The sequence below is a fragment of the Falco rusticolus genome, chromosome 14, assembly GCF_015220075.1.
Source record: "Falco rusticolus isolate bFalRus1 chromosome 14, bFalRus1.pri, whole genome shotgun sequence".
NCBI lineage: Eukaryota > Metazoa > Chordata > Aves > Falconiformes > Falconidae > Falco > Falco rusticolus.
Window position 1 is genome coordinate 11,327,790 of NC_051200.1, and position 144,179 is coordinate 11,471,968.

The window sequence follows — 144,179 nt, forward strand, 5'->3', positions numbered from 1 at the left end:
AAATATTTGTATCAAGAGTTCTTTTCAGGGTTTTTGACATTTTAAGATTCAGCTGAAATTAGACCCTGCTGGTTTTTTGCTTTGAAAACAACTGAAGAGACTAGCAGATTATTTTCCTGAAATTAGTTGAAACAGAGCAGGGTTATCTACTGCTGTAGCTCATTCAAAGAGATTCGGAGACAACTCTTGGCAATTCAGCAATTAATCGTATTAACTGCAGATGCAATACCCTTACTTGGCACTCACTAGAACTGCAAATTCAAAAAGATCCAAGACAATGAGTGATCCAAATAGGTAAAGCACGATGAATTTTTAAAAACTTTTTTAAAGTGCAATGAATCTTTGGTGTCAACCAAGACTGTAAAATATACTTTTTTCCCCCCCATAACTTCCTTGGACCTTCCACTTAAATGCAGAAGGTATAATATCCCATGAGTCATGACTGGGAAACAAAGATGACCCAGAAGCAACTGACCTTAAAATTTCACAGCTCACACAATACAACACTGATGTACTTTGAACAATTGCAGATAAGGTTTGCTTCTATCATGTGCTAGTGTTTTAGCTTGTGCACTTAACATATTATGCAATCTTTTGCAGTTAACATAATATTGTAACCAAGTATGTAAGTGCAAAACAGTTAAATTAGCAATCTTTCAGCAAGCAGACAATACAAAAACACTGCTAGTAATCTGCCAGTCCTCTGTTAATACAAGTGATGTTAGAATGAAGATACAAAATAATGCTGGTCAGAGCAGTTTCATCAACAAGATAAGCCTAACAATGACAGCAGACAGAAGAGTAGTAGTACATTCTCCTCAATCAGGGTTTTCAAGATTTACTGGAGAAATAATGTTTTAGCAGTCCTAGTCACCTGGAGCATAAAAATAAGTACATATAAATGTATTCAGTAAGAGCAAACATGTTGATGTTACCTTTTTTTACAAGGTGAAAACTCAATAAATAAGGAAACCAAGTAATGCATAGTTCACAATACTATATAAGATAAAAAGAAAAAAGTAATGGCCATAGCAGACATCAATAACTTCACTTAATGGTGGCGGGCAAAGTTGTGTTGCTGTAATTTAGGGAAGATTAGTGTTGTGTTAGATGCAGTAGACTTTAAACAATACACTCCTTACACAAAGTCCATACTTCTCTTCCCCTGATTACCAGAAAGATTCCTGCAATAGTCCTGTTTTTATAGAGCCATATTTCTTTCTATATGAACAGCAAGAGACATCGTCTTAAATACTGGAGTATTTTAAGTTGTTCTTTCCTGTTTAATAAGGACAATGAAACAATTTACAGATTGTTTCTGCTGGAAGGAAAAGCTATTTTGCAATAACTAGTTTGTAAAGTAATGAAACTAGGCAAACACTGGAAGAACATAACAAAAAATATTGGCTGAATAATATAATAGTACTATAATAAGAATATATAATAAACATATTATGAAATAATACAAATATTGGTTACACAATCAACCAATATTATTATAAATATAGTTTAACTTTCATTTAATATTGATATTTGAGTGATCTATCCATAAAACATATTTATTCAATATTTTCAAAATTTCCCACAATATAATGTAAAAATAATATAATGGTTATATGAATATATTATGTAATATGTTGTTATGTAATTAAATAATTATTATATTGGTTCAATCATAGTTCACTGCATGTCATTTTTCTGTGTTTATTAAAGGTGAAAAGAATTCCAAATTATTTATTCATGCTCATAATCAAAAGAGATTTCCCTATCCTGTGATCCTATTTCAGTCACATCAAACTCCTTTCATTGTTTTATGAAACTACAGAACTACAGATCCTTAATTCTGCTAGATTTGGTTTTAGACATATTCCTGGATGTGATGTGGACAATTGAATCACAAGTACTGAAGCTGTTGGTCTTCTATGAATAACAAAATTTCGATTAAAGACTCACCAGTGCTAACAGTTGTTTGTTAGCATACTTGTATAAAATTTAGGTTTTTCAATATCTTGTAGAAAATGGCCTTCATACACCACATTATACTATCTGCAACATCTGACTGGGAAGACAACTTCTAACTCACTCATTTAAGAAATAGCTTGCCAACTCAAGCAGCACTTGAAATAAAAACAGGAAGGGACAGGAGTATGGGACAAAGGACTAAAGTGAACCTGAAGACACTTCTGAAGGAGTACTCTTTGTCACATAATGGAACGAGTGCCTCAAGTAGCAGACATCAAGGGTGTAGCTATCATGTGTACTATTTCCTTTTATTCTCAAAGAGAAAACTGGAGGAAAAGTACTTAATGAAAAAAACCTGGTGAAAAAACATGAGCAAGTATAAATGGAATATCAAAGAGCTATAGCAGAAAACAAGACTGAGTTTCAATCAGTTCAGAAGTTATTAGCATAAATCTCTTTCTTTCCTTCAAATGTGATGAAAAGCAAACTTTTCAGCTATGGTCTGTAGTGAAGCTTCCCTGGTTGTAACACCACTTCTAAGAATTTGAGACATATATTCTAAAACTGCCCACTAATTAAGAGCAACTAGGAAGAAACCTTTTAACATGCTACTTAGAAAAAAAAAAACCAACAACCAAAAAAACAACAAACACCAAAAGTTCCAGAAGAAAGCCTTACCGCCTTATTCTACGTCTTCCTTTACTGCATTTCAGGTTCAATACTAAAGCACATTCTGTTTCAGCTTCTTTGTTTTTCCTGCAGTAGATTTAGCCTAGAAAGGAATAACTTCTCTGGCTGAGTGAATGAAGAAATTGCTTTTTCTAATTTTTACTTTTAATTAGAATAAACAAGCTAGGAGCACAAATGTTCTGCTGCAGAAGATGAAATTGCATGAGGACAGCAGAAGCAATGCTGTTCAACACCAAATCTTCATGCATCTAAAGCTCAGCAGGGTTATGTGGGTGATGTTTTTACCATTCCTTTCAGTACTACCTTAAGCAAATGACTGAGGTCTCTCTGGTATGATAACAGGTCCTGGTCAAAGAAGGAACTTTAATCTGTAAGACTGAGATCAAAGGTTCAGGGAACTGGAAGTAATTTGCCCTCCTGGCCATACAACAAGACCTTACTTGCCATTCCATAGCATTCCAGGATACCGAGGAAAGACAGGTACAACTTGGGCGTTCTTGTAAACAGACATACAAGCACATGGTTAGCATGCCTGACATCTTCAATGAAGTCTGCTGCTTCCCTGTCAATTCTAATCTGCAATTACCATTTTTGCTTTCTACCATGACATTCTCATGGGCTGTGTTGCTCAATGTGGTGTCACTCTGGCTCGTACAGGCAGTAAACTCACAGGTAAAAATATCAAGATTGCATCTTGCTCTGCACAGCAAGGCAAGCAAAAGAAATTGTAAATCCATAAATCCATCCATATTCTAGTCTCCTGAGTTTAGATTATAGATACAGATTTATGAAGTCCTCTTATTCAAAGTTATGGCCTCAATTTTGCAGCTTTTAGTTTCAAGTGTAATCTCATTCCACTTAGATAATTTAACATGGCAAGGTAAACATATGCTGTTATCTATTATCATGTGCCTATTTACAGAAGCAAAGACAGGCCACAGGATACAAATATAATTTCTTCCATAGCTGCCCGCGTCCTCGTCTTCCCCACCCACCCACCCCCATCTATGCACATTCAATTTACAGCCATTATTGTTTATTTTGCTTAGTAATGATCTGATAAGGCAAAAGGTCCATGACCTTGGTGACTCGCTGTTACTCAAACACAGGCCAGTAAGGTGAGTTCACACCAGTACTATTTCTTTCCAAAGAAATAATTTGCCAAAAACCTTTAACTGCCACACAGTTACACAGGCGTTGAGTCTGTAACTTCCTTTTAACATTTCTTAGGCAAACCAGCAGCATATAAAACCCTGCTGCTACACTGAAGAACAGTTAAGTATAGGCCAAGAACAAAGCAATTGTGCTTTCAAGGCTATGCACAGCCTCCTTGCCACAGCCTGTCATCTCCTCTTGATATGAGAAAGAGACTGCACGGCAAAGAAAATGTGCAAACCGGCTATAATAAACAGGCTTTTTATCTAAGAGATGATGATATTCTATTTAAGCTGGAAGGGACCATGACAATGAGAATACATGCACATCTGTTAATGTCCACATGGCTTATTGGTAGTTTAATGTGCTTCAAAGTATCAGGAAAGTATGTATTGGGGATGGATGACCATCAAGTCAGATTTTCTGACTTAACAGGTCACACAGCTTGATTTTAAGGGACTTTTTCATGTATTTTTAAAAAGTTTTTATTTCTGAATCACATACTGACTCTCATAACAAACCCCTGTAATCTAGTCTATCATCACAAGGAAGACTTCAATATTTTATGTTTTCAGATTATTTGACTACAGTATATACAATAGACAGTAAATTTAGCCTTAAATCTTAAATGGCAGATGACTGCCTTCCCTAAGAGACTGCCTGCGGCCTTCAGACTTGTGTTTTCATAACTCAAATACAGGCTAAACTCAAGATTAATCCTTGATTCTTTTTCAAGTAACAAAATAGAAATCTATACTCCCCTTGAGTCCACAGTGGCCGACTGAAGGATTTCTTCCCAAGTCAATTAGCAATATAAATTCCACCCAGATAAATGTATTTAGGTGTGTGTTGAGATCATGAACCTTATTGTTCCACCCTGTCTTGTTTTCAAGCTTCCCACTAATCTGTTGCTAATAGATACAGGTGCCAGAATTGTTGTCTACAAAGGCTTTTCCCTATAATGGAAAGAATTTGTGCTGCTGTCGTTTAGCACTCATGTTCCTAAGGTGCCTCTTATGCTAACATGTGGAAGACATTATAAACATTTTGTACCTTCACAGAGAGAAATGCCAGTGCTTCTGGTTGCCTGCTCATTGCCATCTGTGTACCTGCAGCCAGCCAGGTCGATCTGGCTCACTTCAGAGCCCTGTCGTTTAGGTAGTATCTTGTCACGCAGTAGAGGATCCTGAATTCTGCAGAACTGTAGTTCAGCTACAGGTCCCACGACCTCCTCCAGCGGAAATTCTCTTTCCTTCTCACTAACTTGCCAGCACTATGTTTAAATGTGGAACTTACACCCAGTGCGCAGCCCTGCCTGGAGGGACCTGGTAGCTGTTGTAATTATGCTGCAGGGAGGCTAATGAGGATACTGACCTTGAATGAGACGGCTTCAGTGCCAGCAGGGAACTGCACAGCTGAAGCACTGAGGGAGCCCGCTCCCTCTGAAGGCAGTGCAGATCAGCATCTTGCAGAGCCCGGCTATTCAGGGCTGCTGTCCTTTCTCACACGATGAAGCTTCCAAAGCCTCTCCCCTACCCGAGGCACGCTCCCCGAGCAGTGCCTTACCACTGCCTCCCCTCAAAGCACAATCCAATACTAACTCATTAAGAATGGACGCTTAATGTGGCCTTGTGGCTCTATAACCCACTGTAATTAATTTGTTATTTTCACATCTCTGACGGTTTTGGTACAAGCAGGCAGTATTCTCTGGATACATTGTTTCCTCAAGTCTTGCCACATATGTCTGTTAGCTACTGCTTTGTATTACTAATGAGTCTAAACAACACCTTGAGGCAAATCTTGATTAGCATGTTAATTAGGATATTCCTAGCAGGCACTTTGGGTGATAGCTTACTTCCAAACACCAACAATAAAACGTGTTCAGATTAAGACATCAGGTTGAATTATAAAGATGGACACACTGGAAATGCTCATGAAAAATCAATCTCCTCTCACCATTCCCAGTCCCTTTCCCTAACATCTATAGTGAAAGCCCTTGAAAAGCTAATGCTTGCACAGAACTAGCCAGGCACTGGCTTCCCAAGCAACCTTGGGTGACTATTGGTCTTTCTCATCCTTTACTGTACACGCAAACACAGATACAGAATGGAGAGCTATGGCGAACAAGACTAGTCTGCTGCTCTGAGCTCCTCCCTGCTAGCTGAGACCTGATGCAGCGTGCAAGCTCACAGAAGGCTATGGGAATATTTCCAATGATTCTTGCAGGCTTTGAGTGATGCCCAAAGGCCAGATTATGAAACACAGTCTGCTTTTTTTGCTATACAATACAATATCCTTTATACATGCAACTCCCAGCTATGCAAAGCCTGTGCCATCCACCTATCCCCATATCTCATTGCACGACACCATTGACATACCTGACAGTGAAAGATGCGGAACAAATCGGTACAAAGCAGTGACCTCCCAGCATTGGTTTAAATGAGCAAGATGATCAGATATGACCTCTCACACACAAAAATTCCTCTCCTCTCCTTTCCCCTTCTTTGAAAATAAACATAAGGCAAATAATCCAAGCCCATACTGGTTTAAGTACTGTTTATTTAGCTTTTTTTAAAAAAAAATAAATCCACCTTTACTGTTTCTCATATTGCTGTCATAGTGATAAGGTTCTTTCAGCACACATCCACTACACAAACAACAGTGATGAAACACAGTTGCAATAAGAACTAGTCTCCAGCTGAGTGAAGAATGCTAATTTTTTATTGTACATGGGTTAGTGAGGAAGGGAAAATGCCCATCATTGGTCTCAGTTGAATTATTTTTCTTTTCAGTAAGATATTTTTAATATGGATGAATTCTCAGAGTGTCTCAGTTCTCGCATAATTTCCCATTGAGCAGTGCTTTAATCTGGTATTAGTCTCAGTATTTTCAATGGGGTTACACAGATTACAAGGACTTTTGCAGATAACTATGCACTAAGATTAGGCAAAGCTGTGTGATATTATCCCACATGTCTACCCTAATCAGTGGAGGGAAGTTTCTACCCTGGAAACAATGCCATGTTTGTCAGTGATGTATTACAACATATTTAATTAAACCAGGGCTGGAAATTGTTTACATAACATACCGGACTGTGAAAAAAAAGATTGTTGAAAAGAGAAACAGCACCCATCCTGTCATTTCCACTCCAAGGATGGTAATCCCCAATAGGTCGTAATACTGCAAACATTACCACTGAGTTTACTGGCCGGAGCTCCAGGGCCATTACTCACCACCACTTCACAAAGGGAGATTCATCTCCTTTATCCTAAGGCACCTGTGTACGGACAGCTCCTGCAAACCAGTGGCCCTTCACCTCCATCTCCCTCCACAGCAGACAGTTTGGATGGTCAGCTTTGACCAGACAGATAACATTTAGGAGGCTAACGTTAAGCAAGATCCTACCCTTGGTATGCAAGAATCCAGCTGGTTTTAGCAGAGAATGGATGAAATCAATAAATCCTGAGGTCTTCTTTCATGGTTCAGAACGATTATTTTCACTGTCTCCATTTTGATCAATTTTTCTTTCTATCTGGAGAGACATAGAGTTTATGGAAAGTTTGGAAGTCGGGGGGGGAGGGGGGGAGGGGGAAGCAAAGAAAAATGCAACCACTCCATTTCTATCAGGCTAAGAGAAAGAGGAAGGAAACTGAATTATAAATGTATCTACATTAGTTATTTTCCTCTTTGAAAGTAAGATTTAATTACTCTTTTAAGAGTGCAAAATATATTATGCATGATTTATTTATGAAACAGAAAGTACTGCTGCACAGGTTTATGTAATAAATACCTATATGAAATTTACTTTAGAATAATGACAAATATATGCAATATTTGAGAAGGTGCTGTTCTGCATATTAAGGTATTAACATTTACTGTTTGCCTGTAGACATTTGTAAAGCAAGAAAAAATAGAACAGTGGAAATACAAAACATCAATATTATTGACTTTTTAGCAGAAAGGTATTTACATACTGCTTCTGAGCCCTATCCCACAGTAAAACATAGTGCTTTAATGCATATGCAGAAGAAAAGTATGTTTTGTAGAGGTAAAAACTGGAAAATGAATGTGGCATTCCTACATATTCATTGAAAAGTAGCTCCAGGGGATATAGATATACATAGAGTATAGGCATTGGACCTGTATACTGGTATAAATTTGAAACAGAATCATGTAATTTGAAATCCTAATTAATTTTAGAATGCACCTGGAAGAATTGAAGTGTAACAGTAATATAATTTTCAGTGTTGAGGATTCTTTCAGAACTCATTCAAAATATTTCACAAAAAATCATTTTTCCTCCCTCCAGATTTCCAGATTTTCCATATTTTTCCTCAGGGGAAAAAAAAATTAAACAAACAAAACCAAAATAACAGACACTTTCTCATCTACCATCAAAGCCCAACAAAGCTGCATGATAAAATGAGAAATATGGGTTTGTCCCTGAAGTTTCTTAGTGTTTTCTTGATCTCAGGTCTCTTTACAAAATGTGGGTAATGGGAAGATTACTTTATTGTTTGCTAATGCCTTGTCTTTCATAAGCTTGATGGGAAACTATGAGAGAAAGGCAGGTGGAGCAATGGCTTTCTTGAAGTCAAGGGAAAAGCCTGGAACCTAAATTTTACCCAGGCTATTCATTAATTTATATGTTGCAATTCTTAGCAAAGGTTTTTTCAAGTTGTGCTTCCCATGCTCTTTGTAAGAGCAGCCTATTAGTGTCAAACTGTAATAGCGTCAAATTAGGTGACATGAGCATTCAGGCCCTGAAGCCAAGTATTTTTGCATTACAGCAAAAATGTGCGTGGAAAAGGAACAGTGCAGTCCCAGCATGTTGGTAACTGTGGTTTTATCTGTTCTGTTGTACTGATTTACTAAGAAGAGAAAGGCAAGATAAAGTCCTTAGTATCTATGACCTAGAATCACAAACCATTTAGGTGACTATATCCCTGTCAATGAGATATAGGCTTTTTTAATGTGTTTGTGAATGTGAAACAGCTCAAGTGAGAAGAATCCTGGATACCAGTTCGGTTTCCCAGAAAACATAAAGTATATATTGGTTTCAGAAGCTACTTGGGTCTACTTCAAAACCTACTGAAACAAGTAGGAAGTGTCCTACTGGCTTCAATAAGCACTAGTAAAGATAGTGTTGCCTCCAGCCTAATTGCCTGTTGAGAGTGCAGTGGATTATCCAGTAGTTTAGGATTCCTGAAGATTTCAACTTGTTTCAGTAGTAGTTTTACAAACACAGAAACATGCGGATGAGAACGCTGCCATCACCCACTCAGAGCGGGGATTATTCCTTACATTTTAAGAATCTTAAAACCAGTCTTCTTTCACCAACGAGGACAATAAATACCCATTTTCCACAGATTTCATACTTAAGAGACGCAAATGAAAGAATTATGGTAACACTACATATGCAGTGGCATAAAGCTGCAGCATGTTTAAACACAATATCATCATTTGCTTTTAATTATTAGACGGAGAAGGGAAAAATCCTGATTTCTTGTCGGCACTAGATTATGCATAAGGACAGTCATAACATATATTTATCAAAATATATTTTAATTTACAGCCACTAATGAGCAGTTATTTGAATAGACCTCTATATAAGTATACAATATTAAATAACTGGTTTTCAGCATGAGTGATACTGTGTTATTTTTATGGAATAACTCACTAAAAACATTGAGGATGGAATAAAAAAGGCAGACTTACTTAAAAGTTTAGGAAGGTACTTGTTTTAACTGAAGAGTGCCCAGTGCATAGACAGCCTTGTTGAAAATCTGTAATAAAGAATATTCCTTAATTATCACTGTAACCATTAGTGGTCCTATATAACGAAATGACTTAGACTTCGTTCTGCAGATAATTTAAGAATTATCCTTCATGCTGGTGCAGACCAACTACAAAAGCCTACTGAAGTTCTCTTCCTTGTTGGCATATGTTCTTTCTTCTGTTCTCTATAATTACTATGCCTCTAGTATACACTTGAATACACTAGAGACAAGAAGAGGAAACATAAAATATTTAATACTAAACCTTCAAGATGAGTACACACACATGGATATACATAAATCCGCTACTTCTTATTAAAAACTTGTACCTACTTTGTTATTTTAGACTGAGAACCCTACAAAAGAACGTTTCCTTATACCTTAGCAATGCTACAGGGACCATAAGTGAAAAAAAAAAACAACACCCACCCATGAAACAAACTACCATTAAAGTTACTTTCCAATTTCAACCTTATCCAGAGCAGATGGAGCAGAAAATCATACTTCCCGTGTGGGGGTCTCTCGCCTGTCATTGAAAGGCAGCACAATATTCTAGCAATCTTCAGATAGCATTTGTCTCAGGATATTGTAAGCTACTAACATTGATTAAGAAGCCCCCAACTATATATAATCCATGCCAAGGTTGACACAAAATCAGCTGCCCATTCAGAGCCAAAAATATTTATTTTGAGGCCCTGGTGTTTGCTCTCCCCAGCAGATACTGAATGAACAACTATTAATTACATCATGTATTTATGCCAGTGTTCTTCCCAGTTGGAGTGCAATTCAATGCATTTCTCTTTGCACAGCACACAACAGTTTTCAATCAACTAGAGGGAAAGATAAAGCAAGAAATTGTTACCATTCTCCTCCTCCCGGCACTTCTACTTGAAAAAATACTCTCCAGTGAAAAAAAACTGTGGAGTGCACGTATTCCAGCAGGCTCACGATGGGCTCCTTCAGTCTTACTAACACAGAGGTACAAAGAAGCTGTTCTATACCAATATCTACAAAAATTAGAGGACTCTTTTTATATTCTTCTCCTTAATTTTCATTCCGGTCTGCCTCTTTCCCATTTGAGATTTGACACATAGCTTTAAACTCAAGCCAGAAAAGGAGGAACAATTACTCAGTATCTTTCCAGGAGGAACTCAAATACCGTGATTTTATGATGGAGCTCATTTTTTGGTTTTGTTCCTCCCTGCTGCCCCTCCCAGCTAGCATTTTCCTATTAATTTGAACAAGCAATCACCTACAAGCTACCACAATACAAACACTCATCAAACATCACCAAACCCCAAATATTCAACTGTTCCTTTCCTCTACATTACTCTGGCTTTTATATGAATGCATGTTTAATCTGATTCCAAACCATAAAACTCCTTCTGTTTCAGTGTTTTCAAACTTCTCTCACTGTAACCAAAGCTGTGTTACGCTTTCTTTATCAGGAAAGCAGACTCTTCCTCTCAGCCAAAGTTCAAATCCCCAATCTCCAGCTGTCACTCAAGTGGCTGCACTCTAAAACTCACGACTCCTGTCATTCAAGCAATCTAGGGGGCACAACATCCTTAATGCTGCTCTCTTGACCCTTGTCAAGCCAGCAGCTGTGTTTCTCAGCACAACAGATTAACCTGCTACTCATGCTCCTTTCTGCCTCTGGCTGCATCTGACTTCTCATCTCCACTACGAAACACGTAAATCTCCAGTCACCGCAAAACTGTGTCAGTCGGCTGCAAGATTTTACCCCCTCCTCCCCCAGAAAGCAACGTGGTTTCAATCTGGGTTCATTTTTACCTGAATTACTGAAGTCGAAGGAGACGAGCTTGGATATCCAACTTCACTCCCACTTAGGTATTCATTGCAATAAGCTTAGCTTCCAAATCAATGACTTTGGCACTCCTGGGGAATGAAATGAAGTTATCACAGTCACTATCTGTGCTGAGAGTGCAGTGACAATCACTCCCACACTGTGGAGTATGGGTACCTCTGGATAGTACATTGGGATGCTCTTCTCAAGTTATTAGAAATATTTTAATGAAAATGTCAATAAATCTCTTTTCCAGGTTACAGCTGCCTTAAGTAGCAGGGAAGTGGTGGCAAAGAAAAAGCTAATTAAGCAAGTATTGAAGGCATCTTTTACTGCCTCCCACATTAATGCTTCATTAAGGAAGTGGAACTGCTTTTGGACTGCAATGATAACAGAATGCACATGTTCAGGAGAGCATAAAGGATAATATGAAGTTCAGGACAATACAAAACACAGGTTTAAATGATAATCAGCCTTAAATATAATCTAAAAGCTGTATTTTATTTCCAAAATATAAATATCGAGAAGGGAAACCCCATATTTTCTTCATCAAAGCCAACTATAGCCTTAAATATAGAGGATTTTTTTTCCTCAGACCATGCAGGGGCAGGTCAAATGGAATAAGACACATGTGAGTAACAGTTTTGCTTCCTTATGATCTTCACACGCAGAAGCTGACAAGATGACTTTACACATGCTTGACATCTTACCAATGTTTGTCACTTTCTCCTGTAACAAATCTTTGACAAATAGCTGAAGTAGCAGTGTTTTCACAAAAGGTGACTTGGTTATCATGGTTTCAAGAGAGTTTTCCATAAAAATGAAACTTGAGTAAAGACATGGTTAGGCTGTACCAGCCCAGGAGACCTACCCCATGAAACTGTTCTTTGCATTTGTCCAACTGGAGAGACTTGTGTGCTATCTGTTCACAGTCCACTAAGGATTTATAATTTTTCAAGGTGACTGTTTTGAGTATAGAGGCTAACATTGCTGGGTAAGAGAGACTACATAGGTCTCTGGTAGATGGAGACCTTTAACCTATCATCAAATCGTGTGCTTTCTCACACAACGAATAAGAAAAGTACTTTCAGGCCTGAAACATCCTTGACGTGAAGCCACACACACGTTCAAATAAAAACTGGCTTCCATGGGTTTTGTAGAGGCATGCAGATCAACCCTAGCCTTTACGGAAATATTTCTTGCAATCTCTTGATCAAAACTGAATCCACAGATTTTACTTACATTTAAAATTCGCCATACTGAATATTTCCTTTTTGTCGATTCCTCACAGTGAAAAAAAAAACAACAAAACCAACCAAACATTAATCTATCAACTATTACCTAAATATTTTTATTAGATTCTGAAACTCAGGAATTTCTCATATAAGATACGAAAGGACCACAAGAATGATCTTTGTGTTCCATAGAGAGCAGGTAACAAAGGTTATGAACACTAGCGGTTTGATGCCCTTACATTTTTCATATTCATTAAAAATAATGTAGGTATGTGTTTACTACACCCCACACCAAGGCAGCGTAACATCCTGTGTAATGTTTTAGTACAAGATTAGCATTCAAAACACAAGACTGACATGACTACCATCTGAAATATCTTAGAACAAAAATTAAAATCCTTATCAAGACCTGTTAATATAGGATAGACAAATGCTAAGCTGTCCTGCCAGTTTTTTACATGTGGTTCCCTTTTCCTTCCTCACTGAAGAGAATGGTTTCCAATGCAATATCATAACAGTATTTTTTTATACATTTGGTAAACATACATGAATGTTAGGATCTCTGCAGCAAAGAAGGGAGAATATTGAAATGAATGAGAGGTCTTTGCCCATGCATACAACCTATATTCAGGGATACTTAATGCAGGAAGGGGGCTGCCAAACCCGGAACCTCTGTAGTCAGTGTTTGCCACCTTCTAGAGTGCAAAGATGAGCTCTGCCTGCAGAGACAGCTGCTGTTCAGTCCCTTCTGTGTTTTAGAGGAGGGGATGTCACCAGGAGAGATCTCATTTCTAGAGGATTTCTAGGCTAGAGGATGTGACCTGAAAGCTTTTACTAAATGAAAATGCAAGGCTCAGAAGCTTGGATCGTGCTAGCATGTAGGCCAACAAAAATGCAAGCAAAAAAAGCCCATTTCTTTTCTGCTTTGGTTGTAAGGTATAGGTTAAGTTTTCACCTTTTACACTCTTAATGTCTCAACTAACCACAAAGCTAACCATCATTATACAACACTGGCACACTGAGGAAATCTGCTGGTGTAAAGGCTCTCGGTTCCACCTGTTCCTGCTAGCTGCACATTTGGCAGAAAAGCCTGAGCAGATCAAGCAGTGCATATTCTGCTGGTGATGAGGCTACGTAATCCTCAACAAAGCAATCAGAACATTCATATGTAAGAATGTACTTTCCATTATTTAATGCAGTAGGCAGTACTACTATTGTTTTTCATCCGAATTATAGCTGTATGAAATGAACTGGACTCATGTACTAAGAACATTTATGTTCTTGTTTCACTGTGGACAGCATACATATGGCAAAATTGGACATGCGTGTTCATACATGGAGAAGCAGGATTGAAACTCCTTTCAAACACTAGTAAGGGGGACTTTTACATACAGATCACAGACATTAATGCATAGAGAGTCCTACAATTTAGCCTTTGCTAAGGATAATAAAATTGGCATTACTGCATTCATTTTATATGAAGAGAACATATATGAAATAATCATGTTCAGGATGGCTTTACTGTGTCTATATTATTAAGGGCATTTGAGAACATAACTAAGAAACTATTTTCTGGATTAAAAATGTCCACTCCCTACGGCATTACATGACAGAGAAACAGGTTCTTGAAACTTACTGACTGTGAACAATTCACTTAAACCACTGCGAAGCCAAAAGTAACAGACCAAATCACTTTCCAGCCAACATGCCACAGTGTCATTGCTTGAGGAACTGAAACCAGCAGGAACACTGCAAGGACAGAAAAGGTAGCAGGCTCATCCCTCCAAGCCCAGCTCTCCTACAGGCAGGGAGATGGATATCGCTTTTGTTCTGCTCTCTGTGAAACCAAATTAGTGCTCTCTGGAGCTGAACTTGCTAGAAAAGGGAAGACTACTCACTAAATGACATACAGGAGCTGAATCTCTTGCTGATGCCAGGTGGTGCAGAAGCTCAGCCGAAGAAAGCTCTGAATCTCTGCTCTAATATTTCATTAGAACATAAACTAAACAAACTTTGAATATAGCAAAAGCTTTGACCTAACAGCTCAGAGAGGAAAAGATAAAACCAGTCCCTCTACTCATGTCCTCACTGGGCAAACCTCCTCCAGGCCTGCTCTTAGATCAAGCAGCTTTCTGTGCCACCTCTGGAGACACCAGCTTTGTGCGATATCACAGGATCCCTATAAAAAAACTCTTTCCTTCCTACCCTCCGGGGCCTGGCAGAATGTCTGCTTCTGACTCTTGTCAACAGTATCCTAGCTTGCCTCTCCACTACAGGGTCTGTGCTGAGCGAATCAGTTCCACACAAGTTGTGTTGTGTGCACCAGAATATCTCCTGTGTGCGATGCACATTTGCGGAAGACATCATCTTGAAGATATGGTCTGAACCAGTGTGCTGAATAAATCCAGGTGAGGCACGCTGGACTATCCTCCCTCTGCGGTCTTCTGCCTTAAAAACCAAACCAACAAACAAATGAACAAACACCAAAAAAAAAACCCTAGCAATAGAAACAAACAGAATGGGTGGTGTCTGCCAGATCTACTTATATCAATACTAACGGCCGTTCAGGACCTTGAGATTTCTGGTGCTCTGTATTCTGTCTGGGTTCTTCCTTTGCCAGCACAGTAAGTTTAATTGGCACACTACTGTGTGCCAGGGGCCATGCTGCTAATCCACAAGAATTCGGCAAAGACGACAAAGTTTTAACACTACAAGCAACAGCTTTTATGCATTAGATGATTTACAGCCAGCGTTGCTTGAGTGAAGGTTTATTTCTCATAGACCTGCAGCATAGTCCTATTGCAGCAGAGAGCTAGCCATCTGACTGGATATAGTCACATATGATCAGAGCAGTGCGTGGCTTAGTATAGACATACACAAGGACTTATATACCAGACAGATCTTTAACACTGGCCAATAACATTACCCAGTTGTTTCTTATCACTGCTGTGAAATCATCTGTAAAGACAGAAGCCCCTGTGGTAGTGGGAATCGTGCCACACAGATGCTGCTCTATGCTGTTTCAATCCTTTTGTCAGTCTTTAATGTGCCTTTGTTCCTCCACACACTGCAGAAGAGAATTGAACAGCTGGTGATTGTCTCCAAGTTTATATCTAGCTTTTATTTAAAAATTTCACAGTGCCTCCAATCTTCCCAGCAGACTGAAACACAGAATGAAAAGCCTTACTTACAATATACATTCCGCCTTTGCTTCTGTACCTGGCATTCTGCGCGCAGGTTGCTGGATTCCCTCTCTCCAGCACTATTCCCCAGTGTCCTTGCTTTCTTGCTAGATGGATTTAGAAAGCATCCAACTGGACCACTAACAGATGGCCTGCTGTGACTTCAGGCACCTGTTGAACCAGGTGTTACCTTATTGAAGCTATTACAGATAATTCAATCCATGCTATGATGCTTTTTGAGATGCTAATGATCACTCTGATTTAAGGCAAAATAGCATGAAGTTTTTAAAAGCCATATGCTATCACTGTTGTATACATAAGGCCAGCTATTCAGATTGGTATAAATAGGCGTAACTCCAAGGAAACCGATAAGAATAAGATGATTTGCATTAATATGACCCATAGTCTGCAAGTAGGTCTTTTACACTGAAATTTATTCCTGATGAATACAAAATTATTAACCTGTGGAAGTGGCTGCTCTTATCACCTGAAGTTCATCTAACTACAAGAGGGGGCCCCTAGCTACAGGGCAATTCTGTATAAAATGTGCTATAAGCAATTTCTAATACTGGATATACTGGAAGGCATCACAACACACTGCACAGACATCTGATACACCACTGCCACTTCTGAGTGACCCAGGAAATATCAGCTTTATTCAGCGTGCCTTGTATGATAAAGCAAACATTCCAGTGAAGGGAAAGAAATCCTAGCTTTTCCCAATGTGCAGATTGTAACTAGCCCTTATATATGATGCCATTAGTAGTCTCTAATAAGCAAATTCCAGCATTTAGCAAATTACTTGGGTGTAAAGGGGACTGGGGAAGAGATCCTGCTGACTTTTCCTCCAGTCCTGCCCTGTCCATTTCCCTGGAAAGTTCCTGGAATTTACCAGCCTCAAGATTCTGCAAGGTCACAGGGATGCAAGAGTTTATCCACATTGGTTTAGACCTTAGCAAGTACAGCTGGTGCTCCACAATCAAACATAACTGAGAAAGGAACAGGACATTCTCTACAATTTTCTTTGCTATTCAGACACAGTTTGCCTATAAACTGATGTATATGCCACAAGGTTTGACAGTGGCGTGAGACTTACATGAGAAGTTGTCTTGGGAACACAGTGATGTGTTGCACTGCACACTGTGTCGCATGGTTTTCCGCTACCTGAACATCATACCCAGCATATAGATTCCCAGCACCATTTGGGAAAGAATTTGGAAACCAGTAGAGATGCCTGCGGCCAGAAGCATTGACAGCAGGTGGTTTTAGCTAGCAGCCAGTGCTTCTAACTACACAATATATTTGCACTACAGCATCAAAGGCTCTGTAACAATGCATCAAATTGGCTCATTACAAGGCAAAGGGGAGACACTGATCTAGCTAAGAAAACAAGGCATTCCAGTTGGTACTTAGTAGCCCCTGTCCATGTTACTAAATATGGAAAATTTTGACTGGTCATGGTGTTGAAGGCCAGAAGTGGAAAAGAAAAATAATCCTCTAAATGCATGATGAAAATAAGAATTTATGAAATTATTCAGACAAAACTTTCAGATTCCAGAGGGTCAATGGGATTCACATCTGCTTGTTTTGTTTTTGCTATGGGATTTTTGTTCATTAGTCCTGCCCTGCTCCCACATGTGCAGAATGTGATGGAGCAGCTTTTCCCAAGCAAGGATCCCTCCAGCCAGCTCTGGTCTGGCACCCATGGGTGCATTACTGGGGTGGCCAGGCTGTCGTTACTGCCAAAGAATGCGACTGACAGGAGCAGGGTCCCCACCACCTCAACATCACTTTTACTCTACAGTGACACAAACTGAAAACCTCTAAACCTCTGTTCCTTCCCATGCCCCTGTCTCTACCTCTCACTCTGTTTCTGCCTGCTTTTGGCTGGACCTTCTGCTTAACTGCAGGTTTAACCCTGGCACATTCTCTCACTTCCCATGCTTTTCAGGCAGAGAATCCAGTGAATCTACAGCATATAACAACCTCCCCCATCCATGTCCCATTATCCCCACTACAAGAATCCTGATGAGCCCCTTTAGGCCAGACTTTGGCCCATTTAGCAGTACTGAAATCACATCAACCAAGCAGAGTCTGTGCTGAAAATTTGGCCCTTTAAAAATATTAATTCGGTTAGAGAAAGGCAATTTTATGGAAAGATATTTCCAATTGTTAATTTTTGCTATAGCTGTGTTATGTTACCTCATTGAAATTTAATTGCTAAAGGGTTATAAGAGCCTAGAAACAGACCTAGCATCTGTCTTTTTTTAATGTCTCAATTATCACCACAGTAATTTAATGGCACCGTGTTAGAGAATCACCATTGACATGCTAATGAATGGCACCATGTTCACTTATATTAGCTCTATTTTTAAGAGGTTATAGGTTGAAGACAGACATTTTATGCTTCAGATATCACTAAGGCAAGCCATATCACATTTATCCCATTTTACTTTTGCAACTGAAATTACATATCTTTAAAATGTTCACTGAACAGTGAACTGCCAATGGGTTAAACTGGTCAATTACAATTATGTACTTGCTTCTTTAGATCAAGATAAGTAACACAAATCCTTTCAACCCATTTATTACTTAATTTGTCTGTCAGCATTTACTGTTGAAATTCCCTTCTGTTTGTTTTGTGGCTTTTTCCACAAATAGATATGCCCTTTACTATTAGCTTTTTAATTGAACAGCCTTGCTTTATCATAAATGTTTTACATTATTCTTCTCCTTTTGCTGAACCACATTTACCTATCAATATTTTTTCATTTATTCTGCAGAAACTCTGTTGCTAACTAAAAACTCCCAAATCTATTACATCTAAATGATCACAGTGATTTCCATAATAAGAGATGCAATGATGTACACTGAGCTATTTATCTGCGAGCTTTTCAAAACATCTTATATGAATTTCTATAGATAAGTAATAAGGGATTGACTTCATAAACACAATGGAACAGCCTTCTGAGATCAGCTAAGTGCTAGTGTTATCATCAGAATTGATTTTGCATGGAAAGCTGCATCCTGACAATAATGTGAAAGGATTTCTTACTTCAGCAAAATTACCACCAGACTGGAGAATAATCCTGTAATATTTAATACTACAATATATTTAAGAACCTTTTATAATTAGTTTTGTTCTGTCATCATGCACGTTTTCAGCAGTTCCACTGCATAGCTTAGCTCTGCCATGAACAATTACAGAGACGATGCTGCAAACAATTTAGGTGTAGGGATTGACTAGCGTTTCAGAACGTCTCTCACCTCTCCTGGCTTTTCAGTCCCACTCATGTTGCCAGATACTCAGAAGAGTATGCTTGAAGTTACATCATCATCATCATCATCAAAAAAAGTTTCATAAGTGTATTATCACAGAGAGTGTTTCCTCAGAATGATCTCTCCTCCGTTTAACCTACATAGAGAGGATGGGATTGCATCCTGGAGCCCTCAGCGCTGCAGACAGTGGCCATTGCGCCCCCTGGTGTCCACATCTCCCATACCAGCATCGCGAAATAAAATATCATCTCTGCAGTTTTCTCTGATCTCCCTGGCAATGGGTTAAAAAAAAAAAAAAAATCACAAAAGCCTCTAGCCTCTACATCCATGCACAGGTTCTAGGTCCTTTCCCATGTGATTTTTACTTTGTGTTGGGATCGTTGTGTCCACCTCTGGGGGAGAAAGAGAGAATCCAACCCTGGGCTTCTCTGCAGGGGCAAGTCTAAGGGGTCTGGGACAGGCAGCCAAAAGCTGCTCTTAATTTCTCTGGCTCTCACCATCTCTCAAACGATAATATGTGGATCCAATCTTCTCCTGCCTGAGATATTTCCCTGGCCAAGTGCCAGGCTGTCCCTTTGTGGCTGGGCTGCAGTCTTTTAGGAGAGCTGCCACTAAAATGAGCTTTGTAATCACAGTCAGAGAAGCAGTGAAAGTGGAAGGAAAAAATGGTCATGCCATTAACTCTTTCTTATCTGCCACCACAGGAGCTTACAAATTGCCTCACAGGTACAATTATCAATTATCAAGCAGATTAAATTCCATCAGGCAACTTGCGACATCTATCTCAATGGAAATCCTACAGATGCTTTTTTTAAACTCCTCATTTGCAGAAAAGCCCACACTCTGCCTGGACTTTGTTATTCTGGCAAACTGATCCATGAAGAACTTCACAAGGGAATTGTGGTAGACACTTCCTCTCCTCCCTTACGCTGCTTTTGTTAGTCAAAGGACATACACAGCAGAATAAGCTACGACAGAAAAATTAAGGGAAGCCTGCCTAGATGAGCTTAGGGTATAGTCTAGCGAATATTTTTCCCGTAGTACCCTGTTGATTGCTTGAAGGTGAGCTTGTAATACACTCACTGGCTATAACTATGGTTTATATTTGCTCATATTACTCTTTATTAAGCCACTGCAACCGTGAGTATCTTGATATCAGACATTAGAGGGATTGCAGCCATCTTCACACTATTTAAACCTGAAGGGTGACACATGATCCTTAAAAGAAAAATTAATTATCGCAGGAGGAGTCCAATCTATCTGTAGGTATCTGTAACTGAAGACTTTGAGAGACAGGACAGAGAATAGCAATGAATTAAACTGTGATCCACATAACATTGATCTAAAAAATGATGGATGATACAGCTGACTGCAACTCCTTTAAGGGTCTTCCTACCCATGCTTTGCAGGGTTAGATTTATATTGATACTCACGAGTATTCATTATATTAACCTTCACAGTGACCTGGTCAAAGGTCCTCATACTAATTGACTGATGTCAATGTGCCATTCTAACTAGCTAAGGAACCTCTCACCTAGACTGATCGGGATTTTACATAGGTCAAGAGGAATTGAAAATCAACAAGAACATTCCTAATTCGGATCAATTATCTCATGAGCTAGAAGTAAATCACTGTTGGATAGCTGAACAGTGCCTAGTTAAATGAAGTTCAGGACCTGTTCTTGTTCCAGACGTGGTATACAAAAGGCTAGTTAGGGTATTTGTAAGCAAAACGTTGGCCAAAATTCAGGTAATCTTTTTTCCACTTACTTTTTTTTTTTTTTTTTTTAAGTATCTATAGCTTTTGTGAAGCAACCCAACAAATGGAAAATATAAGCCAAATTATCCCAGAAATTGATTTTCATTCCATAGAAGGCAGTTGATAGCTCATACGTTTCTACAGGATTTCTATCAAGCATAGACTACTTTAGCTAAGCACTAGAACGGAGTTTTTCACAGAATCCAAGTTCACAGAAGCTACTTATTTTAAGGAAGGCAGGCAAGACCTTAGACAAGCTCCCAGAGCATACTCAAAATCAGCCTTGTTACAATAGTGCACCACAGATGGTCACAAATCCAAAAACTGATGCATGTAGAAGTTTCTTAAGCCACACCACATATAAAATAACAATGTCGGGGAGATAATCATACTTTCAATGTGAAATTAATTTTTAAAATATTTGATTCTATAAAAGAGCCACAAGTGTTCTTTATTATATTACAGCTAATTTTAAAATTTTCTAACCATATTTTATATTTCATCTTCTATGTCAAGGAGGTTAATTCTCATGTACAAATTCACACAGCTATAAATTTCTTTTTGTTTTTGTAGTAAGCTATTAACGTCTCTAGATCAGAAAACTTGGATGAATTATATATTCAAAGCAGTCATCTTGTGATTTTGTGTTTTACAACCAGGCACAACCAAAAAACTCTCCAGAGTGTTATGATACTACTTTTTTGAAAGGAGAAAAACTCAGAAGTCTTAGAAATAAATAAATAAGCAAAAGAAAACACCACAAAAGTATCTGTATTTATCAGTGGCAAAAAGAAAAGTGATTTTTAGCTCTCTAAAGATGTCACTTATTTAAAAGATAGAAAGAAACTATTCTAACTTTACATTAAGGCACAGTAAGGTTGTCTTTGGAATACCATGTATTTTCTACTAGTTTGGATTTGAATATTTCTCTTCAGCGGAACTGTACCAGTGTACCCCAAAGGCATTATGCCTGATATCTCCCAGACTTTTCAGAGATGACAAATGCTTACCACTCCTTTCAATTTAGGGGTGAGGACACAGAGGATTAAAGAGAAATAGACTTTAAAGTCCTGCAGATCCATGCGCAAACCACACACGCGTTCTATTTCTCAACTTCAAATTTAACAAAGCCTGTTATAAATTTCATGGCCAGAGCTCATTATCATTTGCATAATCAGGCCTACTATGCACATGAGCATATTCAGCTCCCACTAGCTCCAGCAGGAATCGAGCACTCGTGTTAAAGTCCCAGATATCTCAATTCATCTGAGTGCTGAAGTCCCAAGTATCACATCAACAGTCAGAAGCTGGAATTCAACTCGACAATCACCCTTTTCCCCTTTCCTTCTGAGAGAATACGTAATGGTTGTAGTAATGTACAGTAGTACGATTCATTTTGCAGCTTCTTGTCTATTCAAGAAAAAATTAGTACAAATTGTCTATTATGACTCTATATGAATCCAGACTGCATATGTCTATGTTCTATAGCTAAATGAAAGTCCAAATCAAACTCCAAAATATTTTCTTCCAAAAGGAAAAAAGTATTACAGTGTGGCAATGACAACTGGAGCAACAGCAGCCCAGCTGCAGGCTTGGGGGTGGGTATATGTGCTTAGGACTGGTTTCATTTTCCTCTGCAACATAGTGTGTCAGCAGTGCTCTCTGCTCCTCAGGACCAAAACTCTGACACCACAACCTGCTGCTGAGTAAAACCCTCTCCAATTCTTGCAGTTAAAGAAAAGCCTCCTACAAAACAGTTATATGTATCAAACTTCTGTGCAGAACTCCTTGCTGTTGACTCCAGTTCTGCAGCTCTGGCTCTTAGGATGTTGATTGTACAACTCCCCTCACTAGAGAAGATTAATGCGTATTTACTTTTATAGTATCTCTGAGAGTAATCTAGTGCCAAAGGGTGAATTTTCCTCACTGTGCAAGTGTTTTAATTAAAACAAGCCATGTAACATTCAAGCGTTTGAAAACAAACCAAACCCAAAGCGTTAAAGCAGAGCAATCATCACCACGAGCAGGTTGGCAGGGGGCTGTAACCCACGGTGCCTGCAAACCACAGTGCCTGCAGCAGCCCTACGAGCTGCACGCTCGCCACTGCCTGCCTGGGCTGTTCGAGTGAGTACCGCAATCTCATGCTTCATGGGGAGCACTTCAGGGGACTGCTCTGACTGAAGCCAAATGCAGTTATCTGGAGGTTCAGAGGTGGATGATTGCTGGACCAGAAAATACAGGAGAGCTCTCAATGACCACAAGCATCCAAGCAGAGGAAACAAAATTTTAGTCTTGCAGACACAAAAGGCTTCAAAACAACACAAGGGTTTAGGGTGCCTGATTTTCTGCACACCAAGGGCTTGTATTGATTTCACTGATAGATTTTCATAAGAAATTTAGACTTGTGTAAACAGGTATCACAAAACAAACACATATTTCTTACTGCTGCCTTCCTGCCTTCTTGGAATTAATTTTGATACTTAAAAGGGAATTTAGACCATGTAATAGCAGAATGAAAACAGAGGTAATGAAGGGCACTACAAAGGAGAAACAATTATGCATGATAAACACTCTCATGTTTTGAGCAGAAGTTCTGGGAACTTGAAAAGATTAGATTAAATCCAGCTCATTTAGTCCAATAACTTACGCAGAGTCAAATTTAATTGTAAGAATAGGTATGTAATTTTCAGCACTTGTTTTGTGTAGTGCAGAATACATTCAAGGATCAGCAGGTTGCAAATTTAAACACTTCAATTAAAACATATTTGTTACAACATTACCACAAAAAGAATTGTGAGTAGTCTGCACAGTGTGTTTTGGACAGAGATTTGAACTCTTCTGAGCAAGGCTCTCAGGCTGCCTTGAAGAAGACTATAATCAATCTCTAGTGTTTGTCCAGTGGGCTTTGGAAGAGAAAGTAAAGCCCGAAGGATGCCAATATTTATATCTGAGAAATTCAATCTTATGTGACAGTGACACTAATCACAAAGAAAATACAAAACAAAACAGAACAAACCAGCATACTTCAGTGGTTGATTTTTCTTTTCCCCTCTGTTGCAACTGCTCTATTAAATTTAATGAAGCTCTCCCTAAGCTTTTCAAAGCGGTGAGCTTTGAAGAAACAAAGAAGGGAAACAGCAACGCATAAGGAAGGATTTTCCTAAACAAGCTATTGGGAAATATGCAGAAAAATTCCAGCGTAGACAAGTTCTTGCACTGAAGTCATACAGAAAAGCCTACATTGTTCTGATCAGATGGTGTTTCTCCAGCAGTCCATCTGGTAGAACACTATGTTTAGGTCCCTTGGGGTAATTCTACCACATGCTCTTTCCTGTGAGACAGTTTATTAATTTTTTCATAATGTATTTATTCTATGAGTTGCATGGTAGCACCTACTGGTAGATACGTGAATGTCACTGTGTCCTTGAATTTATAAAGGCCTCTACATTATAGCCATACTATGAAGCCAAACATTCTGCTTCACCATGGAATCCATCAGTTATTCCATGTAAGACTGCAATTACTGGCATTTTGCTCCTGTATTTGAGAGTTTCATATTACACATGAAAATTCTGTAACAGTCAGACTCCTGGCCATAATAACTCATACTTTCTGTGAAAAGGGGAATTTTCCTTGAGAAGAAATCTCTACAGTGATCTCTTAAAAATAAACAAGCAGTCTCTTTTTCTATCATTTCATTTAATGGTGATCTGTGTTCGTGAATTATTTGACCTACATATATTCTCTGTTCAATAAGGACAGCTTCAGAAAAGCCTGCACCTTTTCTAATAGACATGAATTAAGAAGAAAAAAAAAAAGTATAATGACTACAGAATTCAGTGATCCAAATCGCAGAAACAAGCAAGTGTTGCTCAGACCTTCCACCATCATATCTGTATAAAATATAGGAATTAGTGGAGTTAAACAAGGTTGAACTTACCCCAGTGACATCTCTTAGATCAGCCAACTCTAGAGGGCATTGCTTTGGGACAGCAGGTTTCTTTCACACCAATCCCATGGGTAACTAATAATGTAAAGAATATTACCCGAATATTACCCTATCCGTTCTGTTTCATTACACGTATCTTTCCACCCACATGCAGTAAAATAGCGAAGTGATATATGATCATTGGTTGTCATTAGCAGGCTTCACTCATGCTGTCAGATCATGTCAGAGGAGGGTGCAAAATGAAGGAAATGTGCAGACTCAGTTCACGTAAATGATGCACCACGTCTCTGTCAAGGGTGGGTGCAAATGCAGCTGTTCCATTTGTTTCTTGAAAACTTTTATAAAATACCAATATTTCTGTGATTAAATCCAGTGAACAGAAGTATTGAACATAAAGCGATTATAAGAACACAGCTGAACCCAGCTGAAGCAAATAAATTGGAATGCCAGCAGATTCAAGACAGAAGTACTCACCTAAATCTATACAACTGGTCATTATCTACAGATTAGAATGAAACTGGTTTATCTTTCACCAGGCAGTGGTGGAAAAAGGCAACATTTCCGTGGGTTATGCTTCACTCATTTTGTGGCATGAACTAACAAATTCCATTCCCAGTATTCAAAATATCCTTGTTTGGCTTATGCAAATTACCCTGGAAGGCTAGTACCCCAGACAGCTGTATTTTAGGTGAAAACAGCTGATATTATGTTATGTGAGACAGGCTTATTCCACACAAAAGGTTTTGAATATTCTTAAAATACAGGCATTGCTGTCTCCTTAAAATTTACACAGTGACTTTCAGAAGTTTTATGAAACAGTGAAAGGACTATTGATTTCTGCTGTAATTTGTAATTACAAATATTGTAATTTGTAAATTAGAATAACAATAACAACAGTCTAAAATTTCTTTTGTCTTTATAACAGATTATTTCAATGGAAGTTGAATCCATTCAACTAACAGAACTACATTTAAAGGGACTGCATGTTGGCATATGGATAGTGAGACAGAAGACAGAGGTTATTCTTAAAGTCTTCCCTGACCCAGGTACACTTTGAAAATAATAAAAATATTATGATTTCATCTTGGACCAGCTGATATTTTCACAGAAACACAGACACATTTTGGACACATGAATTATTGCCAGGTCTGAAATAGAAACAGCTATCCAAACTGATGAAGGGCTTATGTGCCAGAAGATGGCCAGCCTTTTTCAACCCATTACATGCTACTTTGTACCTTTATTTGCACCCCTTTTCTACCCTTAGATCATCATAAACAACTCTGTTATAATAGTTTACCTTTGTACTGATGTGGCATCTCAGACATCTAATGAATAAACAGCAGAATACTTGATATATTTACATGAGTTTTCAGGATTATGCAGAACATCTTTTTTCTTTTTCTTTTTCTTTTTTTTTTTTTGTTGTTGTTTTCCCTTTGGAAGGGAGGAGACAGAGGAAATAAACATTTCCAACACGTCATGTTTGGAAAAAGAATATTCCAAATGTAACCCAAGCATTGCTGATCCAGTACTGTCTTCCTCAGTTTGCCAAGAGACAAACAATGCAGACAATGCCACGTTAGCTCTGCCAGTGCTCAGCCTGGTGGATCATGACCCAGCTTCAGCCTGGAAACCATGCAGCCACATCATTGTGGCTCTCTGCCCACTGAATTTAGCATGGCTTATTAATTCAGACACAGCGCTGTACTGTGCTATGCACAGCAGTTGGTGGGCTCCCAAATCAATGTTAACAAGCAGCATGAATCTGTCCATAACCGTCTCTGTAGTCACACCTGGAACATAACAATGTGACTGAGAGCAGCACTAGGTCACAGCAAAGTTTAACTTAGCTCAGTACCTTGCCTCCAACGGTGGCTAACTGAGATTGTAAGGGAAGAGGACAGGAGTGGGGCAAGCATATACAACATATCCCTCATAAATGCTCACACCTGCAAGGATATGAACTCTTCAACACCTATTAATCCACCCACTAGTGCCATTTCAAATGACTGATTTATTATTGCTCAGATGGGGTGCTTCAGCAGATACAAACTGGTGTCATTGTGGAAGACTGATTTTTTTCTATAAGCAGCTGTAAAGTTATTAACATACTAAAGGAACTAAAGGCAAGTGCCATTTTTTTTTTTTTCTGACAAAGAGATGAGGCTTGAAATAATTACACTAAAACATACCTCCTGGATGTATATTGACTTCAGACTTTTGCATTAAGGACTTGCCTGTGGGGAGGAAAAAGTCTTCATAGTATGTTCTGGCATCCTGGTCTCATTAAGACAGTATGCACTCCTTTTAAAGGGCAGCACATATCTGAAAAATCCAAAGCAGTTAATCACTCCGCTCTGAGAAAATCTTTCTAGAGTTTAGTCTCTGATTAATTAAACTAGTATAGACAGAAAAATAACAACAAATCTTTAAGCTGTGACCTATACATAAGGAAATAATCAATGTTAAAAAAGAAATTACATTTTTACATGTTAGCCACCAGAATAAAAAAAACCCAAAGCCTAGAAATGAGGAATAAACTGTCTGTAGCTCAAATCATATAAAGCATCATGTGTTTGCCTTATTCACGATATATGACATACCTACTTCTTACGTAGTTAAGTGGTTTTCAAAGCTATTCAAAAGGAGAAGTTGTCATTTGTACACCAAGACATATGGGGGACGATCTCTTGCCTGTGTTCACCACTTATATCAGAGACAAATCCTTGGACTGAATCAAAGTTTGCCCTATCATTCAATTCAGTGCTCTTTCCACAAAGTTACATGGTCCACTGTCCATTTACAGGAAATATTGTGTAAGTTCCCAAAAATTTATAACATACTTGCCCACTAAAAAGGGTGTTTCACAAAGGCCAGGTATTGTGCACAGCTCAGAGTAGCTACCTAGGACTTCCACATTGCTGCAACTGGGATGTGCTGGTTCAGCTGCACGTGAACCTCTTGTAGCATTGCTCACATGGAGTAAAGGTTGCTCTGTGAATAACAGCCAGGCCAGTCTCTCATGTGTCTCTAATTTCTGCAGATTAATTGGGTGAATGCCAGTGAAGAATCAGTAAGCCTAGTCTGGTAGAGAGTCAGTGAAAGCAATTCAGATGAAAAATGTATCTGTGTCTTTTTAAAATCAGCTAAAATTTGTTGCTAGACATTTCATTTTACTCAGCTGTGAGCAGTAAGGTGGTAAATGTTATCTTAATTCATATCGACAGAGCTCTTCGTCCTCTGGCATACTCAGCTGCGGTCGCTGAGCCTTTCGCGGAGCCAGGCCCTGCAATCTGCAGTCAGATGGGTAACTACAGGGAACGGCTGCCTGGCTTTTAAGGATAGAGAATATCCAAAAGCCAAAATAAACCATCCTAATCACCAGAGGCTGGGGGAACACAACAGACCAGTTAACTAAGCTTGGATTATCTCTGCTGGTTAGTTCTTACTCCATACTCATTGGGCCTCAACTTTAATCTGATCCATGTGCAATGGAACAGAAACAAGGATCACATCCAGATGTGCACATCAGCAGATACCATAAGCATCTAACACATTTGGGTGTTTCTTTCCACAGCGTGGTGCTACCATACAGCCTGATAAATGCCTCTGCCTTTTCCTGTCTTCATGCAAACCCACCACATGCCCCATTTGGAAAGGGAAGAGCAGCCAAGACAGTGGTGATTTCACCCACCTGTGATTGTCCATGGTCTGGCAGAGATGGAGCTGAGGTTCCTGCCCATTCATCCCCCCATTCCTGCACTCTTCTATTGCCCCATGCCTCTGTGCCACTGCTTATGCTCAAGAAAACAAATACAGGGGAATTCCTTATCCCATTACATGGATGCACAGTAACAGAAGTTCTCTATGAAAGATAACAGCTGTTCTTTCTCGCCTGCTCCACAACAATGCTGTCAGATATCCCCAATAAATGTTCTTTATTCTTGTTCATGCCAAAGCTCACACTGCACAAACATTAGTTGTGTGGATGGGAACTGACATAACCATTCAAGTCAAACTACAGTGGCAAATCTTTCAGTGCTTCTGGGTTCGGCAATTGGTAAGTATAAATCTAGAGCTTTTGGTGATACCTCTTTTAGCCGTCTGTTCTGCAAGGGCAGACTCAAATTTATGGAGACATCCAAAGTGCATTTTGTGAAAAGAGGGAAGTATGAGCATGACCTCACCATCTGATAAATGCTCACAAACCTTTCTCCCTTTGGTATTTTGCACTTCTTACCTTTTTGGGCTAAGACAAAAACTTATCTACATACCTGCTTCCCTGTTGCTTTCTTGATTTGGTTGTCCTTATCAAACATGAAAACTGAAAGTAAATTCAATCTGCTTATCTTGTTGACATTTAGACTGCATTAGAGAAAAATTTATGTGATAGTGAGTATGCCAGCCCCATAGACACTGTCTATATCTATCTGCAGGCTGAGCAGAAATAACCTAAAGTATCAAAGACAACTAGCAGTCACAGTAGCGTTGGACAGTTACTCCACAGCGAATACTTCATTCAGTACATATTTTCCAGTTTATATTTCCTGCTTCTATTTGTGCTTAGGAAACGTTTTCCCTTCAAATATCTGGCATTTGTCCTTTTGTACAATATATATTCATCACCTTGGGTGGCTTGCAGCATTTCTTCCAGCATGCCTTTGTAAAGTATTGGACTCAAAATGAAGTCACATGCATTCCCCTCTACAAGCAACCTCTTTTTACTCAGCTGTATCTGCTATACACAATTTGTTTAAATAATTCTTGGTAGAAGTTTATTCCAAATTTCATATACTTCTGATCCTGTATGTAATGTGTCTTCTATGCACTTATCTATCTTTTCTGGTCTTGATCATGAAAGCTCAAAGTAAAAGACTACATAGAAAGAAAAAAATTCTGTACACTTCTTTTAAAAATCAAAAAAATTAGCTTTGACTCTTCATACACAAAATCACATGGAGAACCAGGCAGCAAAACGATCCTGTTTAGCTGCATTAATCCTAGGAAAAAGTCAAAGCAGGTAGTTCCTACACCAGGAACAAATAAAGGAAAGGTTTTGAACTCTTTCCTCGCCTATTTTGCATCCACTGTATAGTCATGAAAGCTATAAGAACATTCAGAGTAGGGTATAAACTACGCTCCTGCTTGAGACTTTTGTGAAGAGAGGCCAGGCTCTGAGGCTGCGTACTGGAGGTACCTTCGGCACACCAGAGAGAGGAGTTCCCTTCTTTTGCACCACAGGGAATGTCCTGGCTCTGTCTTTTATTTTGGTAACTTCAGAAGCTACATGCGATCTCTCAGTGCCACAGTGCCATTTAGGATCTGAAATTTCAAAGCTATTTCTTTTTCTAAAAAACAAAGAGATGAGGATATCTAATCTGTTCAGATTCTGCTCACTGAAAAAACAATGGCTTTTTCAACATGGATCTTTCAAAAAAAAGTCCAAAAATCTAACAAACCAAAAAAGACAAAAGCTCTGTGTAATAAACTAGAAAACAGAAATGTAGTTTTGTCAAATAATCCATATTTTCCTGTTTCCAGGAATCCTGTTAAATGGACTTGTTTTATTGATTTGATCTGTGGTGATAGAACAGATTTCAGCAATGTGAAACGGCTGTTATGTGGGAAGTATAATCTTATCTCTAGAAAAACAAAGGCTCCCTGTCTCCAAAGCTGTCTAATCGACATTTTTCATGGCTTGGCCTTCATTCTATAATACTACCAGCAGTAATGTTGTCCTGTTCCTAAAATAAAAATTTTAAAAATACCTTATTATTTTATAAAATGTCATTAACTTTTCATTTTAATTTCCAAAATCACGCCAGAACACGAAATGGCAGCTACAAATAAATTAAACCAATGCATATGTCAAAATGGCAGATCTGCATTTCTTTATTTACAGGCTGAACAATCACATTGTGCATGTGGATGGGGGGTGGGGTGGGGAGAGTGGATATGTATATACAAACACACACACAAAGGCAGATATACATACACAGCATACTGAAGGTTGGAGTAATGTCTCCATTTTACCTAGAAAAAGATCAATATTCTATAAATTACTTTTTATGTATTTGTGTACAGCAATACATCACAAATAGAAATAACTGATTTACACATTGTAAAATACAACTAAGTTTTGAGGTTACAAGTCTGGCAAGCATATATTCTACATCCAAAGTAGTTTTGTCTAAGGTTCCCTGACATGTATCTATCAGAAAATTACCTTTTGTATTCTGCCTCTCAGCACGATAGCTTAGATTTCAGCAGAGGACAACTGGAGGACATTATGCCAGCTTCTAAAACAAATGGAAACACTGAATTACAGTATATGGTACTAAAAAGGAACATTTCAGTAGCATGTACTTGTCCAAAAAAAAATTGTGAATGTCAAATCTTTAGCCACAAGGACACCCAAGACATAAAGGAATTAAACAGATGTTCTACATGCTGAGCAGTGAAACACGGCAATGCTAGATTCTTATCTGCTCCTCAAATGAAATGCCTTTCCTATTTGGTCCTTTTATTCTGCCAGCTCCCATTTCCACACTGCCACAAACATGTGAGTTGACTTGTACATACATGTCTAACTGGGTGAGCTCGGAGCACTTGGTATGCCAGCAGTCCCTTCGGCCACACAGGACTGACAGGACACAAAGGGCATTGAGCTCCACTTGCACTGAAGCTGGCAAGAGTAACTATCTATAAACCTTTGAAAGTCTGGGGCAAATGACTTCCAACCTTTCCTTAAGTTCCTCCACAACCAACGGTGACCTCATCCTGGAATGCCTCATTCGAGACAAATGTTTCATCAGGTCTTGCAGTGTTGACTACCCTGCTTGAAGTAGACAGGCTGGTTTTATTTGTTCAGGCAAAAGTACAATAGTAAGCTTAACAGCTTCTTTCTCTTGTCTTCACCCCCACTTGGAACCACACTACTGCAACATGATCTGGCAATGTTTTTCAGTTGTGTTGCATTTCCAGCAGTTCTCCATTGCTTTCAGCCTCAGGATAAAAAGCCCAAGGTACTTCTATGTCAAAATCTTGGCGGTGCAAGTGGATGTGCAAGATGCAAGACTTGAAGACACAGAAGAGGCAACACAGTGAATCTCTTTACTCAACTACTTCTGAAGCTCCAGTGACTAGAAAGCCTCACTCCACAGAACTTTAACATTCATGTGAATTAGTGTAATTATTGTCTCTCGTCATCTCTTCTGTTGTGAGAGTCTGGAATGGATCGTACTAACTTGGTATATACAGTTGCACTAGTGTGTCTCTGAATCTTTCTATATGAACTTAACAACAATATGAAAAAACCTCCTCTTTGATTAATTTTGTTGTATGTGATGCAAAGGTTTAAAGCAGATATTAAGCAAATTTCAAAATTCCTGTGTTTTAATGAATCAGACTGAGATAAAGCAGCTTCTTTCCACACCTAAATTATACCTTGAGTTCTGCAGAAGTTTGTCTACTAGGATATCCTGTCCAATTAGTCAGAAATGTGTAAGTGGAGCCAACAGAACTAAACCTTGATGAAGGGGAAATATATGTGGTAAAATGTCTCAGATTATCAGACAATTAAGTGATTTCACTGGCTGACAAGAAACAGAACTTTGAGGGGGGTATTCCACAGTTATTTTCAACAAGTGATGAAATAGTTATAAATATAAAATACTATATAGACAGGACAAAATGCTTTTTATTTAATGGTTAGCCACAAAGTAAGTCTGTCTGCAGAGTACACTTCAGGCAGATAACAGCAAACACTCTTCATGTTTCAAAAAGCCCATAGTTCCACTAACCTAACACTGAGATAGTATATGCTGCATCTCAGCAGGAATGGAATGGCTTGAAGTTAAGGACCTGCATGTAAATCTCCAAGCATGTATCAGGGGAACTACAATTTAGGCAAAGAAACATCTGACTTTTTTGTTACACATCCATTTTGCTATTGGATTCTGAAAAGGAGTTTCCTAATCTGCTTCATTTTTCATAAACAGCTAAGGCTCCCTGAATCTTTTAATCAAATAGATTTCCGTAATCATGATATTCTGAGGCTCTGCCACATAGGAAAGTAATTCTTAGTGCCTTGGTTTTACTGCACATAGATTACAATCTTGTAAGAGGTTCATGCGTCTTTTCTAACAAAGTCAGCAGTGCAGTTCAGTTATAAATCTCTAGTCCCTGCTAAGCTTTTGTTGAGATAACAGTTAGTAAAGACTTATCCTCTGAGATTAAGATTCTTTTGGCATGTATTTACCTATGTCACACAAAACAAACTATGCATCTGAGATGGACAGCTGGCTGCCTGCCACCCATGAATAGAAAAGGTCAGCTAACTCTTATGGCTTATAGAAAGGATAGATACAGAGCAAAAGCAGAGCTTTGTTCTGTGATTTCTAGCATACATGTTGTGAAATCACCAAGAGGAAGCCGGGGCTAGGATCAGCTGGGGGCTAGCATGCACAGCTCGTCTAAGCTCCTTGTAATCATTGGGATCTGCATTATGTATGCAGCAACCTGACATCTTTGCTAAGAAAATTCCTCCTTTACTAATTGCTGCAAGCCAGATATAATAATGAATTCAAGTCACCTGAGCTAGGCACAGCTTTATGTCTGTTGTAGGTTCTCAGACTGAGGTGCAGCAAATTCCATTAGGCACTGAGTTACCTTTCACATGGAGAGTTAAACTCCTCAAGCATCCAAAATCCAAAAGTTGGATGTTGTTGGAATTTAGTAAATAAAGAAAGGCTCTTGACAAAAGTGACTGGACAGAGGGTAAGACAGGAGAATAAGGCCTTCATGCAGCGCTACAACAAATAGTACCTTCTCCTTGGAAGCTCTGCCTGTCCTGCCCAATGGGCAAGAACATACATTTTTCTTTCAAAACATCAAGCAAACCTTACTAAATAGAGATCTGTCCTGAGAAGCCATAGTTTTAAATATTCCAGACAAACAAGGTAAACAAATTCAAATCTCCCATTGGTTGGACAAATCCTCTAGCCCTTACACCAGTACATGGAAGAAGAGCAGCAGTTCTTCCTTAGGGTGCAAATTAAAGAATGAGCAGCAGGAGCTCAAGTCTTCCATCCTTTACTAGGAGCATTCTGAGAAGCCCACCAGGAAACCTCCAAGAGGATTTAGAGCAAGACACTGTCTGAGTTTCTGGCTAATCAGCCCCGAAAAATATGAAGTAGTTCTTGGCATGACTGTAGGCATATTACGGACTTAATGGAAAGGTGCTTTAGGCATCTGCAGGGTCAGTTACACCACAGTGTACAGGGCCATGTTTTTGGAATTAAATACACTGATTCTGCCAGAGTCTCTTTGTGGATCTGGCTTAGTCTCCTCTGCACAAAACAGGATAGATGTTGCCATACTGCTGGCTTGGCCAGAGTATTGAAGTGGAGCTTACATTTTAACTAACATTTTTATTCACCAAACTGTGATTCTCAATCTCATAGCATGTGATAAAACTGAATTTTAAAAAGTATCTAATGAATACCATTGAGTTAAATGTAATAATTAAAATAATTAGCATATTATTTACTGCAACTGATTATAAACTTCATTATTTTCTACAGTCTGTATCAGTGTTTCGGTCGCTCATAAGCATAGTCAGGTAGGCTAATTTGACAACATCTTTGCTGTTTTGTTTCACTCATAGCAATTAACCTCTCAACATTCCTCTTATGTAGTTAATGCACATCTAAAGTGTCCAACATGCACTATTTCCCCAAAGTGCTATGTTGCTTCAGCTTGGCCACTGGCCAACTTTTTAACATCCACCTTTACCTTTCGCTTAGCATTTCTGATTGCTACTGCAAGAGAGAAAAGATAGTAAACAACACCTGGGAGAACTAAAAAAAAAGTGACATTGCATAGCCCACCTGGGGATATTTACAAAGGTGTCAAAAATAATAGAGTTTTGAAAATTGTCCATGGAAAATCTAGCCCAGCAAAACTTTTGAAAACCTTGACCTTTTATGTTCTTTAGGAATTGCTATTAAATTATTTCAGTTCTACCTTACATTCTATGCTGTAAAAAAAGGAGAGTCTATTCACCAGATTAAATACTTTATTAGTCAAAAAGCAGTCTAATCCAAAACCCATGTCAAGGCTAAAGGAAACCTTTTTAATTATTTCACTAGTCTTTGGATCAAGTTCACTTACTTTCAGGAGGATTTTAAAATTGAAATGGATTATTTCTCTTTGCCCAGAGGTAGGTTACATGAGAATGAAGCACAGCATGATAACTGATTACTAGAGCAGTCTAGGAGTGAAATATGAAGTGTTAGCTGGATTAGTTGATGAGTTCTTTATTGCTTCTTTTTTATATGAATAAAAAAAGATTTCTCTGTAAAATTATATCCAGTTGGATTTCACAAATTATAATGGTGACAAAAGTTTTTGGTGATCTCGGATGCCTTAATCATCTGCTGATTAGTCAGGGAATAATTATGTTAAATAAAATAATCTAGTAATAAAAGAAATCAGCCTTCCATTCCCCTCAGACTCTACTCCCTACCACACTAGCTTTGCTCCTATGAAGCTTCACCCATCATCAGAGTCCAGGAAGAAAGAAAGGACCTGCTGATTCTTCTAAAAGTTCAAGGCCTTTCCTGTTCCGAAGTTTGAGTACTCACGGATTTACTACTGAAGCTATTACAAAGCAAAAGAGTTTTTATACATTTGAACTGCAATTTAGTATTTTGCTCAGAGGTTTCACTGAAAAGAATCTCTTTCACCTCCCCAAATGTACCACATCATACCTTCCTCTCAGGATGATGCAATTTGACAGGTGCCACTATAATATGTTTCCTAGACCAGTTCATCTTGGTGCACAATGACACGAGGGGAAGAAAATCACCAGAAAAAAGGATCTAAATCATTCTGCATTCCTGTCTAAGAATCAGTGTAAATGAATAATTACGAGGACACACAGAGTGAGAAATGTGCTTATAAACCCAACATTCACAAGCGGTATGCCTCACCTGTGGACAGCACACGACCTTCAGAATGATGTCTGTGCTCTTCCCAAGTACAAGCAGTAACTCTGTAAAGAAACCCACATAAAAATACACACTTAGACTTCAATCCCGTGTCAGTCTCACTGGCACTGAGGACAAAGTTTGGGAGCACAGACCTGTAATGGGTCAGATATCCACTACTAAAAATAAGCAAGTGAACATGTTGCAGGTCATTATTAATAAAGTATGCAGAATTATAGGCATGTAACATATAAACTCTTAGATGCTACCTAAAATTGAGAAATTGACAGTCTAGGAAAAATCTGGGTTTTGAGTGAAGACCTACAAGAGCCTGAATACCGTCGGTTGCACTACTTCCCCCTCCATTCTGCACAAAGTTGCCAATGGATTAACTTTCAGGAGCAGTGAGCATGGTAAACATTCATCAAAGACCATGCAGTGCTATAGATTTTAAGGAACTCATAAATTCAAGACCACAGGGAACTACTATGGTTATATTTGAATTCCTTCTGAAGAGACCATGTCATTTCACCTAGCCACACCTGCACCAAAGAAAATTCTCTGCTTTATATTGAAGCTAGAGACCTTAAACACTAAAACCAAGGCTCTCATACTGAGATTTTTATACCAAGAAATGTGAAGGCTCCACATTTTTCAGCATGGTTTCATTTTTCATGGGGGAAAAGATAAACTTTCAAATTGAGAGGAAAACCTGCAAACCTACCCCTACAGCAATAATTAACAACCTTATGTTCTATAACATGGGAAAGGAAAGAGATATCAGAATCTAATTCCACAACAAAATACAATGCAGGGTTATAGAAAATAAGGATTCTCAGAATCAATTTTAGATGAACATAGGTCTTCTAGACTTAGTTAATGAACTTATTTTGCATTATTTGTAATTATTTTTAAGAAGCTGCCCCGGGGTTACTTTCCCTCCTCATTCTTGTTTCTCTTCCTTAAAGAGAATTTTGGGTGTTTTTTAAGGCAAAAATAGCAGCAACCGCCAGATCTGTCATCCTGTTATGCCCTCACAGGAACAAACCTATATATCCTTCTATGTGCCATTAATCATAAATCTGAGTAGCTGAAGATCAGTTTTCTATGACAGAATGCACTGAACAGGGCAATTTGGGGGGGGGGGGAGTAGGTGTATGTGAGTATAAAAATATATATACACACATATATAGGTATGGGGCCAAGATAGTTCTAGACACTAAACATTTATTCTCTGAGGAGGAATAAATTTGAGTATGACCTTTCATTTTCATCTGGCCTTTCAAAAGACATGATTAAACTCTATCTCCTGGCACTGTAATTGATTTTTCCCAAAGGACCATTTATCAGAGAATAAACTGGGTTTAGACCTTGAAGTGTATATTTTGTGGCTTTTACATATCAATTGGTATTTTAAGAGAAGCCCTCCATTCCAAAAGCACTTCTGAGAATACTGCAGAAAAAAAAAAAAAAAAAAAATAACTCAGCCAGAGTCCCTGGCTTTTTGTCAATACACCATTCCAGCAGAGCTTGTCAGCTGAAAGATTAACTCTTGAGAAGAGCTAGATTCAACTAACAAGCAGAATTAGATACTACTAACAAGTTATCTCAACAAAGAAGAGGCCCAAGAAGATCTCGTTTAAATCACTGCACAAGCAGATGACAGTTCATGTAAAGTTTGGGCTTTAACAACAAAGGCACAAACCCTCCTTCCCCTTTGTCAGAGCAGGTGGAGACACTTCACAGCATCCTACCGAGCTCACTGGTGCATGGAAACCTTTTATTTCCCTCCAACACACAGTACCATAACATGAAGGCATATACAGCCATATTCCAGTTAAAAGTCTATAATAGCACAAAAATCAAATGTTTGATTTTAATTGTTGTCTGGGGATTACCATGCACACCAACCTGGTCTGAAGACACACCTGTTCTTAGCTTCCTGTAACTCCCCGAAAGAGCTGTGGATTCCTTATGTTTGGTTACAGACATCCTGTTTAGGGACAGGAAAAAATGTTCATATATTCCAACTTTGAGCCAGAATTCCTTAACTCTGAATGCTTTCATTAATTCATTTTAACACTGTTTTTAAACAGGGTACTTACAGGAGTGGGAATCACATCATTTTCATCAAGCAGTCCAATGCTACAATGTACAGAATCAGACACAGGATTCACTAGTCCTAAAAACAAGACTTAGTACTCTAAATGCATTAAGAATAACTCCACTGTTGCAACTACAAAGTAATTTAAGTTAACCAGAAAGTAATTACCTGTGCAGTGCAGCAGAGGTAAAGTGATATCTAGATTTAAAATTAGTGTTAATTGAATTATACATCTGCTGTGGGAAAAAATAACTCCCTTAAACTCAAATTACGTTCTCCCAAATGTCATTATACATAACACAGTTGCGTATTCTCAGACAATCATAAGACAAATATTATTTCATCAGAAGGTAGAGCTACTAGGAATATTTACGGTAATGAAATACAAGAACATATAGATAGACAAAAGACTGGGGGACAAATACTACCCCTCTGTAGTGACCGTTCCTTGATTCCAAGACTAATAAGAGGACTCAGGAAGGGAGCCAACATGACATTTGAGCACATCCTTAGCCCTAAGCTTGTGAGTTGTCTCTGCGTCATCATGCTTAAGAGTTTTGACAAAGCCAGGCATTGTAGAAGCGGTAGATCCTTTTTTGGAGATAAGTGATATCAAGCTGTCTGTGTTATAAACCATTGAATTAAGAAACTTTCAGGGCGATAATAAATACACCTTTAGTATCTGATCCTCTCTCTTGGAGAGGGCTACTTAAGTCCACTGACTTCGTGTCATGCCTGGACTCCAGATCAGCACCAATGGTTGCCTGTCAGGAGATACTTGTAGCTTCTCGCAATCCTCTCAGATTCATTGTCATGCAAACAGTAGAAAAAATTTGGAGTGCAGAAGGAAAGATATAATGCAGACGGATTTGCAGAGGTGTGTAGCACATCAGATTAGGGAACATTCCATTGTTAAATAACACTTCAGTTTCCTCCAGCCGATCTCACAGCAGTGTCAGCGTTGGTACGCTCATTAACAGGAGGAAAAGCCAAGCTGCTGAAGTAGAAGCGACCCACTGGTGGGATCCGCAGCCATCTGGAGGCAAAGCCTGGAGCAAGGCCTGTGTAAGAGTGCAATAAACTATACCAAATTTCTGACAAGTGCACTAAAGGGGGAAGGTTATAAACTGAGGAGAAAATCCCAAAAGACTCTACTTATGGAACAACATTAGTCTGAGGCAGGTTAGTTCTAAAACCACATAGTAACAGAGATGAAAAACGTACTTTAAAACTTGCTTTGCTTTCCAAATGAATGATGAGTAAAATTTACTGTTTAAATGCACATGGGAAAGGGTTACTTTACTGGGTACGCTGGCCTGCCACTGTACACTTGTAGGGGCCCTTATACCCTGTTCAGAGTTGGGGACAGCTCTGATTTAGCAGTCACCAACTGGCAGTAGGGACTGCTACACCAGAGCTGATTCTCAAGCACAAACAGTTGTGCGGATTAAACTAATTGAGGTTAACTTTTTTTCCTAACTCAATACACAAAAAGCTCTATCTTGCCTGGATTCAGCCAGGAGATATCATGACAACACCTACTGCAGTAACTGCCCAGTATCCTACTTAAAATATATTTTTATAATTATGTTCATAAAACATGAACGAAAGATCAGAAACATATAAGACATTGGGGATGAGTAGGGTTTTCAGGATCTAGGAATATTTTGTTGACACTAAAATCAAGCAAAAGGAATTAATTGGGTGGAAGATAGGATGACAAGATGATTCGATCCCTAGAGACGTACAAATAAATTTGAAAGAATGTTAAAAAAATACTGATTTGAAGGCTATGTTTTTTAGGAGACCCATGTTCCAAGAAGTCCAAACCTTAACTCTTCCTCCATCTAGCACAGTAATTTACAGGGTTATTTGAGAATTAATGTGAAGATCTTTTTTTTTAGAAAAGTCAAAATTTCAACATAAAGACTTTTCATCTAACTATAACTGAACTGGATCTTTAGTATAATTAAATGTTCCTGATCAAAGGAAAACATAAAACCCCATCTTCAAAGTCAGAATGATAAGAGGTTTTCAGTAATGTGCACCGTATCTTTCTAGTCTGGATGAGAACAGCAGTTTTGACTAGGTACTCCGTGGCCTATTACATAAAACAAACTGACATCAACTATTTCTCCAAAGAAGGAAGTACGCTTCAAACCGTGTCTTCACAGATGTTCGTATCACTATTCTCACTATGCACACCCACCAAAACGGAATATGAAATAATTGCCAGAAAATTAAAAATTACTGTAGAAGTATGACAGAAGCACTGACAGGATACAACACTGTGAATCTCACGCTTGCAGTGCAGTAAGGAACTCAGAAGAAATAGGATATGATCAGTAGCTGCTCTGTATTGAGGTTGGATTATGAGTGAATTGAGGTTGTTCATTCTAACAGGTGTGCTAAATTCAGCGAGTACAAGTATGCAAAACTATACTACTTCTTAGAGAAAAAATTAACCAGATTGCAAATCTGATGGGAGAGAGAGTAATGTCTAAAAAGAGGACCACATATTCAGTTCAGGTTAGTTGAGTCCTGACAGATCCAGTGCAGCTGTGTTGATTTATACCAGCTGAGCATCAGCCTAGCATATCATCTAAAACAGGACCTTGAATCTCTGCAGAGAGCCACCAGCATTTCAAGACTGATGACACGTTTTCTACACCTCAAAGCAGACATTCCTGAGAGTATAGGCACTAGATGATACTAGAGACCTTGAAATACAAGGGACAGGATGAAGCCAAAGGCCTCCGGCATCTAAATACAAATGGTCAATTACTAAAAGAATGTAACCCTGGGAGTTGGCTAGAACTGTTTTTAGGACACAACAAAGAGGGGAAAAAAAAGTGGTATCCAGCATATATAAAATGACTTATACAGTGAAAATGCAAATGTCATAACAGGAAAGCATAAATGTGAATCACAACCTTCATAAGAACAGAAGTGAAGTATTCCAGCACTGACCCCCAGGGTTAAGGGCACTACAACAGTTCAATGCAGCTGCTTATCTGCAGAAGGCTCTTGCACAACTTTGGTGGAGAAAATTGTGCTTTTTGATTTTCCAATTACCATATTTTCCTACTTCAGCTTTTCATATGTAGTGTATTATATTTATTTACTAAGTAATTAGGTAGAGTAAATTAGAATTTTAGAGAGTGGTGTGTGTATAGATACATGTGTTTTCTGCTCCAATCTTACCACATGACAACGTGATTAATATCAGCACACCAAGTAAGAGTAAACCTTATAAATATTTAATCTTTGTCCTTATAAATGCATTAATAAAGTAGCATTAATAGATGTAAGAATGCTGCAACACTCCACCTCTTAGCCATTATTTTTTTTATATATATAGAGTAAAATCATATTGCATAAAATATTTTTAGCACATCTTGTAAAGAAAGCAAATAATGCTAGATAAAATGTGGAAACATTTAGAGCAGCTAGAAGCAACCTTATCATCTCATAGGATTGCCCTACATCAGAGGTCAGGAATCTGAACTCAATGATCTGTGAAGTTCTGCATGTGCAGACAATCTTTTATAAAGTTAGAATTTTAATTTAAAGTTCCCTTTTCTAATCCTCCACAGATTTTTATTTCCACTCTTAATTAGTATGCTGCTGTTCGACATGTGAGCAAGGATGTTTAGCTGGTGGGCTAAGGTGAGAACAGACTGCCACTGACAAAAGAATCCTGGACCACAGTGAGAAAAGCGTGTTTCAATTATTTAAGTGTAGAGATGTACAGCCAACATCTTCAGCAGTGTTATGACTTTTAACTCATTTTAGCTAAACTGGCTTCAAAGGCAGTTGTGCTTCTAAACACTTTTGTGCACCTGGGCTGTTCTCTGGGGCTGCAGTTGTCTCTACCAAGATCCTCAGCTGGTCAGCAGCAGGGAGCCGGTGTAGACTGCCCTGATCAGCCAGCAAACCTGTAGAACGTAACCAGCTGTTCTTCCTCCCTTATCCCAAAGGCAAACTGCCAGAAAAACCTTTCATTGTGTTTCTGAGCTGTTCGTTGCAGCCATTCAGTACCTGAGAACACCTTCTCGCCTTTCAAACTTAAAAACAGACTATCTTTTGTTAGCCTATTATCATTTGGCATATGTCATACTTCAGCGAAATTGGTTTAGTCTTATAGAGGCTGATGGCACACAGCAAGCCTGTTGATTGCAATACCAACATAAAGATGACAGCAATACAAGCAGGAATATCTCTAGAAGTTTGTTGGTGCTTGTTCTAGACGTTAAGACGTGCAAGTTAGCTGTTCACTGCAGCATTTTGATATCTGATTTAAAAAAAAAATACTCTTCTGCATCAGATACTCTTCTCAGGAGAAACACACGGGGGCTGGGCGGGGGGTGGGGGTGGGAAACCTGCACACTTTGATATTAAGAAGTAGCGGGTAATGTTCAGCTGTTCATACTGCTCACTTGGTTTCACATTTCTGTATTTGCTTCCCCCCAATGACAGAGATTTTTCAGTGCTAGAGGATGTGATACACTGTTCTGCACTGCTGCACTCTGGATAGGGAGGAATGCTTTAAAACTATCGGCTAATGTCCGTAGGCAGCTGGGGAGCCATCCTTCCCTTTACAGAATCTTTGCACACAGATCCCCTTTGGGGAAGATATGTGGCACAACCCTCAAGGCTGCCAGCATGCATAACCCTCCTGTGATGGAAAATCAAAACACCAGTGTCCCCCAGCAAATATTATACGCTGCCTTAGTGTTCCAGACTCTGAAATTCAGCTTTAACTCCGACACCTACTCTCCCCTGAGCTGGCTTGATACAGCACTTGAGTCACAGAGAGGCAGGCAAAATGACCTTGTGAATAAGAATCTACTATTGCAAACTTTCTAGTTAGAAAAACTCCACTGCCATTTGCCTTCCAACCCAAATATCACTCCATGATTTCCCACAGTGGCTGAACTGGCGTCAAAGCTCTTGTCCAGGAGGCAATTTGGTCTGCACAAATTTAGTGGGACTCACCCATGTGCAGCAGGGAAGGGAACTGCCTTCAGGTGCTCGTGGTTCTTCTGGCACCATAAAGCAGCAGCCAAGGAGATTATACCTCTGACCTCAAGAACTTGGTTCCTCACCTTATCTTACCTTCATTCTGTCTGCCATAAAATCACTATCCTCGCTATTGTGCTGAACCAAAAAATAACTACAGTAGGTATAGTGACTATATTGTCATTCTGCAAAATAAGAGTTAAATGTATCCCTCCTAGCAAGCATATGAATTTCTTGTGATGTGAAAAACAGAGAGGCAGGTAATATTGAAAGCATTAGGCACAACAAATGGCACTTTTTTAGAGGATTAAGTCTATTCTTCAAGTATGTTGTCACATGGGACTGAAGGTCAGTTAGCCAGAGGCCTAACTTTTTCAGAGATCAATTCCATACATATAACATCATTAAAATCCAATCAGGAAAGTAAAATATTTCAGCTATTCTGAACATATTCTATCCTGCATTTCAGATATTATTCATATCACTAGGGTAGCACTGTGGATTCGGTTTAGTTGATTACATTAAACCAACATTGTTTAAAAATTCAAAACACTGTAAAACCCTGCATGTTTCTGCTGCCTGTGTGAATAAGTTGGAGGTCACTGCAGTGGAATGACTGCTGAAGTTGACAGTTATGTCTGGAAACTGAAGATACTGTGCCGTGGTCTGCCTTTCATATCCTTGAGGAATACTTTGTAAAGCATACTTGATGCAAGTTAAGGAGATGAGGGATCATTTTTGTGTATGTGAATCTTGTTCTTGCAAGATCAGTCCTGCATGCCCAAGTTATTTTAGTGAAAAATTCTGCTTAACTGAACTTCTGTGGCACAGCAGCTGCACACGATGGAACTGTCCTTCAGGGAAGCTCCCAGTCAGGAGTAACCCTAACTGTCCTACAATACCAGGGCTGAGCAGAGAAAAAATTTGGCTTCTAATCACATGGTAGGCAGACCCAAATCTACTGTGTAAGTATCAGTTAAATCAAAGAGGACACATTTCTTATTGTCTGATGCAAAAATTCCTACAGAATTGCTGTCAGAGCCCCATCATTTTCTATTACATTGCTAAACCACCACCAAGATAAAAAGCACTTGAAGAATCGTGAAGGATGCAACATCCACCTGATAAATTTCTTACAGTTCTTATAAGGCTTTTTTTTTGTTTGCTTTTTTTTCTCAGAACACAAATCAAATAAAAGGAGCACTGAAGTTAGAAAAGAACACTCACCTGGTTTTCTGATTTTCCAAAATCAGCAAAGCAGCTGCAACACCCTCATTGAAAGAGGACAGTGAAAGGCCTGACCCAAATTCACTGAGTTTCTCCAGGGCTTAGACAAGGCCCTAAGAATATGGAGAAGAGAAAGCAAATGGAGTTTCTCGACCTTTGTGCAATTATTTTCAGCAAATCTTCATTTCATTTTTTGATGAAACTCTTTCAATTACTGGGAGCACAAGTACATTAGAAGGTATGGCACATCTATTTAAAATGACGTGTTGCAAGGTATAAACAAGGTGATTCAAATTGAATGGGTTCACATTAACTAACAACTGGCACCATTTGATGATCAAGTTAAAAAAAACAAAACATGTGGAGTCAGTTAAGAAATCAAATTGGAAATACCATCATTTTATGAACCACATTTAACATCTTCTCAGACATACCAAAGAACAATCCAGTTTCCAGAAATACCATTTGTTGGATCTCTATATTCCAGGAATATTACACAGGCAATGCTTCCCATCACATACGGAAACCACTTCAGACAGAGACTCTGCCGTCATTACAAACCAAACCACTCCCAGCTCAGGCAGGCATGACCTTTTAAAAGGGTACCTGCATGTCACCTCACTATTAAGTACTGTATTCATAACCTGCCCACCATTCTCCAATCTAAAAATATTGCCTAAGTCATTTGTTTCCTTTGCTAGTCTCATAATTGCAGTCAGTTTCTGCAGCAGATTCTGACATTCTCTTGTTTGCTGGCTGAACTCATTCTGTCATGAAAGGTCAGAAAGCAAACTGCTTCAGAATGTCAATAGGTGTTTAAAGTATTCCATCCTCCTGAATTTCTCATGTGCTAAACCATCAAGTGTTGATTTAGAGGTCATTAACTTTAAGGTAGGCAACTTGAGCCCATAAAGGGAAAATTTTCTCTTTACCCATTGAGTACCCAATTTGAGTCCAGGTCACATTGACCGTTAACAGCTGTTCAGGGTAAGATGAAGACTATTGCTCTTCTTTAATCCCCCTTAACAGTTCCGTGATGTGTATTTAATGTATTTATGTTTCAGGAGGCTGGCTTGTTTAATACATGAGGATGTTGCACTACAGATCTATTTAATCTTACCTTCCCCTCGTTTTCCACAGTGGTGCAAAGGAACTCTATTACAAGTCAAAATAAATCATATCTAATGCAATATAACATTTGTTATCTGTGTATTTCAAAGACACTTGACAAATACAGTTCAGGATCATTATTTCTAGTAAGAAAAAAGAAACTTGTCAAAAGCTGGCTAGTTCACTAGCACTGAAACCAGGAACATAATGTGGGTCCAGTGCATGGGGTCAGAAAAGCTCAGTTGTCCAAGAGGAGACTAATAGAGGCAAAATGAGTGATGAATGTATAATTGCAACATGGTAGCAAACCAGTGAGTAGCTGTGGTTCTTAGAACTATAACCACAGATTTTGAATGAAAAATAAGTTTCTGCAAATCACACTTTTCCTTATTTGATATAATAAAAATGAAGAGGAAAATTAATGCTAAATTTAGACCATCATGCAAACAATATTTAATAAAAAAATACTAAACTTAACCATGCATTCCCAAATTCAAATTCCTGGTTTACTGAAATTCCTTAAGCATTTTGTTTGCATTTTTTATTAGGTTTCCTTTTTCCTTTAAAAAGAGAAGAACGATGAGAAACTGTATTATTTTTCTCATAGTTTTAGACTAGCTATAGTGTTGTCTTTAACATTTCTTTGAAGTTAAATAATCTTTGATGGAATTGAGTTTTGAGAGCTCATTTTGAATTCACTCTATTCATCAGAATAGCTGAAAAAAACCCAACAAAACAAAGAAAAAAACCCCCACCATGTAGAAGATCACCTATAAAACCCATACATTTAAAAATTTGGTTTGATAAAAGAAACCTACCAGAAAAATCCCACTGACAATATAATGAGATAGTGGGGAGCTGAACACATATTTTAAAGCTTGTGAGCTTATTTTCCTTTTTTCTCTCTAAAAAAAGTGAGCTCTCTATGTTGATTTTCTTCCTTTTTCCAGTATGAACGAATAACAAAATGAAACATTTGTTTTCATGTTCTTAATCACTTAGTGCATGTTTGTTTTAAAAACACTAGCTTCAAAAAGGCTGAATAAGACCCAGTTTTGCAGAAACAAACAAGCACCAAAATGTCATGATCAAATAGAGGAAATTTCAACTCAAGAGGGCTCCTTGTTTGCAAAGTGAGGAGCAACTGAAAATGGAGTTTACAGTGAGGCAGCATTTTCAGCACAACTTTCTATTTGATAAATAAATGATAGATCTCTCAATGTACACTACAGTGGTGTAATTGAAAACAAACCAAAAAAAGCTAGCTAGTCTCTGAAAAACAAACCGGAGATTGAATAACGAAGTAATCGCTGAATACTACTTCAGTTTGCCATGCAGTGTCTGTTGCTTTTATCCAGCAGCATGCAATTTAAACATTTTTGCTTATTTCCTGTTTCTTTTCTTTGCAAGAACAGATAAACAGAACTGGCTATTAGCCTCCTTCTCTATTAGTATGCCATATGCACGCTGTGCTCCAGCTGTCATGTTAAAAATGCATAAGGCTAAATTAAAATCTGCTGCAAAGACTTCTGCTGGTAATCAGATAACTCTCTATGTAATATCTGATTTAAAATGATAATATTTTTCACATATTTTATATCAGTAATATAGCTGAAGGATAAAAGAATACTACATTTTGATAATTATCCTTTATGGACATTCTGTGTCATGTTATAAATGAACTGTATTTCTCAATAGCATTTAAAAGTGCGAGTACTGAGTCATAGCTTCAGCTGGTACAAGCAGTAGTGAATCCAGCAATTTTCACCAGCTTGAGTGTCATGATCAAAAGAGAACAGCTTTTCTCTTTGGAAGGAAAACAAACCTTTGAAAAATAGTTATCAGACTCCTCAGTAAATGTGGTGAAATGAACTATGATGTTCAGCCAAAATCAGACCAATTACCAAGTGGAAACAGTGGACTAACACCCTCTGTTTTTTGGGAGATGATGATGCCAGGATGGATTGTTGCTTTGGTCATCAGGAGGGAAGAGCGGAAGGAAAAGGAAGCTGCTAATTTAAAATGCACATGGTATTTGATAAGGTTATGAATTCCAGAAAGTTTTTCAGTCCAAGAGTAGGATTTCTGAAAGCTAGTTGACCCGAGAGGGAAGATGAATCTTACAGCTGAGGCAGCATAACAAGACTCCCTTATACGTGATACACATCTTCAGACAAACACAGTTTAACTGGCTTAGTCACAACCTTGCCTACCCTCTTGTCCACAGCAGGGGGACAATGAAAGAAGTGTGTCATCGTTGTTGGACTCCTTTTTCCATCTCTCCCCAATGTCCCACAGAGGGCACATGTGGTTGCCTCACTTTCTGCATGTGGCCTCGTCTGAATTATCCCATATGCTTCTCAGCATCCCTAAGATGTTTGCTGGGAATGTCCTAGCAGCAGTGTTAGTGACGGTAGAGATTATTTTTTTCAGGTAACATAACACTAGAAGTGGTGTTCTTCTTCCACAGCCAGTCATGGAAGTTTTCCAAGCACCACTATGTCACAGTGCTGCAGAAGCAAGGAAGAGCAGCAGCAAGGATCGGACCCTGTGCACTCAGACCTGCTGCTGTGCCCAGCAATGGCTGCAGCGCTGAGCTCTCCGTAGCCTGGCTTCACTGACGGTACAGGGCTCTGTGACTGGCAATCCGCAGGCACTGGGGACCATTTGCTTACCGTTACTGGGTCCCCACAGTCCAATAGCAGACTTGGGACAACAGGTCTCGTAAAATAGTGCTTTTTGAGGGATTTATAGAATCCTTCCTTTGCAGACAAGGAGGCTATAACCTAATCCATCACCCCAGGTGTTCTTTGGCTTTGTTTTTACACGTGGGAAAGAAACCCATCAAAACTACTGTTCAGCTGAACAGATTTAGTTTTTTTAAGCAAAATATTATTATTATGGGCCATCTGTATATCTGCACAGAGGCTAATAATTATCAAGTCAGAAAATACTGGGCATATCTAGATAATAATTCTAATTAAAAAAAAATCCTTGGAATACTGCATAGCAAAGTCTAACAATTCTCCCCTCCAAGTACAGGAAGTAAATCGCTAAATACATGATTATTCCATTTATTGTAAGAAAAGATAAGTACAGTGCATCAAGCAGTTATCAGAAATGGATTAAAATCAAGAAATTCCTGTGCTGTGCATAATGAAACATTATTATCTCGTTTTAAAAATACATATGAAATTAATTTTATATTGAGTAATAGGCTAGCTTCATTATGCATTTTATAAAACCAGGTATTTTAATATCTACCTTATCTATATCTACAAGCTGTAGCTTCTGACTCAAGAAAAATGTCCACATCAATCTGAGAACTGCACATAATAACACAAATAGAAACTAAACCATAGGTGATTTAAATATGTCAGTGTAATAAAGCAGTGTTGGAACATCCATCATTTCTGAGACACAAATGCACCGATAACTTAAAACTACTCTCGATTACTGAAACTAATCACACCTGAAAACTCCATCTAGACACATTTCACCAATGCAGGAAAAATTGTCATCAGCCTTTCCTTGATAATTTAAATGTGTGGCAACTCAATGACACAAAAGTTATTTTCTATTGTCATGGTGTATCTAACCTAGGGTACAGCACTGGTGCAAAAGAATGAACTGAACAGCGCATTGCCAAGAAAAATATATAAAATACCTCTATTACACATAATACCATGGGAATCTTCTGCTATTGCTATCCAATGCTTTAGATGCCACTATAAATAGGATGAGCCCTAAACATACCCGATTTAAAACAAGCGATACAGTGTTGACCCTGCTGCCCTCTCAGTAACAGGCAGTACAGTGACATGAGCTTCCTCGGTACCTGCTTTTCCTTTTCGTATTGAACCCTGTGATCAAGAATGAAATTTTAAATCCTTTTACTTTGATGTATTGATTGAATACATGGTGATAAATTCTAGAAGTCTCAAGTTAAGCCTTCAGTGCCAATGCAGACAGAATTTGTACTGTATGGGATGGGTAGCTGGCAGACCTGAGAAACGTAGCTAGTGTACTGTGGAATTGCAACATATGCAGATGTGGACAACATATATACTCAATAGCCATTTAGCAAAAGGCTCAAGACTTTTCAAAAATCACTGGCACAGCACAGAAAGCAATAGACTACCTCTCTATTGCTAAATCATTAAACACAGTTCGTTAATGAATCTGTAATGAAACAGAAGACCAGGATTTTACATTAAAGCAAAAGCATTTAAATTTGCCTTGAAAGCAACAGACAGGAGTATGTGGGACAGAAAACCGGTACTTCACAGTAATTTTAGCCCAAGAAATTGATCTGGACAAACACAACTCCAACAGCCAGACCTGAAAATTTCAAATTGGTCAGACAGTCTTTTATGTCATCTAATAGTTAAACTAACCTTGCTAAGTGTTTGGAGGAATTACTATGTGTCTGTTACATAGGGAAAACTTGCTTCTAAATTATGTTAAAAATAAGTATGTCATCTCCTTGACATGATTGACTTTGACAGCTTTTTTTCAGAGGAAAGACCAATTTAGGGAAGTCTCCTGAGCAAAGAAACACTGCCACTTTTTGTAATAGGAACTGAGATGGAATAGTAACATGGCATCAATCCTACAAGCAAACCTGTCCCTTTCACATCAGTGACTGACACGCCAATTTCCAGGTCCTGAGGGACTCTACGATTTGCTCCCTTGTAGCCTTGTGGTTGGCTTTGTCTAGGTTTTGGGTTATTTTGACATTTCTATTCACCAGAAGATTAAATCAATCATTGCAATAATAAGCTTCTTTTTTTCACTGGGTGCACTTCTACGTTTCTTTCTGCAGTATGTCCTGGAATCATCCTATTGTTACACTTCTAAAAGAAGTTTCACTTTCTTATTCACCTGTATAATATAACATGCAGCCTAACACAGCCATCTACCTTATACATCTTGCACATTGGCTTTCCATGGTATCTGAAGTAGTCCAGTCTAGGAACATTTGCCTTGCAACTTAACCAGATCCTAAACTGTCTGCAGTCCCCTAGCTCTTTTTTCCCCATGAGAACGAAGCTCAGACCTGTTCTTTCAGATGCATCAAGGTTTCTTGCCTTTTTTCGTTACAAAGAAGGAAAAAAAAAAAAAAAACCCACAACCCAAAACCAACCTGAGAATTCTAGGAGCAATGATACCTTTACCTCCTCACCCAGGAATCTACATTTGATGAGATGACAAGAGCAAGCTGGAAGCTGCTGCGTACTTGGTGGTTAGTCAAGGCATCTACATCAACACAAAAAGGCAAGAGTTCCTAGAACCTCAAACTGCCTTTCCTTGTAGAGCCGAAGTAGGAATTACCTCAAACCAAAATATCAGCAGAAAGAAGCTTCAGAACAAATCAAGAAAATGAACAATAATGTATAGCTTTCACTGATTCAATAGTTCTATTTTCTAAACTCCTGTGAATTCACTGATGTTTGCTACATATGGCAACTACCTTTTATTTTAGTTCCCTTTCTACACCCAGTAACTCTTTCTAACACAAACATCAGACCTTCTTCCTGTCTCCTATCATTCTCTCTGATGTTCTGTATCTTGTTTCATTCTCTGAAACTGCTTGTCATTTTCAGCCTTCAATTAGTCACGTAAGTAGTAGCAGCAACTATTTTATTCATTTTGTTTGAAAAGAAAAATCATGGAATGTAATGATGCTGATTTATCTTTTCAAATTAAAAATAAGAAGCTTGGGAAACAGTGCCTAGCCATAGTATTGCAGTATTGAAAAATGTAAGCAATTTAATTTTTCCTACTGTTTGTTCTACTGTTGCTACACAAGTATTCTTTTAAGTTATCAGCTCTCATGTCTAAATTCTAATTCCAGTGGTATAATTAGAAGCCATAGAAATGCAGTTGAATTACTTAGTCTCTAGGAAAAGATAAGTAATGTGATTACACTGTATGTATGTATGATTATTAAGTGAACATTTGTATGGTATAAGACCAAGAACCAGAAAAATAGCCAAAAAATCTCATTACACAGTATAATTTCTCCAGATGTCCACCCAATTCAAAGTCCATAAAATGTTGTCCATTTTCTAGGTCTTAGAATACGTTTCATGTACAGGTTGTTATTAAGTGAATAAACAAGTTTAGCTGTGTTACTTCTTCACTGTCTCTTCACTGTTATATGCAAACTTATCAATATACTAAATTTCTATTTTTAAAACTTGTGCTTTGTTGAACAAAGACTTACATTGCAGATCTTAATTTCATCTTTTTTCTTTGCAATATGTCAGAGGATTGCAAGTAAATCAGTAGCTCTACTGCTTTTTTAAAACTTGGAAAACACACAGAAATAAAAATGTTTGCACTTCAATAGAACTTGATGAAGACTTCTAAAAGATGTGACTGACATAGCTGCATGCAAGAAATCCACAAAATAATTATATATGGATAACATAAGTAATGGGAAATAGAGGAAAATCATTATATAGGTCGCAAAGAAACAAATTGAAATATTCTACATAGCTTACAATGGAAACAATGACAGAGAAAGAAATACTTTGTTGCATTTCACTAAACCCTCATTTCAGGGAATTTTATTAAATCCATACAAAATCAACAAAACCTATATTTAATTATTTCAGAAAAATGATTGTTTTCTAGCAAGTAGAGAGTGTGTTGAATAAAATTTAAAATAAAAAAGACATACTAAAATGAAGATGTGAATTTCTACTGTAATCTTACATATTTTTTACCCCCCAAAAAGTGTTAATGCTTCTGACAAAGAAATTTCTAGCCAGTAACTTGCTTTTCCCAAGGCTGTACTAACTATGTCACGTTATTTTTAGCAATTTAATGGAAAGGTTTTTTTTCCTGGATGGAAGAGAACCAACAATAACATTGTCAGAGCTTCATCCTGGTGTCTAACTCATGACCTCGTGCACCATGACAGATTCAGGTTTGAGCACAAGTAGTTCCATTTAGCTTAATAACTTCTTGTATAAGAGCCCAATGCCAACGTTAAAGAATATTTCTGACTTTTTCAGTTAAACATCATAGAATGACTTCATATCAGAGTAATGCATACATTTTTGGAACAAGTACTAGATCCTTGGTTTCAGTAAAGTATATCTTATTCCTACTAAGTAAAACTATTAAAAACTATAAAGCTATAACCTCTGTCACAATAAGACCACAATACAAGATGACCCATTTCCAAAGAGCAGACCGGATGGCAAACAAATTTATGTCGTCGTTACGTAGGCATATCAATTTCCCAATATTATGTAGTCTCAACTGTCATTAATCATCTGACATTCTCCTTAATCATTGGCTAATTCTTTATGAGCATTTTGCAGGAACTTTTTTTTTTAAAAAAAATGTTCATAAGAGGGGCCTCCTATGGTCATCACATTCTTTGTATTGGGGAACTGCACAGAGAATAACATGGTAATTAATAAACAGGAACAGATATTTTTAAAATCAACATCATCAAACATCAGACACAGAACAAAGTGTTTGTTTTTTGAGGTTCTGCTTTAAGGGATTCTTCACAATGACAAAAATATATGACAGACTGTAAAATACTCACTCAGTACTTCAGTTTCTCAAAGTCAAAAGGATGTGAAACCGAACAGTCATGCACACATCAATAATCATAGTATCCGTGAGATACTGCTGAGCCTCTCTAATGTTAAGGATTATGCATTTTAAATTTGCTGGTAGTGAATTAATTACATTTCTTGTAATTAATGCATCTTGTTAATTCATAACTTGTGTAAAGATTTCTTTAGCCAGCTTGTGAATTTAGCTGTTCTGACACAAAGGTAACTCAAACAAAATACAGAAAGAAACCCAGGCAACTAGAACACATAAATAAATATGGTGGGGGAAGAATTCTCACCAGTTTGCAGCATGCTTGAGTTACTGCTTTGGTGCTCAGCATGTGATGCTGAAATATGAGATTTAACAATTCACTGAGATAAAAGGGCGATTCACAGTTCCTAGAATTACCTCCATTAAAACCCCCACCAGCACCACCAGCACCACTTATTTCTGAGCATAATCTCTTCTTCAGGTTTGCTACCAACATGATAGGTATTTATGCCTTCCTGTAGATAGATAATACTCAGCTGACAAAAGGGTGAAGCATTACTGAGTTTCCTCATAAACAGCTATAATTCTGTTAAATGGGCCTTATGGCTGTTGTGGACAGACCAATAATTCTAATAATTTTCTTATTACCAGCTGCTTCTTGCCTTCAGTAACATTCATTTTCAGCCTTCAGAAGTGACAAAGAGGAAAGTCTATATTGAAAACTGACAGAAATGAACATGAGAGTAAGGGTAAATTAATATATTAGCTAAAATAACAGCACTACCGTTATTGATGTGATAAATTTTGTTACTTTAAATAACAAGATGGATGCCATTCTGAGAGCACTCTGGGCAACCAGAACATTAACAGGTATAGACAGGAGGTTGCAGGGTTCTGACATTTTTATTTCTAATCTTATTTCATGGGCTGACATTAGGATTTTGTTACACTCATTCAGAATCTTACTTGAAAACAGCCCTATTTTAAAGAAAGAGTTGGATAATTTACAAGGCAGAAGTGGAAAATGTGGGATGTGGGATCTGAATTAATCTTGAACAAACCTTGGGATGTCAGATATATCAATTGGCCTGTACCTTGACCTACTAAATGCTAAGCCTAAAGCTGATTTAAGCCAAAAAAATATAGTCAGTGAGTATACAGACAGCATTCCAACACAGACAGAGGAAACAAGAAAAGCTTAACACCATCTTTTAGAGACCCGCTGTCAAATTATCAGTATAGTACTACAAAAAAAAATAAAAAATGAGCCAATAGATGAGGAATTGCTTCATACAGGCAGAAATTTTAGATGGGACATATTGGATACACAGGCAAGAGAAAAACCATGGCCTGGAAACCATCCCCAGTGCACTAAAAAAGGACACTACAATCAGTTCTCCCCATTGCTATTAGCAGCATGGGAACCTCTGCGATCTTTTCCTCATCCATAGTAGTCTGTGTGTCTCCTAAATGGCAAAAAATATTTCTCTAATGAGGCCCCATTCATAACTTAGTGACACCAGTAGAAAATTTCCAGTTGAATGCAACAGCCTTCAGATGCAGCCCTGTCTGTAGAAAGGCTTGTTCTGAACTGAGTGTGCCAAAACAGAGACTCATCGTGATTATCCTTCATCTTGCCAAGGCTTCAGATTTCCTGTAACGGGCCCAAGCAGGCCTTGAAGTCAACTCTGACCGCCCAAATCCCCTTCCCATTTGGAACAGTAAGAAAAAAAAGCATGAACAGCTACAGCTAGTTTATACCTCTCGTCCCACCAACAGTAACAATTTCAGCTGCAGAGGGATTTTTTTCTAATGTCATGCTGCTACTGAGGGCACATGCATAATGTTTTGTTTTATTTTGGTTAATGCTTATTACTAATGTATGTAACGTGGTAGCTCATTATAAATTCAATTAAATGTTAATGTAAACATCTGCTCAACTTCACTTGTATACTGATATATCAGACCAAGAACTAAAATCGTTACCCTGTGAGTTGCTTTTACATTATGCACCCCTCCAAGGAGAAAGGGACAAGGGAAAGGAACCTGTTATGTTGACACTGGGTAACTACAAACTTCTCTAAATCATTAACACTATAAAAGATAGCTGCTTCAAAGCAACTGAAATTAAAGGTACAACAGTTGAAACACTTCTTGTTTGACTTGGGAGTACCAATGGCTAGTAAAAGCAGAAATAACAGCCTCAAAGAGACTGCAATGGGAAGTATCACAGCATGTGGAAACAGGAAAGTGAAGCCACTTACACAGGCAGGAATGGTTACACGCACTGAACATGTTCAACTTGTCAAAAAATGACATAATTCTCAGACACAGTTACAGGTCAGTTATAGAGGAGTCACCCTCAGGAAGCAGCATCTGAGTAAGGCACATAAATAATAGTTTCAGCTGTTCTAGCACATATAAGCAGCAACAGAGATGGCCAAACAAGCAACAGTACTCTTGGACTGTGCAGCGTTTTTTAAATATGTCCCTCAGTTTGAGAGATGCTAGGAATTATTAAAGCAAATGTGCTGTATTCTACCATACACCACAGCAATTATCATCTTCCTCTGAATGTAATTGCAATGCTTGATTTCAGCCAAACTATCTAAAATTTACACAGACCTTTATAAAGCAGAAAAATATTCACCTGAACTGGTCATGGATGATAGTACCATTCATCACATCAAACACAAGGGCCATCCACAGCTATCTGGTGTGCTGGAAAGCAAAAAGGGCTTCCACTATACAGTAGTCTGTGAAAGCAACAATTTCAAAATTAAATTACTGACAGGTGCTGACAGATGCATACGCACTGGCTGACTTACATGAGCAATGTAACCTTCTAGCTCCCATGGAGGCACCACCCTTCTGTCAGGTGAGCAGCTGTGGGGCACGGACTTACCGGGCTCCCTAACAGTTCTGGACTGAACAACGCAACACTGCCCCAGAGGTCCTCGTGCTAGCTCAGAGGCAGCTGCATACCTGCATCACACTGTAAAGAATCACTAACACACCCCAGAAGCATTATATCCACATGCATTGTAACAGTGTGTTGAACTTTAAAGCTCCAAAAGTCTTGATATCAAAAAGCTATGTGTGAGGTTTGTTTCTCCCAGCTACCCAACTAAGTGGCTGGAAGGTCTGACAGCAAAACTCTGCTCAGAGGTTCAATCCTATTTTTCCCCTCCTTCTCCAGTACTGTGCCTTTGATTGGCAATCTCCATCAGAAGTGGTGCCATGCAGTTCTACTAGTTGTTGCTCTGCCTAATTCTTGTTAAGTCTGAGGCAAGTTAAGATTGGAGAGAAGTCGGTGTATCAGAAGAACATGTGGGTTTTCATGGTATCTACTGACCTACTGTCACTGTAGCATGTAGACTAACAAGATGGAAATGGTCAGGATAGATAGTAAACTAATGGTAATGGATAGTAAACTAAAAGAAGCATTTTAGGTTTCACAGGGTATAACATTTAGAACACTGTCATAACTGTACTAATTGTGTCCCTCTTGGGAAGCTAAAATGGAGCATCAGTGGTCTCTAATGGCAATGCTGTGAAGGTTGGTGAAAATGTTAGTGGAATGATTTGAGGACTTCTAAATTAATTAAATTAGTGCTTATATAATTAATAGGATTACTCTGACTCTGCACGTTAATAGGATTTTTCCTTATCAATTCCAAGCTTAAGCGTTATGAAACTGCATGTGTCTATAAACCTCCCCCAAGAACTACGTGAATCATGACAGTAGTCTAGTCATAATCACGAGGTGGTTTCTCTGAAAACCCCCTTCTGAATATATTTATCTGGTGTTTTGTAACATCCTCTGAATAAAGATATACACCCAAAACACATAAATGTTTTCCAGCGTTTTCTGTACACCTTTACCCACTCTAAACTGAACTATCCAACCATATGCATTCTTTACTGAAACAGGGCTGGCACTGAACACATAATACCAAGTTGTGTCCAAGGCTACATTTAAGATTACTCTCTCTCTTTTATTTTCCTTTTTTTTTTTTTTTTCTTCCCTTCAACCAATTTCCAATCCATTAAACTGCTCTAATTTTCTCTTTTCTGCAACTATTTAACTTGGATATTAACCTTTGTGGCTGGCCACAATCTCTTAAACACATTTCTTTGCAATATACTTTCCTAGGTTGTCAGAAACATTTTTCTTAGAAAAATATGGAGAAAAAACTAATAAACCTTAGTATAGCATCTTTGCTCCCATTTTTAGCTTTTCATCAACCATGAAGCTCTCATATGAAATCTCTGATAAAATAAAAATATATTTTGGTCCAAGTACATTATTAAATCAAAGGAGAAAAAACCCCACAGCTGTTCATTATTTACAGCATTTACTTAGATCTCAAGTACGATCTTGAGACCAAGCAGACCAACACAAACATCCCTGATGTGGTACAGTAACTCTGCCTCTATTTCCTCAGCGGAATCATCACCAAAATCTTTCATACGGATGTCTGCTTTAGGAACTTATGTCCTCTGCCAGTGTGTCCAGGAAAAAGCAAAACCATCACTATCGGGCTACTCTTTTTACACCAGATTGGAGTCTGTGCACCTCATCCACTCCCCATCCTACCTGTAGAATCTTCTAGAAACAGTTCCAATGGACCAACCAAGTCTGCTCTCCTTTTCAGTCATTCCATACCCAAGCAGAAATTTCCAATTATCTCTTCATTATAAAGGTGCATGATCTACTATGGGAGTTGGTAATTAATTAACCCACAGATTGTGCAAAATATGTAAAATTTAAGAAAGGATGAACATCACACAAATCCTTTGGAACAGAGGGTGCTCTTTTTTTCCCTAAAAAAACCAAACCCAAACCCAATTGCTGAAATACCCTGTTACGCCTTCTTGATCATAACTGTGGAGGTGAAAACAAATGTTCCAAAATGTTAAAGGCAGGTTGGTTCAACATATGGCCTCTATTTATTTATTTATTGTTAATTTAAATCACATGAATTATTCACACATTGTTAACTTCACAATTCTGCACTTCTTCCTGTTGTCTAAACCAATAATAATGGATATTCAGACAAAATCACCTTAGTTAATGTCATGGCTGTTACTAATATTTCTGATTTTTCACGTAGAATTGTTTTCTGCTAGAAGTTTCATATATTGAAATATTCCTCTGCAGAAAGAAAAAAAAAAGAAAAAAAGAAAAAGAAAAACCCCAAAACAACCAAAAAACAAACCAGAAACCCAAAACAAAGCCACCTTAGCTGGGTAAGCTATGTTATACTGAGAACACTATCAACCAAACAGAAAATTCCAGGCTATGTAAATCATTCCATCTCCAGTATACTGAAGTGTTTCAGCCAGTTTATCTTATTTCACAGTCTTGCACTTTTCATTGACTGCAAACTTGGCACCCAGTTTCAGTAAGTTTGAAATCCTACCACTGGTGCTCAAATACAACTCTGTGAAGGAGTTTGGGGGCTTCGGTCTCTCCCAAATCTAGTACATGCAAAAAGTGGATTTGTTGACATTCATAAGAATGCAAGTTTCACTTTCAGTGATGAAAACTATTGTGCAGATGTTGGATTGCAAATGAGTAGTTTACCTGTAACCACAGAGACTGCTTATGTGAACCTGATTCACTTTTTTTTCCTGGTTAGAACAGACCTTGTTAAAAAATTAAATTTAGAATTCAAATTAGAATCATATTACTGGTGATACATGTTGTTAGGTATTTAATCAAATTGATTATGAATATTAGCTAGGAGTCTGAAACAGCAGAAATGTCAAACTAGTTCTACAAAGCTCAAACTGATGACAGAAAATATTTCAGACTGATTTAGTGCATTTTCCTCTATAACATTTGTTTAAAAAGCATAGCTGCACTCCTGGGAAAAATAGAAAAAAGTTAATTAGCCCACACTTATCATTTCAAATCCACTTCAAGCAGGCCAAAAGCTGAAGTGCCAGGGAATTAAGCCATCTCATCTTAGAACCATTGCATAGAATCATAAAATGGTTTGGGTTGGAAGGGACCTTAAACATCACCAAGTTCCCACCCCCCTGCCATGGGCAGGGACACCTTCCACTAGACCAGGCTGCTCCCAGTCGCATCCAGCCTGGCCTTGAACACTGCCAGGGATGGGGCATCCACAGCTGCTCTGGGCAATCTGTACTAGTATCTCACCACCCTCACAGTATAGAATTTATTCCTAAATCTACCCTCTTTCAGTTTGAAGCCATTACCCCTTGTCCTATCACTGCATGTCCTTGTAGAAAGTCCCTCCCCAGCTCTCGTCGGCCCCTTTATGTACTGGCAGGCTGCTGTAAGGTCTCCCTGGAGCCTTCTCCAGGCTGAACCCCAACCCTCCCAGCCTGTCTTCACAGCAGAGGTGCTCCAGCCTCTTATCATCTTTGTGACCCTCCTCTGGACTGACTCCAACAGGTCTGTGTCCTTATGTTGGGGGCCCTAGAGTTGAACACTGCATATTCACATAGAATAGGTCTTGCTAATTGTGTAGAAGAGCTGTTATAGTAACGAGGGAAGTATCTTTTTTTTTTTTTTTTTTTTTTTTTTTACCTCTGTCAATAATAGCATCGATTCTTCCAAACTCTGAACAATATTTGTGAGATTCTCATAAGGACAAATCACATACAGCAACTCATCCATGCTTCTTCTTAAACTATGCACTCTTCTTTAACCTGATCCTTACACCTTTTATATTGCTCTTTGGTAGCTGAGTACTTTTAATCACACAGACCCAAGCATGATCATGAAGTTAACTCATGAAGATTTTTCCACCTCAATCATTTGCCATTGAAGTGATTCCTAATTTCTTGCCCTGTAGTAACATAGGGATGTGGCGATGTGGAAGATCACGTGTTGTGACAGAAACGTAGGAACTAAGTAGAGAACCGCCCATGAAGGAGCTGGCTCTGCTACTAGTATATAAGTGCCTGTGTCTTTCAATAAACTGCCATTTTGCTTTCCTCTCCATGAGAGTCTGAGAGCTGATGGTCCCTCAGGTGCTGCGCTGAGGTTTGGACATGTCATAAGCTACTACACTTGCCCCTTCTTTTTTCTGCTCTTGTGCCCTTTTGCAGAAATATTTACATCTGACCTCTACACACTCTTTCAGAAACAACCCTTCTTCAATTTGCAAGGTTGTGCAGTCACTCTTCCTAGTGGAAGGGAGAAGTAGAAATAATTTTTTAAAGGATGCTTGACCTCAGCAATCAGACCACATAGAAATTAATTAGCTTGCTGGCAGAGCTGAGTGGCATAGGACTATATTTACTATAGTTTTGTTGTGGTCTTAAAAGCAAAAAAAAAAAAAAAAAAAGATTAAATCATTCAAATTACATAAACAGAAGCTGAAGTTTGTTTGATATTTTCTTCTTTGGCATAATTAGGCTTCAAAGCTCATAATTTATGCTGTAGATCCACAATGCAGTGCTATGAACATTTGATGTGAAATTAATGAACGAATAAGGAAAATCCTAACCTGAAGATCTCAGCACAGCACAGTCCCTGGAGTTTTTCTTTGTTAAGCACCAATGAGGCATAAATCTCAACTTAAGTTTTTTCCTGTGCTCTTTGTGTTCCTTGGGTTTCATCATAGTGTAATTTAAGACTTGAGTAAAGAGCATGTGGAGAGCTTTAGAGGCTGCTGCTCACGTTAGCAAAGGCTGAGCAGATGCCCAGATTCAATTCAGCAGGGGTCGTTCATATGCTTTGCACTAAGCAGATATTCTTTTTTTTCATTTCAGAGTATCTGAACGAGACACAAGAATTGCTAGTTGGAAAAATACACTACCCCATAGAAAGGGATAAAGGAAAAAGGAAATACTTTAGTTCGGTCCACGAAGATGAGGTGACTACCCAAAAATTCAGAAAGAAAAACCAAGTCAACTTTGGGGAGAAATTTTACAACTTGTTCCTTGCAAATCATGAAATCATGCTTCCAGGTAGCTTTTTTTTTTTTTTTTTTTTTTTTTTATCCAGCTGTTCACACAGTTTAGGGGATTGCAGATTTATTGAAAATAGGCAATTAGCAGCTCTGGCTTTTATGTTGACTCAGGGGTCTGGCTTGCTCCTCTGCTTCCTGGACAGTTCACAGTGACTGTACATTGGATATAATCAGGTGCAAGGCAACAAACTCTCCAGTCAGAAAGCTCAGGCTTAGTAAGACTTGCTTACATTCAGTTTCCACTGTTATGTGTAGACCGGGGCACGTGGCTTGAGCATCTTGGCTCTGTGAACGTGAACCAGCAGCTGAGCAGTTACCACAGGCAATACAGGAACAGCCTCCAAGGGAGAACGGGCTGCCAGGAACCAGAGCTGACAAGCCTGCTTGTCGGATCTGTAAGAAACAAGGTTTCAGTTCAAACAATATGTCCCATAATAATCCTCCAAATTCAGCACACTTTTCAGGAGAACCCCACTGAGAAAAAGCCTCGATCAGCTCCAGCTCTTAACGTTCAATATTTAGAAGTAAAACAGCTTTTCCTGTGTCTTAGGAACAGCGTTCCCAGACAAGCAGGTTTATAGCTTATAGACAATACAAAGCAGCAAACATCTGAATTGCACGTCCTACCACTTAAAGACTGTCAAATATTGCCTGCTGAAATCCATAAAGGACCTGGGTTGGAACATAGCCTGTACCACTCACTGGCAGGGCAAAGCCCTTTCTAGAGGCTGCTGCCATTTTCCAGCCAGACTACATTTCTCAGTGAGTGAAAAAAGGCACGTTCTAGCACGGCAAAACAGTTTGCAAGTGCGATGCACTGTAAGTTAAAGTGCCTGCAGGAAGAGGCTTACACTATTCCTATCCCTATAACCAACTTACTATCTCAAATCTTCTCATAATTCTACAGTCAAAGTAATTCTTCCAGGCAACAGTGTACAAAAGGAGCATATTATTCAAAGCATGCGTTCAAAGACAGGCATGAAGAACCTGCTCTCATTTATGAGAGAAGGCAAAGACAGCCCCACGCAGCTTCCCTGTGTTGCCCCACCGGTTTTTCATTTTTTCAATGTGCATTTTCAATGCATCTCTTTAGTACCATTGTGGCCACAGATAAAACCTCCTCTGCTTGTATGTGCTTGGTAAAAAAGAAAACAACATGAAGCCAAGTGTATTACTGGCACATTAAATTTTCCCTTTTAATGTATATTTTATCATATGTCTGTAAATAAAGACATTTTAAAATTAATTTATTGTTCTTCTCATGTGTTTCTGATTCAAAAAATCTGACTTGAAAATTGAGGTTTCCAGTTTATTTTTAAGTAGATCCAAAGCAAATCGGTGCTGTTTCATGCATTTTGTCTACTGAGAAATTGAATCAACTTGAGCAGAAACACACCAAAAAGTAACATGAGAAGAATACAGGAAAAGGGAAAAAATGGTGTGATAATTACCACAGATATATATTGACCCTATTATTAATCTCTGATGTTATTCACAAGACAGAGTAGCAAGCTTATTAGCAAAAATGTAACCTTATTTTTATTTGTAATAATTATTTTGCACTTATTTGCAGTGAAGACATGACAAAGTAACATGGATTTTGTACATCTGTCTTATGGTTTAGGTGATTAAACACTGGGAAAGCACCAAGCACAGATGGATTACAAGCAGTTATACAAACGCATATTTGATCTTGTATTAAATTGGAAGTTCTAAAATTTGAACCTCAAGTGCTAATTACATATTTCATCTCACTACAAACTGGAAACAAAACATCACCATCTGGAAAAAATCCATGATCTGTAACTTTGCATGATATTCTGGTTTCATTATTATTACTTCTGGTGCCGCTTCATAGATTCAGGTAACAATGTTTAGTAATAGCAGTAAAGTCTTCAGAAAAAAATTATCCCAACAATCATTTCTCAACTCATTTCCTTTCATTCCCTGTCCTGGCAGAATCCAGTGATCTCATTAATTTTGAAAACTCATATTCTTGTGTCCTTTTTTGTTTCTGGTGGAGCACTGAACCATTCTAAAGAACAAGCCATTTGAGAATTTCACCAAATAATAGATTTGATTAACAAGAGAAAACAATAAATGAAATTCAACATAGAAATTACTTGTTTCAAAGTAGCCATTTTAAAAAGTTCCTTGGGCACTGCCTAAGACAAATTCAGTGGACAGCTTAAACATCTCCACTAGTGACTTTTATGTGTATTTCAACACATACCTGGTAAGTACCAAAGGTCATTGGTATGGTCACAATTTCTATTTTAAATGATTCTATTAAATCCTACTGTTTAGGTTAAATAGTTTAGCTAACTTGTACTATCTTCAGGTAGAAGAAATTCATGGATCCATGATTCCACTCTCTAATTATGCTGAAAAGTAGGTTGACTGACTTATTTTAAGGAAAGCATGCTGAAAGTAAACTGTTTGTCCTGAACTGAAGATCATGCACTTGAGATGAAAAGAAATGTTATACCTTATTATTTTTTTTTAGATTTTCTATATTTGAGGTGAGTCACTTAAAATTTAAATTAATCCACTTTTCAGTTTCTCTGTCATACAGCAGAGCTCCTGAGTCTAGATCTGTGCAGTAAGGAATGGTGTTAAGTTCCTGGGAACCATTTTGAAGTTTTTTCATGTTGCAAATTGACATGACAATGACAAAGCAGTATTATCGTGGAAATAAATGTAAAAAAATATAAAATGTGTAAAGATATATATTGTAACACCTACACTCCTCATATACTGAGGAAATACAGAATTTTTACATAAGATATGTAAAGATATATGTATACATATACATAAGATATATGTATATGCCACATAAGTGGCATATCTAAATAATGAATAAAATTAGAAACTTTTTAAAACTAGAATTCTACAAAATAACAGAGATAGCCTACAATATATAGGTTTAATTTTTCTCCCTTAGATTCTACACAACAGCGTATTCTTGGCATAGTGCCATCACTTAAAATCAAACACATGATGTGTAGACTGAATGCTCTTAAAAACATTTCTAAAGGAACACAAATTAAAGGATTCCACATCTTCTCTTCTGTACAAATGAAAAGACTTTACAGTATAGTAGAGCAGGGTTAAAAGCAATACAAGGATGCTGCTGGAGCTATAAGCAATAATAAGATACACAGTATAACCGTCACATAGACAAATTGTTTACATGCAGCAGAAACGAAAGCTGCCAGAAAATCCTTTAATATTCCTAGCTACTTTTTTTTAACCAGCTCTCACCTGGTTTTGATCATGTTCAAACATCTGTTCTTGGCATGAAGTAGCAGATGATAATTCAAACCTCTGTCATATAAAATAAGTTTGCCATAATAAATTCCTAATTAGTCCTTTTTATGTTTTAATTGTCAATTTGCCCCTCAGGCCTCGAGGACCACAATTTACGCTAAACTTCATAACAGTTTTTAACACACAGCCTTATATTATTTTTTTCTTTCATTTAAAATCAACAGCATTTTAATTCAGTTCTCAGAGCACAACATTTTTTAAAATGTTACTTAATTTCCTATCTGGTCATTCATACTTCAATAACAAACAACTGTCGTGTATGACACATTTTTGCTAGCTCATTATTTTAATCTTTGAAAGTAATTTTATTATTGAAAAATTACAATTTCTGTATTTTATTTCCACTTGCAGATAATATTGATCTAAATTTTGTTTCATGCTGAAGATACTTTCTGTGACTACCTGCAAAACCAAAGAGGAAGAAAGCTCTTCAAAGAGAAGAATAATTGCACATATAGATTATATTCTGCTTCTCCAAAAACCTCTTGATAGGCTATCTCAGGAGTCATGTCTTTACTAATTTCCTTTTGTCCCCTGTCCTGGAAGGACCTCACTTACAGAAAATGCATGTTTCTGTGGCATTTATGACCAAGTTTGGTTTGGAGCACTGAAGGCCAGTTATCAGCTAGGTCAGCTAGATTCAATGGCATGTAATCAATTTGTAATGTATTACATTACAAAATTACATAACAGAGGACAAGACCTCAGCTGCTTGATGCTAGGCATGATTCTGGATCCTTGCATGGAAGTTCTTTCTCTTCATGGCCAACTTTGCCGTAGGCTGATAAGCCACTCGGGTTTCAAATTCAGTAGATATCCCCACGTCAGAAGAAGAAATATATGGAAATACAGAAGAAAAAACGTTCCCTCTCCAAATCTCAAACTCAAAACATGGTAATCATAAAAACTTCCTCTGTTCCAGAATCCTTATGATGAAGGCCAACCTTCAAGCACTTGGAATTCAGCTGATGTGGTGAAATATATGTTTAGCATAAAGTACACAGGCTGTGTTGTATTCAGAGTGTTAAATACTTTGGAATGACCCCAGGAATACATTAGCAGAGAATGTAAGATAAAGAATGTTACTGTGATGTAGGAGTGGCTCTGGAAAAGGAAATCATAACACACTCTGAATTTGAACGAGCTGTAACTGCTGAGAGGCCATGAGAATCCCTTCCAGCTAGACCACAATGCAACAGTATAGGCTTCAGAAGAAGAACAAGGTGGGTGCCGCTACATCTCCAACTACAATGAATGTATCTGACATCCCATCTGAGGCTAACAAAAGCACAGGTTTCAATTTCTATAACTTGCAAACTCAAAAATAGCATAATTAAATATTTTAATTTACAGCTATTATCTGCCACAGTTGCACCATTTGCCTTTGCAGTGCTTTTAAGATTTTGAGCAGCACACTAGTCGCTAGAGACTGCAGGTGTGTTTCAAATAAAATTGTGTTGTTTTGTGGGTTCCAGGACACACATTCCAGTGCTACTCCTTGGCATTTTTATTTACAGAACCAAATTTTCTTACTTTTCTTAAACTGTCTTTTAACCCAGATATTCTGCAAAGTATATATGAATGCCTGAGTTTACAAGTGCAAAACTGTAGCTTGAGTATTTGTGGTGTATTTACCTCATCACAGGATAATGCTGCCAAGTGAGTCGGTAGATTCAGTACAATCCCTTCAAGGGGAACAGCCAATCCAAGCAGTGTTTTCCACCAAGTAAAAACTAGTAATCATCAACAAAAATGGAATATGCATTTGGTCTGGCCGAAATTATCTCTGTACACACCTACACCGGCTAAATTCCCTTTCTGTATCCTGATAAGCACCACAGTTATATATCTAATGAATGCTGTAGTAAACCAGAACGATCTGGCACCAGACTTGCTTCTCATGGCTATTGGACATCCACTATCTTTAAGAGGATGTTTATTATGAAATTCAAAGGCATAATGACAATTTATGTAGACATACTGTTGCTGACTTTAAATTAGCTGTCTTTGCGGCAGACGGCAGTGTTGCTATGGCAGCATTGCAGGCCACAAAACCGGCCTAAGTTCAGGTTTCTAGTGTCCCTTAAATTCTTTGTTGCCATGGCTGCACTGCTACAAGTACTAGCTAATTTAGCAAGTTATAATCTGACTTTATGCATTGCAATCTGTTTTTTAAATTGCTCTATAAGCCTATTCCAAGACTGTGAGGACAAATTCTAGGAAGTAGTTCTGCCTACTATTCCCCAGTCTTCCTAAATGAGATGCTGGCTGAGAAACCAGATCAGCACGAGCTCCTGAAAAATAAACAAATGCCATTCATACAACTCACATGCTTAGTTTACCATATTTCTTAGTAGAAACGCTATCTGACCATATGTAGGAAAAGCCACTGGTGTTTACTTCCCTCTGTCTGCATTTCATCTAGTTCATGCGTTCACCGTAACAATTGGTATTACCATGTGTGAAACAATGTGTTTCAGTGAAACAAGTATCAGATCTAGTGTGTAGGAAAAGGGGAAAGTTTTCTTTGCTTTAAATATCCAAATAATCAAATAACTCTATAGGGAAGTCAGGAAGAAGATATGCCACAGTCCACAGGATCAAACAAAATAAGGCTAAACTCTGGAAACTAATTTTTGGTTTGTTTGCTTTTAGTTAGTAAACCTCAAACTTGACATGCCACCTAATAAATGCAATTTATCATCAAATTCAGAATATCAAAACATCCAAACTGATATAAAGCAGATAAGATCTGTAGCTTTTCAAACTGTAGACTGCAGGAAAAAGAGGGAAAATGAGAACATCATCAATATTCCACCTTACCAGAAGATTATGATAATATTAGCCAGATAAGATTCAGAGGTATTACAAGATATAAGAGCATCAAATTGGTTTAATTTTCCCTCAGTTTTTACTTCCCAAGTGTTCACAACATTACTGTCGCTATTAGTAGCATTACTGACTCCTGAGTGCACTGAGTGACTTTGATTTTGGACTGAGACAAGATTAGTATTTTCTTTGATAATTTCTAGCAAAGTTTAGGATGCAATACACCATGCTTATACAGTCCCATATCTGTTTAGGGTGTCAAAAAATGGATCTGCTGCTAGAAAAATCTTCATGAATAATGGGAGTCTCAGTCTTTCTAATTGATGAGATTTGAGTTTGAGATTAAATTACTTTCCATAATTATTCCAAAATTACTCCACTAAAAATAGTTTGTAACAAAACTTTTATCCTTTTGTCTACTTTTTCTTTCCTCTCCCTAAAAGATCATAGTTCTAAATCTGAGGAAAATCATTCCTAATCTAAATGTTTACACAATATTTTTTGTTTAAAAATAATGTGCAATTGTTTTTAAACATTACTTTTTAATGGATATCAAGATAACCAGCTTTAAAATACATGTGTTCATAGCATTGCCTATGTTGTAGAGAATATAATATAAACTACTAATAAATTATCTTTTTTTGCTAAAGTTATGTCAAAAATTCTGCATGACAAATCACTGCAGAACTGCCACTTCCATTTCTAAGTAAAAATAAAGGTTAATCCTTTTAGAAGAGAGCTGATCAGTATTTGTTGCTCATATCATAAATGCGCTTGTTTCCATTAATTATGCTTTCTCCCTTGCTTAAGCATCATGACTATAACTTTGCTATACACAGTATGCTTAACAAGCATGAAATGTCTTTGTAGGGCACCATGAAGGTCGCTTCCCCACTTGTACAGTTCAGCGTGTGCTTAGGTGTAAAATAATTAGCGTACAGTAGTGTCTTAAGACACAGTCTTCTAAGGAAAGGGAAACCTCATATTTGACCCAGACTCCCTCTTTCCCTTTAGGATAATTATACCTTTTCTTTTTACAGTTTATCTTTCTGATGCCTCTCGTTCACTGGACCATATGCTATGTCAGGGTTTTATATGTGTTTCTTCTGTTGTGCAAGAAAAGTTTCAGCTTCCTTCCTCTAAGATTGAATCTCAAAATCAAGAAAACTTATTCACTGTTGTCTATATTTATAACCTAATGCTGCAGACTATAACCTTGGAAAAATAAAACAAATGCAGCATTATAAAACACATAATTTTATTCTTCCCACTAAACAATATGAAATTTCTTTTTCTTTACCAACGCTGGCAGATAGAAAATTTACTTAGATCTAACATTCCTTCATGTATCCACAGAGGCCAAAGCAACCAAAATAATTATGGAGAAATAGATCAGTATTTAAAATAAGAGATATAAAGGTGAGTTTACTTCAATTTTGAGGTAGAAATATTTTGAGGCTAGTTCAATAGGAACTGAGAATAAGGATATCCACATCATGAAATGGTTTATGTTGGAAGGGACCTTAACATCACCTAGTTCCACCCACCTGCCATGGGCAGGGACGCCTTCTACTAGACCAGGCTGTCCAAAGCCCATCCAACCTGGCCTTGAGCACTTCCAGGGATGAGGCATCCACAGCTCCTCTGGGCAACCTGTTCCAGTGCCTCACTACCAACACAGTGAAGAATTTCTTCCTAATATCTCACGCAAATTTACCCTTTCAGTTTGCAGCCATTCCCCCTTGTCCTATCACTACAGGCCCTTCTAAAAAGTCTCTCTCTAGCTTTCTTGTTGGCCCCTTTAGGTGCTGGAAGGCTGCTATAAGGTCTTCCTGGAGCCTTCTCTTCTCCAGGCTGAACCAGCCCAAGTCTCTCAGACTGTGTTCATAGGAGAGGTGCTCCAGCCCTCTGGTCATATTTGTGACCCTCCTCTGGACCTGCTTTAACAGGTCTGTGTCCTTTTTATGCTGGGAACTCCAGAGCTGAACACTGCATACTCCAGGTCGGTTCTCACAAGAATGGAGTAGGCAAAGCCAGCTGGCCATGCTTCTTTTCATGCAGCCCAAGATTTGGTCAACTTTCTGGGCTACAAGTGCACATTGCTGGGCCATGTTGAGCTTCTCATCCACCACCACCAAGTCCTTTTCCTCAGGGCTGCTCTCAATCCATTCTCCACCCAGCCTGTATCGATACTAGAGGTTGCCCTGAACCATGTGCAGGACCTTGCACTTGGCCTTGTTGAGCTTCATGACGTTTGCACAGGCCCACCTCTCAAAACAGTCAAGGTCCCTCTTATTCTGCTACTGCTTGAAAAATGGTAAGAGAAGGCTGACTCTTCGTGTGTTTCTCTAATTCCCTGCATGTCATACTCTCCACTTTCAAAGCTACATCTAAGATACTGACTTCCTTGACAAAGCCTATCTAATTAAAAAAAAAAAAAAAAGTTGTAAAAAACAAGATTTGTTTCTTAAGAATTTCCTAGAATGACATCTAAGAGCTTCCCGTTTCTTACACTGTGCTGGTCTTGGCTGGGATAGAGTTAATTTTCTTCATAGTAGCTCATATGGTGCTATGGTTTGGATTTGTGCTGGAAACAGGGTTGATAATACAGAGATTATTATTTTTTTGTTATTGCTGAGCAGGGCTTGCACAGAGCCAAGGCATTTCTGGCTCCTCACACTACCCCACCAGTGGGTAAGCTGGGGGTGCACAAGAAGTTGGGAGGGGACACTGCTGGGTCAGTTAACATCAGCTGACCCAAGGCATATTCCATACCATATGAGATTATGCTCAATATATGAAGCTGGGGGAAGGAGGAGGAAGGGGGGGTGGGGGGTGGGGACACACACAACACATTCAGAGTTATTCTCAAGTCACCATTATGTGTGATGGAGCCCTGCTCTCCTGGGGACAGCTAAACACCTGCCTGCCCATGGGAGGTGGTGAATGAATTCCTTGTCTTGCTTTCTTTGCATGCACGGCTTTTGCTTTACCTGTTAAACTGTCTTTATCTCAACCCACAAGTTTTCTCACTTTTACCCTTCCAATTCTCTCCCCCATCCCACTGGGGGGGGAGCGAGCGAGCGGCTACGTGGGGTTTAGCTGCCAGCTGGGGTTAGACCACGATATACAGAAACATATATTGGAATTAATGACTACTAGTAATCTAAGTGAATGCAGCAAAAAGAAACTGAATGTAGTTAATAAAGAACAATCTCTGAATCTATCCACTTCTGAAGTGGAAAGGCTTATTCTGAGGGCGTCAGGAAAGCCCAGGCAAAGGATAAGCAGTAGCAGAGCAAATGGTAAAGGTAAACGGGAGCTCAGCAAAACCATTTCACCCTATAAATGTAACCACTGTCAAAAAACAAGAGTTCTCTATCATGTTTTCCAAGTCCATTATGAGCTTAAAATAATCAGGAACAGTGGATAGAATTAAATTAGTGAAAGACTATGCAGAAAGACATATTATTCCTTTTTGCTATTTCAGAAAAGATATTGCTAAGCAAGTTGAGTCAGAATTTCTACCCTGATTTACTGATTTCACCTTAATTTGGCTAAGTTACAATAACAGACACACAAAAATAAAGAAATATAGCTCTCCTCCTGCTTTATGTCATGTGTATAGGTAAGCATCAGGGTAGAAAAATACATGCTTACTTCCGAGACATTTACTTTTGGTTGTCCTTACATTAATGACTAAAATAAATTAGGTGACAATAGCCCTCCTGTCCTTTTGTAAAATGAGAAGGAAGCCCACATTTGTTAATTCTTCTGTTAAAAGAGCTGTTAGGTCTCTCATATCAGATCTAGTGAAAGCTGGCCCAGCAAAGCATTCCTGATTTCCATCTGTGGGAAGATTTTTTCCTCACAAAAGTTGCTTCCCAACGAGACAGTTTGATTGTATATTGAAGGTCTTAAAAAGGTCAGCTTCCAAACAAGTGTCTGATGAGAAAACCCAGGGTACAGAAAGGAAGGAAAAAAAAATCCTGACTACTGTACTAATCTCGCTGTCTCTGCTCCTGACTCACCACTGAACTGCTGGTAGAAGGTTTCACATTATATATGTGACCTCCTGGTAGGTCCAGTCCCCTGCTGTGCTCAGCAGGGATGAAGACAGATTTGGCATCCACCCTGCCCTTTGAGGCTCCGAGGATCTTTCTCACCCCTGCAATACAGAAACCCAGTTCTTCTGCTGGGAATGGATAATAACAGGAATACAACCATCCCTACCCTCTTCTCTAAAGTCAGTCTTGGAATCCTAGTGGTGGCCAAGGGATGTTATTGAAATGAGATCTCTGTAACTTTTCTCATGCAAATCCAGTACGTGAAAGCTGTATACAAAGCAATGAGATATAAAAATGTAAATATTATGTGATATAAATAAATTACAACAAGATAGTGGGCAACATTTATCACACCCTCAACTTGCATAAAGACTGTGATTGTGCCACTTCCCAGTGAACATCGCCTACCCAAACCTTGTGGAAAATAGAAGGCAGTTTATGGAATGAAACTGAAAATCTTCCTGACAGTGACATGTAAGAGGCCCCCCAGTTCAGTGTGACTTTTCAAGTTTGCACTTATTATCCAGCTACATATCCTCTGTACAGAGAGGTAGAGAGAATCAATGAGCTACAAGATTTATCTCAATCCAGTCATTTATGGATTAAACAGGACTACTGGAACAAAGATTGCCTCATTTTCAAGCTTTTTTCTAATAGTAAACCTAAGCAAACCTGAATTAGACTTCCCCAAAGTAAAGCTGCAGAGATAGACTTTTTCACATTCTCCTTTGTTCCTTCAAAGCATACCTGGATTTTATTATTTAACAGAGTATTGAAGATAACCTAATAAAAACTTAATGTAATTATTTTGCTGCTTTTATCCTTCATGGTAAAGTTTCTGATACATATTTTATGCGATGTATTCCTAAAGTTCTTTTGAAGAGTTCCAGTCTGTAATCACCATGACACAGGGGACTGATATCTCCATTACAGGTTACTGGCTCTGCCATAGGTAATCTGGCAAAGCAAAAGCGCATAAAGCAGCCTTAGCTGGCCTGCCTGACTTCCTGCTACCGGGCAGAATTAATCCTTGCTGAAAGTAGTTAGTTCTTAGTCAGAGTCAATGAGCGCTCTAAATACTGAACTCAGATAACAATAGGACAAATGTGTAAATGCAGCAAACTGTAAAAAGATCTAGAACACAGCAACAGAGCCTTATTATCTAGCCTTATTCCTCATGATAGCCCATTCTTTCACTTCCTTGCTTAATTAACAGGATCTATTTATACTAGCTCATGGAAATGTAATATACCTGGCTATGAGTGTCTTTTCTTAATTACGCCATTGTAGTTCTCCCTCACAAGATGCATTGTTCTCTTGTTTTGGCACCCAGAACAAAGGCTACTTAAGACAAATGGAAAGACTGCCACAGATGTCAGTATGTTCTGTATCAGGCCATTAGTAAAGCCACCTTTTTGGGAAAATGGGAAAACAAATGTATCCTTTTTCCGATATTTGTATCTATTGTTAAGCATTGTGTAATTACTTGCACCAACACTTGTCACAAAAATTAAGACAACAGATGTGACAAATTATACTGTGAGAACAATAATATCTTCTATCCCAAGAGCTGAGGAATGTTGTAGAACACGTTTAAATTTAATTGAGAAAAGAACTGTTAATGGTGATGGATGTGGATGTTCATTCACATTAAATTATTAGAATGAAAGAAAAAAAGTGAAATTTAGTTTTGAAGGAGCTACTCAATATAGTGAGAGAATCAGAATCACAAAGCACATTGTGCCCAGTACAATGGTGCAGAGGAGTACAAAACTTGACTGTAAATTCAGATGTGCAAGGATCAACTCTGGGTTTATAAAGTGCTTAGCAAAGGGATCTCTGTATGTGAAGAATCTCTTAGGGTGTCATTATACAAACGATTATCTGTAGGTGATGGAAAAGGAAACTAGCAGCCACAGACACCACACACCCTTCTACACGTACTAGCAGAAACTGGGCCATTATGTTAGCCAAACTGTAGATTTACGCCTGTCAGAAGTGAAGTTTTTCTGTTCTCTGTACAGACTCGTTACAGGTCCTGTATTACTGGCATGGCCAACTGAGGAGCCAGAGAGTGACTTGCTGTCACAGTGCAATCCCATGCCCATTACTGCTGCTGAGTCACTGGTTAGCATCAATTTGTTCCTCTCTGCCAGCCAGGTATGGGAGTTTATAAATAGATAATTAAGCCTCACAGGTGAGACTTTGAGATTAACATGTTGAGGTGCTGTAGCATCAAGTAACCTTACTGCTCCTTCCTGAAAGATAAAAATCAAACTATACGAGAATCTTGCACTTCAATAAAGAAAATTCCTAGAGAGCAGTGAGATGCATATAAACACATAACAGTGAACATTTTAGGGAGTTAAAAAGCTATCTGAATTGGATAATGTTCACCAGTTCATTGATGTGTTTCCTCTTTTGCATTTTCATGTGACAATACTCCAGGATTAAAGTTATCTTGCAAAAAGATGACAACTCCAGCTTGCTTTTACCTTGTTTAAAAATAACTATTCCATTTCTTCATAAGCTGGCATGTAGCCTGCAAACTCATATCTCACATTTCACCAGAAAGTGAATGTTTATTGCCATTGCCTTTCACTTGCATAAGTGTTTCTTACCCAGTATGTGCAGTCTTCTCATTACACTACTGCACTGGTCAAAAGCCATCCTATATAAAGAAATCCATAGGTGCAGGGCTGTTTAAACCAAAGCAAAAGAAGGAATTATCATAAATTCCACAATTCATTACCTCAAAAAAACCAAACCCACACTACTGTGGAAGAACTGATGCTCTAAATTCTCATTAGGTTTGGTCAAAGGAAGTAGTTTTTATAAAAAAAAAAATATTTTCTTTTCTAAACTTTTAATAGATCTTAGGTGCAGCTAGATCCAATCTTAATCTCAGACTTGGTCAACTGTTTATATGTAAAGGAATATAAGGAATATTCACAGTTTAAGGCTGATCATAGGATTTTAACAGCACTTAATCATTGACCAATTTATCATTTACAAAGTGAATCAAATAAGAATTACTTAAATTATTAAAGTGGTTTAACTATGGATTCAAAATGGTAATACTATACTTATTAGAAAGTTACTAAATTAATTCACACACACATGCACACAGACACATAGAAACAGAAATATAGAGATACATATGTATAAAGATATATACCTGCTAAAAGTTCCACTCGAGCTCAGTGAAATACTCATGTCAAATGCTTTTGCATTTTTCAACAGGCAAAAGGTTGCGCCTAGAGAAGCAGGAAAATCAGCCCAGGCTCCACTGTCAGCTCTCAGCAACAATCCCACTAGTATCACAAACTGGGGAGTTCCCGGGCTCCGAGGGGCATCCCAGTCAGGGAGATGCTGCTCTGCGGTCCAGAAGAGCTCGGAGGGCCTCACATAGGACTACTGCTTACAGGTTCAGAGATGATTGGCTTTAGTCATCAGTAATTTTCCATCCTGGCTGCAATCCGAGTCAGTAATTAGTGGATTATTTTTTTTTTTTTCAAATATGACTGTGCTATTGTACCACTCGGAGTCCTAGTAAAGTGTTCCCAGGCTTGTTAAGGGATGTTACGGTCCAGAAGGAACACTCCAAGGCTAGCAGGTGGTGATGGTGTTCAGATAAGGGATGTTTCTGGTACAGCTAGTGCACTTTCCCACCTCAGCTCTGCAAGAGTTGCTCGTACAGTCAAGGGACACTTAACTGCCCAACTCCTTACACAGAGGCCAACGCCTAACAGGGAGTCCCAAGATCACACAGCAGCCCAGGGAGGAGGAGACATACATTACCACACTCATCTGGTTTTCTGATTTCACATATGTAATTACTGTAGGTTAGCACTACGATAGCAAGCAGTAAATTCGATGTTGATTCCCTAAACAGGAGAAAAATATGGCTTTACAACATCTCATGGCACAAGGCCTGGGTATGTGGATGCGTATGTTGTGGGGTTCCTACTCAAACCCTGGTACTAATGGGAGGCATTTGCAGATGATAAAGTCTTACTCATTTTGCTCAGGCTCTTCTGTTGCATATTATGTACTATGAAGCATACATTTTTAAATGATCAGCTATTATGAAGACAAAAATTGGTCAAGATTTAGCTTTCTTACTGCTTTCTTTTAGCAATATATTACTATTAACTAAAAGCTCTATCAACATTTGATCCCAGTGGTAGCAAGTTTTCCTCCAGAACAGGAGTTTATTCATTAAAAGCACCTAATAATTAGTACAGACATTATTAGGAAGAAAATAATGTCGGTTTCCACAAAAGACTGCATATAGCATGGCTTATAAACTGTCTCCATAAAAACAAGTTTATAACATGAAGAATTTTTCATCAATACTGCAGAAATCCTGAAATACTTAGGCAAGATTGACCAGCTATCCCTTCCAAAACCAAAGAGCACACTGTTATGACCACTTCTAGTTTGTTGCAGCGTTGACATTTCTATTAAGGAATTCCATTTTACCAGAACACTCTAAATACTTGCTAGTCTTCAAAATTCAGGAAGTCGACTACAGGATGGTTCTTTCCCACTAAACAATTTTGAATCAATAATGCACATTTGAGCATAAACTAAACATTTCATAAGTTACTTACTGATAAAGGAAATTTCCCTCTTATGCATTCTTTTCTCCTCCAGGAGAAGAGTATCAAAAAAATGCTTTAGTAGTGCACTCATCATGACCATTCTGCCTTAAGCAGAAGTCTAACATTTCAAATTATGGTCAGGATGCTTTCTTGGCTGAAAAACAGAAGCATAAAATATTGAATTGTTAACATTTTTGATGGGGTATGATGTGAAACCTCTCTCTCTCTCTCTCAAGGAAAAACATCGTTGTATATTTAAATACTGGTATTCTTTTTGAGGCAATGTTTTCCTTTGAGGACTTCTAAGCAAATATTTCGTCTTTTGTTGCTCCTATAACACAGGCATAATCTGCTTCCCATCTTAACATGGAGATGTAGCAAGTTTCCCTTTAAAGAATTCATCTGGGTAATTCTCATCCGAGTTTCCAGGTAGCAAAGCCAAACTAGCCACAACAGTATTAGCCTTGGACTAACACACAATTGTAACTCACAGCACATTCTATGTCTGTCTGCCTCTCCATTTATCTTTCTGGCAAAATAAAATATATACTGTACCACCAGTGCGCTTGAACATATGGCTTGATGATGGATACTCTGCAGCATGCAGTTGTATGATGTATACTGCCCTGTGCTGGAAAGAGAAGCTCTGCCACCAGAGCCACAGCACTTAACTTTATTGTTTGATTTTGTGGAAACACTTCAGTTTTAGTACCTGTATGCAGGACTGTAGAAATCTTTTGGCAAAAACATGAGGTATATTTCCAAACCTTGAAAAAGAAGAAATGTGGTTTTTTTCTCCTGAACTTTCTGAAAACTCTTGTTCACCCTTTCAGACTTCCAGGTTATTAGCTGCTACTGCTGCATGCTCTGATGTAGCCCAACCATACCGGATCCATCAACATCCTGAACTTGAAGACAAATGAGAAAGAAAACAGGCTAATTGCAAAACAGCTGTAGGTCAAAACCCTTCAGTTATGATCCTTATTCACTGGAACTGACAAGCACAACTCCATCAACTTTTTCTTCAGGACTTGAACAGTATGTTTAGTTTTGTGTATGAACTTTTGTTGATGTGTGATATTTTAGGGAAGTAAGCATAGCAAGGTACAGCAAGTCACGTTTGACTTCTCATACACATGTCCTTTTAGCATTTCTCCTTTTTCACCAATAAATTTTCATGTCATGATTTCAAATAAAAAATTCAGTGCTTTAGTGGCCACAGACTCTTGAGGTGCATTACTGAAGAATTATTAGTATGCAATGAATGACCTTTACAGGATTTCAAATATAGGTTATATCTGCTCCCTCCTGTAAGAAAAGTATCTGTCTACAAGAGCAACAGGTGACAGGGTATTTGCTTGGCAAAGATCATACTTCAAGAAAAGTTTTCTATATATTCTACGTCATTACCAAGGAATATCTCAAAGTTCAGTGCATCAGCAACACAAGATGTTCTTTTTATTTATAGGCATGTGATTGTATACTTTAATTCCAGATATGATCAATCTCACTGTAAAGGAAGTACACTATGTTTTATTAAGGACCCTGGAGAACATAATTCTCACATTAAGTGAAAGTATAAATAAATATTCTTGCAAGTGATATAAAAATTATTCTACGTGAGCAGCAGCATGTCAGTCAAGGTTGAACAGATTCTTTACAACATAGCTTTATGAAAAGAAAAATGTTAGATTTGGGTCCAATATGGAGACTTTCATGACTGACATTTGTGGCACTTTTGGGATCAACGAACCCTTTGTCAAAACTTGAAACAAAATTTTCACTGCAAGACAGGGAAGCTTTTTTTTTAGAAAATTGGGTTTGTTCATGTTATCAGTCTGAATTATATTAGTACCTGGAAAACCCAACTTAAATCAGTCCTCACTGTTACAGATGCTATATTTATACATAACTAGAGATGCACAACTCCATTATCTTACTATCAAAATTGTCCAAGTCCTAAAGGGAGGAGAAGTAGTAAATGACAGTATGGGCATGTGTTATTCCAGGCTGAGATGCTGACTTGACAGTTGGTTAACATCTCTTCCTATACTGTGCTCTGGCAGCTAAAACCATTTGAAGAAAGATGGCATCACAAACCGAATCTATGCAAGTGTATATTCTTCTAGGACAGTCTTCTAACTTCAAGGGTGCAGAACTCTGCTCCCCCATTCCCCCTTCCTCCCCCCCCCCCCCCCCCCCCCCCACCACCACTTCCCCTAGCAGCAAGCTCAACAATATATGGTCTTCAAAGCATAAAATAGTAAGGAAACAGCATGTTTCCAATTCTTATCAAGATACATTAAAATGTATATGCAGGGTATATATGTGAAACACACCAGTAATGAACATCTGAATACTGTAAAGAAAATTACCTGATGATTCATTCTCCATTCCTCTCAGATCCGGTAAAGCAGCTCTTAAAGAGACAGGCAGGCATTACTGCCTATTATTTTCAGTGAAAGTTAGGAGTCTGTACACTTTCAGACAGATTCTTGGAAAAAGTTTGTTACCAGTTGTAACAGTTTAAATCCAAAGTAACTAAACTGGTATCTACAGAGCTGTTCAAATTTACACAGATGCCATTAAGAAGAATTTCATTCTGTGTTCCACATATACTGATTTAACAGTTTTCCTCTGTAAAGCACAGTATAGGTGACTACAAGTATTTCAGGGGCACTCGTATATTACTGTGTGGCAATTCCATCTAACTTGAAATAAAGTAATTAAATGCACTCTAGCATGTTGCTGCAAAATTGATCACCACTTTCTTGAGAATAGCCACGCATTTATATATAAAGATGAATGTTCCTTTCTAGAAATGGATCATTTCCAGATTGATGGGTGAATTACTGTTCCTTGGAAATTAATACAATTAGGTCTATTTCTGCAGGAACTTAAATATTCACAAATGAAATCAAAATGCTTGCATTTTTTCTCTGCCCATTGCCTTCCTCCTCTGATAAAAAAAAAAATAAAATCTGCTGTCACTTTTGTGGGAAAAGAAAGTAACTTATAAAGTTACTATGTGATGTTGTAAACCCCAACATTAAAACTGTATTAAAAAAATAATCATTTATTAATCCGCCCATATTTTTAACAAACAGTATCAAGCAGGCTACTTTCATTACCCTCTAAAGCTGAATTCCTTCAACATTCTTCCAAGAAGCATATGGGCTAGGACCTTCAAAGAAAAAGCTGATGTTTTCATATAATCACAGAGTGGGACTACAACAGAAAACTAGATATAGCAAGAATTTCAATAGTAGGTTGAAGTCAGGGCTAGGTCTGACCTGAAGGTAGTAGTTTGCCATTTCATCAATCATGGGCACTATTTATATAGAGTTTACCTCCACTCTGCGCCCCCCCCCCCCCCCCCCCCCCTTTGAAACATGTTTTGAAAGCTTGACAGGAAAAGTGTTCCCTAAGTTGGTCCCAAAATTTTCTGGGACAGAAATACTGGGTAAGAATGCAGGTCTTACCCACAACCTTTTACAAGTCTTAAGTACTATTATTTTATACAGTTTACATAAGTAAAGATTGCCTATTTAGACAGCAAATTTTTTTTCATTAGCTGGTAAAAAACAATTCCTTTTTTTAAAATATTTTTTTTCTCCTATTACTTAGGTTTGTTATGAAGTACCATGGAATCTCAGCATCAATATGGTGCAGTGCTTGCAAGGTTCTACAGGTTTAACAGGAAAAATTGACAATTAAAGGGAATCTGTGAACCTTGCTGTGTTTCTCTGGTATGTGAGTTTTATTACATAAAATTTCTGGATCATTAAACAATTAATCTACTCTTCCTGTTCTAATTGAGGAAATTACTAATGATTTATTTAGTTTCAGAAGCTAGAAAGGAGGGGAAGGAAAGACTGTTTTTAAAGGCCAAGGAAATGTGACAGTTGGGAATCAATAAAGAAATGAGAAAAAGCTCAATGGACCCTGGTAGCTCACCAGGACAGTATGATAAAGCTGCCTCGGTTTCTATAGCCAGCTATATACAAGTGCTGCGTGTGAGTAGTGATAAGACGTGCCATATTTAACTCCCCAACCTCAGTGGTCAGTCCTCATATGGATACAGACGGAATGGAAAATATCATAAGTCTTAAGCAGAACTTGAATTAATACTTGTGGACCTAAGTGACTTAAAGTAGCTGATAATCTCTATTAAATAATAAATCACTGAATCTATTTCTGTGATTCTTTTACCAAGAGACACAGTTATGCTAGGCAAAGGCATATGCAATTACTTCTCATGTGACCAGAACAAATATGCGATTACAAAGCCTCTTCCCAGAGAGTTCAGCAACAAGTATCACCTCACCAAAAATCTGGCATAGCAAGGAAGCGCAAACACTTTGTGGTACGTTGTCAATCTTGGGAAAAAAGTTACAAGAAAAAGCAGTGGTATATTGGCACACTACCAATTCCCTCTTGAACAATTGCAACTCTGATCTTTCTTAATTTGTAGGCTTCCTGCCAAGGCTATCATTTCTGGTACTGAAAATATACCTGATCCCATAACGGCACATGATGATTACCAGTGAATATATAGTTTCATCAGGAACTAAGAAAAAAAAATGTATACAGCAGACTCATTCCACCTATGAAAACACGATTAAACTGGTATTGCAGAGTGAGACACTCGTAACAGTTATTCACTACATAAACAAGGCTTCATCCACCAATATCAAAGGCAATGCTTTTAATTGCAGTATCTACATAATTCTGCTGATTTTGCAAATTCCTGAAACATTTTATCATAGAATCACAGATAAATATAGATTGCAAGGGACCCTGTCATGGTTTAACTCCAGCTGGCAACCAAGCACCACGCAGCCGCTCTTTCACTCCCCACACAGTTGATGGGGGAGAGAATCGGAAGAATAAAAGTAAGAAAACTTGTGGGTTGAGATAAAGACAGAATGCATGGGATTACAGAGGCTTGAAATTTTGATAAATCAACTGAGATACGAGATTAGTTCATTTAAAAAAACAACAGTGGCCAGATAACCACATGGTAAGACAGAAGATTTTGGTCTTAATCATACAATGTTCATATAAGGTATGAGTCTCCTTTGCACAGAGAATTTCTTTAAATTTTAAGAAATTGCTGATATAGACATGTTGGTTAGTAGAAATTTTATTTTAAGTGAGTAAAAAAGAAAAATATTTAAAAATATAGCTGAAATCAGTTCCCTGCATTAAATAATCTATATAGCACAAGGACTTATTATATTATTACCCATCTACCTACATCTACATTGGGTATTTGCAGCAAATTTATTATGTTTTTTGTACATTTGCTACAGTGCACTACTAACAATTCAGTGTAGACAAAGACTAATGTCACCTTCTACTGCTTTTATAGTAGGAAGGTGATATGAATGTAATTTGTACCATCTCCAAGAGAAGAAAATCTTGTTACAACATTACAGTAAATGGGGTTGGCCTACTCTGCCTGAAAAAAGACAATTCAAGAAAAGGATGGTCTATTAGTTCTGAAGAACTTGCACTCTGCACACAAGACAAAAAAAATCATATTTAATGTAATGGATTTTTTTCCCAAAATCAGATCAATAACCTTATTCATAAATTTAGAATCCAATCTTTGAAACAAAAGAAGGGAAAAAAAAGCAATAGGTTTTGGTTTTTTTGTTGTTAGATTATATTTTTTTTAATTAAGAGAATCCAAAAAAGTGTATTTTTGGAATTCAGTGTTGGGAAAACTAATATGTTTTGTGTGATCAATTAGTGCCACATTTATTTAAAATGATTTAACATTATTTATTTAAAATTACTAAGGACTACAAATAACTTTTACCAAGCTATGAGCTATAGAATCCAAACCTTTCCAAATAAAATGGAAACATTCATCACCTAAATTAAAAAGCAATAATTCGTCAGGCCTTAGTTAGAAGATGCTTTTATTACTTTCTCCTCCTCATTTTCTATATTATTCTGCAATTGCTTTGTCATCTGAGCTCTCAATGTAGATAGATACTATTTAAATTAATAGAGCTCACATTATTCCTCTACTTTCATTTTTCATAATATAGAGAAACTATGGAGAACACATACAAATTAAAAACTGCCAGCAAAGGTGCACTACTTTGCTTTTATAAAAGCCCTTTAGAGTGCAATATAACTAATGAGGTGTTGCTCTGAAATATAATGCAGATTACCATGTAGCAGATTGATTTTGCTGTGATTTCCCACTAACTGCAAAGTGCCTACTAATTAAATCAAGGCAGAGCTCAGTCTTGCCCTCCAGCATTTACAGCACAGGTCACCTGTTCTAAGAACCAGTATAGCTCAGAGACTTTTTCTGTAACCCTAATTTAAGAAAAACATTTGTACAGGTCCTGACTTACTGTTGAGTAAGTTAATGAATGAAGGCTGGGATCCAGTGATGCTTTTTTTTAGATCAACAATTGCAAAATTTACAGGTTATACAACTGATTTTGAACTTTCAGGTTAGAAGGAAGGTTGAACTTTTTGCAGTTTGTGGAACACAAATGTATTTGCTTTTATTTCTGCTTTTGGTGAGCTGTATGCTCACACCAGGAAAGCTTTTTCTATGTAAAATGCAATGGCTTATTGTATCTTTATTTGATGCACATACATTGAAAATTGAAAAAAGAAATTGAATTCACCTCAAGAATTTTCTTTCCTCTCTTCTCAAAATAAAAGTTGGTGAATATCTTAAGTATTGTGCAGAGCAACCAACTGACAAGAAGCCTTTCAGTGAGCTTCCCTGCAACAAGAAGAAAAAAAGTAATCCATGGGAAAGGAAGACATTCTTTTTCTCAACAGAGATATTCAAATACTGCCTGAAAATATGTCCTTTCAATTGGAAAACACTGAATTTGGGTCAGAGCAACCAATTCCTGTGAAGGCAATGCCTTCTCTGATTCGTACGCTAATTTTAGGAAAAGAGTATTAATCAAAAAGGAACACAACACATCTGTTTCCATTACTAATTTTTATAAACTTCCTCCACTGAATCGATTATAGCTATTTGAGATCAGTCCTTCCGCTTCTGAATTTTGCCTGTAACTCCAAATCTCAGTTTTTAGGCAGCCTTTCTCAAAGAAGGAAAGATCTATACAGCCATACCCAGCGCATCTGACTGCCTCTGCTTGCCACCTTCTCCCCCCGCACCCCCAGTCTCCATAATGACTTTCAAATATGTCCATCAATTTAGATCCAACCGGGAGATGGTAAAGATCTCGGAGATGTTATACTACAGAAAGTTGTCCTGTCACACTCCAAGAAAACTCCTAAAACAGCTGAGTATAACAACGAGCTCCAGCTTGGTGTCCCCTTAAGGAAAATGATGCAGCATACTTCGAACTGTAGCAGATACCACAGAATCAAAACAGGATAGATGTATTACGAACTCTTCAGGAAAAGCACTGATAAAAAATTACTGTATGAGGAATGGGGAAAACGATAAAAAAAAAAAAAAAAGCATAATTTTTCTGTCACTCACAAATGACCAGGCTTTTTTTGTTTGTTTGTGTTTGGTATCTTCTGCATTTCCAAAAGGTTTATGAAACTCCTCTACAATTTTAGGAGACACAATGTTTATCAAAGACAGAAAGAAGGCTTTTGTAGTAAATATGTTACTGATGTAGCACAGCACTGACAAGTTTTTTATGTAGAAATCTTTAAATAGATATTTGCTTTAAACAAAAGCTCTTTTTAAATGCACATTAAGGTGTGCTATGGGAAAACACAAAGAAGGGAGTGTTGTCCTTTATTTTTCCGTCTCCCGATATAAAGCAATGTTTGCATTGCAACCAAAGCCCTTCAAAAGACACAGAGGTCTCCTCACCTTGTAGCACAGTGCAGTGTTTCACAAAGCCTTGACCAAAAGCAAATCTAACTCCAGACATCTTTATTTAGGCCATCTATCCAGGCTCTATGGAAAGCTACCCTGTACAATAAGAGACGTGCTGAACCTTTGACATTTCCAGATATACATCAGCACCTTAGAGATTTATGTGAACATTTCTATTCCACTAGAGTAAACACATCATTCTTATTGATTTTAACTTATCTGAACAGATTGAGACCACTTCATAATGTCTAGTTTAATGGTTGGCCAGGTGATCTTATGAACCACACTTACAGTCCCAGCAATGAACCTAATCCTCTAAAATGCATGATATTTTCAAGGAATAAAATGAAACTTAATAGCTCTTCCAACTCAAATACACCCCTCCCAAGCAAACTTCTTGATGTGCAGATTTCAGAAAAAGAGGAATACAGAAGCATAGAAGAAACTGCTCAAGAGAACGCTGGTTTCTTTTGACAAACCCCTTGAATTCTGATGAAGAATTAAACAATACCAATCATGAATGACTGAAATATCAAAGCTTGCAAAGACAAAATGAATATATTTCACATAGCAAAATAAGATATAGATTTCACCATTCTTACAAAGTAACTATAATTCAAATTGCAGTTTTGGGGTTTTTTTACTTTTTTACTGGTTGAGAATTTTTAAGGCACAGAGTGATCTGACAGAAGGATAATCAATACTTTCCAAAGTTCACTACTTGAAAGAAATACTCAGTGAGAGAAAAGACTAATACAGTTTAAAACTTTCCCATCTAGTGCTGTTCCCAGTGGAACGTGTGCAAAACAGCAGCAACAAACAATTCATCCTAATCAACTTTGGGTGAGATGGATGGTTGATGGTTTTTAAGTAGCTTGGATTTCAATTAAGGCTTTCAGGCAAATCTCCTTGAGGGTGTTTTGTGATGCTTGAGGCACAAGGTCATGATGAATTGCTCTACCATTTCCTTCCAGAAGAACTACATCCAGTTTGATTCTACTTAATTTTTGGCACCTACTACGATGCCTAAAATGGAGAACAGCTCTCCTTCAGTCCTCATTTGGTCAGGACAGAAAAACAATCATCTCTGAAAAACAATTCTATTTTTTTTTAACGCAGTTGTTTTCTAGAGCGTCTTTTCTGTTTCTTTTCTAAAGCATGCATCAGTACTGTTGCCTGACATGATAAGCACTTTGTATAAACACGCACCTTGATCTCACAGAGACGGAAATGACTGAAAGGCATTTGTAACATACTTCTTGATAAATTTTAGGCCATCGTTAGAAACTCTCTCCCCTTTTAAATCATATCGTCAAAAGTGAACTCAACCATTTAGAATGCTCAGAGTTACTGCAGATACGTGAGGAGCAGTAAATGACTTTCTTCGGAAGGAAATGCAGACCTTTCTCTCTGTTTAAGCCATACAGTGCTATTTCATTGCATTACTTATTTACTTCGAGGCGCTAAGGAACAAGACTTAACTATTGCTTTAAAAATCTTTAGCAGTGCTCTCAGCTACATTATTACCAGCTTTCACCACACTGAAGTGAGCGATAATGGCTAACATGTATGATTCATGAGCCAAAGTGCCATCACACCCGTAAGGGGGTTCATTTACAAGAAAGAGCAGTCAGAAACCATCAGTCTTGCACATGATGATCAGCAAGAACATGATCCAGCTCCCATTGGAAATCACCGTGAATGTTTCCATTTGATTTAGCAAGTTTTGAAACAGAGAATGCTCTGCTGGAGTAATGCTAACTCTAAAACCACTTAACTAACAGTGACTACTATATCACTGGTGAGCCTGCCAAAAGCATTTCTTGGTAAGGTTTTGGTAACTCTTGTTAACCAAACTTTTGTGAGCTGAGTTCTTATCTGGGCTCTAAGGAAAACCAGAAGAGTTTAAATACCGTCTCCAGCACCTCTTAATCACCCATACTTCTTATGCAAGAACAATATGTAAAATCAATGTTTTCTCTGTATAGAAAGTCTGGCACAGAAAGTAAGTGGTGATCGGGTTGCCACTGGTTTTACAGAATTTAGGCCAAAAACCTCAGCAGGGGCGGGTTTGTTGCATATATCTACTTTACCAGTGCAATACAGATCTTTCATAAACTAAACTACTATTAATCCTACCAACATTTTAGAGGAATAATACCATCTACAATGGAGATAAGTGACTCCAATGGTCCTGTGCAATTACAGCTCCACTTAGACTTAGACAGGGGTACAAAGAATTAAAACAACGGAATAGAACTGGAGAGGTAGCTGTAGGTTAAACTAGTAACAGCATCTGTGTTATCCATATTATAATACAAGAAAATTCTCTGTTATCCAGAATGAAATGTCAGACAAGAACACAAAATAAAAAAGTAAACGCTAAACATGAAAAGTGGAGAAGGAGCTTACATGTGGAAAGCATGCCCTTAGAAACAGGAATTTATAACAGATGAATATAAGACATTTGTAGAGATGGATGCAGTAAAGTGACAACAAGAAGCCCTGGTGAAATCTCCCATCAATTTTGTCATGTAAGGAATCAGACCCTTTGGTTTTGTACACAAGATTTTTTTTGCAGGACATCAGGTTTAAACGTACGCTGAAAGCCAGAGGACATAAAATGGTATCTAGCTCATCTAACTGCTGAAATGCTGTTGGATTACTGACGTTGTGTCAGTAGACAGGAGAATTAAAAGAAAGGATGAAAAAGGGTGTATTAAGGGGAAAAGAGAATGATTATTTAGTTCTCAATCCAAACTTTTATTATATAGCAGCATGATCATAACAAACCATAGTAAGGAAAAGTCTTGTGTTTGCCCTATTAAATTGTATTTAACTGAATAAAACTCATGTAGAAGTAATAAGAAAATACTAATGAGGAAAGAATATTTGCTAGTCTAGTATCTTATTGCCAACAGACGCCATGCCATCAGCTTCAGAAGGAATTAGAAAGTGAAAGCATTAGTATGGAAAAGAAACATGAATAAGAAAAGCTGCTTTTTAGCTTCAGAGGTTGGCTTATGCCTTGGAGTATGAGGGGTTTGACTTCCTAGCCTTTCTGAAATTGTTTAATCCTTTGTAAAACAGCTGTGAATATAGGCTAGACACAGAAATTCATAATCTATTCTGCACATTTACTCAAAATTACTTTGATCACACAATCATAGAAATTACAAGGCTGACAGAAACTTCCTGAGATTCAGCTACATTTACTCCTTTCACTGAGAAGAAATCAAATACAATCATTCTCAAACAGTGTCTTACTTGTCTAAGTTTTCCACAAAATCCTTAATGGTCTGTTCCAATGGTTCTCTATTCACATGGATGGAAACTTTTTTCTAATATTTAAAGGAAAATAATGTTTGCTGCAGATGAAGATGCCTTTTTGCTCTTCTGCTATGAACCAGGTTTACCTAATTATCTTATGAACATTTCTTTCCCTCAAAAGAATCAGCTACAAACGTCAAAGAGAATAAAAATCCAATTGTTAAGAACCAGTTCTAGCATGACACTGGTTTATCCCTTTTACATAGTGATTTGTTCTAGCTCTCTTTAATAATGGCTCTCTCTAATTGGCTATTAAACTATTTTGATTCATCTACCTTTTGTATATGCTTGCTATGTACTAATCAACACTTTCACTGCCTTATTTGGTTAACTTTGTATGCCATATGAAGAAGAAGATAACAACTCTAAGCAAAGTTGGACTCAAATCAACAGAAGGGTACTTCTATATCAAAGAACCCTGAAGAACTGAGCCACAGAAAATTGGCAGCAGTTGGTTTCCTTGAAGCAAAGTACTATTTTATTTTGCCATGAAATTCACTTAAGAATTCTGTTCAATATTCTGTGTTCAAAAAATCCCCAAAAAGCATTATTTTAATGCTCTGGAAATTTTAAAGTAATGTTGCTCTTTTTCTGACTATGTTGTACCAAATATTGATTTAAATAATTGGTATAGGCATACAAGACTCTGATCGGTTAGCAGTTAATATTGCTTTGGAGTGAATATCCCACTATTTTAGTCCAGGAAACAAAGAAGTTGAGGGATGACTGAGTTAGAGAATGGCAATCTCTCTTTGGATCCAATGACTGGATACACAACTCATTTTCCCAACTCCATAGAAAAAGGAAGTTATATGTTTAATAGAAATGTATAGGATATTTTTTTCTCTGTGGTGTAAGAAATACATAAAGGCAGTTGCTTTGCCTTAATTCCAGACAGCAAGTCATATACATGTCTTCATTTACTCAAAATTCATTGTCAACATGTGATAGCAATTAAGGTCCATGCTGTAGTAAGATAACAAGTGTGATAAATCTGCCGAAGAGCAACATTTCATTTGAACAAAATAAATAGGGATAACATAATTTAGTCAAATGTATGACAAGCTAGAAATATTCACCCTTAAGTTATTACGATGATTTTCTAATCAGAATGTAACTAGATTCTTTCCAAATTCCGAATGTGGCTACCCCTAATGCAGAGGAGAACACTGCATTATAAAAAGAAGAATGTTACACTTGCTACACTGGAAAAGTCTAAGAACCTCCTCCCTCTTAATTACTGCATATATAGCTTCTACTTTTGTATTGCCTTAATCGATTGCTAATTTACTGTCTACTTTGCATCTCAAGGAAGAGTAGTTTTCTTGACTGTAGATAGGCATGTTGTAGGTTTTGTTCCAGAAACTCCAAACTTCTAAAAGATCTTCACTACAAAAACAAAAACAAAAAAGTAGAACAGCAGCAACAAGCACGTATTTACCAAGTTCAATTGTGTGCACAATCTTAAAAACCAGATAAGGTGTTGCACAGATCAAACCTTTGTGATTCTCTGTGCCACTAATCACTGTGCTTAGATTCATTTTGTGGTCCTCACCTTCCAGTATTAAGCTGAAAGATCTCTTTGAAAATCCTTTAAGAGAACCAGCAGAACTTTTTCCAGATTCTTTAACAATTTTTCACCCCTAAACTTCTAGAAACCTTTTCAAAGTCAGGGAATATTTGTAGCTGAAGAGTTTATTTGTCGAGTCTTGTTGATGATGGACAACATCACTTACACCTTTTCATTACATTTTCTATTCTATACAAAACCATCCTGTATCTTGTTTGTCTCAATGTGAGCAACTGTTCAAGCTTACATCGCATCTTCAGAATCAGGCTTTTTCCTGTACTTAACTCTCCAGTTGCATTCATTTAATAGTCCTTCATGGGTATATCCTTTAAAACTCTTGTCTGCTGCAAGATGTATTTGGCATGGCAAGCAGATTGCACCCTGCTGTGCTGTGTAAGATATTGTATTGCAGTGATAATTTTCAGTGGCATATCTGCAGTACGGCAACTAGCAGAGGACCATAAGGGATAAAATATTTTTTATTCCATATTTCAAAGCAGTTAGTTTCTTTTTCTTTTTAAAGAAGCTACTTTATTTTTAATAATGTAGTATAGAAATACAATAAGGACTTGAAATGAAATGAAGAGACAAGAAAAAGAGAATTGCTAATTAAACCCAGGTAAGCATTAGTGTGGCACATTGACAAATCTGGTTTAGAACTAAAAAAGTGCCTTCATGCTAGCACTGCTTTCTTAGAACACCTCATGAGATATACACAGAAACTAGATGAATGGATTGCTCAGTACATCCAGAACTCAGTATGCAACAAGGGGTTTGGACTGAAATTCCTGGAATGAACTATGTTATAATTATATTGTAATTAAAAACTATGTTGCTGTTTAAGTGTTGCCCAAAATCTCAGCAGGATACAGATTCACCAGACTTCCATTAAAAATTTGAAGGACCCTCCAATAGGATTTCAAGGCTAAAAAATATTCCACTAGATGTTATTTAGTTTATAATAATGGCTAGAGACATTAATATAATTATTCCCCATAACTGTACAATAGAACAGCCAGTCCCTTTGCCAAAGACCTTTTTAACTAGAGATGATAAACTGCTGGGAAAGAAACAGAGACAGTTAAAGGAGAGAACTTTCTTGAGGTTACAAGGCAAACTAATGGTAAGTGTCTCAAAGCATGACTGGGGCCACCTGAATCCCTACCCACTGCTCTATCCTCTGGGAACATATCAGTCACACTCATGGTATCACAGCTTTTTCTCTTTTTTCTTTTCTTTTTATTCAAATAATTCAAACATCATATGAATATAATTTAATGTCTGTACTGAGACGTTGGTCAAACACTGGAGCAGGCTTCCTAGAGAGGTGGTCGATGCCCCAAGCCTGTCAGTGTTTAAGAGGCGTTTGGACAATGTTCTTAATAACATGCTTTAACTTGGTCAGCCTTGAACTTGTCAGGCAGTTGGACTAGATGACTGTTGTAGGTCCCTTCCAACTGAAATAGTGCATATTATTCTATTCTATATCACATAACACATTTTGCAAGAAAAGTAACATAGCACTGAGAAGGGAAATCAAAGTATTGTGTTAATTTACATCATATATTCTACAACGTACAAATTCTTTACAACCGCCACTTTCCCTTTGTTTCTCTGGCCAGAGCTCTTCTGGGCTGTACAGGAAGTTCTGTACCCTTGACGGAAATTAAATAAATATATTTCAGAGAACAAAAAGGTCTGCCATAATTGTGAACCAACCAATGCACAATTCAGCTCTCTCTTTTACAAGAGCACAATATACTAGTGATATGAGAGATCAACAAAGATGCTGCTAAGAACTGACATAATGATCATCTATTTACTCGTAGCCACTATCTGACTGGTACAATTTCTTGCAGCTCATATCTTTATTGCAAGAGCAGAGATCAGACGTAACACTCCCACAGCTCACCAGAACCCTTGGACACACTCCTCTAGGTGAATGTTATGTGAAGTAATGATAGGGACAATAGGGACAATGATAGAGGACAAGCAGGAAACACCAACACCCCCAAACCAATCAAAAAAACACCTAAAAACCAAAAGTCACCATTCCTACAAAACTACATTCTTACTGGCTATAACAAAATCTCCTTTTTGCTGCTCAGGTGATATTAATTTATGATACAGACAATATTTACAGAACTCAAAGGATAAAACCATTTGTAAAGAAATAATTAGCAATAGAAAGTTTCCTAAGTAGCCCACTGAATGGCTTTAAAATGCATTTTTATCCACCTTGGTTTCCAATCGTGAACCTCCATCTTTCAGGCTCCTGCAGCATTAACACCTCCACCTTCTAGTCACTGATGCTAAAGAACTTTCTTTTGGACAGTTGAAAGCCACATTTTTTGCTTACACACACCAGCATGCATATACACACAAAGGCATCATGATCGTATACACCATATTCATGTGGGATACCCATCCAGGCTTGGGAGAGTTTCCCCACTGACCATGCATATTCCAAACAAAAAGATATTCTTTCTGTTGCTGATCAAAGAAAAAAAAAAAATCTTTCTAATCGTTAAATGGCATGAAAGGAGAAAAAAAAAATACCAGAATAATTCTATCTTCTATGTCCTGGTAATAGGAAACAAGTAGACAGAAAGAAAATAGTTTGGTATCATGCCAACATGAAGACCTTGGACTCAAAGAAAACACTGACGACTTCTTTGTAAGAGAACAGAAGTCACTGCTCACTTGACAGAATCTAAATAAACACCCTCTGTCAGACACTATTAGGAGATTCAGTTCCTTTATGCATGGATATTTTAAGCTCAGTACCTTGGTACTGCACTGGCATTGCTGGAACATGAACCTTTTGCTTAGCAACACCTTCTGGGAACTCTCCTTCCAGCAGTCCTTGCACCTTTCTCTGGGGTCTTTGTGTTTCAGCCTTTCACCCTAATCCTGCCAAAGGTTTGAGTTTTCTGCTTTGACTCAGCAAGAAGGATGATAAACATGGTTCAACATGATGGATACCGTGCTATGAGGAACTTTGGTTTGTCCTTCCATGGCATGAAATGAAAGTACATTCAAAATCATTGCACAAGGCTTATGAATAAATATTACTTTTTATCTTAGAAGATAAAATCCAGAAGAATCCCTACTGTTACAGAAGGATGTAACTTCATGTCATCTATTTAATATTTTCTGTTACTTGCTTCATACTGTCCTCACGTGATTCTAGGAAAATGTCTTGTCAACCCTGCCTACTCCATTTTTTTCTCTCTTTAGGGAAAAAGAAAAAAACCCTACATTTTTCTTTTATTCCTCCTCTCAGTTATGGCCAATAATCAACAGTCCTAAGATTAAATGAGAGTCGGGCATGAATGTATTCTAATGGTGAAAATTATTCTGAGTCTGACAAGACAAGAGCTAATTTGACAGTCTTTTATGAACATATACAGGCAGCAATTTTCATAATACCAAAGATTATTCAAAAATTATATAGATAAATTCCACAAATATCACAGTTAGTTTTCAGTATTAAAGAAACATACTTCCACTTTCATCTCCAAGTGCATCTTATTAAGATGTTGAAATCAATAGAATTACCTTTTATTTTGCAAGTAAATAGTAAGTAGAGGTCAGGAAGCATCCTCCAGATTCCTTAGATATAGGAAATGTTCAAAGAAATAATTTTTATGTAGCCTCTACAAATAAAAGCATTTAAATTAAAGTTAAAAGTACTATCACAGTATGTTTTGGTCAAACCGATAATCATAAAACATAAAATCATAAAAAAAAATAATTAAAACATAAGGTATTGAAAAGGTACTTGTTGGGAAACAATCCACACAGGTAGGAGAAGGAGATCTGCTTTGTTGTTACCAAACTGTATCAATTTCTGTGAGTTCATAAAAGTGACTGCACCTAAAGTAAAAACATTTTGAACGTGCTGTTCAATGCTTATGACTTTAATGCATTTCTTAGAAAACCCCTAAAAATGCCCTGGCTTCCCAGGATTGAAACAATCAGGCTAAGTAGATGGCAAACAGCTCCATCCAAGAACTGTACATGTAATGGATAAAAAGGTGAAGTATATGAATTAGACAAAAGCAAACCAAATAAACAATGTTCATTGTTTATCCTAGCCGTTTCAAAGTAACAGAAATCTATAAGGTATCTTTCAGTGCTTTGACGGGAACACCTGAAATGTGTTCTGTACAGTTACAAGTAATCCACCAAGCTGCTTTTCAAAAGAGGTACCACAGGTTATTTAATATTTATTTAGTCTTTGATACATATCTGAAACATTTAACATTTGCCTTGTGTACAGCCAGCATGACTACCATTCTCAGCACATGATTTCCAGGAAATGTCAAAAAAGTCACCTTAATATTATTCTCCAAACCTACAGAAGGAAAACTGTCTGGAATAGCTATAACAATCAGACATAGCAGCAGGGAAGGATGCACACAGACAAAAGCAAAAGGAGGAAGCAGAGTCAGCCAAGAATTTTTGAGAAGTTAAAAAACCCCAACCATATTAATTAAGAGGATTAATTAGGTAACATTTTACAAAATGTTATTTAATGTGAGTATATCACTTTGACCCAAATATAAAGTGGTCTCATTCCTTTTGATGTTGAATAAAGCAACAATTGCAGAGAACAATTGTTTTAAGGTATTAAATATATTTTATAAAATCAAATTTAATTAAAATGCAGTGTGCAAATACAAGACATTCCTGATGAGTCACTGCAGTATTGATACCATATGCTGCCATCAGTGCTGCTCTTGTAGTTGATTTTGCCACTGTCTTTAGCAAATTCCTCCATTCCCTAACTGACAAACAACTTCAGGTCTCAAGGACATTTATGTATACTTTCAGGCAGCTTTAATTCTGTTATCCGTTATTTTCACACACACATGATGGTATGGAACAAATTGTAGGTATCAGCAATTATAGGAATACAAAGGCTAGAGTGTAGATATTATGCAAAACACTGTACAAGGAGATTGCTAATTTATAATCCATCCTTAGCGAATCCCCCCTCTACTGCCCCCTTACATCTTTGCCAAAGGAGGTGCATGGCAGATAAGAGCATTGCTTAATGTGCACCTGAAAGCAAATACTACATTGTTACAGAGTTTGTTCCATTCCCCTGCTGATTTTGCTGAGACAGAAAGCCTAGTAGTGTCACCAGAGGAAAGCAAATGAGAGTTTGACATCAATTACAGAATTAATATAGGTAAGCAACAACTGAGAATAAGTTTCTTTGTAACTACCCCTTATCCACAGGTTCACCAACCACGTGTAGCATTTATCGGGCTGTGATACATTCTGATGGTTACTATAAGTACTATGGTACCACTATAAGCATCTCTGGTAGATGGCAATCTATGTAAACTGACCTGAAAAGATGCTAGCCATTTGCTGTGAATATGCAGCTGAATTAACTTTTCTTCAAATTTACCCTGAGGTTCTTCTATGTTGCACTAACTACAGGTACAATCAGAGAACAAAAAGAGAACAGAAAATAAAAGATTAAAGCCTTTAACCTCTTTTTACTTCTTCTTACAAATTCACAACTGCTGTCCTATTTCTATTCCCTACCCTTGGCACCTGTGGTACCCATATCCTCACATACCCTTTTCTATTTGCGGTTTTCCCATCCTTAACCCTTCACAAACGTTGTCTGTTCCACAGCTGTGCCTAGATCTCTGCCTTTGTGAGGGGTACAGTGAGAGAGAGTTGCTGACTCATCAAGGTCACAATTGCAGGGAAGGGAGGTCATTACCTCAATATAAACCACCTGATTGAGTAGGGCAAAGTGCCTGTCCCTAGTTAGACAACAGCCCACCAGTAGAGTCAAAAATAAAAACCAGATCTCTGAAGGCCAGAGCTTTATCTAGTTGCAATCTACATTCTAAGTCATGTTTAGATAATTTCTTCTTTTTTTCTTTTTTCTTCTTTTGTTGTTTTTTTGTTTGTTTGTTTGTGTTTGTTTGTTTTTTTTCTCTACCTTATGAATCTACAATTAAAGACGCTTAAGTATGTCGGGCAATTTAACATTAACCTTATTTTTTATAACAGTTAATAGAAAAGCAGATGTGATGCTCAAACATAAGTTTAATGTCTGGAGTACAACAAGCAAGTCAGACTCAATCTGCCATAATGAGTAACTTTATTGCTGCCTAAAGGCTTTTGGGATCTTAATATGGAGCAGATGTTGAGGACTTCCCTAGTAATTATGGGAAGAACTAATTCTGTCCTCCCCAACAGAGCTGCTTTATTGCATTTGTGGTTACTTGACCTGTTTATTCACACTTTTCACAAACTGGCCACATTCACAACCTTTTAAATTAAATATTATACAGACAACATTTAATCTATATTTTACCTATATAAACAGGATTGTTCATGTACCTAAAGTTAAGCACCAATGGAATAATCAAATGTTTACCTTAATCTCTTCTAACAAATCAATAAAATTAAAGTGCTGACAGAAACTGTAAGTTTGATCACATTGAACTTCCTAACTACGGTACAGAGGCTCACCACCTAGGAAAGGAAAGGAACATGGAAATGAAACTCACAATTGAGTGAAGAAGTGTGAAGGTGTCTCAGCTGAGAACGAGGATTTATTAGGAAGGTGGCGTTGTCTTAAAGAGACAAGTTAGAATATCAAGAAATGGTGAAAGCAGCAGTGTGGCAAACGACAGCCAGCACCAGCCAAATTAACAAATTTCAAAATCTGCCCAGCAAGGACCATTTGAGTTCTAACTGGCAAGGCTCAATCCTCAACATGAACAACAGTTTTACACAAAAAATGAGTTACTGTCACATGCCTTTAATATCAAAACAGCACAATGTAGACAGCCTGTCAAACTCAAACCAACTGCACCATTAAAAAAAGAAAACAGGATTGTGGACAAGATTGTGGGATTTTAATGGACTGCAAAACACAACTACATCTACGTCAGACTTTAGCAAGAAAAAGCATCAAAAATAGAAAAATCTGATGTCTTCTTACCTAAACCTCTGGGAGGAAGCAGCTAATTTTTATTTTTGTCAGAGTACCTTACTCGGAATAAAATTTATTAATATTCTAGCAGAAAACTGCATAAGAAATAGATACTGAGCATTGTATCTATGCAACTAATGTAATCACAATGAAAGATTTTTTTCTGCTGATTTTAATGGGTGCGGATCTTAAGTGAGGTTATAAAATCAGGTGAAGCAGCACGTCCTTTTTTAGAGGCTTAACACAGAAATTATAGGATGTCAGCAGATAGAGGCGCCCTGATTCCTTAATGACAACAATCAATGAAATGCCAGCACTTTTAACAAGGGCCTGGCACAGAATTCCCTTTACCCTCATCTGTCATAAATGATAACAAATGTATAGGCTTGCTATAAGAAAACATGAACTGAGGAGTCCGTTTATTTCCATTTAAAGCCTATGCACATTCACTGATCTTTAAACTATTTTAGAAGCAAGACAGTAACTTCTTAAAGTGTGTGTAGTTTGTAATTATATTTAGTTAACACAAACCAAAGACCTGAGGGATTGGATACTATTATTCAGTGGTTATATAAACAAATGTGTCCAGGCATATGAAAGACTAATATACCAAATTAAATCTCATTTTACCTATATAATGTCTAGTTGCTCCTTTTAGTACTATGCAACATAAGCCATAAAATAAAATGCAAGTTTTAATGAACCTTTATTTTTATAAGTGGAAATATTACTTGGCTCACTATTCTTCCAACAATTTTTTATCTGCAGACAGTAAGAAATGAAAGGCTAATAATATATTAATCTTTTGTAAGCTTTCAATAGCAAATATTTAAAACATATAATCTTAAATTGGTTGTTTCTATCATATTTGGAAAACATGTATATATTCTAGACTAAGGAAGAGAACTGTAGCTTTAAAATTTCCAGCTAAGCCAGGATGAAATAAAACTGTTATCTTTATTATATGCAAAGACTCATTATTTTTTTTTTCACTGTGAATGATTATTTTATATAAAACCAGTTAAAATTTCATGCCTGGCAATTGCCCACTATCCAACAGCACTTTCAGTGTTTCCATGAAGCATTACAACCAGCTCATCTCTGATAGGTATCAGTAGCAACAAATATTAGTGTAATTCTAACAGAAAGATTATATTCATTGCAGACTTAGTATCTATAATTCTTGGAAAAAAAATACAGTAAAATTAGCACTTATACCGATCACTACTGCCACCTCTAATTTTCTGCTATGAAACTGTGAAACACACCAGCCTGTATATTTAAAACACTCCCCATCAGTTTTGTTCACATTGCAAAATTTCTCTTACACAAGCAGTTTCAGAGTTCATATGAAAAAACATATCTTGTTTCTGGAAAATCCAAATCAGTTATTTATTGTAGTGCTCCATATAAGAACTACATTTTTTTTAAAATCATTTATCAGTGACCTGGCTGAAACTCTATTCAATAAGGGTCTCCTAAATGAGCAAATATAAGGCTCCTGAAGTTATCAGATATCAAGTCTTTCTTGACCCCAAAAAGCCTTTGCTGCTAACTCCCTACCAGTACTGTAATCATCCCTTTTTGTGAAACAATCTAAAATTATTTTGGGGCATTTTTCATTTTGCTTTCTTTGCCAATAAACAATAAACTGTGCCGCTTGATCAAATTCAGCATTATTTGGTTTTAGCTTAGCACAAACACTTGATAAAGCTGTTTACCAACATCAAGACCTCTGACAACCAACCTGGCAAGCATGCAAGAGCTACCTGAGATCTGAAACTAGTACTGCTTGGGCAGTAGTCTTTGCTTCCTGCTACACAGCAACAGAGGACTGGACTCCAGTTGGAGTACTCCAGTTGACAGACATACAGCTCTAAATGATCATGCTTCTCACACCACTATCAATTCGCATCTATACTCTCGCTGCCAATGCTGAACGATATGGATCTGCTGTGTGTTCTCTATTAACTGCTTCATCTCTATCTCATGGTCAAAAGCTTTCCTGAACTTTGAAGGGTACAGATATCTTTAGCTTCCTCTGAACTACTTTGCTGCTTTAACTTGCCACTAAATGATTGAACCCTATGGACTATCCACTTTCTTGTTGTCCTGTCATTCAGCAGCCAAATCCATCATGCCATTTCTAAATGTTTCTCAGTTTCACACTGGAATGAAGGGCAATGCTAACAGATGTAGCAAAGGTTGTTTTTTTAAACAACTAAAGCGTCAGATGTGGCCAGACAATGAGTCAGATATGAAGGACTACTCATTTCATGGGGTTGAAGCACACTGGATTTATGGTGAATGCTTTAGCTTAGCAAAATCTGCAAATACTGTAGATAATAGTATAATATCAGTTACTCTGATCTTGTCTGAGATCAAGTGCAGCCACTTTAGCAGTCTTTTATACTGTCCTTATAAGGGAAGTGAGTTGTTGCTCTGTAGCCTGCTTGAAGACATAAAAACCCATTAAGGCAATTTTATTTGTCATGTAAGGCTGAAAATCCAAATTTGTAACGTAATCTTATCTGTGCTATGAGGCCAAATCCCACTAAATTCCCAACATATTCATCAACTGACGGTAGGTAACAAAAGTAGATCAACAATTTGGGGGGTGGGGTGGGAAATGACAAGCTTAATATTTTATGCTAATAATTTAACTTGATTAAAACAAGTTGTTGGTATTTTTTTTAAACCGTCACTGATATTATATATGCATCGAATATTTTAACAGAAAATATATTATAGCGTCAATTAATCACCTACTTTCTGCACGTGAAGTATTCAGTCAGTTAAATTCATCTAGAGATAAAAACACACCCCAAATCTACAAATATCAGAGTAGGGTGGTTTTCTTATGTTAGCCATTTTAAATAGCTGAAACTTTGTTTTTCCTCTTTTGACCATAAAGGAAATGCTGGCAAATGTATTGCCATGTTGAATTTAAACCCTGTGAAGTGGAAACTCAGACTCAATTTATTACATAGTGCTTTTACTTTATTGTGTAGGTGAACTCAATAAATTAAAATGTTCATTAAATTGAATGGAACTTGTGGCATCATCTAGCTTCAGGCTTTGAGCCAAATTCTACCCTTCTGTAAAAGTTCCTATGGACCTTTAGCTTCAGAGGATGTATGTATGGTTCAAACAAGGCACAGACATGCTCCACATACTATTGATGCTTGTTCTTTACCTATGTGATATATGTATCTGGGGGGAGATTCATGAGTTTCATGGAGTATTTATGAGATTAGCTTTTTTTCAACTTTACATTTTGACCTAAGAAATTGTTTTTCTTCTGTTTATTATAGCACGTGGGCTTTCAGTGGGGCTTATAAAAAGAGAATTTGGATAACTATTTCTTTATGAACACCAGCAAATCCCACTGTGGTGATATATAGCTCATTCTGGGGTCTCACAATAGATGGTCTTCTATGGCAGGAAGCTGAAATAGTAGTGCATTTCCTATCTCTGTATGCATTTGGCTAGTGCAAGAACCTGAGTTTGTAGGAGAAACGCAATGACTATACCACATATTTCTGTTTTGTCAACAGCATGCACTACAGAGATCTAAGAAAAAAAATCTGTGGTCCAAAACTTTTCTCATTGGACCCAGATGCTCAAACCTCTGAGTTATACAAAGCTGTGACAAGATAGTGGGAGACATGAGGTTGTATGAAAGAAAAGAAAAGGTACATCCAGATCTCACTTTCTTGCAGCTTTCTCAATTTAAGTGTTTTCTTCTGCAGATTTTGCAAATGATGGCAACCTCTTTTCCCAAGGCTGACCCGTACTACCAAGGCTTAGGCTATCTGCAGGCACGTGGAGTCACAGCGCAAAGAATAAATGGTCTTTCACTACCTTTTCAGCAATCCATCTAAGGAGAGCAAAGGATATCTTAGAGTTGCTTCTCCTACTGTCTTTTAAAAGGATAACACATAGGTAATTTAATAGTTTCAGACCACTATCCAGAAACATCTCACTGCATATACCAAGAATTGTGAACATTGTTGTAGCTCAGTTTGTCATAATGCTGGCTAAACAAGTTTCTTAGTTAAATCACTTAAAGAAAACACTTGTAGCAACCAACCATTTCTTCAAAAGATTCCAGACCATTACTGCTTCTGCCGCAGTTACAGCTGCTATTACTTACTGCAGTCTTATGAATACTTACCCCTTCACATCTTCCTCTGCTTTCACATCTTGTCCTTCTAGTAATTGCCTGAGAGAATCTGTGGAACCAGTGATTTATCCTACTATTTTTAATGTCACTTTCAAATTTCCTCTTACAGCATAAAAAAAATAGTGGTGTTTTAGTGATGCAGCTACTTTAAATTGACTTTTCCCTGAATGCTGTGCTCTTCTGTGCACCTGTGTCTCTCTGTGTAGGGCAAGGCATTAGAGAGCATTTTAAAGCATTAATCTGTTTGGTTCTAACTAGTCAATCCTGCTTTTCTCTACAAACAAAAACAGAGAGCCCTCATGCAAGTTACTGTAAGAGAACTATATAATTTTAGGAAGCTACAGATCTACCTGCAGCCAAACTAAATTTATCTCCTAGAAAGGGCATAATCCAAAGTCCTTTCACTACTTTGACAGGAAAGCCAAGATTTTTAAAAGCTTATTACTTCCCTGTATCTTTTGGCTCAATTATCTGATTACTAAATTGATTTTGTAACAGAAGCAAGGTACTACATTTTTCTTTTTTCATTTTTGGACAGTCAGTCCATGTAGGATCATGCTGTGATCACAAATGATTTTTTTCTTCTGCTGCTACAGCTATTAGGGTTAATGATTTTCAATTATTAACCTTGTGACTGTATCAGCTTCAGAAGAACTATGCTGGGAAAACTTTAATCAAAAAAAATCAACATATAAACCCCTACGAGATCCAAGTAAAACACTGTTACTGTGGATCTGCATGTTTATTTATCTGCTTACTCACATTAACAAAGACAAGATTTCAGGAAAGGAAAAACCAAACTAACCACCAACCCAAAATGGAAAAACATTGAGCTTTTTCTTTTATAAAAGTCTCAAAACTCTTCATGTTTTCAGTTAGTATCTTTTCAAAATCCAGATTAATTTTTCACAATACAGGTCTTTCCAAAGATTTATTTGCACTCTGGTTCCATATCCTAAACTAACATATTAAGGTGCTTACATATACACTAATAATTTGTTTTCTGCATAGTAGAGACTACAAAACAATGCAGTTAATTATGTAACTCTAATATGTGTTACCATGCATTGAATCTCTTATTGTAATCTTGAAATTAATGGCTCAATTACATGATATGCCAGGCACTGTTTTGTGGGCTTTGATATTATTTTTTTTTTTTTTTTCAATTAGGCTTCCATTGGGGTTTGATATACAGGAATTTCACAAGTTTTTTAGAACATTTTTTTGTGAATGAGTATGCGCTAGTTATCACACTATTTTGGTATCAAAAACTTGGTTTCTATCATTAGTAATATAAATAGCATATAGAATAAAAAAAATATTAAATGTTTCTCTTTAATGTTATTAGCAAGGCACAATTTGAGTTCATATTTTTCTTTTATAAAATTATTTCTACAAATGTTTTCATGTGGCATTAAATATTACCATTACAATAATCTTCCGTTGATTTTGACTTCCATAGGTATAAATGCATTGCAATAATAAAAGTCAGCTGTCAGTGCTTCCACATTTTCATTTTAACTTTTTAATGAATAGCTCAATAAACATGTAAATGCCTGCCATATTATTTACATTTATAGTAAACATACCAATCCTATTTGAAGTCTAGCCTTATACTCAAAATTTATTCATCCGTATAGGAGAATTCTTCATATAGGCTGATTATAGTTATGGCTGTACCCATTTACAGTAGAGAATCATTCTCCCAGGCAGTTTTATACAAAACCACTTGCACCAATACGGAGGTGGTTCATGAGGTTTTGCATTCTGCAAAAATAATTGACAGTGAACTTCAGTCTTTGTGAGATGCATATTATGCTGCCACAGCTGAAAACAGTTCAATAACAATGTCATTCGTTCATTGATCAAATATTACAGTGAGATACCTCCTTTGCAAAAATACAGAAATACCAGTAACTTGCATGGAATGACATTCACAATATCAAAACAGTCATGGCAGAGGAAGGTTTATAAGGATGTAAAATATTGGCTAGCTCCATACAAGATACAGATAAGTTAAATTTACAGCTTCATTCTGAAATATTTTGACTTGTTGCCGTCTATAGATAAAGAATCTTCTATTTTGCCTGTGCTGGCAAAAAAAAAAAGTGAAGCTTTCCACTGCTCTGAACAAAGCCATTATGTGTGTCCATGAAAGGCAAGATCTCCCATTTAGTGCTATTTAGTGCTTAAAAATATAGATGGATTTTATAGTTATACGGACACTTGTATCTCGTAGATATTGACAAGATGGACACATATCTCAGAGATATTGACAAACTTTTTGCTCAGATAACATGCCATACAAGATTCAATATTCATAGTTCTCTGAGAACACAGCTTCTTATTCTGAAACACATAAACAAGTTATCCTTTCTCAGCTGGAGCTGCTACTGAAATAGCATTTCCCCCAAATATCACAATCTTATATGTGAAGAGCAGCTAAAATCTACAGTGTGTCATCTGAAAAGCCTGTAAAACAGAAAGCTGTTTACCTTACTCATGAGAATCACCACACTACCAAGAAGGGAAGATTCATACTTGTGCACCACATACTCTTACATATGAAACATTAATGTCAGCTGCAAATTGGCTCTGAGTTTTGGTGTTGCTTCTGTTTGTGTTCCACTGTTGATATTTATTAACAGTACCAATTTTTTTACTGTAAGTCACATCAGCTTATATTAAGGGTTTCCGCAAGAACATAGGCTATACACTTTGTTATAGTGACATTTATTGTCAGTTTTATTTGCAGTTTTATGGACGTCATTTCAAATGCTTGGTGTATTTCTATTTTTTTTCTGACACAATATGTTTATGTGATGGCATGCTTGCCAAAACAATTCCTATTCTAAAAATGGGGATTTGTTCTATTTGATTTATGCCAGTCAGATGTGACTGATGGAGGCTCTAATGACAGGTAATATTTCATATGATGTGGTACATCTCTTATAAACACAGCACACGTTGCCTACACATTACATACTGTCAAAAGTGCCAAATAAAATTTTCTAGACTTGTCAGTGAAGAATGAAATAAAATTCCTCAGTGATGGAAGTACAGATATTCTACTCAGGTAGTAAGCACTACTTATTTGGGAGGAATTTAGCCACATTTGCTTGTGACATCAAGAAGAAATCAAGAACGTTTGAAGGTATATGTTAGCTTCACAGTAACATACACAAAGAAAGAACTAGGAGGCCTAATCAAGCAAGGCGTTATGGGAGGTAAACAGCTAAGCATCTTCCAGTATTCAGGCTGCAGTGTTCCCTTTTTCACCAATCAATAAGTATTCTCCACTAGCAGCAGTAGTTAAGCATTGGCAACAGCTAGTACCGTATTTATAAATTCTTCACATTTCTTCATTATGTAGTCAATGAACTGAGTGAGAGCTGGAAGTCTTGAGAACATGAGCCTAAATACTTGATACGACCCTCAGAAAAGGTTGTCCAACATTATTTAGCCACGCTGTACTTGAACAAGAGAGGAGGTTTGCCCTGAGCAGACTGGTTTTGTTCCAGGAACTCCATGAGTGCTGATATTTGTTTCCTAAGATTTAAAAATTGTAACTGTTTAAACAAAGCTGTACTTAAAATGGAGCAGGTATTTATTAAACTTGAAAGATTTAGAAAAAGAGGTAAATAGAAGTGTGATGGCATTCACTGATGATATTAAAGTATTCAGAGAACTGAAAATGAAAGCTGCCTGAAAAAAAACTGTGAAATTACCTCAACATACTGAGCAATCACGTGGCAAAATACCAGGTGAACTTGAATGGTGATAAATAATAAAAATAGTGCACTGAAGGGGAAGAGAGTCCTACCTACCCATAGGCAGTGATAAACTCAGGAAAGAAGAAATAATTGTAACTTCAAAAATACTCAGTAGTACTCAAAAACCCAATGAATCCAATATTTCAGGAAAGGAACAGGAAAACAAACAGAAACCTTGCGATGGTTCTGTACAGACCCTCAGCAAGCCTGCAATTAAAGCTATAGAAAAGGAGAACAGACTAGGACTTTCTGGCATTAAAAAGAAATGACTGCAGAGATATATGATAGATGTATTCATAAGGAACAATGTGAAACAGCTAAATTAAAATCTCAGATGGCAGGTTCAAAATAAAGAAATGGTGAAACTCAGTCACACTCGCTGTAGTTAAATGTTGGAATTAATTGTCTCAGGAGTGGTGCAGATATCAACAGTTTACCTAGTTTCAAAAAGCGATTAGACAGACTCACATCAGAGAAACTTCCCCTTGGGTTTATTCAACTCAAACATAACACATCTGGTTGAGAAAACTCATTTAACAAAGTTTCCATCAAACTCCCTTTAGCCTGAGGAAAATCAGAGAAAATAATGATAGCATGGAAAGGAAGTATAAAATCTATGCAAAATAATATAAGAACTATGATCTTAAAGGGAATGCAGTCCTAAGAAATTAAAGAAAAAAAGGAGAAAAAAAAAGAAAAAAAGAAAAAAAAAAGACACTAACACTAGAACACATGAAAATATATTAAAGACATTATAAGAGAAGCATATTCATACCCTGTATCTGTTTTCAAGATGATCAACTCCATCAAGAAAGCTGGGTTTTTTCTGAAGAAAGCTTTCAGTAGTATTTTGTTAGTGAGATAAGATATTCGCTACCTCAATTTGCTGTGCTTTGACAACTGTAACTGCTGCAACAATGTAATGAAACATAGATTATACTCTGTAATTTCCCAAATTTTGTAAACAATAGTTACAGCTAAATGTCAGGAATTTGAAAGAACTTTAAGAGAATTTAACAGAAAGCTGTTTGAAAAATGGATCATTTTATCATTTCCTACTTATTTATTCCATTAGGCTATTTAGGAATAGCTGTCAGTTGTTCTCATCAGTTCAGGAAGGCTGTCAGAACGCTCTCAGATGAACACTTTACAATACTCAAAGAAAACCACACATCACCTTCTTAAAGCCTTATCCCATTAAAGGCAACAGGTACCCTTGCAGGGTTCAAGGCATGGAGAGTTGGTACCTAAATAATCTTATAATCTCGGGTGGTTTTTTTCTTTTTTTTGAAGCATACCGTACCTGTTCTGTGCAATGGAGAACGGAAACGTGTCACACGTCCAAGTGCTAAACTGCCATCTGCCAGCTACAATTCCCCTCACCTTTTAAATATAAAGCGGGGGGGGGGGGGGGGGGGGACGACACGGGGACGGGGACGGGACTTCTCCTTTATGTTTATAGTAAGGCACTGGCTGACAATCCATTGTTACGGTGAACATGACTGTCTTGTCAGTATTTATCAACTGATTTTGTACTCTCCTGAAGCCAGATACTACTGGAAAATTACAGTAGACTATAAACCTGCAATTATTATAACATATTAAGTTCCCCAGTGACAACTTGCCTTACTTGTGATATAAAGACGTTACTTAACCCCAAAGACTATTAGTTGCTTGAACACCAGGGTGTGGGGTTTTTTTTTCTTTCTGATAGACTTTGAGGGTTAGATTCAACAGTGCTTTTACGGGTGTTCAGAAAGGAAGATGGGCAGCATGACCACTATTCTGTCACATAGATAGGAGCACAGATCTAAAAAAAATAACAAAACAAAACCCAAAAAAACCCCAAAGAGGAATGGCAACTAGAGAAAACGGATTGTTTTCCCATCTTAATATTTGATTTACTTCACGACTTCATTAAGAAAAGCCTATATCTGAAAGCCTCTGTTAGGAGGAAAACAGATCTTTTTGTTGTTTGTTAAAAAGTTCTTCGTCTGTCAATAATTAGCACTGAAATAAGAAAACATAGACATCAAGTAGCATCCCTGACCTAAGTAGAAACAGATGTGTTACGTATTATGTATTCATCTGCATTTTGGACTGAAAACAGCAGCAGAATTGCATCTAAAACTAGAGGGTTTTACTTTGTCCACCAAAAAAAAATCCACTGGCCTGTAAGTTAAGTTCTAGCAGCCTCTGTTTTTGGGTTTGGTGGTTTTTTGTTTTTTTTTGGCTGGCTAGTTCACTGTCCAAGAAATCAAATCTCTGGAGCAGGTGACAGCACGGAGGGCTTCATTTCTTGCTTGCCATGTATCTATAGCTATTTCATTAGCAGTAAGGGTGTTCCTGCTGGCAAACTGTGCTCCAGATGACATGTTTTATACAGGTCTAATTTTTTTTATTTTTAGGGTGGTCTGCTGGTGATGGCTCCAAGTTGACGTCACCTTGATATGCAGACATATCCATTACACCCAGCTCTCTTCAGCTGTCACTTTTGTGGTCAGAGACCATGAAGATTACAGTATCTTTCTTAATAATGACTTGTACCTTGGCTTTAAGAAGCTATCACATTGCTGTAGTTATTCATTGCAGTTATTCACTTTGAATAGCTCATCTAGTAAAGTTTATACTTTCTCCTTTTCTCCTCTACAGATTGTCTCTTTGCAGTTACACATTCATCTGTTCCATAGAACAATTTATAGTTTCTAGATTGTCTGGGAAGTGATTGACATTCCCTAATCTTTTACATCTTCTCAGAGACACTGAGAAGGGTGAGTCTCAGAGACAGGACACCGCATCAGACTGATCTTTGGTGTGGTCCAGCACAGTACTCTCATACTGCCTAGTCAGGTTCCAGTTTTACATAACCTTCCTGCACAGTCTGTGCTGATAAATTTTAGTCTTTACACTAACAAGCAAACACCACCACTCCACCCCCACATTATTCATGAAATTACTTTGCAAGGATAATATTTCAGCCAATAGCAGTTAAAAGAAATAAATGGAGGAGGGAGGAATTTTATTTTCCTTAAAACCAGATTGTGGTTAAATATTCCTGTAAGTGATTTTATTGTTAATATTATGTTCCTTCTTTCTTACTTCTTTAAGTCTCCTTTAAACCCCTTTTTCTGATCTCCCAGGGCTCTGTGAACAGGATTTCTGTACCTGCTATGGGCAGTGAAACTGAACCAGGTAAGGCATGCAAGGTACTTGTTTGTTTTTCATATCTGAGGGGATGGTCAGGCCATTAAAGCCAGTGGGTAATACTGTTTTTCTGTGTAAAATATAAAAGTGGGTGAAGATTAATCAGTGTCATGACATGACTCCTAATGAACACTCATTAGTAAAATTAGCAAGTGCTTTAGAAACATTATGCAATGTAAATGGAGCACAGCAGACTATCCAAAGGATACCAAAAGGCTATGGGACTGTCATTCAACTGCCCTGCATGCAGTATTTTACACTTACTAGTAAAGGACTACACTGTAAATCACTAACTGTTTATTGGAGTTCAGTATTCCCATTCTACTATTTTGTATACGTACATATGTGGGCATTGTAGACAATGAATCAAAGAGAACTCTTACATTGGTTTTCCTAATGGGTAAGGTAAGGCAGTGAAATTATCCAATAGTACAGATGATCTTTTCAAATATAATACAGTTACATATTCTGGTGCTCTGCAACGGGTCCAAATATATACACTTATTGAAATTAAAGTAATTCATCACATTGATCTAAATGACAGTGATATCTCAAAGGAAAAAGAAATCTTTACATCCTCCTGGAAAAAGAAACAAAGCAAAACAGAAACTATTCCTAAAGATAAAACATTGATCAATATCATTTGTGGGAGGCTAATATACCTAAGTTCCTAGCCTAGATTTCCATATGTATTAAAAAGGAAGTTTTTGTGGCTTGCATGTATACAAACTGTGTATATAGGTAAGAGGCTTTCATCACAGAGCAAACAATGTTAGCATTCAAGTACCTTTTAAAGTGAAAAAAAGTGTTTCTATTTAAGCCTATTTCCAACAAGCCACACATATTACAACCCATTCTGTATTTAAACGAAACTCAATTTCAAATGTGCTAGTCAGTGGCAAACCATGACTTGTTAGGAGTAGAAAAGCTATCATCCAGCTTGAAGGGTATGAGAATCTGTGTCTGTGATTGTTGTTAAACCCACTAAATACATGGTAACAACTACTTTAAGAACCATTTTAATGATATACTCCCAGGGCGGGTGCTAATCACCTTTTCAAAAAGGTCAGGGAGGTCATGGACTAGCCTATCCTTCTGGTAGCAGTCAATACATTTTTATCCTTCATATTCAGATTATATTCTTGACACTTCAGAAATCTGCCTTGAGCACTTCTCACCCTCCTACTGAGACAGCAGACACATAAAAAATTTTGATCTCAGACACACAAGCTTCATCAATGCCCAGTGCATTTCCTTGTGGTGAATTTTATTCTTCTTAATGATAAAACCTGGGTAACAAGTCTTCTTTTCTGTGCATACATGCATACAAAATATGCACAGACAGTACCTGGACCAGCTTGGATATCTGTGGAACCATAGTACTATTAGTCTACAGAATAGATAGTCAATTGATTAATATGACAGGAATGATGTATGTTAATGCTGTATGAATGAAGTTATGACACAGATAGATAGCCATAATCACAAGCTGACAATAGACTTTCATCAAATTCTGTAGTGTAAATAATGTCCACTGAAATTCCCCCATTATTAATTAAAAGTAAGGCAATTATTCATTACAGATTTAGGGAACAATTTTATTTTTAGATAACATATTTAATGAAACATTAATTTCTTCTGTCTAACTGAACAATGTTATCAACACATAAGAAAGCTGTGCTAGCTAAAATCTAAGACAAAATCTGTGCTTTGCATTTAACAAGAGTGAAGAAAATAAATCCCTTTTTACTGTGAATCAAATCTCATTAAGAGTTATTAAACCTTTTACACCTGGAAACTAAACAGGTAATTTATAACATATCCATACAGCTCATAGTATGGAAACATTACTGTACCAATGAGACAATAAAGTAGATGGTACAAAGACGTAAAGAATCTTCTTCACATTCATCTGTTATCCACTTTGGTATGTTTAAGTGTTCATAAATGTATACTGTTCTTCACTGGCATAAACAGAATGTAGATACCTGAGAAACATCTGTGTATGAATCATGGAATAATTAAGGTTGGAAAAGACCTTTATGATCATTGAGTTCAGCCATAAACCTAATACTGCCAAGCCCACCACTAAACCAGTCCCTCAGTTCCATCTACACATCTTTTAAATACCTGCAGGGATGGTGACTCAACAACTTCCCTGGGAAGGCTGTACCAGTGCTTGATAACCCTTTTGATGAAGAAATTTTTTTTAATACCCAATCTAAACCTCCCTGGTGCAACTTCAGGCTATTTCCTCGTGTCCTACCACTTGCTACCAGGGAAAAGAGACTGACACCCACCTTGCTACAACCTCCTTTCAGATATGAAAACCTTCCCTTCTCTGTAAGTCTTCTATAAACCACATTATATGAGATGTTTACAGTTTAGCACACACAAAAAAAAGCTTTTTAGCATCTTGACTTTCAAAAATTAGAGAATTAATCACATACCTAATTTGAATCCAGGTGTATGGTAACATTGCAAACATTCAACATCGAAACAGCAATCTCTGGGGTTTTCTCCCAGATAAAGCCTCAGTGCCTACTAAGTTGTTACTGTCATACCTACTTCTCATCCAAACCACATTTAATATTTCTCAATCACCTATTAGAATTTTGATGCAGATTACCTAGGATTTGCCAAAAAATTGAAGGTGAACTATAACTTTGTAGTTGTTACTACAGTCTCTGTGTTGCTTCTGTAAGGCAAGGGGAACTTAGCACCATAGTTCTCAAAAGTTTTACTTCATTTGTGATTTGACTAGAAATCTTGAATCATTCACTTCCCTTCCCTCCTTTTTTTTTTTTTTAATTATTGCAGATAGATTAGTAGAAGGAAAATATGTGTGTGTGTGTGTGATTTAAGGAAATTACACTGGCAATGCATGTAATATAAAAGATTTTGCAATATCTAGTCTCTCCTTTCAGCGTTAAGTGTAATGTATTGGTTTCAGAAGTGCCTACAACATTGGTAGGTTATTTAAAAATGAATTTTAGCAGTATAGTATGTTGCAGTTAATAAGCAAACCTATGTTATTGACCTTTGTTGCTGAAACTTTGTATTGCTAGCTAATAAAGACTTAAACGAGATAGGTTAAAAAAAAATCTTTTATTACTTGAAACAAAAATATCTATTTGACTTTTCACTGTCTTTCAGACCAAGATTCAACTGCTAATAATAAAAAGGAAATAAATTAGAATTATCTTAGAACCTGGTAGCTTTAGTGTGACTTGGGGTTTCCTGGAATCTCTTTGGGCACTGTATCTTGGCTTGTAAGAAGCTGATATTTTATTCACTGCCTTATCAGAAGTAAATATTCCTATGCATGCTCTTCCACTTTTAAATATTTATACATATGTTTCTTCTTAAAAACTTGGAATATTTCTGTCAATGACAGCAGTGAGACTACTGACATATGGTTAGAGAACAGTTGCTTATTTTTTTAACTCAAGGTACTAGCTAGTCAACAAGTTTTAGTTATAAATGATTACTAACAGCAGATTAGATTACCACATCTTGAGAATAAAATCATTGCCATTCACATACCCTATAAACTCCAAAAGAATGCTGTGACATAACCCTTGTGCTGTGAATAATACAGAAGATTTATTGTCTCTCTGTGAATTCCCAGATGAATAGTAGACCAGTGGCATGTGAAGAGCTCATCACTTTGTGTCTTTCAGTTATTTTACAGCAGAAATTGTCAAAAAGAGTAGTCCCCTTTCACAATCTTTTGTGTGACACTGGAAATGCTGAGGGTACTGGATTTCCACTGATTTGCCAATCCATTAAAAGACTATAATCTATCATAATTCTATTTCATACAGTGGTTGTCAGATTCAAAGAACCCCACAGAGAAGTTTGGGGGTTTTATGTACTCTTCAAATCCCTGTGCTGTGGTTAGTGGAGAATAGAAAAGGCCCTATCCACCCTTGTACTGTGGCAGAGAAGGATGTAATGAGATATATTTTCATGTTGTCCTTCCCGGAGATAACGTTGAAGCTAATAGCTACATTTTACAATCTACATTTCGAAATACCCCCTCAAAAGCAAACATTCAAGCACGACCTTTAATTCTCCTTGTGTCAGCAACAATGGACCTCACCAGAAATATTTAGCCCAATGGCACTCATTTTGTATTAGTCCTTGCTCATTGAAGCTTCTTGAACACATCTGTAGGGTCCTTAAACAATTTTTTTGACACTATTGATGGACCCTTTCCAATACCTCATTAGGCAAATGGCAGAGAATTCATGAGCTTTTCCAAACATGCCTAGAGATTCGTGTTCATCAGAGCTCAGTGCTAGCTAACAGATTGCTGCAGTTCTAATTAAAATGTAAAGCAATTCTAAGCACACAACCTTTGGTAAATCAAATGCACCAACTGATTAAAAAAAATGTTTCAATTGTAATGGTAGTTTACCAAAAAAGAATATTATGCTTGCACTTAATGAAAATGAGCAAATTTATATCACAGAGTATCTAAAAGCCGAGTGGAAAAAGACCATTTTAAGCAAGTGACAGCATATGGAAGAGACTCCTTGTTGTGATGAAGAGATTATTAAGACGCATTTTTAAAGCAAACTGCCATGATCTATGGATGGAATTTATAATGAAGCACACATCATACCCTTCTGATAATATTACTGTTGTTACAAGACCCAAAGGATGGGTTATTAAATTATATATATGTAAATGATATATAAAATTTACAATGCTTCACAGGGAAATTATTTTCCAAATCAAGGTCAAAGGCCAACAACATTCCCATTAATAACAAAACCTTCACTTGATATGATTTCAATATAACCTATATCTTTACATTCCATATCCAATATAAGCAGAGGGTGTAACTTCACCATACATGAACTTAGATTGGGATAGTTGTTTTGTAAATGTTTGTTGCCCCAGAAAGGTTGAAAGAAGCAAAGAAAATACTGACAGAATTCTCAGGAAAGGTTTATACATTGCAGAATAGGACAATGTTGTTATTATTGAAAGCAATTATAAACTCATGCTCACACCTTGAACAACAGGTTTACTTGCATTCCCCCAATCACATGCTGTGAGACTAATATGGCAACAGTGAATAACAGTGTAGAACTCTATATGAGTACTTCTCTGTAACGTAAATATCAAGAGCTTTCACATTTAAAACACCCCACCAACTATATTTTGTGTATGTATATATATATAAACAGGCATAACAGAGAATAAAATTATGAGCCATAAATAAAAATATTGCAAGATTCTCTTTAGAGGCTCTGCAGAAAAGCATAGAAATATATCTGTCTCAGAGGCTACCTTTAAAACAGCATGAACTTAAAGTCTGTCTCAAACACCAACTTAGCCATTGAGGAATTACATGCACATGACTGATTAATTCTTGCAAAGTACAAGTCTTATTAAGAAAGTAAATACATCATTGCAAACTCCCACTTTGCTAGGAAAAGTGCAAAAATACACCACATATTTTAGAACACTCAAACTTTTGTTTCTAGTGTGAGAATAACTTATAGTCTATGATCTTCCTTCACTGTTTCTCAGTTTCTTTCCTCCTCCTCCGACAACAGAGACTAACAAGACTGGTGCTGTCAAGCAAGCAGCAGAATTTAGTTGCTTTCTGCACCAATGGCTCCCTCTCTTGAGGACTCAATTAGGGCCTCATCAACTCACAAATATGAAGTTACAGAGGGTGACCAGTGATGCATCTCCTAAAGGCCTGCAGCGGCATTTATTAGCAGCTGATGTGGAGAACAGTTTTGCCTTATCACATTAGTAATAAATTTTACAGAATTAGACTTCTGTGTGTCTCCCATGCAAAGCTTCACAGCCAAACCTCTCTCTCGTACGTATGTGTCAATGAACACAATGTAAAGCACATTTTCCCTTCCGAAAACTCATGACACAGCAACTTCCATATAGAGAGCTGCTGTTGTACAGCTAATGCATGGCACAAACACCAGCTGCTCTGCAGCATGTGCTTCAACTAACTAGCAAAAAAATCCGTATTCTTAGTCTTACATTCAGTGAACAAGCTGACAAAGATATTATGGCTGATTTAAGGGCCTCGCTCTCTCAGAATTGATGGTTTGAAACACATTGATCCTCAGACTGTTAAGCACATGCTTAACTTTCAATGTGGCATTAAAATACATCAACTTCAACGGGACATAACTGAGGCTGTAGCCAGGCAAACTGCCCTGCTGCTACACATCTTTGAGCAAGCAAAGGGAACCGGTCCTGGAAGTGGTAAGCACAACAACATTCACCAGCATGAACACAACACCAGCTGCATTCCTAACCATACTCTCTAGCTAACTCCCTTGTTAACCAGCTTGTATAAACAAGAAGGAGAAATATCTCTTCTCAAGAAAAAATGTGTAAGTCAGAATTTCTGCATGGGGAAAAACAGGGTTGAGACACATCATGACTGACTCTTAGCACCTAAAGATGTGACTAGTGGTCTGTCCCAGCCCTGACTACTGTCAGTGCCTTTCACAGACAGCTAATACCTGCTGTTTGTGTTACAGTTACACACAAAAGAACAAATCCTTCTCTTAAAAAGTAAACAAAAAAGAAAACTCCATAAATTTTCTGGTAGCGTTAACATTCTCTCCTCTGTCTGCCTTTCCTCCTTTTTTTAAGATCTCCCACAAAAATGCAAACCCGTGTATAACTGTGGATTCTGAAAATACGCTCCACTGGGTGTTTAACCATCCTACCTTTGCAGCCCTGAAATTGTGTGACTCGTCAGCATATTCTTTCAGTGTTGAACTCAGCGATGTTCCTCAGCTCAGCAAATATTTTATTTTTCACCAGTGTCAGAAAAAAGGTGAGCATGACAAGAAGTTGAAAAGCTTTTCAGAATAAGTAGCTTTTTTTCTCCTACCTCTTTTCCTGTATTTTTTCAGTGTGTTATGTAATGAGACAAAGTCTTATACCCCTCTAAATAAACATTTCTGCATTTGTGTTTCTGAAGGTGCTTTTCAGAGTCTCATACTGGTTTTGCTGGATTTGTATTTCAATTAAACTTTGTGAATGCTATCAAAAATTGAAACTTGTTTTTGAGATGGTAGATTTATTTTCATTCCTGTATTGTCCTTCACTTCTTTAGGAGTTTTTGTATGTTCAAATAGCATGGGGAGGGTCTAAGAGGGTAAAATTCCATTCAGGCAGATGATGATGGAGGATGGTTGATAAGTTGCATGACAATGAAATCACTGTATCTTTCCTGCATCTCTTGCCTTTCTGCTCCACTGATCTCAAAGGCTCTTCTTGTGTTGCTCTTATATAATCCATGGCTTGTTTTTCTGACATATTTTACTTATTTACTTATCTCCTTTTGGCAAATCACAGGGATGGGAGGGTAGTAAAGACTCAGATCCAGACTCATTTGCTTCACCTACCATCAGAGAAAGTTCTCCATTGCTATCAGAAAGATTTGTTAGGAGTCAGGTGTATAAGACAAGAAGGAAATGGAATTTCAGTGCATGCCACTGAGAAAGAATATTCAGTGCTGGGAGAAACTAGATGGACTTGAGGGAAAGGTTGGATAATATATAGAAGAACCATGTATAACTACAGCTCCTCACTGCTGCCAGGGACCCAGCTGAGGACTTGGATACCTTCATGCATTCCATGTATTTGGGACCACAGGTCTTCCTGAAGCTACTATATGCCAGATCCAAAAGCAGCCCAGTGGCTTAGGAGGTCTGCTTCTGTGCCTTTATAAGCATAAAGGGCTGGGCAAGAGGAAAATTACACTTAATGACTCAGACCTCTAAAGAAAGCTATAGCTGGAAATTATAAGAGGCTAATTACCTGGCCTTTGTTTGTTTTTCAGCTCTTCAACATTACCTCACAAACTGAAATTAATTAGGGCAGGATTATGGCACTTCTTAACTCATTCTACTCTTTTTATGTATAAAAAAAAAAAAAAGAAAGAAAGAAAGAAAGAAAGGAAAGAAAGCAAGCCTGAACTTTCTCTTTTAAAACACCTTGCAAAAGATCCTCTTTTTCAGGCTCTTGGTGTGCTGCCTTCATCACCGCAACAGGATTGAAAAAGTCTCAAACATGGTATACTACTAGAAAATTCCTTGCTGATACACAGTATCAGTTAATTCCTGCTTTATAGAGCAGTCCCTGGGCACGTCTAACCTTAGTTTAGGATGAGAGCTAGGCCAGGGAATCCAGTAAACCACATGTAATAGAGTACCTAACCCTTAGAGCTGCGTACGCTTTCATTCCTTTTCCTCCCTTCTTTTATTTTTAGAAAGTTCATGGGAACATTTATTCCAGCCTCTGAACATAATCACTGAATTTCATAAAGAACAAGATCCCCACAAGGCCTCATAATAGTTATTCTTGGTGCTACAGCTCTACTTCAAAGGGGGGAAAAGAAAGCCATTTTACAATAACCTCGCTGTCATAGAGTGGTTACAGCCAGGGTGTTCACTGGAAATAATCCATAATAAAAAGGAACCCTTTGGGACTATCTGTCCAATTGCCATGTATAAAACAAAGCAGAAAATAAAGTGTTGGATGCTTAGCTGTACATTAAGCTACTGATACCTGCAGAGTCAAAAATAAAGGAATAAAAAGATAGGCTAATTAGATGACAATATTTGAAGTGCTGCTCTTTGCGGGTTTTATTTTGCTTTACATCACATCTTTTAGTTCCAACTTCTCCTTTTTTCCTCCCCCCCCCCTTTTAAATCTTTAGCTCAAGCTCTCATTACTTCCAATGGACTCTGAACAACTTTGCACTAATACAGGTGCTTTGAACTCCATGTGGACTACAATTTGGTGCATGCAAATGTGGTTGAGGGGTTGCGACCTTAAATACTGAAGTGATGGGGCCCAAATTAAACCCTACAGTTCTAACCCTCTAAAATGTAATGGATGTTGTACCCCTGAAGAGAAATATCATGTCATTTTACATATATTATGTGCTTTTTAAAAGCATGTAGATATCTAAAGACCTGGGTGGTCAAGATTTGAATCTTCAAAAAGCCAGATCCATAGAGGATACAAAGGAAAAGTCCATTAAAAAATACTTTTACATCAGCTGGCAGCCTCATCTTAGGTCCACCTCACTCTGACACTGAATTTTGCTCTTAAAACCAGGTACTTTTATTAATTTACATAATGGGAAGCCTCTATCCTGAGGATATATGTCCTGCCTCCTTTGAACTTTTATGACCTGCCCTCTTTTACCTTCTCTGTGAGCACATCCACAGTAAAAAGCTACTGTTGCATCTGGCTAAACCACATTCTATTAATCATCATATTTCAAAAATTTCTTCCAGCATCAGTTACACGTTAGCTGCACAGTCAGAAACCTCTATGCTCTAGGAACTCCTAAGCAAGCAGCTGGTCCATCGAGGATCAGTCTGATGCCAGAGTAACTAGCAATAAACCTAACTTTATTCTTTTCTTCTTCACACACCCAGAAATCTTGAGAACAAGCCTAAGGTATGCAATTCAACAAGGATTATGTACCATGACTATTTTAGGAAAGGTCTGTTAATAAAAAAGGATGGTAGTGCTAGTAATATAGGAAGAAATATAAACATAAACAGAGCCTTTGAAAGATGTGAAATGTACATATCTGTAACTCTTAACACATTTATATTCCTTACATGGAGGTTTTGTTTCATCACTTCATTGTGAAAAGGCCACCAGTTCAGAGAGAGGTTCTTTATACAGTACATTGTTTAAATGAAAGATGGAGATTATTTTTCATTTAGAAGACTTGCATTGTGATTATACAATTGCCACATTTCAAATTTAGAGCCTCAGTGCATTCAGTCAGTTTACGTGCGTGTTTTTTCCAAGCAGTTTCAGCTAAGTCAAAAAGATTATTTTTTTGTTCGAGTTCTATTCTTACTTTTACTTAAAATTAATAGCCTAGATCAGTAATATTTATCTCTCAGCACTTTTATGAAGGGAGAGAAATTTATGCAAGAAGCAAACATGTCACAAAATGAAAACTTTTGATCAAAGTCATGCACCACACATTAGTTTGATGAGTAGCCTTGACCAAAATAGAGATCTCCTACTACAAGAACTCCTGTTCCAGCCTCTTTTATCTACCGTCTCTTTCATCATCTCTTTTTTTTTTTTTTTTTTTTTAAATAAAGTTCCCTACCGCTTTATTAAATCTGTATTTTCTAAGGATTAGTAAGAATTCCTTAATACCCTCCTTCTCTTCTTCCTTCTTGTACGCTGAAAGTAGAAGACTTTCTACTTGTTTCACTTTATCAGCAAACAAAATCTTTAAAGTGAAATCACAGTTTCAGTGAAACCAGTGTGGCAAGGATTATCTATCTTCCGATTACTCAAAGTTTGACTACAAGTGCTGCATATTAACCATAACACCTGCAGTCTAAATACCCCTATCACTTAGGCTAGAGCCTCCCCTACAGATAATATATGTAAGTGCATATGAATAATCTTATTTAATTTTTGTAGACACACGCACATGTCAAGGATTCCAATTCTAATTACAAAACAAATAAGAACTATGTAATTGAACTGACTGCAGAAAAGTTATTTGTCATTTATGTGCTTGCTTTGTCATCATTGCAGTTATTACTCAATACAATTGCAAGAAGAAAACTTCTCAGTTAAGATCTTCCATCATCTCTTAGTTTAAAAGATGTGCAAGATGCCATGAACCAACAGCAATTATCATATGTTGTAAGGTCATAAATTTGCTGGAGATATTTTTTTCCTTGACATATCTAGGCCCTGTCGGTAATATTCCTTTTAGTGGTTTTAAAAATCTCCACCAGACACACCCTCATTTAACACAGGTCAGCTTGAAGTTGGCATCTGGTAGTTATTGTACCAAGTAAAAAGGAAAATTCACTGATATTTCCTACCTTTATTTTTCAGGCTCTTCCTGAAGTAGGGCTGAGTTAATGCCTATTTCAAACAGTAGAAGCAATCTTAGCTTCTTTGGAATGGTTTGAAAAATGTTTTGAACCCACCAACAAAAGCAAATGCACAGGAGATTCACTGCTCCTTAAATCAAAGGGAGGATGATTGAATTTTCATTCACTTCTGGGTGAACAGAATCTAGCTCGGGATGCATAAAGGAGGAAGATGGCACAACTCAAAGTGGCTTGCTATTAGCACCTGGACCAGTGAATCAAAAGGAACACTTGAGAGCCATAAAGAGGGATCACATCAGTAGAAAAGAGTGTTTCCTAACCTAACCAGGAAAGAAACAAAAGAAAACGTATTGAGACAAAAGAAATACACAATGAGTTTTAAGGAACTTTTTAAAAAAATGTCTGAAGCGTCTTAACAAAGACATTTGCTGTCACAGAAAATGTAATACCATTGTATTGTTATTTCAGAGCAAAATCTATAGGCCCTGCCTCAGTTAATGACAAAAGGGATAAAGTTTAGGCTGAGGTGAATGAAAATTTTCAGTTCTCTGAGCCCTACGATGGAATTGGTCACTTCTTGAACAGCTCTGGTGAAAACCACTGAAGTACTTTTAAACAACAGTTTGAAAAAAAATTTGTAACAGATGTCCATGCTTATTCATATACAGATTTGCTTCGATATTTCTCTGTAATAACAGTATAATTTGTTGTTTTATTGTCCTTGGGTCTATCTGCTTATTACCACTAATGAGCCACTACTAAAATATAGAAGTTATGATGCTTGCAAAATTTTTCATTCTCTATTCAAATTCTGAAACTTTTTCTATCTCATTTTTTCTTATTAAAAATAACTGAACAAAACTTGTCTAAATGGAAAATAACCATGTGAGCTGGTGATTTCCAGAAATGCAGAAATTCCTTAAGCACTGTGTAATTTAATATTCAGAAATAGAAATAAACTTTATTTCCATAGTGTAAGATGATGTAGTAGAACGCATATTTCCATGCACATTATTTTTTTAAAAGAAACTAATTACATTGATGAATATGCTTTTCATTCTTTTTTATAATCATATTATGAGCACACAAGTGGCTTCAGAGTTTGAGTGACGATGTAGTAATTCAGCCATGGCACTGTCAAGACATTTAGCTTTTGGCCTCGTGCTTAAACCATGTTAGCTATAAATTATTATTTTATAATTCATGCCTTGTTGCTTGGGAAAAAGATGATTAGAGCATAATAACTGCAAGGCTTTTATTCAACCAGTTAAGTATTTTCAGCACACTTTAGATTAATGTTTGGATTAAAAAATGAATAAAGGTGGTGATATGTACTTGAGAATTTGGGATAACGGCTACCATTCCTTCTTAGAGAGCAGAGGACCATAGAATAAAGAGAAGTAGAATGAGACAGGATTTATGGAAGTGCTACACCCATCACTATCTAGAAGAGATACTTCTAAGCACACGAATAAACATCTACTATAAAAGATGGTATTTAACAGTTTGTTGCGACCTGCTATAGGAAGTTGGGTTTCTCTATTGTTTGGGAAATGAAGACTGTCAGCAAACTGTTAACATTATGTCTGACCATACCAAGAAAGAAAACAAAGGAACAAAACTTTATGTGAAAACATTTATATTTGAGCAGTCTTGTGAACTAATTTAAGTTGCCTGACTTAAGTAAACTACTCCAAATCACTATCAGCAACAATTTTATGCCTGTGAAACATGCTAACAGACAACTGAAGTCTATGGCTCAATTCGCCATTTGGAAAAATTCTACACTAGAAACAAAGCCTCACAGATTAGTACATTATGCTACACGACCTTTTTGGAAGCTAGCTCAAATCATCACTTGTATAATCTGAAACAAATGATTGATTTGTCTCTTAAAGACCAGGTAAGTGTTCATAGAGTTATGTATACTTGCTATGTCTCAGTGGTTAATTTTAGACAAAAATTCTAACAGCACAGGCCACAAAATAAAAGAGCAGACTAGAACCCAGTCATCACAATTAATAAGCTAGCAATATGCTCCTAATGGAGACTACAGACTGTCACAGCCTGATACAACGGTCATTGAAGAAATTGCTGTGGGTATTAGGTCAACTCTCAGGAAGCATGTTGAAGAAAAGGGAAAATTAGAATTTCAAGAGGTGTTATTGGCAGCTGCATACTTCATTTATACATTTAATTTTGTGTTTTCAGATAAGTGGGGGTCTTGTTCTTGAAGATTCTTGGTGACACTGTCAACAACCCAAAACACACTTTTCCCGTATCTTCCCACAGGGTTGCAAGTGGGCAATTACAACCAACTTATTTGCTGTATGATACCCGAATACTGCATATAAAGCCTTGAAAGGTAACAGGATGTTTTTAAAACAAACATAGGGGGGGTGGTTGTTTGGTTTTTTATTGCCAAACAAATCCTAATACTAGTGACCGTTTCTTTATACTAGACCTTGTTTGGACTGGAACAGTAACAAAGTATCAAACTGCCATGCCTAGGCTTTAAGCACATGAGAAGAGGATGCAAAATACAGCACTGACTGTCCCCTGCTATCATCTACATTTTTGCTGCAACACACACAAAGACAGAATGGAAAACCTTCCCTTAAGCTACAGGAAAAGACAGAAAAGAAAAAAGCCATCATCAAAAAGTGGCAAAATATAAGCAGAAAGTTTACAAGCTGCACAAATACACAAGGAACAAGAAATGATCCCTGTCCCTATTTTGAATGCTCTGAAGCGCCTACTTGGGTGTGAGGGTGACTTGAAACCATGTTTCTCCAAGTATCCCTTCATCACTACGAAACACTGTCCCCTTCATTTAAGAGGCACAAAATACAGAGGATCTTTTCCAGACACTGATGACCAGATCAGTCTGCTCTTCTTGGCTTCTTACTTTGGGAATTAAGCAGAAGAGACTAGCAGATTGCCTTCAAACTTGTATACTTCAGAGAATTTTTCCTCTTGGAAGACATAATCCTGCTTGTGGCATTTTTGCTTTTCAAGGCATGCCATCATTCTTTTGTTTTTCAGCAGGAGCTGAAAATGTTTATCATTTAAAGCTGCCTGTAAAATATTTCTTCCTTAATCATATTATCAAGTTATTGCAGCTATCAGAAGAGATAAGAAACTGTGAAATAAAAATAACTCTGTTGTCCTGCACATATACATTGAAAATTAAAAATGCAAAGGACAAACAATGTTCTCAAAACACAGTTTGCAGCAGTATCTCTATTATATTTTTTATACCTGTCTAGGAAATCCATTGCTACAGTCTGCAAGTGACAGTGGTAATATTGAACCTGGGAATTTGCAAAGATAAAAATGAAAGTGAAAATGAGGGAGAAAAAGGCAGAATTGCAATTGCAAGCAAAGCAGAAATCATTTGTCCAGTGTCTGACTAAAGTCTTCTTGATATCTAGCCATATTAACATGATTTATTAATGCAGCTAAACACTTAGGGGTAAACTCTGTAGAACCAGGCGACACCTTTTCCATTCAGTGTCTGGATTAATAAACCTCCTTCTCCAAATCTGAACTGGAACAGAACCTAAACAAAATTAAGTGATTCTGTCTAAAAGTAGGTTGTGTTGTTTAGGTGGCAAGGAAGAACTCCAAGACTGAATCAATAATTTATTTACCAAAATCAGAATTTAACATCAATGATCAAACAAAGATCAGAAGAACACAGTACAGAGAGTAGAACCACCCTGCCTCTGTGTCTGGGACTGATCACAAACTAACCTAAAAAATTCACAAGTACGTCATATTCTGCTCCAAACCTCTTACAGGGTTGGTTACACCCTTACAGACGTTCATCTTTATTCCTTACAGTGTTGACATATCAAATAAAAAGCTTAGAAAAATATAAACACTTTTTTAAAAAAAAATCCATTTGCATTTAAGCCGGAAAAAAATCCAAACCATCCAACAGAAAAACCTCCAACAAAACTGAAACCAAAAAGAAAACCACAAACTTTGATGTTGGAGAGTAATAAAAGGCAAAATTTATTCTCTTAAAGCAATCAAGTATTTTTATTAGAGAAACTGAGAAATGCTCTTTGGGTAAAAAAATCTTTCAAGCTAAGTTAAAGGATTTAGGTAGAAGATATCTATATAGAAGATATTTAATCCTATAATTAATGTAAATAGACTCATGTAATGTTTCATGTCTCAGACAATGATATGTCAAATAAGTTCCTATTATTCCAGTATCACTTGTTATTCTGTAGAATGTTGTGGTTTCATTAATCACGCTGAAGTGCAGCTATTATTTTTGAAATGTTTCCTATGCAGTAAAATTGTTTTTACTGTATCTTGGTATTTTCTCCTCTTATGCTTAAACTATTTTCTGTTTTCATACTTGAAGCTCTTGCCTTCATTCTCACAGCCTTTGCCAGCCTTTATTCACAATTGCAAAGCAGTCTAATCATTTCCCCAGTTACAGCTCTGACACCGAGTGATCATTCATGTCACAGTGTATTGAGTTTATTTACACATAATTGTCCCACACCAAGCTTTCCATTATACTGCACCAGTGGTCTCAATAGAATCACACACAGTTGATAATGATGCTATCCAGAAGGTTTCCTCCCTTATTTCACAGCACAAAATTCCTTTTTGTCGCATACTACAACCATTCAAGGCAATATCAAGGTTTCTGCTTCACACATAAGTAGTGTCTTGATTCCTCCTCTCATCAAAGCATGAAAGAAAATTCTGTCTATGCAGCCTATCACCATTAAGTGCTAGCAACTGACTCACAAGAGATGATGTTAGAAATAGTATTTCCAAAGTATTTTACTTTGCTTGAAAGTGACAAATATCAGATGATCCCCAGGAAATGACTTGCATTATAACACAAGGATATCTTAGAGTCCTACATCCACAGCTAGACCACTGACTTCACTAAGGGTATCTTCTTTTTTTTGCTCTATTTGTTCAATTCACATAACAGTATGATAAGAACTGACTCAGAAAACTACTTTGGGAAAATTGAAAGCCTGAACTGAACAGCACCTCTACATCAGAAAAGATTAACTGCAACTCTGACTGTAGAAGGTTGTGCTAGTAGTGTAGAAAAATACAGACAGCAAGGGTTTCGAATTTGGATAGGCAATAGGAGAGTCCCAGGAGAGTTTGAAGAACAAGGTCATTCTGGCAGATCACCCAGCAGAACAGCAGAAAACATAAAAATTTGACCTAAACTCACTTGGATTACAGAACTTCTCAGGGGTGATCACCCCCACCACACACTTTCCCCTGTGGCTTGTCTGGATTCAGGGACATGGGGCAAGTTAGATAATATATTTCATCCAAGAGTAAACAGCTGGAGAACAGGAAAGAGAAACAAGCTTTAGTAGGCTAAGGTGACTAAAGCAGAAATGTGTGACCCAACTAGTAAGATACAACTCCCCTATCTTGAGGATCAATGAAGAAGCAAGATAAAAGCTTTCAGAGCTTCAGTATTCCAGAAGAGTCACAGATTTGTCTTCAGGGTTCATGTATTTTGCAAGCTAGGATGGATGTGTCTACATTTAAGACAAAGTAAGTTGAAACAGACCAAGAACAAATTAGCTTTGTGGGGGTACACACAGCTTATGCATATAGCCCTCTTCTACCACCTTTTGGGATGTAGTTTACATTGAAAAAAAAATCCATTCAAAGAAAGCTGTAGTCTACCTATTAGGAAGGTTGCACCAAGAATCACTTCCATCTAGGAGTCAGTTCAGCTGTCGTGCTCTAGCATGACCCTTCTGATTTCCTGCAGAGTGCAGGATTCCTGTGGCAGGCACTGAGCACATGACTCCTTTTGTGCCTTCCATCTCTGAACAGAAGCCTACCAAGAGAAACCTACATAAAAATGGAGAAAAACATTGTGCTTATGGTTGCACGTCTCCGTTAACACATGGTTTAAACCTGTAGGCTTTCACCCTATAAATTTCCAGACAAAATGGAACTCCTACGTAATTTGTGTTTTTAAAATTTTGTAGTTTTAAGGGAGTGTGAAAGATCATTCATCGCCACTAACCTCCCCACCACCAGCCTCCCCAAACCAATCTAACTGAAGTAAATTTTTGATAATTATCATGGAAAAGAGCAGCACACAACAATCGCATCAGTAGTATCTGACTGTCAACGCCATTATAAAATTACTTTGTCCTTTTAAGCTACAAAATGCCTGCAGCAGTGTACAAGACACAAATGAAGTCAGCAATAACTTTCTCTATGCCACTGTAGGTTCATTGAACCTCCAAGCACCTCCTGAACACTGAACCAGCAACTACTTTTTTTCCCCCCTCTTTTTTATTAATTTGCACATATGTATGTCATTACCATTTCTTGACTGTTACATGAATTAGCTCAGTAACATGTTACAGAATTTTTCTAGTGGGGGAACTGTCCTTCCTTTACATGGGAACCAAACACAACCACAATTTCTGCCTCAGACAGAAAACTTTTGTGTATGCTTTACATTAAACATGTAGCAAATGAGATGATAATCAGAACAATATCACCTTTTTAAATATATCCAGAGATATTCCTTAGTGATTTATTGCATCATTCTTCTTTTCAGTGTATTCTGCTTTCCAAATAACTCATTATTATTCTTTGAGAGTTACAGGAATTGCATCCAACTGTCTTTATGAATTTCTAAAGTCCTCAGGCATAAGGGTTGCATTTTTATGGGACCTGCAAGAAGTTATAAAATAAAGTCCATTTAAAAATCACTTAATTTATGCAGATATTAAAGTGTAAATGCATTCCTTAATCTAAAACCATGCAAAAAATAGAAATCTGAGACATACAAAGTTCAGTAACAAATTAAAGATAAGGATTGGTCATTGGTCTAAAGAGAGTAGGGTATAAGTGTGTTTGGCCTTGTTAACGAGACTGGTTGATAAAGTCCCTTGGGAAGTAGTTATGAAGGGCCAAGAGGTCCAGGGAGGCTGGATATTCTTCAAGAAGGACATATCTGAAAGGCCACAGGGGCAGGCTGTCCCTACGTGCCAAAAGATGAGTGATGGGGGGAAGACTGGCCTGGCTGAGCAGAGCTTTGGCTGGAACTAAGGGAAAAAAAAAAAAGGAGAGTTACCACCTTTGGAAGAAGGGGCAGGCAAGGTCCGGAGGGCTATTAGGCTGTTGCAGCATTATGTAAGGAGAGAATTAGAGAAGAAAAAGACCAGATACAACTAAGGCTGGCCACTGCTATAAAAGAAAAGAAAAATGTTTTTACAAACCCATTAGAAACAAAAGGAGGGACAAGGAACAGGCTGCCCAAGGACTTGATGGAATGTCCATCCCTGGAGATGTTTAAAAAAGACATAGATTGGTGCTTAGGGGCATGGTTTAGTGGTGGACATGGCAATTGTGTGTAACAGTGGATCCTGATGACCTTAAAGGTCTTTTCCAACCTAAATGATTCTATGATTCTATGTTCTTCATGTAAAAATGCATCAGAGGAAACAGGAATTTGAGCTGTGGTGTGAAGGAAAAAGCTACCGCATTTAATAAGGTTATCCAAGTAATTGAGTTATACTACTAAGAAGGGTGATTTCTGCTAGAGAGTGTAGGGATACTTATTTAGGAAGATTAAAAGGAATTTCAGGAAGATAATGAATAAGGGTTTTTTGGTGTTGCCTTGCATTGGTGACACACAGTGGCTCTATGCAAGAAGGACACTGCGCCCAGCATTATATCCCTACACACACCCTGCTTCCGAGTCCTATGCTGGAGCAAGGAAAGCTCAAATTTACCCGTCCCCCAATCTCACCCCTCCATGCATCCATTTTTGCCCTTTTCAAAAATATCAATTATAGCTGGTAAGCCTCATTTCTTACACTATCTAACAATGTACCAATCAAAAGAAGATCAAAAGTGACTTAAAAACATTAAACAGGTTTTTTTAAAATATGTTGAAAAAAGAAGCAATCCTCATTGCATTATTTCTGGCACTACATCACAATTCCCTCCTCCATCCTTTTTCTGATATTTCTGTCATCTTCTCTATATGAATGTATACATTGCCAAACAAATCAAAATCCACCATTGCAGCTTGACTGAAGTTAGACTTATAGAAGAGTTTTTACAGCATTTTATTTGTGCCATATTGCCATTGACCCAGGAATTCTCTGCTCCCATTTTTTCAGCTTATCTACCTTCCAGAGCACAGATTAAGCCAAGCTCTGTCTTCTGTGACCAAAGTGCAATAAAAAGCAACAAATGAATTTGAAATATTATTAGAAGTGTAGAGAATGAGAAGAGAAAGCAACCAAGGGAAAAGAAGCAGCAAAAGAGCATTGGACAAGGTTACTTTAACTGCCAATTAATGTTCAAAAATAACCTCAGCAACAAGCATAAACATGACAGTCATGAAAAAGAATAAGGCTGCAGTGTTAATAAATACTTGATATCTTGCAGCAGCCGGAAAGTAGGGGTTTTTTCCCAGGATTTGTTATATCGAACAATGCATTTTTCCCTCACTTCTCCTGAACAGACACTAAATGTCCCAGGCAAAGTTTCAAAGCTCAAAGGACCCATCAATTCTGAATTCCCAGCCAATGCACTCAGAGCAAGGCGTGTATTGGGCAGCCTGCGTCTGTCAGTATGGTAACAAAATAAACAAAGCAGTATATATACTAGCTGCCGAGATGACTGATAAGAGGTTCTATCTACTGCCTGAAGTTTACAACTCACTTTGCCACTGCTCTGCTGCATCCCGTTGCCCCCTTGTGCCCCTTCAGCATCTTGTGTGTTTAGATGGGAAGTTCTCTGAACAAGTATTTTACAAACACACAACAATAAAAAGTACCTAGCCCAACAGGGCCTAGGGGACCCAAAGGTAGAAAAATCTATAAAAACAACAGAAACATCAGCTCTTCTGTGAGACTGTTTCTTTACCATTATTGTGTTGAACTGTTCTGAAATGACTCACACACCCTGTGGTTTTCATATACTGCACTCCTCTCCAAACAGAGTAAGAAGGAACCAGTGCTTCCATTGCCAAACTTTTACACAGTCAACTTTAGATAGGAGTTTTCTTTTAATTGTCTGCCTTCTCCTAGATCACCTGGTTAATTACATGCCTTTTTCTCCATCAGCATCATGTGTTTGAACACTGGGTTAAATTGTGACTTTATCTAATGAGCCATAAATTCTGTCTTTTTTAATATATCAGCTTCTGCCTTTGGGCTTCTGTTACCTAACACAAACTTGTCCTGTTATTCTTCCTCTGAAGTCCTTCACAGTTTATAGTGCTCTTCAACAATATTTCAGTAACCGTCTCCTCATTTCAGTAGCTGACTTCCCTAAGAGTCAATATGCATAATTTAAATTCCATTTCTTAAAGTTTCAAGTACAATTCTGTTGAAATCTTTGCTATATAAAAGAGAAAATACTTCAACACCAAATGAGTTAATTAGTAGATATTGTGCTTTCAAAGAAGGACTATAGTTCAAATATTAAAAAGAAAACAGTAGTTTAGAAAAGTACCGAGTGTTTAGGATCCTTTGTATTAACTTTTTAATTAATTAAACTAATTTACCTTTATTTAACTTAATTAACTTAAATTAATGTTTTCCATGTCTTTTTCACCTAAAGATATAGCAAGGACTTTCAAAAACCTTAGAGACTTGTCTCTCTTTGAATCAATATGGAAAAGCTTGCCCTAGGGCTCCTAAGTCCACTTTTGAGACAGTATTGAAAAGAATACAAATTGCTTATTAAAGAGCTTGAAGTTGTAGTGGATATAGACTTGCAATTAAAGATAAAGAGGTTAATGAAATTTAATCTGTGTCTATGAGTTTGTTACTTGGCAGACAGATAATTTCTTGCCTAAGGAGCTTGCTAAAAAGACAGGAGTAAGTGGGTGGAGGTGATTAAAACAATGGAGGAACACGTTTTGTTTGAAACACAATTTCATGCATATGAGCCTTCCCCCCTCACTCAGAAATATACTATTGCATCACTTTTATCATGCATTTTGGGCAATAATCCTTACTTCTTGTTCTTCACATATGTCTCCCAAGATGGTTATGGAGGAGTCACAGGCTAGAAAAAACCATGAATTTTCAGAGGCTGCTCCCCTTTGCTTTCCACGCAGATGAAAAGAATTTTCTAATTTCAGGAAGAAATGGGAGTTTTCCAGAGCTGCATGTCCTTGAAACTTTGCTCCCAGTGAATTTTTCAGCTGTTATTTTCTTACTGTAATACCCATTATGTGGCATATGTTAAAAATTATATTTAATAAAATATTAGCTTTTAAGTGTTAAATATAAGAATTTCGATATAAAAGGTTTATATTTGTAAAATGTATCATAAAGTCATAGTAACTCAATTTGGAATTATGTTCTGTATAATATTTAGCTTATATAATTTTTTGCTCTCCATTAACCCTTGCAAAAAGGCACAGCAGCCCTGTCTCCTGACATCTTACCCAACAATCCTCTACATAATCAATGTGGCAGAATGAGACCAACACTCAACAGTCACTCATGTTACATATCCAAAAATGAACTATGAACTTCTAATTAGTTGAGAAAGGTCAATATTGCCTTTGTCTTGGTATAAGATAGTCTCCCTAAATTAAGATTTATCCCTACTCTTTCATGGGAGGGGAAAGAGATCAGGTTTTTTGAACAAAGTAATTGAATATTCAAGTTAACACTTGAGACAAGCAAGACTAAAATAAGAATCTTTTCTCCATCTCTTTTGAGCTGCAGCTGAATGTTAGCAGAAGGAAAAAACTGTGGCACAAAAAGACAACATTAAGGAAGAGAAAAAGAAGTAATTTGATTTTAATCTAATATCACAAATCCTCATATTGCACTAAAGGCTGGTGTCCAGTTTTAGGAAAGAAAATATTTAAGAAAAAATACATGGGAAAGGGTCAACCTTGATGGCTGAATTTAGCAGTAGCATTCAGTTTTCTCTCCCTGCATGCTCCTAAGCCTGTGTGTTTATAGCAGCCACCCACTGTTTTTCAAAGAAAGCATTCCTAAACATGGTAGACAGCCTTGGTGTATGTACAAATCCAGATACATGCAATTGACCTAACTGTATTAATATTTATTTCAGCTCCAGCTTATTTGCAGCAGATAAAGGTGAAAGCAGAACTGGCATGGAAAGCATGCCAAGAATTTTATCTAATTGTATTTTCTGAGTATGCAATGTTAGACAAGTGTCTCAATGTTGCGTATGAACCAATAACAAAACATACTGACTTTTTCAAGGTTCGATGATTAAAAAAAAGAATAAAACAAGGGATATCTAATCTAAACACATAAGTTTTAGGTAATTCTCTTAGGCAATTTTAGGTAGTACTCCTCTTACCACTCCATTCCCCTGCTACTCGTGACCCATGACTGGTTTAAATGGATTTGATACACTATTTTTGCACATAGGCTACAAGGTAAACCTATAATCTTGACTACTAATACAACTGGAAATGAACAACATGGCAATAATGATGAAAATTTGAATTACTACAGAGGGATAACAAGGATAACTATTCAAACACAACTTTCTGCTTATTTTTCAGAGACTAAATGGGTGAATGTGAAGAAGTCTACCTCTAGTAAGAATAAGCTCAGCAAGTTGCAACTAAATAATGACATATTGAGAGGTAAAGGTACACTTTTAAAAAGCATATTGGACTGGACCAGAGACTTATTATAGAATCACGTATGTCACTTCCACGTTCTGAGTTACAGAATTAAGTGAAGATGTCATACACACTGTGAGTTTCCTGGATTCACACATTTAAACTTGTATTGACTTTGCTGCTTTCCCAATCAATATAGGTGGTCAAGACAGTATTTTTCTTACTGACTTCAAAACAACATGGTGTGGTTTTTAGGTGAATATACAGCAAGGTGAAAGACCCACTATATTTAAATCTGCCATGCTGGAAGTTGGATCAGCACTCCAACTATGCAGAACAAGTGAACTGATCTTTAGAAGTACACAGATAGCAAAAGGTATGCCAGAGTTTCTTTTCTAAATGGGGAAGAGGCTGTCCATGGACAGGGAAGGAAACCACTGCGTATGAAACAGAAAAAAAAAAATCCCTTAGTGATAATGTCACTTAAGACAACTGTATCACTTATAAGTACTTATAACTGTATCACTTATAACTGCTTACCTTTTAAGTAGAATATGAAACAATATTTTCTTGAAATTCAGTATGTAAGCAAAAAATCTTTTAGCTTAAAAGACTATTATTTCAATAGAAATTCAGCTATTCATAGTCTCACTCTTTTTGCAAACACATCCCTAATCATTAGTGATTCCCAGTGTTTTAGTGGTCTCTAACTCAGGACTTGAGCGTACAAAACTGACTGCCAGACTTTTCAGTAAAGCTGTAAACCAGAAAGCAGTAAGAGCCTAACAATGACTGCAGTATCCCATCAGTTGCTCAGTGCTTCTTTAGCTAGGATCCCCCACAGAATGCAGGGCTGCTGATAGATAAAGAGGAAATACTGACAGAACCATTTCTGCCACAGTGAAGCTAAAACATTTCTATTTCAATAGCACATACGGTTTACTGGGCAAAAATAGAAGACAGACACTACAAAAGGTAAAACACAGCCTAGACTGCTTGAAAGCCAGGTTCAGGTTCCTTATTTATAATGATTTAGAATGACACAGATTAAATACCCTGCTGTATCTCAGCCAGAGTAGCCCATTCCAGATCTTTCTGAGTCAAGACTTGAATATGAATCTCTCACAGCCACAGCCAGTCAGTACCCACAGCTTTCTTCAGCCAGCCACCCTTTGCACAGCAAAACATTCAGAAACTTTTTCCTAGTATAGCACGAATGAAAACAAAACTGCAAATCTCCAGAACATGCTGCAAAGCAAAATAACTCAGCTCTCTCAGGAAGATATGCATGCTGACATAACTAGCCAAAAAACTGAAAGTTGAACAGATCTACCAGATGAACAACTTGGATTCACAGTACAGAGGGTTCAGGCTAACCAATGCCCTTTGCTGAATCAGTCTGGAGCATACAGAAGGCATGGTAAAAATTGCAAGTGTAGTCACAGTCAGGTTTATGTGGTCCAAAACAAATACAGAACAGGCATTAAATATACTGAAGTGTGATGTTATGTTAATATTGTTATTTGCATCTAAGTAGTTGCTGATGGCAAAAAAGTCCTTCAAAAGTCTTGAGATAATTTCTCTTCTAAAATATTACCTCTAAACCTAGCAACGCTATGGTTAATCTGTCCGCGGTTTGGGTAACATTGTGCTGTTGGGTTTTCTACCACCGAAAGACAAAATGCAGTGAGGAGAGCAACGGTTGCATTGGTTTCTCTTCTCATGGGCCTTTCTGAGTTGTAATAAACTCCTACTTCTCAAACAAATACACTGTATGGGTACTCCAGAGTCAATCCAGAGCAGGTACCTTTCACCTATAAACACACATACAAGCATCACTTTTAAACCAGTTGTCAAAGTAACAGGGCCTAAATTCATACATAAATCCTGCATCCCAGCTACGTAACTGTTTTGAAAACTTTAGATAACACCACAAAACAAAAGATGTTCTCACTAAATTGTGTTGCCTTTGCAAGCTATTGTGCAAACAATTGTGCTCAAAATAGACAGTGATTACATACACTTTTAAGAGATGCTTTGAACTCTGCTGAGTCAGTATTGGCTGCACGCTAGTTGTCCTTGAGGATTTTGATTGTTCCATAAAGTGTCTCTGGGACTGTTAGGAACACTACACACTCTGCTTGCTATCATTAAATGAAATGATGCATTGCATACTGGATGAGAAATGCTGAAAAAATTGGCTTGGTTTGAAGGAGGAGATTCTTGCACAAGTCTGGAAAATTGAGCAATTTTGAAAATCCATAGTAACAAATGGTTTGTCTGAATTGAGCAATACAGAATGCATCTGAACTAAAGACCCACACAGAGATAAAAATCCCTTCTGCATATAGAAAACAAAGAAAAAAAAATCCCACAAAATAACACATTACAAAGCACTCACCACTATGTGTTCTTCAAAAGTGAAAACTGTACCAAAATTTTGAAATTTCTCTAAGTACTGCTTGGAGTTAAAAAGCAAAAATAAAACCTCAAAACAAACAACCCACCAAACAGAAAAAAAACCAACCCAAACCCAAAACAAAATCGAATACACACCACAAAAATATAGTTAAAACTTAAATCCAAATGGTCAAAATTTTACTAAGGTTCAAAGAGAATCCATCTTTACAACTGACAGAATAAAAAGCGGACATTTAAAAGCAAAGGGTTTGGGTTTTGATTAAAAAAATATCATGCTCAGAATTAAATTTACTTCTCAGTTGTTCATTAAAAAGCATTGGGGATGGAGGGTATCTCATCTCTCTGCTTGCACTTCTGTTTAAAATGTATTGTCAACTAGTATTAGATCACAGATTAATTTCGGTAACTGAAATGTCCCCAGTAATGCAATTTCTTTGTTCCTGAAGGTAACTGTAAGATTTGAAAACCATCTTGAGGGTTAAATGGGATATACATTAATAACACATATAAAATGGGATGTACATGTAAAATGTTTATAATACATGTATGTAAACCTCTAAAGGAATATATCAGTAATTCATTTTAAAAATCTGTGCATTTGAGCAGAATAGATGATGATTAGGTCACAGTGCTGAAAAAAGGAGGAAAAAAAAAAAAAGAAGCAGTGAAAATATATTTGGATAAATTAAATGCATCCAAGTTGACAGGACCTGATACAGTTCACCCTAGGGTACGCAGGAAACTAGCCAACGCAATCTATGAGTCATTAATGCTTATTTTTGAGAATTTGTTGAAGATATAAAGAGAAGTTTCTAAAGGACTTGTGAAGGGCAAACTTCACGGGTATTTCCAAAATGAGGAAAAGGGTCTGGAAAATTATATATCAGCCAGCCTAACTTCAATGTTCAGAAAGATGCTAGAACAAATCACTTAAGAGTCAATTTAAAAGCACCTACAGGATAATAAAGGTGATAAAAAGCAGCCAACATGGATCTGTCAAGAAAAAAATCACATCAAAATGATCCAATTTCCTTCTGTGATAAGATAATGGGCCTGGCAGATAAGGGGGAGGCATTAGAGACAATCTGTCTTGACTTTAGTAATGCGCTTGGTGCTGTCCCTCAGGACACTCTCATGAGTAAACTAGGAAATTTGGTTTTGATGAAGAAAACAGAAGATGGGCACAAAACTTCATATAAAGGCAGTGATCCACAGTTTGCTGCCAACCAGAAATGCATTTTAAGCAGAATTCTAGAGAAGTCTATCCCAGGCCCAGGTCTACACATATTTTCAATCATGACTTGAATGATAAGATGTTCGCTCATGCAAACTGAGAGATTACATAACTGAATAATGAGATAGAATGCCAAATGGATTAAAGATATATTATAATAATCAGTTGCAGTAATTTCACAAACCACTATCATTATGAAGATGTCCAAAGCATTATTTTGCAGCAAAACATCAATATAGAATAATTTTCTATAACCTTTGAGAATGCAAAAGCAGTCTGAGGACCATCAAGTCCTGCTTTATGCCTTCAGGCACAAGTCTGCGTGAAACTTTGGACAACTTCTTACATGTTCATATTAAATTAACCAATTTTGTTCAATGTTTATTAAACGTTTCTACTGTCCTCAAGTAACAGGAAAAGGACTTGGAAGACAACTTGTTTTATTTTAGAACCTTTCATATAACCTTTCCTTCATTTCATGACTTCTTTCAGCAATATCCTAGACTGAAATGCATTTAAATCTTTTCTGAAGTGTAATTTTTTTAAATTTTGAAGTAGCAGCTGTGTCATACTGAAGCATAAGGCTGAAATTTTCCAATAGAGCAAAAGCAGAAAATAGAATAAATCAATAATTTTAAGTTATCATTTATACGATAAACCTGTACTTGCATAGCCTAAACATCATATAAAAATTAATCTGGTCTATACAGTAATTTTTGCACTAGGTGCTCAAGGATTTGAATACAGAAAGCATTTGTGCTTCATAGGTAGTCAAGTAAAATGATGCTGGCATTGTAATGAGAAATACATTTATGAAGACTATCTTGATATATTAATTTACTGAAATACATTGTGTCATGAAAGGAATTATAAGCTTATTTCTAAAAAAAAAAAAATAAATGTTGCAAGTCCTCCATCTACTTTTACTCCAGCTCGTTATAGAGCTTGAGTGAGCTGCTTCAGCTTTCATTCTATTTAAAAACAAATGATAATTCTTCCTCCATTTACCTCCCTGTGATGAATAATTAGTTAATCTCTGTGCAATTATTTCAAACTGCATAAACGTGCTAAATATTGTTATTAGCATAACCCAAGCTGGGTAAGATACAGAAAAAATACTGTTGCATATATTCTATTATATCAAATTGTTATGCATCCAGTAAAAAAACTAGCTGGCTTAAAGTGGAGTGGAACAGTGAAAGGAGAAGCTTAATTAAATTCTAAAAAAAAAAAAGAAACCAGAAAGTGACTAAATAGACACATCAACACAGAACTGACAGCTTGTCAGGACAGAGGGGGAAAATAGGCATGACCCAGTCAGCAAGACAACCACACCTCCAAGCCAAAGGCAGCTCAGCTGGAAACAGATCAAAACCCTCAACAAATGTTCAGAGCGATCTCAGTCATTCATTTAAACAGGGAATCCCTAAACCCACAATCTTATGCTATTTGTAGCAAGTAAGAAACTTGAAAGAAACTTGGAATTTGCGGAACTATAGATTCCTCTAAACTGCTGCAGAAGGGATGATGGAGGCACAGAGTGTAAAAGATGAAAGCAAAAATCCATGCACCACAATGTAAGGGTAAGACAAACATAATATTTCTGCAGCTAACATCACTCTTTATAACGTCCAGCAGGTCACCTACCTCGGCCATTCTTTACTTTTCACTGTCAAAGATGAATAGAAAGATAGGCCAAGAGATAAAGGCAAATAAAATATCAAATATTTCTGAAAATGAAAAGTACTACAGATTTCCATGCAACTTTAAAATCTCATTACTTAAAAAACAGTATGCCAAAAAGCTGCTCCTGGCACACATTGGAGGGTGAATGGCGACTTATACACTGCATATGCAGTCCCCATGTTTGTTGCCACAGGTTATTTTTTTTTCTCTGTAACAGCACTTCAAAACTGAGACCCCCTGTGTTCAGGGAGACAGGGAACACATATTTTGATTTACAAAGGCATACTAATGTGCTCTGCTACAAAGTCTTATGGCCCCACCTAGAGCAAGAAAGCATCCTGCTGCTCAAGTTAAAAAGATCAGTAATTGTCCAGCCAGCCATGGGATGAAGAATGGTCAATCATCAGAAAGAGGATAGGGGTTTGGAGATTATATTGCACTACAGAAAAAAAAAAACAAAAACCATTAGCAAGACCTTTCTGTTTAGCATTGCCAAAGGTGGGGTGTTTTTTCTTTTTGTGATCAATACACTGCTAGTGACGTTTGTCTTTTTTATCACCTTAAGTAAGCTAATTTTAAGGTATTTGTTTATAATAAACAGAACTTCTATAGAGGCTGTAGATTTTTCACTGCTTTAATCATCAATTTGACAACTTGTGTAGGGAGAATCAGTATGGGTAAGCTTGAAAAATCCTGTTCTCCAAGGGCACACATGAGTGACAGAAGTAGAGATTCAGAAAAAAATCAGCTAAAAAGGGCCTGTGGGTGATCCAAGAATAGTTAGTTTATTCAGATACATACACACTGTATATTCACCCCAGGCTAGGGTTCCAGAAGACTTCAGCAGGCCAAGAGAGTGAGCATTTAAACACAGATTTTAGTTTTTAATATCCATGGAAAATCCATTCAGATTTGTGTCTAAGTGTTCTGCATTCCTGCTTTTTCTTCCTCTCGTGACTAGCCTTGGTCTTTCCCCCCATGCATCCTGTTAGAAGGTTTTGAGCAGCACTGTAATTTGAGCAATCTCTAACTGTTTAAGCATGTAAGCAGAAACAGGTTTATCTTTTGTTTATTGCTTATCAAGTAAGGGACCATCTTCCCTGGAGAAAAATATCTGTGTAAGAAATTACAAGGTTGGTACAGTCTACAGGTGCAAATTGCCTCCTTTTTGCCCCCATAGCATAAGCTAGATACTCAAATCCCAACCTATTCCATTTACAACATCCTTTAAGATGAGAAAAAACCTGCTTTCTTCTGCTGCCTGATTAGTCACTGAAAGTATTTTCACTCACGTCTTCTAACTTTAAATGTTTTATTTACAGCATAGTTATGACTTTAACTCCCTTCAGAGCTCACTATTTCATTTCCAACTAGTTCCTGGGCTAAACAACAAACAGACTTCAGAAAGTAAAAGCCTCCATGAACAAAACCCTAATCCTTTCTTATATTAAAAAACAAACAAACAAACAAAAAAAATGAGTTTTCATTTCAAGGACCACAGGTCTGTCTGGGAAGGCACTCCCAGCAGTCATGGAGTTAATAGGATGGGTTGACATGTTCCTACTGACATGCAGAGTCATTGGCTGAGCCACTGAAGCAAGAAAAGGACCACTGATTCATGCCAGTCACTCTTCTGTGTTCAGAAGAAAAGGCTGAAAACAGATTGGAAAACTTTCTCTCTAACTTTGCTCAAAGATTTCAATTTAAAAGTCATAAGGTAAACAGAACCACTTTTCAACTTGAACACATGGATTTTCTTCTAAATTTTCTGTTAAATTCCAATGCACTGTTTATCTAAACAGAACAGAACAGGTTTCTGTAATAAACTGGTGCAGCTGATACCACAAAAGACCAATAGCATGAGAGGTTCACATCTAGGACAGCTAGTAATTTATTCCTAAACCCATTTAGGGGTGCACAGCAAATGCCTAAAGAACAGGTGGTTAAGTCAGCAAGATCAAGGAATCTTTCCATTGCAGTCTAATTCCAAGCTGATTTACGCTGACTCTATTGAGGTGACATCAGAATTAGACTATTCATCTCCAGTATAAAAATAACCTTTTAAGCAATAATACACCATATCAAAAATGATAATATAAACTGCTTAATAAATACAGAAATAAGAAAAAAAATATGAATATCCAAGGGAAGAGGTACAAGAAGAATCACAAACAAATCCGCTTATCATCCCTGCAGTGATTTTTTAATTTTTTTTTTTTCATAAGATAGCTAGACCAAATGCAGTTGGGCGACCATTAGTTTCCAGTACACATTGATAGTAACATTAGAAGAAGAGAGGTGGACCAAAATTCTGGGCATGGTAAGGTAAAGTTAAAACTTTTATTTATTAAAAAGAATGCAGAGCCAAGGCAGATTTTATTAAATGCATCTATCTGGATACCCATACCCAGCAGAAATCATAAAGGAAAATGTGGAGCAAAGCGGCTGCTTTACAAAAGGCACTGCTGAATGACCAAAATCAGTGGGTTAGATAGGTCACAGAAATACCATTGTACCATAAGAGTCTGTAGAAACTAATAAGATCAATTTTCTAAGAAGGGATAAATTCATGACAATTTCTGTAGATGTAATTTGGGAATTAGACTAGCACTGTCTAGTACTGTTAGCACAAATAGACTAATGCTGTTATACAAGTAGATTCCTGATTAGGAAAAGGATACTTAGTGCACATTGTTGAGAGAGACAAAAAAAAGACAGAAGTTATATGAAACAGGGTTTGCAGAAACAATACTTTCACAGAATACAACTGAAACACAATGGAACTGACTGGATGTCTGTCATTTTACAGGAAAATAATGTAGAGATATATGTTCTTCAATATTGTTTCCTTTTTACCCATCTATATATAATAAGCTTAAATTCTTTTAATTTAAACATTAGTTTTAAATTTCCTTACACTGTGATGTTTATTTTCAGAAGTAACAATATGACTATGGCACAGTTTTATACATTCCATACACATTCTCAGGTTAGTGGGATTTTTTTAAAATTCAAGAAATAAAGGCAGGAATTCAACCACTAGTATCTAGATCATAAGTAGACACTGAGTTAAAAGGAGTATGAACAGCATAGCATTTTGTACCTTTTTATTTTATTTTTTTTTTAATAAGTCTTGGCCTTAGTAATAATCGGCATGCTATAGAAAGGCAAGCAGACATAATTCTTGTTTTCTATTTCCTAGCATGCAAGGACATAATCTGAGGCAAGTAAGCCTTACTTTAGTACTTTTAGAGGTTTTATATGTATATGACAGCATAGTAGTCCCATGACCAGACACTAGAGCTCCTACGTATCGTGGCATTTTAACAGTACAGTGTTTTCAAACTTGTAGCATAAAATTTCTGAAGTTTCACTGCAAAAGTTCCAGTAGGACTAAACCAAAATATTTTGAACATAGGACTGATCAAAGCAGAGCAGCTGAAAGATTCATCTCATTCAGCCTGGTCCATGGCCTCTGACAGTACCAAAGCACGTAAGATACAGCAATGTAAGGATAGTATGGCCCTATGTGATACTTTGTCCAAGTATTCCCAGATCTCTGTTTGCAGCTCAGGGACTGCCTGACCTAAAGTTGTTTCCATGGATTTAGTAACTATTAAGAAATTTCTTTTCCATGCACTTCTGCATTTTTTCACTGAACCTCTGAAAATTGTTCTCATCCACAGCATTCTACAGAAAGCAATTCCACAAAGGATTAATCATACAATAAGAAACTAAAAACTTTTTTTTCTTGTTTTGAAACTGTCACCTCCTAGTGTTGCTTAGTAAAAGCAGAGCAATATGTAGGGCATACATAACAAACATATTCAATTACAAATACATGCAAATTAAAAAACCCACAACTTTTTCTACTGGATGTTTAAAAAAAACCTAGATACATGTTACCTAGCTTTATATTGGAGTAATTTATCCAAGGCACACTATTTGATTATTTAAAAAATAATATTCCTTTAAAAAAAGGAAGGGCAGGTGGAGAAGCTAGTTCTACCAGCTCTACTCTGTTTCTAGTTAGGCACATCTGTTGGGTATCATGTTCTGCCAGTGAAGTGTAAAGTTATAATGCAAGGGGAAAAAAAAAGTGCCATTTTGGAGTGTGAAAAATACAAGTTTTATGTCTTTAGATAATAGCTCCTCTACTTAAACCAACAATAACTCAAGTTCCAATTATGTCTGTGTTTGTTTTCCAGGAAAATGAAACATTTGGTGTCTTGTTGTTACATAATGAATTACACAACATATCTAAGTATATATGCAGCAGAGTCCTAACAGTTAATTTTCTGCCTGTGAAAACCTGCTGGTATTTAACAAAATAACAGCTTTTAATCAACCTTTAAGTGTAATGGCCTGTTTGCATTTTGATAACAAATTCACTGGTAAAGATCATAAACACATCAATGTTTCTACAAATAAATAACTTAATACTGAAATGATACAATATTGTTCTCTATAAAGTGAAAGATTAAATGACATATCATTAACTGTAAAATTAATCATTTGACTCTGATTGACACGAACAGCAGTTAAGTGATAAAAATCAGCCTGGAAGATTTCAGCTAACAGCAATGGAGTTGAATGGAAAGATCCTCCCATATTTTAGGATTTACTTGCTAATGAATATGGAAGTAGGATGACCTGGTTAATTCTTTTTACTCTAGAGAACTAATCATAATTTGTAGACATAAAACATTACATAAAAATCACTGTTGAAGGCAGAAGTGGTTTTGAACAAGAAATTACCAGAAAACATGTAATGAAGGAAATTTCTTCTTCTCTCACTCTCCTAAATTATTATATTGTTTTTTGTTTTGTTTTTTTTTTTTAAAAAAAGAGATAATTTTAAGGTTGTACCATGAATCCACCTTGTAAGAAAAAAAGAGTGAACTTTGGAGTAAATATTTTTTGAAAAATTGTGAACATATTTGAAGCTGTTATGAGATTCTGATCCTCACTCCTGTACAACTATCACACAACACACAACGTCCTTTTCCTCTCTCCCTTTATATGCCAATTTTTCCAATTTCTTCCCTGATTTTTTATACCTATAATATTTTTGCTGTCCTGTCCTTCAGCTTTTACTCTTTCAGAACTTCTGGAGCATTGTACAGTTTGTTTTGTCCCTCTGAAATAACAAAATCTAAATTATATAATTACCAGGAAAGAAAATATCAGTTTAAACTGAGATGTTAAAGGATAAGGCACAAAACAATCTGTTTCCTTCTTAAACAGAGTTCAGCATTTTATTTTCTGTTGCTGTGATCATAGCTGAAATCTGTATTAATCTCTCCATAATGATCCTTAAATGTCCTGAGGAAAACACATCCATTCCGAAAACATCCATGTAAAGGAGGAAATCAGATCTCTCCTTTCTCTTTGACCATGTCGTGTTTACATTCTGTACTGATTTTTGCTGCTCAGCTACCCAGATCTCCTGAGCTGATGGTGCTGCCTGAGACAGGCTTCTGCCCCACTCGCAGGCCCCAGGCACTAGAGAAGAGACAACTGCAGAATTCAGACTGCAGTCTAGAAAACATTTGGAAAGACTGGTCTCTGATCAACTGCCTTGATTCAGTTCCCTCTTTTCCCCACAGATACCTGCTACCTCTCAGGCATCCCTTTTTTTCAGAAGTATTTCTTCATCCCAGGAGCATAAGATTGGGTCCTCTCCCTGTTCTATAAGAAATCTACCTTCTGTTTCTTCTATGAAGTGGGGAGAACAAGAATATAGGTGTGAAGAGGTTTTTGTGAGAGGGTTTGGTTTGGGGTTTTGGGTGGGGGTTTTTGGGGGTGGAGTGGGGGAAAGTTTTGGTTTGTTTGCTTGTGTTGTTTTAAAAAAAGATAATTGCACATAATTGTTCCACAGGAAATCTGTTTCCTCACCTGTTATAGTTCTTATCTCCTCACAGTATTAACACTAAGATCCCTATACAACTGAAAATGAGAGAAAACAACAAAATCCCAAATTGTATTTTCCAAAGCATTACTTTTAGGTGCTAAGAACAGAACTCAGATTATCTTAAAGTCAATAACAAAGTTCAAGAGTCTCTTCAAGCAAAGCAAATCAAGACACTTCGAAAATAAAAGTGGAGTAGGAACAAAACTCTTTACAGTCACTACTCCTTAACCTTAGTTATTTTAATTAATATTTTATGGGTTACAAATGCAAGGCTGTTTATGCTTTGCCATTTCTGTGCAATCAAGTTTGTTTCACTATTTGCTGATTAATCTTTGCTTTCTTTTTAGACAATTTAGTTTTTTCAAAGTCAGAGTTCAATTCAAAATGATACATTGTAAGAATAACCTACCAGAAAAGCTAATCTGTGTTGGTAACTGACTGTAATGACTTCTAAAGGGAAAAAGCAGCAGCAAGTGAGGGGGGAAAAAAAGAACTGTTTCGTTCTTTTTTTCTTCACAGTATTTATGTCTTAAAGATATACCACATTCACCCCAAAAGTTACTGGCTTATTTATAAAATCACAAGCGGACTGTTGTCAATATGAGATTTAAAATACTGAATATCCATATCACTGGTGACATCTGAATTTCTGAAATTAAGAAACCATAATCTGGCTACATTTAAAATTTTTAAGCTTATCAGTTGCTGCTCTGCCCACTAAATTTATTCTCCGTATCTTTGTGAGCATGGAGAAACATATATATACATGCATATATATATATATAATATATATAATTACATACACACATGTACTTTCAGTGTTCTTCCCTTTTCTCTTGAACTAAATTCAAACATGACCATGAAGTAATAGAGGAGAAGGGGGGTGGGGTGGGGGCCACAGGGAGGGGGAGAAGAAAAAAAGGTAACGCAACATTTTTTCCACTGCCATTATCTCATTGTCTTTTTGTTAATCTTCCAGGTAATGTGCGAGACTTTCCCTCAGGTTGCAAGGTTCTCTGTGGAATAAAGAGTCACTTCAGCAACAGCAGTATCAAACGTCATCAGGATGGAGAGAAGAGTAACCGGGATTTCACAGTGAAAAGGGTATAGAGATTACTCTTGCTACTTCCTCCAGTCCCCTGAGAAACTTTGTGTAGCCCAAAGTAAAGGGCTATCATACACAAAGTACTTGCTCTTAGTTGTTTGTAGTTCAACCACACACAACATACAGAAGATGTACTCCTCATAAAATGAAAAGCTTTTAGGGAAATGGGGTAATGGCAGATAAGGAATAAGACAGATTCTTCATCCATTTGATAGACATACACAAAGGGAAAGAAGAGAGAGGGAGAGATCAGTAGTATGAGATGAGGAGAAAACTAACTGCAAAGAATGGTCAAAGAGGTTCGTTTGAAGTTCTCAGATGTCATATTGGTAAATTTTTCAAACTGAAATAAAAATTCTCCTCATTCTCCTTCCTCCCTTCTAGATCAAAATGAAGGTACTTTGAACAAGAAACAAAACAGAACCCAAAGACACAGAAGTGTAACCAGTCAATAGGAAGGCCAGGACCAGAGTGAAAGTATGAAGAGGATCAGAGAATAAAGGAAGTGTCATGGAAAAGTGTCAGGGGTGAAATAAAAAGCAAAGAAGATCAAATATGATGGATAAAGTTTAATGTTAACACTGGACCTTTTGTGTCTGTTCCTAAAACCGTTGTTGCTTATAATATCAAGGAACATACTTAGTTCTGGTTCTACTGTCATTAATATTCTCTGTAACAGCATAAGAAAAACCCTCTAGTATTCCTGCACTCAGGGAGAAAACGATTGGTTTTAGCTGATTTTAGCATGCATTTGGGGAGTTCTGATATTTTTATCTCATTGTGCATCCATATGCTGTCTTTTGGTACTATGATTGTCATATGTATAATTAGCTTACATTTAATTGAAATAATTGACACATTTTAATATCAAGGCGATGGGTTGACCTTGGCTGGATGCCAGGTGCCCACCAAGCTGTGCCGTCACTCTTCTCCTCAGCAGAACAGGGGGGTAAAGGCAGTTTAATGAAGCAATAGCAAAAGCTCACATGTGGAAGCAAAGGAAAACACAAGATGTTATTCTCTACTTCCCATCAGCAGGCAACGTTCAGCCACTTCCAGGGAAGCAGGGTTTCAGGCTGCTGAGGGGTGTGGAGCAGAGGGGGTGTTGGAGAGACAGCCGTGATGCTGTGGGAGCGCTGCTCGGCACCAGCCAAAGCACCCTGTGTTATCAGCACCGCTCCAGCCACCAGCACAAGCTCAGCACTGTGAGGGATGGTAGGGGGCTCAGGCAGAACAAATACAACCAACTATGTCATTAAGCAGTTCCTGACTGCAAGTCAATTCAAATGAATGGAATAGTTCTTATCTGGTCTTCCTTTTCTCAATATTTTTCATGTAATTATCAAGGTAAAAGTAGTAAGGCAGATGTAAGGCAGTGCTATTGCATCATTGCAGATATTATTTTTTTATTATTATTATTTAAACGTTTCCAGAGATAGTTGTTTTTACCACAGAAGGTAGCTATGGCTAATTGAAACAAAATATGAGAAGGGGAAGTACTCAGTATTTGTTGTCTAATAGAGAATGACATCTATGAGAAAAGGAGAAAGAGAAAGAACCCAAACGTACAGATATCCAGAAAAGCAAAAGGAGCACTTCAAGAAATAGAATGGTGATATATGCTGACCTCCACCATATGTAAAATCAGCAGTTTTGATGTTCAGATGTTACCCCTATCATTGGGGATGAGGGTGAGGGAGAAGAAGGAATCAGAGGTCCTTCTGCTGTTCAGCTAGCTCAATGGGGAGCGAAATCCTACACCCTAACACATCCCTTTCCTCTCTCAAATACCTCAGTGAGGGCAGACATCATCCATTTTACCTTTTTTTTTTCCTTTTTTCCAAAAAGTCCAGCCTGCATTGTTAATTTCTGTTCATTCAAGTCTCTGCAAAAGATTCACATCCTTTGAGATTTTCTATTTCCACACAGAAATCTTATTTCTTCATAAAAGAATACATTAAGCTCAGATACTTCTGAAAGTAGAAAGGAAAACTCCTTTGAAATACACCGGGAAAGGCTTGGCCAGATCAGTTCCACTGGGTCACCAAAACAAACTAGCAGTTGTTGGATACCTCACTTTTGGGATCTTGTGCCAGAAAAATGAGTTAATTTTTGACATATACTACATCCACAGTCAAGCAACACCTAAATATAGTACAGAAACGGGGGGGTGGGGGAGTGGGGGGGTGTTATAAGACTGTATCATAAAAGGCATTAATTTTACATTGCCTATATGAATAACCTTTCAGAAAACTTTCCAAATTAAGTCTCAACTTGAAATTCAATCATACCTTAGGTAATGTGACAACAACAAATTCATACGTTAAACAATTAAACCATTTGCTCTTCAAAATCACCTGTTCATATATGACAATTTTTTTTCTCCTGTATGTAAAAGAGCTGAGTGACGTGACAGAACGGTATGATAAGTGCTAACTAGATTTAAGTTACACTAAGCATATTATTGTACCATGAATTATTTCAATAGTTGATAAAATTATTTCAAAGTACATAAACCACATCATATAAGATTGGAGAAACATTTAGAGATTTGATTCCAGTATTTCTTAAATGATGTTTTCTATCCTGAGAAGTCATATGCCTTCCAAAAAATGTGTAAGGAGAAGACCAAATATTTTGTTTGTGTTTGGTTGGTGGTTTTTTTTTTTTGTTTGGTTGGGGTTTTTTGGTGTGAATGTTTATTTAGGGGGTTTTTGTTTGGTTGGTTTGGGTTTTGTTTTGTTCTTTTTAACTGGAATTGAAAATTACCAAGGCAAACACTTCAATGTTTTTTCATGGAG

At 37.2% G+C, this 144,179-nt stretch overlaps 1 long non-coding RNA gene across 2 annotated transcripts; it reads right to left on the reverse strand.

Annotated features, from left to right (window-relative positions):
• Positions 1-9,525: 9,525 nt before the first annotated feature.
• On the reverse strand, positions 9,526-74,341 carry LOC119157500. Of its 2 annotated transcripts, none has more exons than XR_005107548.1 (8): positions 74,187-74,341; positions 61,013-61,175; positions 44,143-44,255; positions 37,718-37,782; positions 35,793-35,854; positions 26,991-27,123; positions 11,379-11,483; positions 9,526-9,593 (listed from the first exon to the last, which is right to left on the reverse strand). It is a non-coding gene; the product is annotated as an uncharacterized LOC119157500 (long non-coding RNA). The 2 variants fall into 2 exon arrangements; XR_005107547.1 differs by having other exon boundaries at positions 37,701-37,782.
• Positions 74,342-144,179: the final 69,838 nt, after the last annotated feature.